The sequence below is a fragment of the Rana temporaria genome (assembly GCF_905171775.1).
Source record: "Rana temporaria chromosome 4 unlocalized genomic scaffold, aRanTem1.1 chr4a, whole genome shotgun sequence".
NCBI classification, from domain to species: Eukaryota; Metazoa; Chordata; class Amphibia; order Anura; family Ranidae; genus Rana; species Rana temporaria.
Window position 1 is genome coordinate 3,749,436 of NW_024404432.1, and position 144,179 is coordinate 3,893,614.

Sequence of the window (144,179 nt, forward strand, 5' to 3'; positions counted from 1 at the left end):
AATTCTGGAAAAGCGTACATTGACATCCTCCCAGAATCGCACCCCCTGGGAGGATGTCAATAATGGAAAATGGCCCATGATAGCGGCCGTTTACCAAGTGATCGCTCCATGAAATGAGTGATCACTTGTAAACAAACCGGCGTCATACACAGTGAGAGGGGAGGGTGGGAGAGATCGATGGCAGCAGCACTGTGGGCTGGATCTGTAGTGCCCACAGCGCTACTCAGTGACAATTGAAGTCACATGCATCCCTCCATGCTCAGCCATACACGGCCGTGCTCTGCCATACACAGGCCGTGCTCTGCCATACCCGGCCGTACTCTGCCATACACGGGCCGTGCTCTGCCATACACGGGCCGTGCTCTGCCATACCCGGCCGTACTCTGCCATACCCGGCCGTACTCTGCCATACCCGGCCGTACTCTGCCATACCCGGCCGTACTCGGCAATAGCCTATCCCAGATGATGTCCGCTTTGTGACGAAACGCGTAGGTGTGGCCTGTGTCTCGACGTCATCACGTGCAACAGAACGTTTGACTGATACAGCGGAGGGGACGGGAGGAGACGCCGACATCCACTGCACGCGGCTCGAGATTATTTGCATATCGCGCGCATATAATGCAACTCCTGTAAGTGCATTACCATTTTCTATTAAACTGTACTATCGCAGTCTACACTATGTGGCTTTTCTGTTTTTATCCCTGAGATTCGTTTCAATCGTGACTCAGTACAAGAACTGATCCCAGCCATAAGTCTTTAAACACCCTGTGCCCAGCTTGACCGCCGGTTTGTGGTAATTTTATCTGGTAAGGAGACTAGGAGCTAGATTCAGGTAGATTGGCGCATCTTTGTAACTCTGAGAGGCAAGAGCAGTATTCACAAAGCACTCGCCCCGTACGTTGCGCCGGCGTAGCGTAATTTGGTCAGCGTAAGCCCGTCTAATTCAAAGTAGGCAGGTAGTGGGCGTGCTACATTTAAATTAACCCTGACCCCATGTAAATGAAGGGCCGATCGAACGGCGCATGCTCAGAATCACGTTGCATATACTCCCTAAGATATGACGGCTCAATGCCTTCGACATGAACGTAACCTACGCCCAGCCCCATTCACGTACGACTTACGTAAACGACGTAAAATCCGACGGCTGTTCCGACGTCCATACCCTAACATGACTTACCCCTGCTTTATGAGGGATAACTTTACGCCGGACGTACGCCTAACGTAAACGGCATAGCTTACTGCGACGGGCGCAAGTACGTTCGTGAATCGGCGTATCTAGCTCATTTACATGTTCAACGCGTAAATCTATGGAAGCGTCTCTAGCGGCCAGCGTAAATATGCGCCCAAGATCTGACGGCGTAGGAGACTTACGTCGGTGGGATGAGGCCAGAATTCAGGCGGATCTAGTATTGAGAATAAGGCGCATAGATACGACGGCGCATCTGTACACTTACGCTGCGTATCTGTAGATACGCCAGCGTAAGTGTTTTCTGAATCTGGCTATACATCTCTCTCACTTCGGGTGTCTCATTGGTGGAGGAATTATTTTCGGATGTCACGTCATTTCTGACAAGAAGATGATTTCATTTTATTTCACTTGGGACTTTCTGTTGGAAAAAAGTTTTTCCATTCACTATACCTATTTATAATAGGGCATGCAAACATCTACTATTTTGGATTGGTTACATTTTGTTTATATTAACAATTTTGGTATCCTTTCATTTTTCTTTTTAATATATGCACAATAATTGTTGACTCTTTTTATATATATAATTCAAACTATTTATATTTAATGAATTTTTACACATACATTGGTGACATTATCAACGTTTTCACTGATATTTTGGTTTTGGTGTCATTATCAATTCTTTTTTCAGATATTGTTTTTGCGCCGTACCTCATATATTTTAACATGTTTTGAAATTTGTATCTGCAATTTTTTGGTACTAGCAGCATTTACGTTTTAAGTTTAGCGCAGTGTTTTTTCTATATCTTTTTTCTTCGTTCTCTAATACCCGGCCATACTCTGCCATGCTCTGCTGTACTCTGCCATACCCGGCCGTACTCTGCTGTACTCGGCCATGCTCTGCTGTACTCTGCTGTACTCGGCCATGCTCTGCTGTACTCGGCCATGCTCTGCTGTACTCGGTCATGCTCTGCTGTACTCGGCCATGCTCTGCTGTACTCGGCCATGCTCTGCTGTACTCGGCCATGCTCTGCTGTACTCGGCCATGCTCTGCTGTACTCGGCCATGCTCTGCTGTACTCGGCCATGCTCTGCTGTACTCGGCCATGCTCTGCTGTACTCGGCCATGCTCTGCTGTACTCGGCCATGCTCTGCTGTACTCGGCCATGCTCTGCTGTACTCGGCCATGCTCTGCTGTACTCGGCCTCTGCATGTGGCCAGGCTGTGGAAGTCTCACACATGTGGTATCGCCGTACTCAGGAGAAGTAGGAGAATCTATTTTGGGGTGTCATTTTTGGTATGTACATGCTATGTGTTAGAAATATTGTATAAATGGGCAACTTTGTGTTAAAAAAAAAAGCCTTTTTTACCACTTTCCGCCCACCGGCCGTCATATGACGTCCTTGACTTTGTGCGGGGATATCTGAATGATGGGTGCAGTTACAGCAGGGATATGCAATTAGCGGACCTCCAGATGTTGCAAAACTACAAATCCCATCATGCCTCTGCCTCTGGGTGTCATGCTCGTGGCTGTCAGAGCCTTGCTATGCCTCATGGGATTTGTAGTTCTGCAACAGCTGGAGGTCCGCTAATTGCATATCCCCGAGTTACAGGCATCATTCAGATATCAGCTTTTTCAGCCGGCGATTCCCTACGCCATAAAAATGATCCTGGCGGCTGTTCCACTGCTTGATCGTTCTTACGGGAGGGGACGCTCCCCCTCCGGTGCTTATACCGACTCACCGCTACAATCAAAGCCAGGATCGTTTTTTGGGGGGGGATTTCAGTCTTCCCAGCCTAGAGGTGAGATGTGGAGTCTTATTGACCCCCCCATATCTCACTGTAAAGAGGACCTGTCATGCCATATTCCTATTACAAGGGATGTTTACATGAATAGGAATAAAAGTGATCAAAAAATTGTTTTTAGGAAAAAGTGTTGAACTAAAATAAAGCAAAATGAACAATAAAAAATAATAATAATTTTTAAGCGCCCCTGTCCCCGTGAGCGTGCATGCAGAAGCGAACGCATACGTAAGTCCGGCCCACATGAAAACAGTGTTTAACCCACACATGTGAGATATCGCTGCGAACATTAGAGCGAGAGCAATAATTTTGGCACTAGACCTCCTCTGTAATTCAAAACATGTAACCAGTAAAAAAAATAAAACGTCGCCTATGGGGATTTTTAAGTAGCAAAGTTGGGCGCTGTAATGGGAGGGCCGTGGGAACCAGAAGCTCTTACACAGATTGAGCCAGGAAATAAGGGGCATATGTTGGATTGCTTTAACTACTTAAGACCCGGAACTTTAGGCAGGTAAAGGACCTGGCCAGTTTTTGCGATTCGGCAATTTATAGCATTAACAAAATAGGAGATATTTTTATTGCATTTTTATTTTTTTGTGACTGCGACATTATGGCGGACACTTCGGACAATTTTGACACATTTTTGGGACAATTGTCATTTTCACAGCAAAAAATGCATTAAAAATGCATTGTTTACTGTGAAAATTACAATTTCAGTTTGGGAGTTAACCACAAGGGGGCGCTGAAGGGGTTATGTGTGACCTCATCTGTGTTTCTAACTGTAGGGGGGTGTGGATGTAGGTGGGACGTCATTGATTGTGTTTCCCTATATTAGGGAACACGCGATCGATGACAGTGCCACAGTGAAGAACGGGAAAGCTGTGTTTACACACAGCTCTCCCCGTTCTTCAGCCCCGGTGACCAATCGCGGGACTCCAGCGGCGATTGGGTCTGCGGGTCCCGCGGAGCTTCGGACCGGTGTTGCGGGCGCGCCCGTGACCCACGGCTGGGCACTTAAAGAGGACGTACCTGTACGTGCTTGTGCCCAGCCGTGCCATTCTGCCGACGTATATGTGCAGGAGGCGGTCCTTAAGTGGTTAACATGGGTCTGTAATCCACAATATATTCAAGAATGTCTGCAAGAACTAATTAAAGGTTGTTGATTCTGAACCCAACAGGTCAATAGAAGAGTGATTCATTCAATGTGGGAACACAGACTGTTAAGGTGTCATCTGCTACTGTCATGTAAATGAACCTTAGTCTGGCTCTCAAGAACCTTTCATTGTGTGATGCTAATTGACACTGTATTGTGTGAATTTCTATTGATGATAAATGTGTATTGTATAGCAGGTGAGAAGAGCTTATCTCAGAGTCACTTTGTCTGGGTAAATGGTTAGTAATTAGCTCATGTAGATTATCCTGGTGCCAGAAAGTCTGACTAAAAGATGTGTATTCAGCTCCTTGTGTCGTGTTGTGGGTGGAGTTGGGTCATTGTTCATTGTGGTTTCTAACTGTTTAAGAGCCTGGAGTTTTACCATTAAAAACTGTCTATTCGTTTTGAAAGAGAACAGAGCTGTGTGTGTCTCGTTTCTGGGGAATCCTATGGGTCGTGTTCGTCTGCTGGATTGTGGAGTGTCGATAAGCTGTCGTGGGTTGGTGGAATGGAATATCGTAAATGGTGTTAACCCCTGACCATTACAAGCGTGTGCAATTTTGAAGGGTGACATGTTGGGTATCTATTTATTTGGCGTAACTTCATCTTTCACATTATGTAAAAACATTGGGCTAACTCACACCCCCTGAAGACGTTAACCTAACGAAACCTACGTCGGCGGCGTAGCCTGGTCACGTGTACTCCCTACTGCCCAACCAGTGATCTGGCTTGAGCCCTAAGCAGGTGGAACGCACGTCGCCACGGAGGTGGAGGAGCCTGTGCTATCCTTACGAGTCTGCAGCCCCAGTGCCGGGATGGGCACCTTTTAATGTAAGTGGCCATTTGGCCTTATGTTATCTTTTTATCCTTTTCAAATAAACGGTTTGCACTATGGAAGCTTTGGTTTTGTGTTTCATATGCCATCTCTGAAACGGAGGACAAGAGGTACTACATTCATTTCCTGCCTATGGCAAGTTGTGCAGGCACGATCCTGTCTAAGCGTATGTGATCTTTTTTTAGTTAAAAAGATCCATAGAGTCTGGTAAGCACAATCCCCTTCTGTGCACTTTTGTCGTATCTACAGTGTTTTGGTGAAGGAATAAGATTGCACTTTCTGGATAACAAGTCTACTGCAGCAAGAAGCCTGTTGGTGGCGGCTGTTTTTTGAAATTTAAACACCTGTTTTTTGTTTCTACAATTATTGGGACTTTATTTGATCATTGACTGTATCAGTTTGTGATAATTGGACTTTTTTTGAAAAAAATCATCAAGATTTTCTCATTGCTACACATTTGTTTCACAGGGGTGGATCATTTGTTGTTTCTGTATATTTATTTTCATATTTTATTGTGCTTTTTCAGTTTTCACAATATTATTATAGCTGGGGGTGCAACGGATCAAAAAACTCACGGCTCGGATCGATCCTCGGATCAGTAACACACTGAAATAATAGCCATTTTTCCCCACTATAATATGATAAATCCACTCACTATTACTATTACTGTTCTTGTACTACTCAGTCTCACTTCACTGTACTCGCATGCATGCAGACAGTACTGCGCGCTCTTGCAGAAGATCCACGTGCAGAGGGAGGGGTGATGACGTCCGCGCGCACCGCCGCCGGGTGTACCAAGATGGCCGACCGCTCCGGAGCTAGGCCGAAGCCGCGGCCTTTCCTAAGGCGGCGGTGCGCTCTGCGGATCGCAGCCTGTGCCGATCAGAACAGGTTGGCCTGTTCGGATCGCGGATCGGGCATGATCCGTTGCACCCCTAATTATAGCGCCCCCTTACCACTTATCATTGGGCTAACTTTACTGTTTTGTTTTTTTACAGCATAAAACTGTTTATTATAAGCCCCTCATTGCAAGCCCTCCTCACAATCATTAATTGCAAACCGATCATGATAATTGCAAGCCCCCCCACCTCCCCATCATCATCCCCTCATTGCAAGCCCCCCTCGCCATCATCATTGTAAGCCCCTCATTACAAGCCCCCCCTCACAATCATTAATTGCAAGCCGATCAAGATCATTGCAAGCCCCCCCAATCATCATTACATCATCATCATCAGCCCCTCAATGCAACCCCCCCTCACCTTTGCAACCCCCCCTCACCATCATCAGCCCCTCATTGCAACCCCCCCACCTTCATCATTACATCATCAGTCCCTCATTGCAAGCCCCCCACCATCATCATCATCAGCCCCCCCACCATCATCATCATCATCAGCCCCCCCACCATCATTATTATTACATCATCATCAGCCCCCCCCCCCACCATCATCATTACATCAATATCAGCCCCCTTCACCATCGCAAGCCCCCCCCTCCCTCACCATCGTAAGCCCCTCACAGCACTTTCTCCTTACTGTGCCACTGCTCACTCAACTGCTGTGATGGTCCCGCTGTGCTCACAGTGTTGGTAACAGTTCTGGTGCGCTGTGATAAATGTCCCGGCTTCCTCCTCCTAGACCAGCTCGTCTGATAGACAGAACACTGGCTCTATTACACAAGCTAGTCTAGGAGGAGGGCGGGACATTTATCACAGCGCACCAGAACTGTTAACACTGTCATCTCCGTGACACAGCAGGATCGCTGTATTACAACCTGCAGTGTAACCGGCGTTGCCTGTCAGGGTCGGGTGGGCCGGTTACAAGGCCGTAGTTTGAGGACCCCTGCTCTATTTGTTACAAAGTGGATTGGCTGCTACACTCCTTTCTCAAGCATCTTGCTTGAGAAAGGAGTGTAGCAGCCAATCCACTCGCTGCTTTAAACTCGGAAACGCGTCGCATCAGCGGTGACGTCATCAATCCTCGTCTGCTCTCCACCTGCGTTCCACACCTCGGGTTGAGGATCCCCCATCTTAGTGGACATTCATCGCTCTATGATGAAGTGACATCCCCCCGCACAGCGCTCCCACAGACTGGAGAAGGAATCTACCACCAGATGACAGTTCACCTTCCAAAAGGAAAATTCTACATGCCTATTTTACACTACTTAAATGTGAGTGAGATGATCATGTTTTTATAATTAAATTGTTTTAATCTACTACACCCAGAGGCGCCTCTCTCCTTGCTTTTTTTCCTTGAATGAAACTGGACGTAAGAAACAGCCTCAAAAGAGGCCACCATCTTCCCTAATGGCCTCATGCAAAGGCAAATAGATGGTCCCTTCTTCGCCCTGACCTTGTGGATCAATTCTCTTAGAGACTCGATCTTTGGCTCTGGCAGGAATACTCTGCTTTGGGCTGTATGATCATGCCCAAATACTCTATCCTTGTTAGGGCTTGTAGAGAGGATTTCTGTAGGTTTATGATCCATCCTAAATGCTCCAGGTATTCTACCGTCCTTATCACAGCTTGGATTTAATCCTGCCACTGAATGATCTATCACAAGTAGATCATCTAGATAGGTCATCACCCTATGCTCCGTGCCCTCAGCTTTGCCCACAGAGGGGCCAGAACCTTTGTAAATACCCGTGGCGCAGTTGCCAAACCAAAGGGCAGAGACACAAACTGGAAGTGGCGATGTTCTACCGCGAACCTTAGGAACTTTTGGTGAGTGGGACTGATAGGCACATGTAAATATGCGTCCTTGACAAGTCAGGTTCTTATTTACACAAGAAATAGCTGCATCTACAGAGGGCAGACTCCACTTCTTGGTAACCTTCTCCTCCATGGGATAAAGAACTTCAAATCTCCTAGGAGGTGAAAAACGCTTATCTGGATGTAGCCAGTCTGTGTAAATCAGATTCTCCAGTAAAGGATGAACCGGAAAAGAGCATGCAGCCTGCGGGGATTTTAATGAACCCAGGGAGGAGACACGGGATTCAGTTCATTCCGAAGAGGGTAATGTAGAGCATACTGCTTCAGCATAACATCGCACCTGTGATTTCAGAACCTGGGAAGCAGAAAAGGGTTCTTCTGATATCCCTAATCCCTCCGACTCCTCATCCTTATGCCCTGAAGGTGTTACATCATCCACCTCAGATCTTTCTGCAAGGAGATCTAAAACAACAGAAGGAGATCTGCTTTGCTTTTTGTCCTTTTGTGAGGACTTTGCAATTAACGTAGTGATTCTCCCTTATAAGTTGTTCAGGACTGCCGCCAAAGTGTCCTCAGTGACATATGCAGGCACAGGAACCACATGAGAGGCCTGATAGAGGCAATGGCTCATCCTGTATAGGTGCTTCAGATATTACAGGAGAGGAAGGTACCAAGCATGGAAAGGTTAGAGCATCCTGTCTCAGGCGGCGCTGCTTTTTTGTCTTTTTTAGTCCCTGAATTTCTCCCTTGGGAAGACATATTACTAAGCAAAAGCCGAGGTACCAAAACGCATTTACTACTGTGCTAGTTCAGCAATCTACATAAAGTATGCAACTAATAACACACAGTTTCATGCTTTGAGTAGGTGTCTTACTTAGGAGTGCTTAGCCAACCACATAGAGTCTGACGTGCCCTCAAGCTGCTGCGTCACCGTCAAAGGAGGGAGCTCCAGGCTTGTGAGGCTCCCTTCTGGTCGCTGAGGAATAGCGTGCCCACGCACGCACGTGCATGCTTGCGACCCCGCCCCCCTTCGCTATGCACATAACGTGCGCCCCCCTGCAGCAGAGGAGTGTGCTGTCCTGAAGGAGCCGACACTGTAATGGAGCCTGGTGAGTGAACACTCAACTCTTTACTCCCTCTAGTGGCGGTAAAAGAGAAGACACCTACCCAATATAGGAAAGGTCCTTAAGATTAATACTTAGGCCTCTTTTTTGACTTACCTTATCCCCGCCGCAGGTCTGCTGAAGACCAGACAGAACCAATCTTCACCCATCACGACGAATATGTATGCCAACCTTCAGGAATATGGGTTCCTACTTAAAGGTGACCTCTTCCCTGGGCCTTGTAAAAGACTTTGCCAGGACATTTAGCAAATAGTTCAGCGAAAGTGCTGGACCCTAGAGCCCAGTCCTCCAAAGAGAGACATTAGAGGCGACACCTCATCCATGAGGCCCGTATAGCATCCAGTTTTGGCGTAATAATTTAGGCATCTTGAATGGACCCGAAAGTGTAGCTCTTTTACCCCTAGAGGGCTTCTTTGGCAGAGCTTCCTTAAGCACATTCTAATCGCATCCAACACCTTAGACGCTGGCGGAAAAACTGAGGCACTTCCCTTAGGGGAGGGGTTACATAGAGGGGAACTTGTCTTCATTGGTTGTGGCAGTGTCCAATCACCTCTGGTAAGCTATACAACCCACTATGTAATGAATAGAGGCTCTGTGTCTCGTGGTGTACGATAACGTTTTGCAAACAATTGTGGGAAAAAATTACAAATTCAAAAAACTCACCATGCCTCTTTCTAAATAACTTGGAATGTCTTCTTTCCAAAAAGGGACATTTGGGGGGTATTTGTACTTTTTTGGCATGTTAGGGTCTCAAGAAATGAGATAGGCCGTCAGTACTTCAGATGTGATCAATTTTCAGAGATTGGCACCATAGCTTGTGGACTCTAGAAAAAAAGTGGCGTTTGGGAACCTGCCACTGAGGTACTGCACATTCCACAAACTCACGGAAGGGGGCAGAACCTACCAACCGAAAAGGTAGCAGTTGAAGTTCTAGCAATTTAGCCAAGCTAGCATTCAACCGCTGGGCATGTGGATGGCTGGGAGCGAACTTCTTTTGCTGGTGCAGCAGCTGGGGCAGGGAAATTTGCCTGGTACAATCAGACATTGGTGTACCGATAGTAGATTGCCCGCAAGTACTTGGCAGTGACACACCTAATTCTATACCTTCAGTCCTATCAGTGCAGGTTTCTGAGAGGACTAAAGGTATAGTGAGGTTTGAGATCCCAGCTGATGAGGAGCAAGGAGAGGTCCGCTTTGTTCTTTGGTGTGGATCTTTTATGTATGCTTGCCAACGAACTGCATGGCAGGTCGACATATGTCTGGTCAAGCATGTGGTGCCCAAGCAGGTGATGTTTTGGCCATGCGAGATACGATTGAGACATATGTTGCAAATAGCAGCGCTGCGATCTGATGCACTCGTCTCAAAAAAGGCCCACACCAAAGACATTTTGGAATAACGCTGAGAGACAGCAGCGCCCTGCACATGCGGAGCTCTGCAGCGTGATGCAGTCGGTGTGCTGCCCTTAAGCTGGCCCCTGGAGGGCATCCTGCCTCGTTGGAGATGTGCCTGTGCCGCCTCCTCCTCTCAGGCACCCATGTGGAGTCAGTGACCTCATCATCCCCTCCCTCCTCATTGCTGGAGCAAACCTGGCAGTATGCTGCAGCTGGGGGAACATGACTGCCAGATTGCTGTCCTTCTTGGACACCCCCTTTCTCTGGGCTCATTTGACTGCCTTCCTATAGCTGGGTGCCATCATCGGAGCCTTCAAAACGCTGGGCATCCTCCTGCAGCATGTACCCAACACTGTGGTCAAACAGTTCGGGGGACTCCTCAGGAGGACATGGTGGGGCTAGGAAAGGAGTGACTGATGCCATTGAGCCGAGGGAAGAGGATGCCTTGGCAGCTGCTTTGGCAGACAAAGTACCCTGAGGCTGGGTGAGAGAGGATGAAAAGGATGAGGACGGCTTGGTCATCCACTCTACCAAGTCTTCTACATTTTGTGGCTCAACGCGGTCAGCTGCTGAAAAAAAGGACGAGCGTGTTCCACGGCCACGTGCTGATGAGGATGCACTGTGTCCACGACCAACACTGTTGCCTCTAGACACAGAGCCTGCTTGCCCTCTTTTATTGGCCTGTGAGTGTCTGCAGCTCCTTGTTGGCCTTCCAGACATATTGTATTTGATGTATTGGAATAGGTACAAAAGGAATTGTCTACAGTCAGCTTTAGCTGCACACTGAGCCCAGTATACACAACACTGACTTAATATACTGCAGCAAGAATAACAGGAACACTCTGAAGTGAGATCTAGCTAAACTGGATACAGTATATATATATATATACACACACACACAACTCCTAAGATGCATATATATACTAAATACACTGACTGCAGCTACCTGAATCGCCTGCCTGCTCTAACTGAAATGAAATGACACTCTGACTCTCTCTATCTCTCTCACATGCCGCAACACTACACAAGGCCAACACGCAGGCAGCCTTATATAGTGTGGGGCGTGTCCCTACTCCCCTGAGCCATGATTGGCCAAAGGCACCTTTCCTTTGGCCAATTATGGCTCTCTGTGCTGACGGCGCTATGATTGGCCAAAGCATGCGGGTCATAGTGCATGCTTGGCCAATCATCAGCCAGCAATGCACTCGAATTTGGCGTGAACGGCCCATTATGTTCAAAATTTGGTGAATGAGTGAACAGCCGATGTTCGAGTCGAACACGAGTTTGACCCGAACACGAAGCTCATCCCTATTCGCTACACATCATGGCCCGGATTCACATACATTGGCACATATTTATGCCGGCGTAGCGCATCGAATATATGCTACGCCGACTCAGCGCAGAGTGTCGAGCACAGTATTCACAAAGCACTTGTCCCAAATCTACGCTGGGTTCCCTTGGCGTAAGCTGGCGTAGGTGGAAGTGGGCGTGAGCCATGCTAATGAGGCGTGACCCCATGTAAATGATGGGCCGAGCGTCATAAAGATACGAATAATGTACGGTGCATGTGCCGTCCCGTGGACACATCCCAGTGTGCATGCTCAGAATCACGTCGAAACAACTGCCTAAGTTACGTCGAATCAATGCCTACGACTTGAACGTAACCTACGACTAGCCCTATTCACGTACTACGTAAACGATGTAAAATACGACGGCTGTGTTCCCTGGTTCATACCTTTATATGAGATGCGCCTCAGGGATGGGGAATAACTTTAAGCCAGACGTAAGTCTTATGCAAACCGCATATATTATGCGCCGGGTGCAACTACGTTCGTAAATCGACGTATCTCCCTCATTTGCATATTTGCAAAGGGGCGTCCAGCGTAACTATGCGCCCACAATACGCCGGTGTAGGAAAGTTACGTCAGTAGGAAGAAGCCTATTTTTAGGAGTATCTAGTTCTGTGGGCATAGATACGACGGCGCATATTTACGCGGCGTATCCTGAGATACGTTGGCGTAAGTGCTTTGTGAATCCGGGCCCATGGCTTTCATACGCAGGCTCATTTGGCTATCTCTACAGTTTAGGTTCCACATCCCCTGCAGGTTTATTAGTGGGGTGCAGAATTTGGCAGCAGACGCTCTGTCTCGTTTTGATTTCTCGTCCTTTTTCCAGCAGGTTCCGGATGCAGACCTCTGTGCCACCCCGTCCCTGCATGTCTCGCTGTTGAGGATGGATTAAACACACACACTGGGCAGGGGCATTAGGGTTGATTGACAGGTGACTGTCTATCAACACAAGGAGGGCTTACAGTACGGCCTGGAGAACATTTCAGTCTTTCCTAACTCGGTACCCTAGGTCGGATTGTTTTGATAATCACTACCTTTTGTCTTTTGTGGCCTACTGTCATTTTCAACTGAAATTGACCCACAATACCATCAAGGGGTATTTGGCAGGTAGCCAACATTTTATTTCTCTACTTCATGCCGGTAGGCAGTCATTGTTTGCAGCTCATTCTGTTAAAGCTATCCTCAGGGGTATTCAGAAGAGCAACCCCCCGAGCCCTACTAACAGGCTGCCTATCGCAGGGCACATCTTCCGGGCCGTGTCGGATATTTTGTCTAGGTGTCCTTTTGGGCAGCTACCTAGCCTGGTGCTGAAGGCGGCTATTTAGCCTTTTATGGTTTCCTTAGACCGGGGGAGTTCGCTTGTACGGGAGACAATTCCTGTACACTGATTAGTCAGTCGATCGGGAACCCTGACCATTTCGTGTTACACCTAGAGGCATGTAAAACGCAGCAAACTGGGGCTGGTACCGATATCAGGTAATTCAAGATTGAGGCTGGTTGGTGCCCGGTTTCACTCATGGCCCAGTTATCAGGGGAACCCAGGGATAGTCCTCTTTTGACGGTTAACGGGGCCCCTCTCACCTCTGCACTTTTCATGAAGTATTGTCGCACCCTCTTAGGGAATCTGGGGTTGCACAAGAGGCTCTGAGTACAAATAAATTGTGTCTGCAGCACAGAGAAAGAAGATTATCACCCAGTCCTTGGCCTACTCTGGACCAATCAGTGAGCAGTATGGGTGGAGGAATGGATTTAGTGTTTGTGAAGCATGTAATTCTCCCTGCTTGTTTTAGATATATTGTGTGTGTTAGAGGTAAAAAGGGTTCATGTGTTACAGGCTGATTGATATGTTAATGACCCTTCCTCAGCCAGCTCCCTAGTTCAAATGGTAATTGATTTATTGTGGGTGGGAAGGAGACCGGCCTTACTGTTTACAATGATTAGATAAGTGGCTCATGTTAATTATTCTGATTGCTTCATTGTGGTCAGGCTGTTACACCTAGTAATTAACTCCACTGATGTCCTTATCTAAAGAAAATGTGTCTCAGGTCGGCTTCGAATTGTCTGGCTATATTCTGTATGAGAACTCCAGAGTGGGTGAAAAGGGGGTGGAGCTCCCATTGTTCCTTGATTAAGGATTTAGCTTGTAAAACTGTATTTATAACCAGCAGCAAGCTGCCAATAAATCAGTCTTGGTTCCAGCCTTCAGTCTTGACTCATGTATGGATGATCCTGTGATGTTCTTGTATGGAGAGGAGGGAATGCTTGACGGGGATATCATACCGATACCGTCACAGTGTTAATGACCCACCTGTGCTGATCTCTGTAGGAGTGTCCTCCTCTATAAATGTCCCCGTTATTCCATCCTCCTCCATAGACTGCTGATCATCCCTCACATACGTCTCTTCTTCTTCTGATTTCACCTCAAATTCTATATCGATTGGATCTCCACTCTAAACCAAGAGAATGAGAGAGAATATCATCTGTAAGATATAATCTTTATTATTGTGACATCACATCTATAAAATCCAAACATTGTTTCCACAAGTCCATGTCTAGATGATCTGTCCCACCAACCTTTAAATAAGGAGGGATGGTGTGACCTTCCTGTGTGGAATCCCTGGAATACAGAGGACGGGGACATCTCTCTGGGGGGTCTCTGTAGCTGGATGACTCCACCATGGTGTCCTGGTACAGATCTTTGTGTTCTTTTAGAGACTCTAAATCCTCCATCACCCCATCCTCATCATCCTCCTCTTTTATCTCTTCTTTAACCTCAACTTTAGGATCTCTCAGGTTTCCACTCTGAATATAGAATAAAAATGACATCAATGGTAACAATGCAGATAATGTACAGATCCTAATGATACTATCAGTGATTGTTCCTCATCTACCTGATGATGGTGGGGGATGGTGTGACCTTCCTGTGTGGAATCCCGGGAATACAGAGGGCGGGGACATCTCTCTGGTGGGTTCCCATTACTGGATCCATCTGTAGGAAACACACACACTGACTGAATACATTGTTTCTATGGGCCAGATTCAGAAAGACTTACTGATACGCTTACTGATACGCCTTTATCTACTGATACGCCGTTGTAAGTCCAAATGTGCGCCGTCGTATCTATGCGCCGATTCTCTAAATCAGATACGCCTGAATTGTGGCAAGATACGACCGACGTAAGTCTCCTACGCCATCGTATCTTGGGTGCATATTTACGCTGGCCGCAGGGGTGCTTCCGTAGATTTACGCGTTGAATATGTAAATGACCTAGATACGCCGATTCACGAACATACTTGCGCCCGTCGCAGTAACCTACGCCGTTTACGTAAGGCGTACGTCCGGCGTAAATATAAAACACCTCTATAGGTGGCACAACCCATTCAAGTTATGGACGACGGAACAGCCGTCGTATTTTACGTAGAGCTGGGCATAGGTTACGTTCAAGTCGTTGCCATTGAGCCGTCGTATCTTAGGGCGTAAATTTGACGTGATTCTGAGCATGCGCGCGCATGCGCCGTTCGTTCGGGAAGTCATTTACATGGGGTCACGGCTAATTTTAATACAACACGCCCACTACCTTCCTAATTTGAATTACGCGGGCTTACGCTGGCCCATTTACGCTACGCTGACGTAACTTAGGGAGCAAGTGCTTTGTGAATACTGGCCTTGCCTCTCTATTTTACGGTGGAGCCTCCGTACTGCTCTCTCCTTTACAATAAAGTCTCCTCTTACCCGGTGATGTGAGGGGCGGCTGATTGTCCATCATGACGTCCTTGTAGAGATCCTTGTGTCCTTCTAAATACTCCTACATAGGGAAATAGACAGTGACATCACCTGATACTTACAAAGATAAAGTCATCATCCAGACACATCCCTTGTGTTGAACCTTCACAGACATCAGGAATAGTTATTTCCTCCTCCATAAAGATTATAAAATAAAAAAAAACCCAACCGTATTATCGTATAATCTGAAATGAAGATAATGTTTCGGCCTTGTAAGTGGGGGAATGTTCTGACCCTGAAGGGGTTAATCTAGGTCTCCACACTATATATGTGTGTATCATCATCTGCTGGAGATAAAAGACGTCACAGTGACTATGGAGGAAGAGGACGGACATGACGGGGGTTACTGGGTGTAAATAGAAAATAAGATCTTATTACCTCCTCTGCTGCCGATTCCAAAGATGTCTCCTCACTATTTCCTCCCGACTCACCTCTCACCCGGAACTTCCTGTCTGTCCCTGACATCATTTCCTGTCTCTATGGTAAAGTGAGAAGATCACCACCTTGTGGAGCTCAGAGGAACTACAGCTCCGAGAAACATCTCATAGTGTGAACACGGCCTTGTGCTGTGTGTGTATGTACTGTATATCCTTATAGATGGTCATCTCCACTCCCACCAAGGGGGAGAGAAATATATTACTGCCTAGTCCAGCCTTTCTCAGCCAGGGTTCCTCCAAAGGGTTCTAGGGGTTCCTTGAGCAATGGACAATTTCTGTCTCTCAGTAACAACTGACATCAATGATCTGTAAGGAGGGCAGTCTTTCCACTGATGACATATAAGAGGTCCCTTCTCCCATTGGTCACCAATGTAAGGGACCACTACACTGACCACTGATATAAGGAGAAATTCCATCCAAACCGTGAGATTGGTCAGAGACTAATTGGTATCATTCTGGGCATTGCCAGACTAGGTCTTGGTGACAGAGTGAAGGGTGATGCTGCTCATACTATATGTAACCCTCATCTACATCATGGACATCTTCTTCAGCTTCTTAATAAATAGGATAGAAATTTTCACAATCCTATAGAAGAGGTTGGGGATCCCGAGTAGTCATAGAAAAGCCCAGCACCCCAATAGTAGAGGAAGAGGTGTGTGGGGTAATTGGATTGCGCTCCCCACTTACCACACACATTCCTTAAAGGACCAGGCACCATCAGGTGTCTTGACCCTTCTTTCTTGATTGCGGCACACCCACTACTATAATATAATATATTTTCACTTGCGCCAGCAATCTTTCTATTGCCTTTAGAGGAAGAGGTGGTCTGGTGACATGGAGAAGAAGACTCCGGTCAGTCTCTGGATCTCCATCATTGGAAACATGGTGAGACAACAAATACAGCGGGATGGTGGAGGAGATGTTGGTGTCGGTGTGGAAATGGACAGAACACGGGATGATGACACTGAAAGAACAATACGGCTTCATTCTACGATATGTCAAGGAGAGAACCGTACAGGAGATACTTTTCTCTCTAATTAATGTCAGTAGAAGACCCTGACCACTGTATATGATATACTCCTGACCTCTGTATATGATATACTCCTGACCTCTGTATACGATATACTCCTGACCTCTGTATACGATATACTCCTGACCCCTGTATATGATATACTCCTGATCACTGAATATGATATACTCCTGACCCCTGTATATGATATACTCCTGACCTCTGTATATGATATACTCCTGACCTCTGTATATGATATACTCCTGACCACTGTATATGATATACTCCTGACCTCTGTATATGATATACTCCTGACCACTGTATATGATATACTCATGACCTCTGTATATGATATACTCCTGACCACTGTATATGATATACTCCTGACCCCTGTATATGATATACTCCTGACCCCTGTATAGGATATACTCCTGATTACTGTATATGATATACTCCTGACCTCTGTATATGATATACTCCTGACCTCTGTATAGGATATACTCCTGATCACTGTATATGATATACTCCTGATCTCTGTATAGGATATACTCCTGACCTCTGTATAGGATATACTCCTGATCACTGTATATGATATACTCCTGACCCCTGTATATGATATACTCCTGACCTCTGTAGATGATATACTCCCGACCCCTGTATATGATATACTCCTGCCCTCTGTATATGATATATTCCTGACCCCTGCACTCTAGGCCCATTATTTAGAGTTACCTTTAACCTGATGACCTGTGAAGGCTTTTAACCACTTCCCACCCGTCCTATAGCAAAATGAAGGCCGGGAAGTGGTTCAGTTATCCTGACTGGGCGTCATATGATGTCCAGCAGGATAAGCCTCGATCACGTGCCCTATGGGGGCGCGCAGCGTGGCAATCGCTATTGTTGTGTGTCAGTCTGACACACCGCAACACCGATCTCGATAAAAAGTTTCTGATAGAGGCTCTTTACCACGTGATCAGCTGTGCCCAATCACGGCTGATCACAGTGTATACAGGAAGAGACATTTATCGACATTTCCTCACTCGCATCTGACAGAAGCGAGTAAAGGAGAGCCGCCACTGCATACCAGTATAGATCCTAACACATTACCCAGTCCATACCAGTATAGATCCTAACACATTACCCAGTCCATACCAGTATACAGTATATCCCAACACATTACCCAGTCCATACCAGTATATATCCAAACACATTACCCAGTCCATACCAGTATAGATCCCAACACATTACCCAGTCCATACCAGTATAGATCCCAACACATTACCGAGTCCATACCAGTATAGATCCCAACACATTACCCAGTCCATACCAGTATATATTCCAACACATTACCCAGTCCATACCAGTATAGATATCCAACACATTACCCAGTCCATACCCCAACACATTACCCAGTCCATACCAGTATAGATATCCAACACTTTACTCAGTCCATACCAGTATATATCCCAACACATTACCCAGTCCATACCAGTATAGATCCCAACACATTACCCAGTCCATACCAGTATAGATATCCATCATGATATTTTTCCCTGTTGAGATCTGATGTGTTTTCAAGTGTTCCTTCCATTTTTTTTGAGCAGTATATATACGTTGTAAACACCTATAAGAGCCCACTTGGCATTCTGGCAGGAGTCAGTGCAAAGTCATTTTTCTGGTGAAATAAAAGGTTTGTTTTCCTGGAGTCCATGTCTGGAGTCCATTCCTGATTTTCCAGAACTCAAAAAGCCGTTTTGCTTCAACATTTCTCTGGGTGCATTGGCCAGGAAACCAGATGTGGCAGGTGGCATTCCACCAGACCCACGGTGACTGGCCTGCTGGAGACAGCCTCTTGAGTTGCCGCATTGTCTCTGGCGCCCCGCCCCCCCAGACCAATTGTCTGGGAGATCACGCTACATCTCAATTGTCTGCTTCAGGACCACCCTGTCTCGAATCGGACTCGGGAACCAAATAATTGGAGCTCCAACGTCAGGAACAGGTGAGATCTCTACTTTTTGATTTGGGATATCTGTCAGGTGGGGTCTCTCAACGATATTTGAGGGAAGGAGAGCCTCATCATATCCTGAGGAAAACCCATTGGAAGGTTGCGCTTCTCGGGCAGAACTCAGTCAGTAACAATTGGGTGGTAGAGGTTGGTATGAATTGTGTCTGTATGAGACGTTGCTCAGCAACGAAGTGAGTGTGGACCCCCCGTGTAAGTGTATTTCTCACCTGGGAGACCGCGTCAGATGCTGATAGGGGAAAGTGTTGTCGAGTAACCCTATTTGTGTCGAGAATTCAGACCCCTCACCGGATTCTCAAAACCTTACCCAACCCTCTGTGTCTGCAGGCTACATAATGGGTGGAAACCAGTCATTCGTTTTGTCCCCTTACAGTGTTTAACCGCAAATTTTAGGAAGGGTTTCTGCAAAGGTTGAAAACTGAAACTCAGTCCTAAAAGATTAGATGTATTGTGTGAAAAAGATTGGCCCTGCTATGGGCCAAATGGAACATTTGACCGAGAGATTATAGATCGGCTGCAAGAACGTGACAGGTCGGAATCACAGAAGCAGAAAGTCGGTGCTGGGTCATTTTCCTGGTGAAATAAAAGGTTTGTTTTCCTGAAGTCCGTGTTCCGGAGTCCATTCCTGGTTTCCCAGAACTCAAAGAGCCGTTTTGCTGCAACATTTATCTGGTGCGTTGGCCGGGAAACCAGGTGTGACGGCTGTGACAGGTGACAACACCACCAGCAATTGTTGTCATTCCACCTGTGAGGTTGGTGGTTCAACTGGACCCGGGCTTCAGGACTTCTGGATGTATGGAGACTCTCTGATGCATCGGTTAGTCAAGACAAACGCAGGGATATGGTGAATCAAAAACTACAATTTTATTCCTCGTGGGCACTGCACTTATTTAAAACATACAAGAAAAGGAACGCCCTTGGTTCAGCCAATCGTAGTAAAGTAATTAGTTTATACAAGTAATACAGTACGTCACAATTATACAACATTCCTGAGCGTGTAAACAGCTAAGACTTGTTCTACTGCATGCCCTATCTTGTTATGCAAGATGTATTTGTTCTATTTCACGTACACAATAACATATTGCAAGGCTGTTTCTAGCTTCTGTGTAATTAATCCTAACGGTTCTGGGTTAAAGGATACATCTCTACAAACATTGATATTATGGGGGAACTCTAGCAAAGAGAAAAAAAGAAGGGAAAAAAGGAGCGGAGGGCGCACCGACCTAGTGTGATACTGATAAAAATGTATTTATTCAAATATTAAAATCAATTCCCACGATTCTGAGGAGGGCTGCAAGACTGCAAGACTCTAGAGGATAACTTTTAATTGAACTGCACCACCTCATAGCACCTCCCGAAAATACCAGAGCGCAGGAGATTTGTTTTTGTATATATGGAACTCTAGCAAGCCTTACAATGCATTGATATTATGGGGAAACTCTAGCAAGCCTTACAATGCATTGATATTATGGGGAACTCTAGAAAGCCTTACAATGCATTGATATTATGGGGGAACTCTAGCAAGCCTTACACCACCGACACACACAACTTTTTTTCTCTTCAATACATTTTTTTATTATAATTTTACTTTTAAACAGATTACAGTCATAGAATCAGAAAATAGTAAAAAGGTAGTAATGCAATTGGTCAGGAAAATGACTTGTCTGGAATGTGGAGGCAAAGTCATACAATATAATAATGTAACACACGTTGTGTATTGTAAGAAAGTATTGTAGAAAAGATCACACCATAGGAAATGGGGGGAAAGGAGAAAATAAACCCCGGATATTAAGGGGGAATTTGTGTACGAGGAACACCTTAACAATCACCACCATTTTATTCTCCAGGGCCTCTGCTATCAGATAATATATGTTTGGTGGTTTTATCTAATCTTCAGACCCAAAATGTGCAAAAACATCTGACAGTGAAAGGGTTAATGTGAGCTAGATGGGATCACTCTGCTGTGCTCACACATTAGAGCTCCCACTAGCTGCAGCCTGGTAATAACATTGCTAGGAGGTCTATTCATTTATCTGCTCCATACTTCCCATCTTTATATAAACGTCTCCTGACATTTAGGGGTCTATTCATAAAATATGTGCATAGCAATTCCCCCGGGGAAAGTCCATGTACATTCCTTCTGTGTAAATGGGGGAACGATGAATGTTATTAGGATATTTGCTGTGCTGGTCGAACGGTTTCCATTCATTTACAATGGAAATGATTGCATTTGGCCACTAGGTGGAGATAATTTCTATGGTACTTAGCGCCATCTAATGGCCAAATGTGATATTTTCTGTTTTACGTCAATGGTCGGTATTAATACCACATGGGCAGATTTTTGCCACTAGATGGAGCCGATGATCCAATATTTGTCATGATTGGAGGAACGCGTGTCACATTCATTCTACAATTTGTTTTATAATAGATCCCTAAATGTCTGTGAAATCTTCCACCACAAAATGTACTCAGCCAATGAGAGGGAATGACTCCATTTTTATTTTTCTCCTGCTATCAATGGCCAACATAATTCTAGTCCTAGACCTCCTCTGTAACTCAAAAGATGCAACCTATAGATTTTTTTAAACGTCGCCTACAGAGATTTTTATGGGTAAAAGTTTGACTCCATTCCACGAGTGGGGCGCAATTTTGAAGCGTGACATGTTGGGTATCATTTTACTCGGCGTAACATTATCTTTCACAATATTAAAAAAATTGGGCTAACTTTACTGTTGTCTTATTTTAGTATTCAAATGAAAGTTTTTTTTCCAAAAAAAAGTGCGCTTGTAAGACTGCTGCGCAAATACGGTGTGACAAAAAGTATCGCAATGACCGCAATTTTATTCTCTAGGGTCTGAGAAAAATATATATATAATGTTTGGGGGTTTTAAGTCATTTTCTTGCAAAAAAAACCTGTTTAGTCTTGAAAGCACCAAGTCTGAAAAACAGGCCCCGGTCCTTAAGTGGTTAATAATCAATTCCACTTCTATATCCCGAGGTGAAGGACATGAAAGAAAAAAAACACAAGTACCATAGTGCTCTCTGCTTCTGAATTTATTATAAAAGCCCCCCCTAAAAAGTTACACTTACAATAAAAACAGCAAGTATCAGATCACCAGCTCACTCACCGCCGATCGACATTCACATTAGATTTTATGAATGATTGATTGTAATATGTTTATAAAGTGATATAAGCTCATGAAATGTGGGAGGGGTAACTCGGCTCGTTGGTCTAGGGGTACGATTCTCGCTCGGGGTGCGAGAGGTCCCGTGTTCAAATCCTGGACAAGCCGTAGTTTTATATATTATTATTATTTTTTAGGATCGGTGTACAATTGATTTTTCATATATGTGATTGATTCATACATATTTATGTTTTCTATAATAATTTTTAATGAATGGACAACGAGGTCCTAATAAAGATAGAATTTGTCCCGGTAGATAAAGATATACATAGGAACATCTTTTCATTTTATTTTAGACTTGTTTTTTTATTGTATGTATATGGCGATACATCGCACACTCATGTGGAGATTAGATTGTAACGGGACATTACCACGGAGATCAGCGGTGTGATCGAGTGAGAGCGCCCTGCTGGTTTGCAGATTCGGGTGACACGCTCTCCAGCTCTATGAATGTGAGCTCTGTAGTCACAGGAAGAGGGCGTGTCCTCACAGACTGTGGTGATGCCTGAAGGGTTGCCTAGGCAACAGGCAGGTATATAAGGTTTCACCTCATTTGACCCACCCATCTACTGACGAAGGCCAACGAGAGGCCGACACGCGTTTAGAAGGGAGGAGCCCTATCTGTGATGTCAGGCGAAGCGCCGTGGGTCTAGATCAGCGGTGAATGAGCTGGTGATTTGATACTTGCTGTTTTTATTGTTATTTCTTGTAAGTGTAACTTTTTAGGGGACTCTAGCTATGACTAAGCACTAGTTTCAGTGCGAAACGCGTCAGCAGTCGGGTTTTATTTTGCTGTGACTTGTAGTGCTGTCCTTCTTTTAATGAAGGCGACAATTTGTTCAGATTGCGGCTGTCCAGAGACAATTTTTGTTCCTGTGTAACTTTTTAGGGGGGTCTTTTATAATAAATTCAGAAGCAGAGAGCACTATGGTACTTGTGTTTTTTCTTTCATGTCCTTCCCCCCGGGATATAGAAGTGGAATTGATTATTAATAAGTGAATGGAGGAAGGTGGTGTTTGGAGACAATTTATACGTTGATTCCCCACACAGAGGTGCAGTCTGGAGACTGTAGGAATTACTACCATTGGTAAAGTGGACGGATCGTGATCGGACACGAGGAGTGATCTGTCTATGAGTTTTATACTCACCCTTGTGGTGAGCATGCATTTTAGCAGGTGGGGGTGCGCACTGAATATTGGATCCATTTAAATCGGATTTTTCACAGCGGTGACAGCTTTGGAAACCTCCATATGAACTGTTTTTTATCATTTATTTCTTTTTTCATAAATAGTTTTATGGAATGTATAATTATTTGTTTCTATAAGATTTATAGATACGCAGCGCTGCACTATTTTCACACAATTAATACGCAGCTTCTACTTTTCAGAGGTGCGATATCCTTCTCTGTACAATCCGTGTTTTATTGATTGCATGGAATATTGGAATTTTCTGAGATTGTGGATTTGGGGTTTTCATGAGCTGGAAGCCACAATCATCACAATGATGACAAATCACGGCTTGAACCCTCTTGCTTTGCATGTAACGAGTCTCTCTCATATATTAGTCTCGCCTTTTAAGTTGCATTAGTGAAATAAATGAACTTTTGCGCCATATTCAAATTTTTCGAGTTTCACCCGCATATCAGGGTGTGCTTCTTCCCCACATGTCCAGCAACATTCACATACAAGACATTTCCCGCACTCACTAATACACCTCGAGGGTTGTGTGGGACCCCTGATGTACAGGAAGACAGGACTTCAGTGAGGAACATTTCCCTCACTCAGGACAGGAATACGGCTTCTCCCCCGTGTGAGATCTCTGATGTCTGTAAAGATGGGACTTCTCTGAAAAACTTTTCCCACACTCAGGACAGGAAAAAGGCTTCTCCCCCGTGTGAGATCTCTGATGTTTGGAAAGACTGTCCTTCACTGAAAAACATTTCCCTCACTCAGGACAGGAATACGGCTTCTCCCCCGTGTGAGATCTCTGATGTCTGTAAAGATTGGCCTTCTTTGAAAAACATTTTCCGCACTCAGAACAGGAAAAAGGCTTCTCCCCCGTGTGAGATCTCTGGTGTGTGGAAAGACTGGACTTCATTGAAAAACATTTCCCGCACTCAGAACAGGAAAAAGGCTTCTCCCCTGTGTGAGATCTCTGATGTGCAGAAAGATGGTTCATCTGTGAATAACATTTCCCGCACTCAGGACAAGAAAAAGGCTTTTCCCCTGTGTGAGATCTCTGATGTGTGAAAAGACTGGACTTCATTGAAAAACATTTCCCGCACTCAGAACAGGAAAAAGGCTTCTCCCCCGTGTGAGATCTCTTATGTGTGGAAAGACTGGACTTCATTGAAAAACATTTCCCGCACTCAGAACAGGAAAAAGGCTTCTCCCCCGTGTGAGATCTCTTATGTGTGGAAAGATGGGACTTCATTGAAAAACATTTTCCACACTCAGAACAGGAAAAAGGCTTCTCCCCCGTGTGAGATCTCTTATGTGCAGAAAGATAGGACTTCTGTGAATAACATTTCCCGCACTCAGGACAGGAATACGGCTTTTCCCCCGTGTGAGATCTCTGATGTTTGGAAAGACTGGACTTATCTGAAAAATATTTCCCGCACTCAGAACAGGAAAAAGGCTTCTCCCCAGTGTGAGATCTCTGATGTGTGAAAAGATGGCACTTCTTTGAAAAACATTTCCCGCACTCAGAACAGGAAAAAGGCTTCTCCCCCGTGTGTATTCTCTGATGTATGGAAAGTTTGGACTTCACTGAAAAAGATTTTCCGCACTCAGAACAGGAATACGGCTTCTCACCTGTGTGAGATTTTTTATGCACATTAAGATTGCTTTTGGAACTGAAACACTTCCCGCACTCGGGACAGGACAATTTCTCATCGGTTGCAAGGACAGCCCCATCCCGCACAGTCTGAGGTTTCTCAGGATAAGAGGAATACGATGGTCCGGCACCGTCCCGCACAGTCTGAGGTTCCTCAGGATAAGAGGAGTACGATGGTCCATCTACACTGTGTGGTGCCGGATGGACATTTGAGGTAGTCGGGTTTTCTCCTGGACTATACTGTTTGATGTCCTCAGTGAGACAATCCTCTGAGGTTTTCCTCATCTCCCGTCCATCTACTAAAGTAGAAATACAAAGATTATTACTAGACATGAGCTGATTGGTTCCCCTAAGCCAGGACTCCGCCTACATCAGGCAACTTTGTCTCTGAGGATCATACAATTCCTCCCTCAAGGTAACTAGTAAATGGGTCCTCTGATCTCCTACCAGATCATTTCTTTATTCATGGCCCTTAGTCAGAGAGTGAGGAAACAACGAGAACTGTCTATAGGAGTGACAGTGATGAGGGGATTATAGGACGAAGGTCAGGAGTATGTAATGTACAACATAGAGTATATAGTGCAGGGGTCAGGAGTATGTAATGTACTACATAGAGTATATAGTGCAGGGGTCAGGAGTATGTAATGTACAACATAGAGTATATAGTGCAGGGGTCAGGAGTATGTAATGTACAACATAGAGTATATAGTGCAGGGGTCAGGAGTATGTAATGTACAACATAGAGTATATAGTGCAGGGGTCAGGAGTATGTGTAGCTGGCCAGCTAAAAAGGCATGTCCTGGAGGCAGAAACCTGTATAATAAGTTCATATAGTTAACACACGTAGGTGTATAAAAGTGACAATAACCCACACACAGAGCTTATATATGTACTTTTAAACTATGGAAAGAGTTATCGCTGTATTTTGCATTTAATATTTTATTTGTGAGCAAGAGTAGAAAAGCAGGATATGCCTGTAAGCTAGCTTTGATGGACAGCGATCCTAGCCAATGACAGATTACCCGCCCCCTCCCCTTGTGAGGCAAAGTGAAACCAAGCTTTCCAGCAGCCATTTTCCTTCCAGATCTAGAGAGAGCAGACAGCAGAGAGTCAGCTCCACAACAGAGAGAGTTCTGTGAAAGCTAGAGGCAAAATAGGTGAGCAATCCACATATAGTATGATCTAGCTTATCCTTATTAACTGCAGAGTAAGCGTAACTGTATTTTGAATGTGTATCTATGTTTTATCTGCAGTTCCACCATATCATATCATACCATACCATACAGTATCTACTCTTTCACCATTTCCTATTCCGAATACTTCATTATACTGATACCACGTGTTATATGGACTATGGCTGCGCAAGCAGCAATGTTATGAAGCAGTTTTGAAGTTATAAATGAACGCAGTTATTAAACAGTTATCTAAGAAGAATTGTATGGTGTGTTCTTAACCCTCTCAGCGCTTCACAGAACGGCATCTTAGGGAAGAGTCAGAGATTACATCATTAACCCTAATGCCATAGCGCATGGTGCTACTCAGTATTTAAGTAGTGCTGCGCCTGCCACAGTGGAACTATTACCCTCAGAGGGTAGGCAACAGTGCTCCCTAACCTGCGCAGTAAAAAGCGCATCAGAGAAGCAGAGCACGCACGGACACCTCAGCAAAGCCGCTATACAAGCCATAGTGTGCGTTTATTATTCAGACTGCAGCCGACACTTAAAGTGGCATACTGGCAAAGACAAGACAGTGAAAGAGAGTGTGCCAACCCTCCTGCAACCCCTAGAGAGAGAAGAGAGATGCATGAAGGGAAGGCCAGAGTCCAGAGCTAGAGTGTCCACGCCGCCATCCACCAAGAGACCACGTGTTGCATCGAGACAGTCCACGCTACTAGACCGCAAGCCCGCTGCAGAGCATCCCAAGTGACAACAGAGCATTGCAAATCTGCATATTAAGAAGACAAGTCTCCTTTAAGACTGACAGCCGTTCCTGCAATTTTTTTTTTTTTTTTTTTTAAACAATTTTATTAAGAATTTGACACGACATACAATCGTTTCCAGTACTGGGTGCAACCAGTGACACAATACAGGAGGAACAGGAGTAAGTACATACAAGCAAGAGCAGATTGATTGAGTCCAGCGTCAAAACAGTACAGAAATAGTACAAAAACAGCTTGTAACAGCATGTAAGTGATTGTTCGGGCAACATTGATACACCTCGGGTGGAAGAGCATAGTAAGATATCAAGGTGGTGCCGAACCCATATAGGGCCCCTTCCTAACCGCCCACCCCAGAGGGAGCTGTCTGTGGACGAAGCGAGGCCCCAGGGTACGAGGCACCAGCATCGTTAGGTGGAGGCTAGTCGGGGAAGGGGGGAGAGAGAGTGAGGAAAAAAAAAACTACACCCGGGGGGGGGGGGGGGGGGGATATCAGAGGGGAGAAGATGAGACCAGCTGTGTAGGGGTCAGAGATATCACTGCCCAGAGGGCATGGTCGTGGACGCAGCCGCAGGGAGAGTTGGGTCCACCAAGGCGCAAGATTCCCTGTAGTGGATCCAACATGCCCATGTTTCTCGAAATTTGTCATGAGTGTCATTAGCACGATGGATTAGTTGTTCCATGTCTTCAGTTCTATTCACCCTGAGGGGCCAGTCCTGCAACGTAGGGGCAGAGGTAGACTTCCACTTCAAGGGGACACATTGTGTGGCGGCGTTAACAAGATGCAATATTAGTGACTTGCGGTAATGTTTCCGAGGTACAACTGTATGGTGCAGTAAGTACTGTGCCGGGGAAAATTCTAAGAAGTATGTAGTGATCTTAACGATACACTCGTGGACTTCCTTCCAAAATGGCACTATCAAGGGGCAGTCCCACCAAATGTGGAGGAGGGAGCCAGTGGCCCCACCACAGCGCCAACATTCAGCAGGAACTGCGGGGAAGATCTTATGTAGCTTTTCCGGGGTACGATACCACCGGGTACACAATTTGTATCTATTCTCCTGGGCTGTCACATTAACGGATCCTTTGTGGGCGTGCTCCCATATGTGGTCCCAGTCTTCGTCTGACAAGTCAAGGGATAGGTCTGAGTTCCAAGACGCTCGGAAACGATCAGTGGGCGGCACCTTAGACAGCAGCAAGGAGTATAGCGCGGAGATCAGATGGCGTTGTGGCCGGTCAGCAGCACAAATATGTTCTATCGGGGCTAAGTCCCGGGACCATAGCAAGGGCGTCCGGGTATCACCTAAAAAGTGTCTGATTTGGAGAAACTTAAAGAACAGTATATTCAAATGTGGGAGTGTGGTAGCCATTTCGGTCTGGGTGAGCAAGGTTCCGTTTCGAAAGAATTGGTTAGCCTGCACTCGTGTGGGGTCTAGTGGCACTGTGGAGTCACTAGCGGCAATGCTAGGTGGGAAGTCTGGATTAAGAACCAAGGGAGTCATTGGTCCAGGTGATGGGGTCAGTCCGGTTTTACGGCATATTGTCCTAAAGTTCAGGAGTGTGGGTCCTATTAGGGGGTGATCTAGGCAGGGTTTAGGGGCCGATCGGGCTTCAATCCACGGGAGATGAGCTATGGGAAACGAAAGGAATTTGTTTTCCACCGCCACCCAATCCTTGTTACTGGCATGGAGGTGCCAGTCCACCACCCTTGCCAATTGACAGGCCTTGTGATAAAGAGTAATGTCAGGTAAGCCCAGGCCTCCCTTTAGTTTTGGCAGTATCAGTTTGTCCCAGCTTAATCTAGGGGGGCCGCCGGACCAGAGGAAGGCCCTGCAGCACCGTTTGATAGCGGTAAAAAAGGACTGCGGTATTTTAATCGGTATCGCTTGCAGCAGATACAGTATCCTAGGCAGGACATTCATCTTCAGCACGGCAGCTCTCCCAAACCAGGAGAGATGACCCTTGGTCCAACCCTGCAAGTCCTCCTTGATGGCCTGTAGAGCAGGTAAAAAATTAAGAGTGTAAAGATCCCTTAAATCGGGGGGTATTTTGATACCCAAATAAGTAATACCGCGTGTCTCCCATCTAAATGGGAAGGATTGCTTGCAGTGCGAGACCAACGAGTCCGGGAGGGACACATTTAAAGCTAGAGACTTGTCGAAGTTTATTTGGAGGTTGGAGAGAAGTTTGAACTTCTGGAAGTCGAGCAACAGATTGGGGATCGTCGTGATAGGGTCGGACAGGAATAAGAGAACATCATCTGCGTAAGCAGCTACCTTGCAACTTTTACCGCGAACCTCAATGCCCTTAATCGTTGGGTTGTCACGCAGTCTACGCAATGACGGTTCCATTGTGAGCACAAAAATTATTGGGGATAAGGGGCACCCCTGTCGCGTTCCATTTGTGAGGGAGAAGGCGTTTGACAGCCGGCCATTAACTCTGACACACGCAGTCGGGACAGAGTACAGTGCCATAATCATCTGAATAAGGCGAGGCGGAAGACCCAGTCTTCCAAGCACTGCCTCCATGTAGTCCCATGCCACTCTGTCAAACGCCTTCTCCGCGTCCAAGGAGAGAAGAAACCCCCTCCCCTTGGAAGACTTTAACCAGTGATGTATATTGAGCGCCTTTATGGTGTTGTCCCTGGCTTCCCTCCCAGGGACAAAACCCACCTGGTCCAAAGAGATGATGTTAGGGAGGAGTGGTAGCAAGCGATTCGCTAGGATTTTGGCGTAGAGTTTCACGTCGACATTGAGCAGTGAGATTGGTCGGTAGCTCGATACCAGTGAGGCGTCTTTACCCGGTTTGGGAATTAGGGAGATGTGGGCATTAAGTAAGTCTTTTGCGTGATGAGTGGAGGTCGGAAGGGCATTAAAGACAGTCAGAAAGTGTGGCAGAAGTACGTCGGCAAAAGTCTTGTAGTAACAAACCGGTAGGCCATCCGGGCCTGGGCTTTTCCCAGCTTTCATTTGTTTTAGGGCGCCCTGGGCTTCCTCCATAGTAATGGGGGCGTCCAAATGCGACCAGTCGTTCAGTGGGTCGATGACAGGGCCATAATCCGTTAGGAATTGGTCAATAAGCGTACGACGGTTTGCCGCGAGAGTAGGAGTCGGTTGTGTGGGTAAATTGTAAAGTTTAGAGAAGTATTGCATAAATTGGGCCGCAATGTCATCCGAGTTCTTAACTGAGGTCCCCGACGCAGACGATATAGAGTGTATTCTATGTGCTGCTCTCTTTTTCTGGAGAGCTGCTGCTAAAAGCTTTCCTGCCTTGTTCCCGAACTGATAGAAGAGTTTATTAGTGAGGGCATATCTACATTTCAGGGACTTCTGGAGTTCCTCCAGGAGTTCCTCCCGGGCAGCAATCAATTCTGTGTGCGTGTTTTCAGCTAACGTGCGTTTGTGAGCGCGTTCAAGTCGTGTGATTCGTTCAGTCAATGCTGTCACGTGCGCTTTCCGTAGTTTGTTGTGTTTGGCGAGCAATGAGATAAAGACCCCCCGGATCACGCATTTATGCGCGGCCCAGATCACCGTCTGCGACGAGTCACCCGCCCCATTTTCCCTGAAATATTGTGCTAGGGCCTCTGAAACCTGCCTGGAGTTGTCCGGGTCAAGCAGCAGGGAGTCGTCCAGTCTCCAGATCCTGGATCTGGCGTGACAGGAAGGGATCGTCAACGTTATTGAGATCGGGTGATGGTCAGACAACAACATGGGCCCAATCGTAGCGGAGGCGAGGGAGGTGAGATCGTTCTGCGAGAGAAAGAAGTAGTCTAACCGGGAGTACTTATTATGCAATGAAGAAAAATACGTATAATCCTTGACATTCGGGTGAAGCGTGCGCCAGGCATCGTGTAAAGTGAGGGTCGCCAGTTGTGTTTTTATTGCCCGTAGAGCCCTATAGGTCAGGCAGGAAGAACCGTTAGATGTGTCTAGAACGGGTGTCAGAGGCACATTAAAGTCGCCCCCCACTACCAGTGTGCCAGATTGGAAGGAAGTCAGCTGGTAACACATAGAGCGGAAAAATGAGACCTGTTGCGAGTTTGGGGCATAAATATTCGCGATCGTGTATGGTAGGTCATGCAGTGTACCTTTAATGAAAAGAAATCTGCCCTGCGGGTCACGTTGAACGTCCGTGACTAGCAGTGGACAGTGTCTAGAGATTAGAATGGACACTCCTTTCGACTTTGCAGCGTCGTTTGAGGCATGGTAGACTATCGGGTAGTTGCGGTCTTGTAGTTTAGGGATGCTATCGGACCTGAAATGGGTCTCTTGGAGCAATGCAATCTGTGGCCTTTCTTTCCTGAGCAAGTCCAATATTTGAGAGCGCTTTTCCGGGGTATTAAGCCCACGGGTATTTAGAGAATATAGTTTAAGGTGTGTTAGAGGTTGTGCCCCCGTCGGATCCGACACGGGGCTAGGTCGGGAGCTTGGCATGGTGTGCAACCGAATACGGGACAAAAAAAAAAAAAAAAAGGAGGGGGGGGGGGGGGGTGAGGGTGAGATGCGAAGGAGACCGGGGCCCTACAGGCCTAACCGGTAATGTAACCGATTGAGGAAAGGACTAAGTCCAGTCACTCACTATTCCAAGAACAGATCGGTGGGGGTACAGAGTGTACCGTGCTCCCCCACTCCAACTGGAGTGGCAGAACTCCGGCCCACCACTGTGTGGGGGTCAACCAAGGACTAGACAATAGATACGATCCAGTCAACTTAACCTAAGTGATCAATAACAAAAGAAGAACAATGTACTATGGTAGGAGGGAGTGACTGATTGCCACCTCAGAGTGGGTACTTGTTACGCGCCCAACTCAGCGGAGGAAGGCAATCACCTTGGCGGAGCCGCCGCGAGCAAGTGGTAGTGTCATGCCACATGCCCATGGGGCATCGTCATGTGCCCGTAGGGTAGGGCGCGAGTAAACCCCTAATATTGATCAGCCAGCGCCCGATCGCCCCGAGACCATCTCCCAAGGCCCCCAAGGGGCGGTTCCATGGACTACACCCATAGCCCGCCCAGCAGCCAAAAGGACCGAGCAGGCGTAGAACAGGGTGAATGATCACCCTTCCAACAGGTGATGGTGAGTCGCAAGGGAGAGTGGCCCGGGCCGAGCAAGAGTGGACGATCTACCGCCCTCCCCCATTGTAACAATAAACATATGGGTGATCCCACGCTGCCAACAGGAAATGAGGAGCAATCATCCGTAGCATTCAAACCACTGACACACATTAGTTATGTAAACAAACAAAAAGCCGCGCCAAGCCAATATAAGTGATAAACCTCTCCTTTAAGGAATGGAAATTAGCAGAAAGTCCAAACAGAGTCTTTATACTCATAGGAAAAAGCTACTGTTGTGATATTCAAAGAAAATGATTCCTTAGAAAGTTGCTAATGTTGAAATAATGGATCTTTCAATCACCCGGTGACATGTAAACAAATCGTGAGGTCCCTCCACCGAGAATAATGAGCCTCTTACCAGATGGCAAGTAACCAGAGCAGTTGGCTATAGCCCAGCCACGGCCTTTAGGTTCCCCAGAAGTCACAGGACAAAATCACCAGCGTCACGACCGTTTCTGACTACGCCAGTGACGTCACCACGCTCGGGAGGAGGGCTCCTGCATGCCGGCCGGCATTTACATTTTAACACACGCTGTTTTTATCTTTACTCGCTGTAAGTACACTACTTTTTTAATAAAATTTGTTACCCAGCGGTATTACGCTATATGCGTCCTTTCTTTTATATTATTCCCTGCATTGGAGCGATCTAGTCAGAAACGGTCGTGATGCTGGTGATTTTGGCCTGTGACTTCTGGGGAACCTAAAGGCTGTGGCTGGGCTATAGCCAACTGCTCTGGTTACTTGCCATCTGGTAAGAGGCTCATTATTCTCGGTGGAGGGACCTCACGATTTGTTTACATGTCACCGGGTGATTGAAAGATCCATTATTTCAACATTAGCAACTTTCTAAGGAATCATTTTCTTTGAATATCACAACAGTAGCTTTTTCCTATGAGTATAAAGACTCTGTTTGGACTTTCTGCTAATTTCCATTCCTTAAAGGAGAGGTTTATCACTTATATTGGCTTGGCGCGGCTTTTTGTTTGTTTATGTTTATTGTGTACTTCGCACGATAGCTGCTGCCTTGAGATCATTGTGTTGCAGCGCAGTTTTTTTGTGTTTCTTCTACATTAGTTATGTCACCCAGTCTAAATCGTGGCGTGCCCTGCACGGTCCGCACCCAGTCGAGCCACGCAGGGAGACCAGAGTAAAAAATTCCCTCCCGCTACAGTAAGCATAAGTCCACATAGTAAAGGCAACAATCACTGACGCATACTACCCAGTAATGTGAGTTCCTTGGAGGCGAGAGATGGTAGCCGTCTTCCCTGGTGCCGTATGAGGACAGTCCTGTGAGTGATACGAGACAGCGGGGGGCCCTTCAGACGGGCTGGAGTGATGACTGGCGTCCTCCGGGGGCTTGAGAACAGCGCACCAGAAATTTCCTCGGTACGTTCCTGCAATTTTTAGACCACAGTATCCAGTATCCCGTTCTTCAAATAAGGTCAGAGCTTTCCTTTTATTACTCATTTTTGCATACAGGCCTTTGCAAGAGACATTTTTGTCCTCAAGAGAATACAGACTGTGAATAAAAGGACATTTATAGTGTTTGGACTCTAAGTACTTAAAGTGAAAGTCATTTATTGCCTGTATTTGTTATCATTGTTTTTTTTAAAGTGACAGTACTTATTGTTCATAGTATTTACCACAGTATTTAGAAATGGCTGAGCCTAGTATTGTCACCTCACTGTGTGCAGATGCAATTATAGAAACAGTAGAAGGTGAAGACCAAGAGAACCTGTCTGAGGCAGGAAGTAATAATGAAAGAGTAGGCTCACCCCAAGCAAATGCAACCCACACAGGTGATCTAAGACGTTCATCTAGGGACAGAAAACCAGCCCCAAAGGTGCTAGACAATTTAGAGCAAGAGGCCGCACTTAGAAGAAAAAAGTTCAGCCGTATGTATGTGAGGTGGAAGCAGGGGCGGACTGACCATTGAGTCACTCGGGCACTGCCCGAGGGCCCCATGCCACTAGGGGGCCCCATCCGGGTTGCCAGGCTCAGTAAAACCAGGGACAGTATGTAAAAATCTGTATTTTTTTTAGATCTGTCCCTTATATGTCCAAAAATGTCATGCTTTTAATGTGAATATCCCAAGATTTTAGCTGCCCTGCCTCTGCACTGCCTCCTGGCGTGGTGGCCATCTGTAAGCCAGAGGGGCCCCATAATCTTCTATTGCCCGGGGGCCCCATGAGTTGTCAGTCCGCCCCTGGGTGGAAGGCTTACATCATGGATATTCGAAGAAATCTAAAACAAGGAAGTATAGAGGAGAGTTTGAGTGATGTGATAGAATCAGTAGAAGGTTCTGAGGCAGACCTTATGGCAGCATATGACAACTTACGGTCATTCATGACACCCCCCCAGGATATTGTGAGGAACATAGACACATGTACTGCAGTCACTAGGGAATTAGTAAAACTTATGAGAGAACTATCATCTGCAGCAACCTATGATGAAGTCAAGGCACGAGAGGGATTGAAAGAGCTCTTCACAAGAGGTTACGCTAGGTCCTTGGGGGGAACCACAATCTCAAGTATAACATCCGTTACTAACAGAAGTGCCAGTCACACAGCAGAGTCCCCAAGTGCTTCAGCCAAAAGGATGGAATTAGTTGAAGAACTTGCTGCAAAAAGAGCAGAAATTGAAATGGAATCTGCCATTGAGGCTCAGCGCCATAAAATGGAAGCTGAGATAAAAAGTCTGGAAAGGCAGAAGGAAGTTAAGATTATAGAAGCCAGACTTAGAGTACATGAAGAGGATGTGACTCAGGGCAGTCAAAGGTCCAAATCTTTGCTAAGTGAAGAAGCTGACCCTCACTTTCTTCCTTACCATCGGGAAAAAGAAAGAAAATTTCCAGGAAGTAGGGAAGAAATAAGTTATAGTCCTCCCATCTCTGCTCAGAGAGAAAAGAAGAAAGACCCACCTGATTTGGAACATAGTGGAAAAAGAGAACCAGACAATCCAATTCCCATATGTCATGGAGATAGAAAAAAGGAGGTTACTGATGTTGTCCCAGTAGGACCTCAGAGAAAATTTCTCACTAGACTTCCTGTACCAGAACCTTCTGTATTTTCTGGAGATGTACTAAAGTTCATAGAGTGTAAGGCAAGTTTTGAAATGCTCATCGAACATCACTGCTTACGTCCAGTGGACAAGTTATTCTACCTCCAGAGGTATACTGGTGGAGAAGCCAAGAAAGTTCTTGAAGGTAACTTCTACAGGAAAGACGAAGAAGCCTACAAGCAGGCATGGGAAAAGTTGAATGCAAGATATGGTCATCCATTCCTAGTGCAAAGAGCTTTCAGAGAGAAGTTGATAGATTGGCCTAAAATAGGACCTAAAGATCACTTCAAGCTCCAAGAGTATGGCGACTTCCTGCAAGCATGCAGCGACGCCATCCCACATGTTCAAGGACTAGAAGTATTGAATGACTATCTAGCTATCCAAGCTCCCTGAACAAATTGCTTCAAGATGGAACCGCTACGTGACCAAACAGTTAGATCAAGGAAAAAACGTTCCAAGTTTCAAAGAGTTCTCTGAGTTTGTCAATGAAGAAGCACGGATAGCATGTAATCCAGTGACAGCATCTTATGTTTTAAGACCCTTAGAAGAAAGGCCTGCAAGAGAGCCAAGACGTGCAAGAGCAACTAGCTTTGCGACCAACACAGTTACTAAAGGCCCAGATACTTATGAGAGCAAGCTCAAAATCGCTACTGGGATCGATAAAGAGTCTGAACCGACAAAGTTTCAGACTACCTTTAAGTGCATGTTATGTGGAGAGAACCACTCCATACATAAGTGCCCTCAACTGAAAGAAAGGTCTCCAGATGAGAAGAAGAAGTTTGTACTTGAAAATCAGCTGTGTTTTGGATGTTTAAGGAAAGGCCATATCACTAAGGAATGCAAGAAAAGGGCAATTTGCAGCGTTTGTAAAGGACGTCATCCTACACCACTACATGAAGACCGCCCAAAGAAAGAGAAATCCTTGATACCCACGGACACTGAGGAAGAAAATAAAGCGACAGTATTCCCCTGCAGAGTAAGAGAAGGAGAAATCAATGGCACTTCAATGGTTGTACCGGTGTGCATATCAAATCCTAGAATGAGGAACAAGAAGGTATACGCCTATGCACTCCTGGATGCCCAGAGTGACGTCACCTTCATTGATCAAGATATCTGCAAGAAGTTACAAGTGGCTACTGAACCAGTGAAACTTAAACTCACCACAATGTCAGGAAGAGACACATTGGTGAACAGTCAAAGAGTCAAAGGACTGAGAGTTAGAGGACTCTATTCAAACTGCATATTAGATCTACCTCCAGCTTATACAACAGACGACATACCTTTAGATCGAGAGCGCATACCCACCTGTGAAACAGCCAGCAATTGGGAACACCTATCTGTCATATCTCATGAAATGTCCCCATTGAAGGAGTTCGGTGTAGGACTGTTGATAGGCTATGACTGTCCCGAGGCCTTGGTACCACGCAAGGTAATCGCAGGAGGAAGGGGTGAACCCTACGCAGTTCAAACTGATCTAGGATGGGGTGTTGTTGGAGGAAAACAACAGACTGAGGATTTGAGACAGGTGACAGGATTGTGTCACAGAATATCTGTCCAAGAGCTACCAATTGTAAGTCCAGCGAAAGTAATTAAGATCCTAGAATCCGATTTTGCAGATGTGGGTTCTGATGAAAAGAGTGTATCCCAAGAGGAAATTAAGTTTGTGCAAACTCTAGAAGATGATATTCAACAGAATCAACAAGGCCATCTTGAAATGCCCCTACCGTTTAGAGAAAGACCTTGTCTACCAAATGACAGAGATCTTGCCCTGGCAAGATTGAAAGGCTTAAAGAAACGGTTAGGAAGGAATCCTAAACTCAAAGACGATTATGTGAAATTCATGAGAGATATCCTCAAAGAAGGACACGCAGAGAATGCTGATGCCCAACCTAAAAATGGAGAAGTGTGGTACATCCCACACCAAGGTGTCTATGACCCAAAAAAAACAGATAAGATCAGAGTGGTCTTTGATTGCTCAGCAAGATACAAGGATGTTGCATTGAATGATCATTTACTAAAAGGACCAGACCTTACAAACACTCTGCCTGGAGTGCTCTGTAGATTCCGGAAGCATCCCATAGCAGTCATGTGTGACGTTGAAAAGATGTTTCACCAGTTTCATGTGAAGGAGGAAGACAGAGACTTCCTAAGGTTTCTATGGTGGGAAGACGGAGACACAAATGCAGAGCCAAAAGAGTACAGGATAAAAGTACACTTGTTTGGAGCGGCATCATCGCCAGGTTGCGCCAATTATGGTATGAGGTACCTGGCCAATCAGAATGAGAAGGATTGTCCATCAGCAGCAAACTTTTTGAAGAAAAACTTCTATGTAGATGATGGTCTCATAAGTCTAGAATCCTCTGAAGCGGCAATTCAGTTGGTGAAAGAAAGCAAAGAGTTATGTGCAAAGGGAAATCTGCGTCTTCACAAATTCATCTCAAACGACAGAGAGGTATTGGAATCCATCAGTGACTCAGAACGTGCGTCAACAATGAAAAATGTAGATCTTAACTATGATCGTCTTCCAGTTCAGAATGTACTTAGATTGGGTTGGAATGTGGATAACGACCAGTTTTTCTTTGAAATATCCATGGAAGAGAGAGTCCCAACTAGACGTACCATTCTTTCCACGGTGGCCTCCATATATGATCCGTTAGGATTCCTGGCACCAGTTATCCTCAGAGCAAAGGAAATGCTGCAAGAATTATGCAGACTGAAGTTGGGATGGGACGAACCCATACCAGCATGCTTGAGGCCAAGGTGGGAGAGTTGGATAAGAGACTTGCAAAATTTGAAAGAAATTAGGATACCCAGATGTTTTGTACCTCCTGACTTTGGGAAGTATAAGAAAATAGAACTTCATGATTTTTCAGATGCCAGTAGCCACGGTTATGGTCAGTGCTCTTATATCAAAGCAATAGGAGAAGGAAAGGTACACTGTGCCCTGGTTATGGGAAAGGCCAGAGTTGCGCCTAACAACATTCAGACAATACCAAGACTTGAACTGACGGCAGCAGTCGTTTCAGCATCAGCAAGTCAGTTTCTGAAAGAAGAAATGGAATTGAAAATAGATGAGGAATATTTTTGGACAGACTCACAAGTTGTCCTAGGTTACATAAATAATGAAGCTCGAAGATTCCACATCTTTGTCGCCAACAGAGTTCAGAAGATTCGAAAAGCAACAGATCCAAAACGTTGGCATTATATTGACACAAAGCACAACCCAGCAGATCATGCCTCAAGAGGCTTGAATGTGACAGAATTGAAAAATTCAAACTGGTTCACCGGTCCAGAGTTCCTTTGGGAAGAGGAAATCATATAAAGTGAAGTTAATACAGAACTGTCTCCAGGTGATCCAGAAGTAAAGGTTGTTCAAACATTGAGCACTGCCACCAAGATGACATACTTGAAAGACTAGCCAGATGTTCAAAGTGGAATACAGTAATAAATGTAGTAGCTAGAATTCAACGCTTGGCAAAAGGAATCAGAGGTAAAGAATCTTTGAATGTAGAAGAAAGAATGAAAGCTGAAGAAACAGTTGTAAGACTGATTCATCGGAGATTCTACAGCGAAGAAATGAAGAGACTTAGTCAAGAACCTAAGAAACTTCCAAACAACCACCCATTGTACAAGCTTAATCTTATTCTGCAAGATGGTATACTGAAGGTGGGAGGTAGGCTGGAAAATGCTTCGCTACCCAACAGAGTCAAGCATCCAACAATTCTACCCAAGAATTCTACCTTCACAAGATTGATTATTGATCACTACCACAACAAATCCTTGCATCAAGGGAGAAACTTTACTCAAAACTGTTTGAGAGAAGATGGTTACTGGATAGTGAAAGGAGGTAAAGTTATAGCAAAGTACATCAGTAAATGTGTAATCTGTAGAAAGACACGTAGACCCACGGAAGAGCAAAGGATGTCTGATCTACCAGCTGATCGTGTAAACCCATCACCACCATTTCTTTATAGTGGAATGGACTGTTTTGGCCCATTTATCACCAAACAAAACCGCAAGGAGTTCAAGCGATATGGGCTGATATTTACGTTTCTAAGCTCCAGAGCAATACACCTGGAAAAGTTGGAGGATATGTCAACCGACGCATTCATCAATGAGTGAGTGAGAAACTTATATAGCGCAACAAATGCGAACTTAATCGCCTCAAGGCGCTTTGCATCCAGAGTTGTACAGGTCTTTCAGAAGAGGTGGGTCTTCAGTTTTTTCCTAAAAACCCGATGGTTTTCTTCCAAGCGGATGGTCGTGGGTAGAGCATTCCAGAGCCGTGGTCCTTGGACCGAGAATCTACGTTCTCCCTTAGATTTGTAGTGAGATTTGGGGATTTGGAGAAGGTTTTGGTTGGTTGATCGAAGCACGCGCTTGGTGACGTAGGGTTTTATTTTCTCGCTTAAATATTGAGGAGCTTTACCCTGTGTACATTTGTGGGTGAGGCAGAGTGTCTTGAATGTCACCCGGTCCTGTACGGGTAGCCAGTGGAGGGACCTCAAGGCCGGGGAAATTGGTTCCCACGGCTTTTTACCAGTTACCAGTCTGGCTGCCGTGTTTTGGACGACTTGTAGACGTGAAATCTGGTATTTCGGTATTTCTAAATAGAGTGAATTTGCGTAGTCGAGTCGTGAGTTGATGATAGTTCCCACCACTACTGCTGTGTCCTGTTCCGGGATGAAGGGGATGAGTCTACGTAGCATGCGGAGCAGATGATGAGATGCCTTAAGATGTTTCATAGCCATAAGAGGTACAGTCAGAGAACTTAGATCTGACCAAGGATCTAACTTTGTTGGAGCAAAGAACGAACTAAACAAGGCTCTAAAGGAGATCGACAAAGAAAAAGTAACTGAGTACTTGTTAGAGAAACAGTGTGATTTTCACATGAATGCTCCAAGTGCAAGCCATACAGGTGGAGTCTGGGAGAGGCAAATCAGAACTGTAAGAAATGTGCTAAGTTCAATGTTGAAAAAGAATGCTGGAAGATTAGATGATACTTCACTGAGGACACTATTCTATGAAGTAATGTCTATCGTCAACAGTCGTCCACTTACAGTCAACGACATCAATGACCCAACAAGCTTGGAACCTTTAACCCCTAACCATCTGCTGCATCTCAAGCCTGACTACATACAGCCGCCACCTGGAAGATTCACCAAGGAGGATTTATACGCCAAAAAAAGATGGCGAAGAGTTCAATATCTGTCAGAGCAGTTTTGGAATAGATGGAGTAAAGAGTACTTAGCCAATCTCACACTCAGAAGTAAATGGCAAACACCCAGAAGAAATGTCCAAGTTGATGACATAGTATTAGTCAAAGAAAATGACTTACCTAGAAATCAATGGAAGTTGGCCAGAGTTCTAGAAGTTCAAAAGGACAAAGAAGGACTAGTAAGAAGAGTATTGTTACAAATGGGAGACTCAAACCTTGACAACAAAGGAAAACGTCTCACAACTCCACTCAAGCTGGAAAGTCCCATTCAAAAGTTAGTTGTTCTACTTGAGAGTAACAGACACTAGAGAGTTGAAAACTTGATAGAAAATTCCTCAAATTCATGTTCAAATCCTGCTACTGAGAACATAGAATTATAGGTATTTTGGTGGGAGTGTAGCTGGCCAGCTAAAAAGGCATGTCCTGGAGGCAGAAACCTGTATAATAAATTCATATAGTTAACACACGTAGGTGTATAAAAGTGACAATAACCCACACACAGAGCTTATATATGTATTTTTAAACTATGGAAAGAGTTATCGCTGTATTTTGCATTTAATATTTTATTTGTGAGAAAGAGTAGAAAAGCAGGATATGCCTGTGAGCTAGCTTTGATGGACAGCGATCCTAGCCAATGACAGATTACCCGCCCCCTCCCCTTGTGAGGCAAAGTGAAACCAAGCTTTCCAGCAGCCATTTTCCTTCCAGATCTAGAGAGAGCAGACAGCAGAGAGTCAGCTCCACAACAGAGAGAGTTCTGTGAAAGCTAGAGGCAAAATAGGTGAGCAAATCCACATATAGTATGATCTAGCTTATCCTTATTAACTGCAGAGTAAGCGGAACTGTATTTTGAATGTGTATCTATGTTTTATCTGCAGTTCCACCATATCATATCATACCATACCATACCGTATCTACTCTTTCACCATTTCCTATTCCGAATACTTCATTATACTGATACCACGTGTTATATGGACTATGGCTGCGCAAGCAGCAATGTTATGAAGCAGTTTTGAAGTTATAAATGAACGCAGTTATTAAAGAACAGTTTTCTAAGAAGAATTGTATGGTGTGTTCTTAACCCTCTCAGCGCTTCACAGAATGGCATCTTAGGGAAGAGTCAGAGATTACATCATTAACCCTAATGCCATAGCGCATGGTGCTACTCAGTATTTAAGTAGTGCTGCACCTGCCACAGTATGTAATGAACATCTAGCACCCTGGTGTTTAGGAAGGGTGGCTAATAAATTGAGTTCACCAGGTGGTAGTTATCCTTGGATGGCTGCACCTTTTCTCTTCTGTCACTAGGTGGTACTAGATAGACAAGGGTGTAGCAAGGTCGGATTATGAATGGATGGGGTGTCTCAGCCAATTGGAAGGGGTTTCTTTGGTCCCTTGGCCTGCTGGGAGAGCCTATTTGAGGGGAGTCAGGTGATCGAGGTTCTGTGCCACCTGGATGGCTGTCTGGGTAAACGTGTGTTATGTCGCCCAGGTTCTTAGGTCGGAAGCCTGAGGCCTATCCAGGAGCAAGAGAAGCAGCGCAGGGTTGGGACTGCACGATTGGATTCCAACTGAGAGTAAAGGTTCAGCCGAACGAGGAACCAGTTCTGGTCGAAGGTGGAGGGGAAGCTGTCGCCACTAAGGGACCATCCACATTGTTACCGGAGACTACAGTTAGTAAGCTGGAGCCAGTACCAGAGCAATCTTCTCACCAGCCTGGGACAGTGAAGAAGTGGGAAAGCTTCAGCAGGTGCCAAGCCAGGGGCCCAGCAGGATAGCGGGGGTGAAAATTGAGGAGCATCAGTAAGTGTCAAACCAGGGGCCCAGCAGAATAGCGGGTGTGACGCTTGAGGAGCATCAGTAAGTGTCAAGCCAGGGGCCCAGCTGGATAGCGGGGGTGACGCTTGAGGAGCATCAGTAAGTGTCAAGCCAGGGGCCAAGCAGGATAGTGGGGGTGACGCTTGAGGAGCATCAGTAAGTGCCAAGCCAGGGGCCCTGCAGGATAGCGGGGGTGTTGCTTGAGGAATATACAGCGGGTTAGCTGTAGAAGAGCTCAGGAGATTCAGTGGCCACTGAATCTGGAAGTCCAGTGAGTAGGGAGAAGCCTAAAACCTCCCGGTTTGGTTCGCGGCAGAACAAGCGAATGAACCGAAAGTTTGTGCGAACATTCGAACACCGTTAAAGTTTATGGGGCCCGAACGTGAAAAATCTAAAGTGCCCGCAGGCTTTATATACTCTGAACAGCAGTATACAGGCAGTCCCCGGGGTACAAACAAGACAGGGACTGTAGGTTTGTTCTTAAGTTGAATCTGTTTGTAACTTGGAACAGGTACATTTTGTAAGTGTAGCTACAGCCAAATTTTAAGCTTTTTGGAAAACTTAGGGAAGGGATATCACCCCTGTAACATTTGTTTTGCTGTCTGTGCCCCGTGTTCAGAAGATTTCACCTCACTTCCTGTCCCAATGACAATTGGATTTAGAAAATTTGGGGTTATTAGGGAAACAAGGATTGGTGATAAAGCATCAGTGGAGAGGAGACACCTTTTTCCCATATCAACTCTTACAGGAGAGAATTTCCCTTCCTAGGGGTAGATTTCCTCTCACTTCCTGTTGTCTCCCTCTGTTTGTAAGTAGGAGTCGTTTGTAAGTCGGATGTTTGAAAGTAGGGGAAAATTGTGCCTTAGCTGTTGGTGGTACCAGAACACTGTAAGCCCTCACCGTTGGTGGGTGCAGGAACGGGCCCTGCTGTGAAATATTAGATCAAAAATTGTAATTAACAGGGGCGTGTAAACGGGGGCAGAAAAATTGGGCCTTAGGTGGTGGTGGTAGTGCCCTGAAACAAAAATATTCTTAGAAGCTATCAACATGAACATTGAGGAGGAATAGGATAGTCACTCAGCATAATAGGATAGTCACTCAGCAAGTGTTCAAGGGATCCCACATCCATAGAAAAATCAATTGGTTACATCAGCATCAGGTGCTTGGTAGCTGGTGATCCAAGACTGATTCATTTTTATGAAGGTGAGCCGATCAACAGAGTCTGTGGACAGGCGCACTCTGTGATCGGTTACAAAGCCTCCAGCAGCACTGAATGTGCGTTGGATGCAGGACAGGCCAGTAGCTCAATTGCATATTGTGCAAGCTCTGGCTGAGCTGCGATTCCCCTGTTTTTAAACGAATTCGACAACGTTGTCTTATTTATTAATTGTGTAAACCAATCCATCTATCTGTCACCCCTTTTTGATTAACTATTGCTGTGTGTTTTTCTATGATTAAAGTTCATTGTACCATCCATAGTGGTCCGTTTTGGTCTACTTTGAGAGAACTTTATTTTCTCACTTTTTTGCTAGATTTTTCTAGGCCATCAGAACTGCATTGACATAGTATTCTATGTGAATGAGACTTGGATAGATGCACTGAACTATATGTAGATTTATATATACTACCTCTTTGTAAGGTATTTATAATCGGTTGATCCAGGCATTACCCCATATTTTTCACTCTGTCAAACAAGGCCAAGACATTGCCTTTCACATGCTGGTAGAGAGCCGGAATGGTCTTCCATGAAAAGAAATGGAGTTTGGGAACCTGCCACTGAGGTACCGCACATTCCACAAATTCACAAAAGGGGGCAGAGTCTTGATACGCTTCAGACATAATGTTGCAAACAGCAACGGTGCGATCTGTTGCACATGTGTCAAAAAAGGCCCACACCAAAGAACTTTTCAAAATACGTGGGGAGTCAGCAGCGCCCTGCACATGCTTAGCTCTGCAGTGTGATGCAATAGGGTGTGCTGCCCTTAAGCTGCCCCCTGGAGGGCATCCTGCCTCATTGGAGATGTTCCTCCTCCTCCTCTCTTCTATCAGGCACCCAAGTAGAGTCAATGGCCCAGATTCAAGTAGAATCGCGCAATATTTGCGTGGGCAAAGAGCAAATTTTTTTCTCTGCGCCCACGCAAATATTGCGCTTTGCCCGTGATTCACGGAACAGTTGCTCCGTAAATTGCGCGGGCAATATGCTAAGCAGCCGGGCGCAAGGCTGCCTAATGTAAATGATCCCGCCGGGGGCGGAAATCATTTAAATTAGGCGCGCTCCCGCGCCGAGCGAACAGCGCATGCTCCGTCGGGAAACTTTCCCGACGTGCATTGCGGCAAATGACGTCGCAAGGACGTCATTTGCTTGTAAGTGAACGTGAATGGCGTCCAGCGCCATTCACGGTTCACTTACGTAAACGACGTTAAATTTGAACGTCGCAAGCGGGAGGCGCAGCTATACTTTAGCATTGGCTGCGCCTGCTATTAGCAGGAGCAACCTTATGCTAAAGGCGCCGTACGGAAACTCCGTACCTTGCGTACGCAGGGCCCGCGCAACTTTTGTGAATCGGTGGTAGTATGCAATTTGCATACTACACGTCGATCACAAAGGCCGCGCCCCCCTAGCGGCCTATGCAAGAATGCAGCCTGGGATGTGAAGGCATAAGGAGGCTTATGTTTGTCACATCCTAGGCTGCATTCGGTGTAACGAGGTTCCTGAATCAGGAGCACTCGTTACACCGGAGCAAGTAAGCACTTGCGCCGCGCAACTATGGTTGCGCGGGCGCAAGTGCTTCTTGAATCTGGGCCAGTGACCTCATCATCCTCTCCCCCTCCTTACTGGAGCAAACTTGGCAGTATGATGCAGCTGGGGGAACATGACTGCCAGTTTCTTGTCCTTCTTGGGCACCCCCTCTCTCTAGGCTCACGTTACTCAACCTGGTTCCCATCATCAGAGCCTTCAAAACGCGGCTCATTCTCCTGCAGCATGTACCCGACACTGTGGTCGAACAGTTCGGGGGACTCCTCTGTGCATGATGGTGGGGCTAGGGAAGGATTGACTGATGACATGGAGCCGATGGAATAGGCCACTGTGGCAGCTGCATTGGCAGGCAAACTACTCTGAGCCTGGATGACAGAGGATGAGAACGGCTTTGTTATCCACTCCACCAACTATTCTGCCTGTTGTGGCTCAAAGCCGGAAAAAAAGGGATAGGCTTGGCTAGACTGGATGCAGTGGATATATATATGTAGGAGACTGTGTATATATATAATTTATTGGACTGCAGCTCACTGAATCACCTGCCTGCCTGAAAGTATATTAGAAAAAGTACACCAAGAACGGCCTGCAGTCAGATCTAGCTACACTGGATGCAGTGGATATATATATATATAGATGTGTGTGTAGGAGACTGTATATATATATATATATTTATATTAAATGCACTGCAGCTAACTGAATCACCTGCCTGCTTAATCTAAATGACATTCTGTCTCTGTCCACGCCAACAACACACTACACAGGGCCGACGTGCATGCGACCTTATATAGTGTGGGGCGTGGACTTAGTCCCCCTGAGCCATGATTGGCCAAAGGCACCCTGCCTTTGGCCAATTATGTCTCTCTTTGCTGACGGCGCTGGGATTGGCTAAAGCATGCGGGTCATAGTGCATGCTTTGGCCAATCATCATACAGCAATGCACTGCGATCTCGCAGTGCATTATGGTGCGTGACGCAGTGCTCGAATTTGGCCCGAACGCCCCATAATGTTCGTCTTTCGATGAAAGGGTGAACAGCCTATGGTCGAGTGGAACTCATGTTCGACCCGAACATAAAGCTCATCCCTACTAGTGAGAGACCGGGAGCTCAGGGAGAGAAGATCTGCAGTGAGAGACTGTATGAGAAGAAGAGAACTATTCTGTGTTACCAAGAGTTATGTAGAACTAGCGTTAGTGACTGTAACAAGATTTGTTACCATAGGAGACAGCGGTCCTACCTATACAGAAGTGGTGTCCGGCTGGAGGCCTTCCACTGTATAGCAGTCTACCTATAGAAGTCTCGGAGTCTGCCAATTGTTATTGCATCTACTCAAATGTGTCCTGGCCCTAAACCGGCTCTCCAACCGTTCTTGTTCAGAGATAATAAAGAGTATGTAATGTACAACATAGAGTATATAGTGCAGGGGTCAGGAGTATGTAATGTACAACATAGAGTGCAGGGGTCAGGAGTATGTAATGTACAACATAGAGTATATAGTGCAGGGGTCAGGAGTATGTAATGTACAACATAGAGTATATAGTGCAGGAGTCAGGACTCATGATATTGGTATTCAGTAATAAGTGGCGGATGAAATGTTTACTGGAGACAAGTTGCAGAGATCCCACACCGCTGCCTCCCATCTCCTGAGACTGCACTCAGTGACTTGGGTCTGAGACTATACAGACATATCCCTCCACCCGGCACAGCCAGCAAATAACAGAGCAAGTAACCCGGGAGAATTGTTCTGTCAGAGATCTCACTAGACCCGGGCATGGGGCAGAAGACCCAAGGTACATACCCCAGGTGTCTAGGTCAAGCAAACCCTATGGTGAAAATCAACATTTTGCTGCCAGCTGAACCCCAGAATCTCCATAAATCCAGTCTAGAGACATAAATTGTGTCTGCAGCACAGAGAAGGAAGATTATCCGAGAGAAATACAGGAATACAGGACGGGGAACACAGCTCAGGAAAGTGACCAGGGGATTACAGGCTGATATCACCCAGTCCCCGCCCTACTCTGGACCAATCAGTGAGCAGTATGGGTGGAGGAATGGATTTAGTGTTAATGACCCACCTGTGCTGATCTCTGTAGGAGTGTCCTCCTCTATAAATGTCCCCGTTATTCCATCCTCCTCCATAGACTGCTGATCATCCCTCACATACGTCTCTTCTTCTTCTGATTTCACCTCAAATTCTATATCGATTGGATCTCCACTCTACATCAAGAGAATAAGAGAGAGAATATCATCTGTAAGATATAAACTTACATACAAAATCCACACATCATCTCCACCAGTCCATGTTCTAGATGCTCCGCCCCACCGACCTTGTAACAGTGGGGGATGGTGTGACCTTCCTGTGTGGATTCCCGGGAATACAGAGGACGGGGACATCTCTCTGGTGGGTTCCTGGTATTAGGTGGCTCCATCATATCCTTGTGTCCTTCTGAAAACTCCTCCATCACTCCATACTCCTCATCCTCCTCTTTATACTCTTCTTTCACATCAATATTATCATCCCTGAGGTTTCCACTCTGAATATATAATAAAACATTCATTATAATAAACATGTTTGTGTATAAATCATAACCACCAATAATTGTTCCTCATCTACCTGATGATGGTGGGGGATGGTGTGACCTTCCTTCATCACCCCATTCTCATCATCCTCCTCTTTTATCTCTTCTTTAACCTCAACTTTAGGATCTCTCAGGTTTCCACTCTGAATATAGAATAAAAATGACATCAATGGTAACAATGCAGATAATGTACAGATCCTAATGATACTATCAGTGATTGTTCCTCATCTACCTGATGATGGTGGGGGATGGTGTGATCTTCCTGTGTGGAATCCCGGGAATACAGAGGACGGGGACATCTCTCTGGTGGGTTCCCATTACTGGATCCATCTGTAGGAAACACACACACTGAATGAATCCATTGTTTCTATGTGTTTATCAGATGATGGGGGATCTAGGTGGAGCCTCCGTACTGCTCTCTCCTTTACAATAAAGTCTCCTCTTACCCGGTGATGTGAGGGGCGGCTGATTGTCCATCATGACGTCCTTGTAGAGATCCTTGTGTCCTTCTAAATACTCCTACATAGGGAAATAGACAGTGACATCACCTGATACTTACAAATATAAAGTCATCATCCAGACACATCCCTTGTGCTGAACCTTCACAGACATCAGGAATAGTTATTTCCTCCTCCATAAAGATTATAAAATCAAAATCAAGTATCATAAGTCCACCTCTAAATAAAACCCCCAACCCGTATTATAGTATAATCTGTTAGTATAAACTGAAATGAAGAGAATGTTCCGGCCTTGTAAGTGGGGGAATGTTCTGACCCTGAAGGGGTTAATCTAGGTCTCCACACTATATATGTGTGTATCATCATCTGCTGGAGATAAAAGACGTCACAGTGACTATGGAGGAAGAGGACGGACATGACGGGGTTACTGGGTGTAAATAGAAGATAAGATCTTATTACCTCCTCTACTGCCGATTCCAGCGATGTCTCCTCACTACTTTCTCCCAACTCACCTTTCACCCGGAACTTCCTGTCTGTCCCTGACATCACTTCCTGTCTTCCATAGAGACTTCTTCTCTCTATGGTAGAAGTGAGATCACCATCTTGTGGAGATCAGAGGAACTGCAGCCCAGAGAAACGTCTCATAGGTGTCCTTTTATGAAAGTGCGGTAAAATACCGCTATTCAGTTCTCAGGCATTCTCAGGGGAGATCGCTCTCCTCTGAGTGCCTGTTTATGAAGCTTTGTAGATCGATTCTCATGTTGAGATGAGGAGCGATCTACAAACGGCTGGAAACTCCTGAGAACTGCTTCTCTCACTGTAATCTCGCGTGATGTAGCGGGATTACAGTATGAGGAAGTGAAAAATACAGAAAAAACTGAACACGAATCAGCGCACATTATACACCACATATTAATAAAATAATAAAGTTACATTCCCACCAAACAATATACATTAACCGAATTATTAAAAAACATTGTTTTTATCAATATTTAAAGCTCATACATGTGCCTATTTAAATGTGAATGGTGTATAGGAAATGAATGGAATCCCACATATGTAATGCAGCTATACACCATTCATATCAATGAAAAATACATTTACAATCATTACATTTTTTTTTTTTTTAATAAAGTATACAAATATAAACCCTGTATAACTGTAATAGAACAGTCAATGGGTAAAACCATATTTTAGGGTTTACAATTTTTTTTTTACTAATAAATAAAAAATTATATAAAAATGACTTTAATAGCATTTTAACATTTTAATGCAGGTAGACTAATATATATATATATATGTGTGTGTGTGTGTGTGTGTATATCTATAGATATATACACACATAGAAATAAACAAACACACACACACACACATATATATATATATGTTATATGATGATGTATATATATATACATACACTATAAATCCCTAACCTGCTCATTTTGGGGGGTGTATTGGGGTGTGTATGGGATCTGACTGTGTAGCTGCTTGTGTGTGAAGCATGGAAGACAAAAGACTTCCTTCTTCCTCCACAATACTCAGCCAGCTTCGGCTTCTCTCTCGGATTCTCCACCTCTGAGATGGTGAATCAGAAAGTGAGAATTCTGTCACAGATCGCCAGTGAGGTGCTGAGATCGCACCTTCATAAACTGCTTTCCGTTTCTGTGACAGTCAGTTACAGATTCTCACTGTGCTGAGATAATCGGTGGAGAGAACATGTTCTCCGCTGATTACCTCAGCTTCATAAACTGTGTATGACCCAGGGGAGGGCTGGCAGCCTTAGGCCTAGGGGGCAAGTCCAGTCAAGCGGCCCATAGAGCGTGGAAAAGTTATGGATTGAGGAAAACAGTATAAGATTTTTCATGATCACAAGAGTCCGCACAGAGGCCCCCCTTACATCAGAGTCTGCACAGTGGCCCCCCTTACATCAGAGTCCGCACAGAGGCCCCCCTTACATCAGAGTCCGCACAGAGGCCCCCCTTACTTCAGAGTCCGCACAGAGGCCCCCCTTACATCAGAGTCCGCACAGAGGCTCCCCTTACATCAGACTCTGCACAGAGGCCCCCCTTACATCAGAGTCCGCACAGAGGCCCCCCTTACATCAGAGTCCGCACAGAGGCCCCCCTTACATCAGAGTCTGCACAGAGGCCCCCCTTACATCAGAGTCAGAGCACCCTTTTTTATACACTGGTAGCCAGGAGAGGCAGGAGAGACTAGAGAGGGTGAGCTTACCAGGATAGAGGTTTGATGCTTTTTTGGGTTCAAACTTCCTGTCCAGTGACCACACATGCCCGGGGAGTGTGGGCAGACTCAGAAGAAGGAGGAGCATATGAGCTCTATCTCTCCTCGTGTCTTTGCAGAGAGAGAAGGGGATGTCAGTGCTGGTGTGCGCTGAGGCTGAGCTATGTGTGAGACGAGACATAGCTCTGCAGCCATCTACCTCGGTGCTGACACAGGCACGGCTGCACAGTGGGAGGTGAGCGGGGGCAGTGACCTGTGTTAACAGAGCTCCAGCAGGCATATTCCTGCTCTGCAAAAACAGCATTTGGTAGTGGCGGCCGGTGGCTGTGCATAGTGTCACCAGCCCGGGGGGGGAGATTTCCACCCTGCCCCCCCTCCCCTGGTATGACCTGAGATCAGCAGTGAGAATCGGGATCGCCGCTGATCTCACTTTCATAAAAGCACACCATAGTCTGAACACGGCCTTGTGCTGTGTGTGTATGTACTGTATATCCTTATAGATGGGTCATCTCCACTCCCACCAAGGGGGATAGAAATATATTACTGCCTGGTCCAGCCTTTCTCAGCCAGGGTTCCCCCAAAGGGTTCTAGGGGTTCCTTGAGCAATGGACAATTTCTGTCTCTCAGTAACAATTGACATCAATGATCTGTAAGGAGGGCAGTCTTCCCACTGATGACATATAAGAGGGTCCTTCTCCCATTGGTCACCAATGTAAGGGACCACACTACACTGACCACTGATATAAGGAGAAATTCCATCCAAACCGTGAGATTGGTCAGAGACTAATTGGTAACATTCTGGGCATTGCCAGACTAGGTCTTGGTGACAGAGTGAAGGGTGATGCTCCTCATACTATATGTGACCCTCATCTACATCATGGACATCTTCTTCAGCTTCTTAGTAAAAAGCATAGAAATCTTCACAATCTTATATGTAGCGCCCTGCTCCTGTTGAGTAGGCGCTATTTTGTAAATTTAGTTATCTGAGCTGTAGTTGGCTCAGAATATTATGGCAAATTGTGGGTTTTGGTTGGCACCGGCCCAAATAGGGCTAGGTGCCACTGACTATATGAGATGGCACACAGGCAGGGAAGAGTTAAGTGAGTCTTCCCCCCTCCAGCTCTCCTCCCCTCCCCTTCCCTGGGATAGGGGAGGTTTTCCACAGGCAGCATAGGGCCAATAGATAGGCTCAGGGGGTGGACTTGGGACATGTGACAGGGGGGTTTAAGATTGATTCCCCTCCCAACTGCTTCCTCTTACCCGCAGCAGCCCCCAGCAGGTGAGCTCTCTTACCTTTTCTGGCTGTGATATGGCTGAGGATCTGCTGGGAATGATCCGGGAGCGGGTGCGGTCCGATGGAGGATTCCTGGCACGGGTCGCCGCCGACCTGGGGATGTCTGGACCGTTCCCCTCGCCGTGTACCACTGTGGACGTTCAGGTAAGGGGTCGGGGGGCCCCTCGTAGGGCCACCCGACCGCCAGTCAGACTGAGTCCCAGCCCCCCTAAGGCCTCACGGCGCCGCAAACCCACCGCTGCATCTGAGGCTGGAAGGGTGGGGAAGGGGAGGGGCCGCCGCCAGAGCGCTCGTTGGCGCTGTAGCTCCGCCCCCTTCCTCTCCTGCATCTCCACGTGCTGGCTCCTTGGTCACAGCACAGCCTGTGCCAACGGATTGCCTCTCTCCCTCCCTATTTTCAATGATGGGTAACAGCAATGCCCCAGGCGGTTCCAGCTCCTCAGCTAGTGAGGAGGCTGGCTTAGACAGAGATGCCCCCCCCGCTCCTGGCTCTGTATTACATGTAATGTCCCACCCTGGCCCTGCTGCTCACAGCAACCCCCCTGCATCTGCAGCTGAGGATGCTGGGGAGGACATAGTTTACCCCTCTCCCCACCAGAACACCTCCGCTGTGCCCCCCCTCGCCCCCCACCCCCCGCTCTGTGAGTCACAGGCGCAAACGATCCCGCAGGCGGGAGATGCGTTCATTCTCCAGGTCCTCATCGCGCAGCTCTGGCCGGTACGGTCGTTACAGCAGAAGCCGTCGCCATAGATCCCCCCAGCGCCATAGCAGACACAGGCGCTCCAGATCCTCCCGCTGGGAGTCCCCATCCTCCTCCGTCAGTCCCTCCAGGAGCCGATCTAGGGACCGGAAGGGCCGGCATAGGTCTAGGCAGGGTTCCTCGAGGCGCTCCAGGCAGCCTTTACACGTGGACGAGGTGTCCGGCGTGCCAGAATCCTCTGTTGCTCCCGTCGCTACGTTTGTTCCGGTGGCTCCCTCTCCAGTGTCGGCGACTATGCCGCCTGTCCCGGCATCCACTTCTGCGGTGTCGTCAGCTGCGATCCTTCCTGGGATCCCTCCTCCATCTTCTGCGGTGACCGGTGAGTTTGATTTCGCAGGGGCCTGGGGGGCGGGGAGCGGGTCGCAGTCTCTGGTACCGGCGCTAAAGGCACTATTGGCGCAGCTTGAGTCCGGTTCCCAGGGGATGGTTACACCTCCTGCGAGCAAGCGGGCTCCGTCTCCGCCAAGGGCCGGTGTGCACAAGGAGTCCTTTTTCTGTGGGATTAGCCCGTTGGGATCACACGTCAGCGAGGATATCAAACAAAAAATCTGTCCCTGGTATCGGCAGATCAGCATACTATTGACAAGGAGCGTAAGCCCTTCACGGACAGGTCATTCGACCGCAGGCCCCGGGTTGCCAGAACTATAGGTAACTGGCTTCAGGCTTTCGCGGTGCTGGGTGGTATTATGGGGGAAAAACACCCCGAGCGCTGTTCGGAGCTCTTCGTCTATCTGGATTCTGTTTACAACGCCTATAAGTCCCATGGCGGTAGCGCCTGGTGGAGATATGATGAAGAGTTCCGTAGGCGTTTGGCGTTACAGCCCGAGGTGGGATGGGGTTGCAAAGCAACGGACGTCTGGCTGCGGCTTATGATGGCTCAGAAACAGACTCCCTTTCTTGGCGGGGCCGCTGCCCCCTCAGCAAGTCAGCATGGCGCAGCGGCCGCAAAGAGACCTGGAACATGCTGGCTCTTTAATGAGGGCCACTGTAAGTTCTACGGGCTGTGTAAGTTCAAGCACGAGTGCTCCTCTTGCGGGGGTGCCCATGGGGCAGTTCGCTGCCCCCGTGGCACAAAGCCGATGCAAAGGGGTGCAGAGCCTGCTGAAGGGAAAGACGCCGGTGAGCGTGGAAGAGATGTTCCCCTGGCTAGAGCGTTACCCCAATAGGTCGGAAGCAGAGCAGTTACGCATAGGCTTTTTGTACGGTTTTCTCATTCCCTTTATTCCCTCAGCTTCCCATCAACTGGCTGGCAACCTGCAATCCGCTACGCTTTACCCGGAAGCCCTGCGGGACAAGGTTAGTAAGGAGGTCAATCTGGGACGCATCGAGGGTCCGTTTTTATCCCCCCCGTTTTCAAATTTGAGGGTTTCTCCTTTGGGAGTGGTCCCCAAAAAAGATAGTGGTAAATATCGACTAATTCACCATTTATCCTATCCCAGGGGCTCATCGATTAACGACGGCATCTCTAAAGAGGAGGCGTCGGTTTCCTATGTGTCCTTCGACAAGGCGGTGTTGTTGGTACGACGTGCCGGCAGGGGTGCCCTTATGGCTAAAACGGACATCGAATCCGCCTTCAGGTTGTTACCAGTGCACCTGGAATGCTACCATCTTCTGGGTTGCTGCGTGGATGGCCTTTTTTATTATGATACCTGTTTGCCGATGGGCTGTTCCATATCGTGCCACTATTTCGAAATGTTCAGCTGTTTTTTGGAATGGGTGGTGCGTTGTGCAACTGGCTGTAGATCCATCATTCATTATTTGGATGATTTTCTGATAGTAGCCCCGGGCGGATCTTCTTATTGTCGTTCTTTGTTGGACTCTTTCTGTGCCTTGATGAGCAGGTTCGGGGTTCCGCTTTCCGCTGAAAAGACGGAGGGTCTGACCACCAGGCTGTCTTTTCTGGGCATCGAAATAGACTCCCTCGAGATGGTTTTTAGGTTGCCGGCGGACAAGCTCGAGAAGCTATTAGGCCTGATTGACGGTTTTTGCGAAGTTCAGAAGGTCACTCTGCGTCAGTTGCAGTCGCTTTTGGGCCTCTTAGTCTTTGCGTGTCGCATCATGCCGATGGGTCGGGTTTTTTCACGCCGGCTATCATTGGCCACCAAAGGCGCCAAGCGGCCTGAGCACCGCATCCGACTGACTTCATCCCTAAAAGCGGACCTGTCGGTGTGGCGGCAATTTTTGCGGAACTACAACGGTCGCACGTGTTTCCTGTCGAACAAGATAGACAATCAGGAGTTGTCCCTGTTCACTGATAAGGCTGGATCGGTGGGCTACGGTGCAATTCTCGGCCCCGATTGGAGTGCGGAATCGTGGCTGCAGGAGTGGCAGGACAAGGGGTTGTGTCGCAACATGACTCTCCTTGAGCTTTTTCCCATCGTGGTGGCGGTTGAACTTTGGGGGGAAAAGCTCAGGGACAAGAAGGTATGCTTCTGGACCGACAACAGCAGTGTAGTTCATTGCATCAACAGTCTGTCCTCCTCCTCACTGCCGGTCCTAGCTTTACTCCGTCACCTGGTGCTCAGGTGTCTGGAGTATAATATATGGTTTAGATCTCGACATGTTCCCGGTGTTGATAACGGTATCGCTCATTCATTATCTCGTTTTCGTTTCCAGGATTTCCGGATTCTTTGCCCGGGGGCAGCTCAGGAAGGCCTGCCTTGCCCGCGATTCCTCTGGACCCTGGCCTTATGAATTTGATGCCACTCATCGCATCTTCAGTGACTCCAACCACCTGGTCCAATCATGGTAAGGCGTGGAAGGCCTGGTTGAGAGTGGCGGGTGAGAGGGATGTGGCGTCCCATGGGAATGTACGCTTTCAAGTTACGGTTGAGTATCTCTTGAGTTTAGAACTTTCTGGTTGTTCTGCCGCGGTGGCCCTACGCCGTATGGGGGGGGTTGGTTTTCACCTTAAATTGCACGGTTGGCAGGATTGCACGAAGCATTTCGGTATCCTGCAGGCCTTGAAGGGTTGGCGGAAAGTGCACGGGAAAAATGACGACAGGCGTCCGGTTTCCTTCGCTTTACTGAATTCCCTGATCGGGGCCACGGTTAATGTATTTTCCTCTCCTTACGAAGGGCTTCTATTTTCTACGGCTTTTTGCCTGGCCTTTTTCGGCGCATTACGCGTGAGCGAGCTGGTGGCGTCGTCGGCCGGCGGTTCAGGGGGCCTTTTCAGGGAGGACGTCCTGCTGGCCAATGGGGTGGTACAGGTTCGGGTCAGAAAGTCGAAAACAGATCAGTTGGGTAAGGGTTCTTGGCTGCGCCTTGGGGCGGTTGGGGGCCCCCTTTGTCCAGTTGCCATGGTGACGGAATTCCTAAAGGTGAGTCCTGTTGGGGATAAGTTTTTGGTACATGCCTCTGGGGCCCCTCTCACACGGTATCAGTTCAGTTTGGTTTTTAAGCGCTGCCTTGTGGCTGCGGGGGTTTCGGTGGGCGAATTTGGCACGCATTCGTTTAGAATTGGTGCGGCCACGGAAGCGGCAAGGGCCGGGTTAGCTATGGGTGACATTCAGAGAATTGGTCGATGGAAGTCAGGGTGTTATGCAGGTTATGTTCGCCCGGAATTGTTGCTTTAATGTCTTTTCCCCCCTTTTAGGTCCTGGTGCGCCGGTGGTGCACATTGTGGGCCATTCGTACATACATCGTGCCGCGCAGAGGGCTATCTGCCGGCCGGGAGGTAGATCCTTGGGATTTCCAGTTGAGGTTCACTGGCGAGGCATTGGGGGTCTCCTCTGGTCCAGAATCCTGTTGGAAGCCGTTCAGATTGACGGCGTGTCCCGGACTCCGGTGGTGCTGGTAATACATGCCGGTGGGAATGATATTCGCTCCCTGCGAGTTCCTGAGATCATGATCTTAATGCGTATGGATTTGGAGAGATTGGTTTTCCTTTTTTCTGAGGTCTTGTTAGTCTGGTCGGAAATTGTCCCTCGGGTCACGTGGCAGGAGGACAGGGACGCGGCAGCAATAGAGAGGGCTCGCAGAACCATTAACTCCCGCATGTCCCGGTACATTAGGGCGAGATCTGGGGTAGTGGTACGTCACAGACAGCTTGAAGGGGACAATAGGCGGCTCATGGGTCAAGATGGGGTTCATCTCAATGATATCGGGCTCGATATCTTTTTAGCGGGCCTTCAGGATGGCATTGAACAGGCCCTTTACATTCTGGGTGGGGGTCGGAGCCCAGTTTGAGGGGCTGTGCTCCTCCTGTGGCGGTACAGGAGATAATTATTAAAGGAGGGGAAGGCTTTTATGCCCGTCGGCTTAGGCCGGCGGCTGGCTGGTTGCTTCCCCTTGGAAAATTACATTGTTAATAAAGGTTAACAAGTTATTGTTATACAGGGAGTGCAGAATTATTAGGCAAATGAGTATTTTGACCACATCATCCTCTTTATGCACGTTGTCTTACTCCAAGCAGTATAGGCTCGAAAGCCTACTACCAATTAAGCATATTAGGTGATGTGCATCTCTGTAATGAGAAGGGGTGTGGTCTAATGACATCAACACCCTATATCAGGTGTGCAGAATTATTAGGCAACTTCCTTTCCTTTAGCAAAATGGGTCAAAAGAAGGACTTGACAGGCTCAGAAAAGTCAAAAATAGTGAGATATCTTGCAGAGGGATGCAGCACTCTTAAAATTGCAAAGCTTCTGAAGCGTGATCATCGAACAATCAAGCGTTTCATTCAAAATAGTCAACAGGGTCGCAAGAAGCGTGTGGAAAAACCAAGGTGCAAAATAACTGCCCATGAACTGAGAAAAGTCAAGCGTGCAGCTGCCAAGATGCCACTTGCCACCAGTTTGGCCATATTTCAGAGCTGCAACATCACTGGAGTATCCAAAAGCACAAGGTGTGCAATACTCAGAGACATGGCCAAGGTAAGAAAGGCTGAAAGACGACCACCACTGAACAAGACTCACAAGCTGAAACGTCAAGACTGGGCCAAGAAATATCTCAAGACTGATTTTTCTAAGGTTTTATGGACTGCTGAAATGAGAGTGAGTCTTGATGGGCCAGATGGAAGAGCCCGTGGCTGGATTGGTAAAGGGCAGAGAGCTCCAGTCCGACTCAGACGCCAGCAAGGTGGAGGTGGAGTACTGGTTTGGGCTGGTATCATCAAAGATGAGCTTGTGGGGCCTTTTCGGGTTGAGGATGGAGTCAAGCTCAACTACCAGTCCTCCTGCCAGTTTCTGGAAGACACCTTCTTCAAGCACTGGTACAGGAAGAAGTCTGCATCCTTCAAGAAAAACATGATTTTCATGCAGGACAATGCTCCATCACACGCGTCCAAGTACTCCACAGCGTGGCTGGCAAGAAAGGGTATAAAAGAAGAAAAACTAATGACATGGCCTCCTTGTTCACCTGATCTGAACCCCATTGAGAACCTGTGGTCCATCATCAAATGTGAGATTTACAAGGAGGGAAAACAGTACACTTCTCTGAACAGTGTCTGGGAGGCTGTGGTTGCTGCTGCACGCAATGTTGATGGTGAACAGATCAAAACACTGACAGAATCCATGGATGGCAGGCTTTTGAGTGTGCTTGCAAAGAAAGGTGGCTATATTGGTCACTGATTTGTTTTTGTTTTGTTTTTGAATGTCAGAAATGTATATTTGTGAATGTTGAGATGTTATATTGGTTTCACTGGTAAAAATAAATAATTTAAATGGGTATATATTTGTTTTTTGTTAAGTTGCCTAATAATTATGCACAGTAATAGTAGTCACCTGCACACACAGATATCCCCCTAAAATAGCTAAAACTAAAAACAAACTAAAAACTACTTCCAAAAATATTCAGCTTTGATATTAATGAGTTTTTTGGGTTCATTGAGAACATGGTTGTTGTTCAATAATAAAATTAATCCTCAAAAATACAACTTGCCTAATAATTCTGCACTCCCTGTATGGTTAACAATAAAAGCTGTGGCCGACCCCTACGTCCACTCAAGGGTAATATGGTGTTGTGTCTTTATTATGGTAAAAGGGGGTGAGATGAACACATGGGTACGGTGAAAAGGGGGTGGTCCAGATAGTCCTGTTCTAGTTCAGCTGTGTTGCACATTTTCCACTTGACTGTGGGTGTCGCTGTCACCAGGAGTCAAGGTCCAGTCTTGGGGCCTGCTCGCCCGAGGCTCCACAACTGAGAGTAGGCCCAGGAGTTTTTGGGGCCTACTGGTCCAGGGGTGGTCCTGTGCTGTCTTGCCTGCGGGAAGAAGACAAACAATTGGGGGATCAATTGGAGGACGCATCCTGGCCAATTTACCTCACTGTGCTGCCGGCCTGGCTGAAAGATCCTGGCACCGTGGACTGTGTGCTTTCTTTGGAGCTTTGCAGAGTGTGTGTGCGTGTGTGTGGTTACATGATCTTGTGGCAGAGGACTGTGTGATGACTCGACGACACTCATCAAGTCTGTGGCAGAGACTTTGAACAAGCTTTGCACCAGCTGCTAGGTCAGTGAGAGAAGCCTATCCGGTAGTTGCTGAATCCAGTGTGGAACCGATTTGTCCTCTGGATCTAAGACTGTACCCATGATCCACAAGCAAGGTACCCGAATCTCCCCTATCCCTCCACCCCTCTGATGAACCTTGTTTAATAAAACCCTTGAAGAAAAAGAAATTAAGTGTTGGTGCGGACATTTGTGAATAACTCTTCAAGAGGGACCCCTGGGACGAGTGTGGTGAACAGTAAGGTAATGGCAGGCCCAAATCTAAACCAGCAGCTCCTTCGGGGGTAGTGCTACATATAGAAGAGGTTGGGGGTCCTGAGTAGTCATAGAAAGGCCCAGCACCCCAATAGTAGAGGAAGAGGTGGTCTGGTGACATGGAGAAGAAGACTCCGGTCAGTCTCTGGATCTCCATCATTGGAAACATGGTGAGACAACAAATACAGCGGGATGGTGGAGGAGATGTTGGTGTCGGTGTGGAAATGGACAGAACACGGGATGATGACACTGAAAGAACAATACGGCTTCATTCTACCATATGTCAAGGAGAGAACCGTACAGGAGAGACTTTTCTCTCTAATTATTGTCAGTAGAAGACCCTGACCACTGTATATGATATACTCCTGACCCCTGTATATGATATACTCCTGACCACTGTATATGTTATACTCCTGACCCCTGTATATGATATACTCCTGACCCCTGTATATGATATACTGCTGACCCCTGCATATGATATACTCCTGACCACTGCACTCTAGGCCCATTATTCAGGGTTATCATTTAACCACTTCCCACCCGGCCTATAGCAAAATGACGGCCGGGAAGTGGTTCAGTTATCCTGACTGCCCATTATATGATGTCCAGCAGGATAAGCCGCAATCGCCTGCCATACAAGGCACACAGCCCGGTGATCTCTGTTGTGGTGTGCGAGTCTGACACGCCGCAACACCAATCTCGATAAAGAGCCTCTGACGGAGGCCTTTACCACATGATCAGCTGTGTCCAATCACGGCTGATCACAGCGTAAACAGGAAGAGCCGTTTATCGACTTTTCCTCACTCACATCTGACAGACGAGAGTAGAGGAGAGCCAATCGGCTGCTCTCCCGACAGGGGGGTCTGTGCTGATTGTTTATCAGTGCAGCCCCCCATCCAGGACCACCAAGGATGCCTACCAGGTATGCTACCCTGGACAACCAGGAATATGCCAATCAGTGCCACTCATATATACCCTTCAGTGCCCATCAGTGTTGCCTATCAGTGCCCATTGTCAGTGCCCACCAGTGCCATCTCATCAGTGAAGGAGAAAACGTACTCATTTACAAAATTTTATTACAGAAACAACGTTTTTTTTTTGTTATTATTATTAATTCATTACGTTCCATTCGTTTAGATGCAGCATTTGTTATTTCGGGTAATTCGTAACTTCGGATTAATTATTCATTATGTTCACTAACAGCTAAATTACGAGGAACACCTTAACAATCACCACCATTTTATTCTCCAGGGCCTCTGCTATCAGATAATATATGTTTGGGGATTTTATCTAATCTGCAGGCCCAAAATAATGCAAAAACATCTGACAGTGATAAAGTTAATGTGAGCTAGATGGGATCACTCTGCTGTGCTCACACATTAGAGCTCCCCCTAGCTGCAGCCTGGTAATAACATTGCTAGGAGGTCTATTCATTTATCTGCTCCATACTTCCCATCTTTATATAAACATCTTCTGACATTTAGGGGTCTATTCATAAAATATGAGCATAGCAATTCCCCCGGGGAAAGTCCATGTACATTCCTTCTGTGTGAATGGGGGAAAGATGAATGTTATTAGGATATTTGCTGTGCTGGTCGAACGGTTTCCATTAATTTAAAATGGAAATGATTGCATTTGGCCACTAGATGGAGATCATTTCTATGGTACTTAGCACCATCTAATGGCCAAATGTGGTGTAACGGAACCCCAAATGGGACAGGAGTTAAAGTCGTTTAAGATATTCCATTCCGACCCCAAGACAGCTATCGAAAATCCACAATCCGGCGAACACGACCCATACGGATTCTCCCAGAAACGAGAGACAGTTCTGTTTCAGGTTCAAAACGAATAGACTCTTTTTAATGAGAAAATCAGACTCTTATATACAGTTAGTAACCAAAAATGAACAATGACTCAACTCCACCCACAACACGACACAATGAGCCCAATACACATCTTTTTTAGTAGACATTCTGGCACCAGCTCTTGGTCTAATTAGCATGAGCTAATTAACTACAGCTGATAAGTCAGACAACTGACCTTTAGACTGTCTGTTTAACTCACAATACACATGTATCATCAATAGAACTTCACACAATACAGGGTCAATTAGCACAACACAATGACAGGTTCTTCAGGGCCATCCTAGATTCATTTACATGACAACAGACGACATTAACACCTAACGGTCGGTGTTCCCACATTGAATGAGTCACTCTTTCAATTAACCTGTTGAGTTCAGAATCAACAACCTGTAAATAGTTCTCGCAGATATCCTGGAATATATTGTGGATTACAGACCCATGTTAAAGCAATCCAAGATATGTCCATTATTTCCTGGCTCATACTTTGCAAGAGCTTCTGGATTCCACGGGCCCTCCCGTTACATGTGGTATTTTTAGGTGTACAATTGATTTTTCATATATGTGATTGATTCATACATATTTATGTTTTCTATAATAATTTTTAATGAATGGTCAACAAGGTCCTAATAAAGATAGAATTTGTCCCCGAAGATAAAGATATACATAGTGTTATATTCTTAATATCTAAAATTTGATTTGGTTATAAAATATTATTGAGAATATGAATTCCTATAAATGGTATGGATGTTGGGCTTTGAGTTAATAATCTCCTGATGTGACATTTGAACCCAGGTATCAATTTCTAGAAGCTGTGAAGACATATTTATTCATTTTGTAAATATCTTATGTTTTTTTTAATAAAAAAAAAAGGTATTTCATATGACTGATGTTCTGTTTGAAAGTTGCATTCGAAGGCAGACGAATCCCTTCCCCCATTTCCTGTGTCTGTAAGTAATTAGGAAATAGACCACTTCCTATGGTAAGCCTCGTATTCCTCCTCGTCATCCCCTCCATTCTGGGGAGTGATGTAGGAGGAGCGCTTTACTTTTCGGCAGGAAAGTCAAAGAAAGGATCTTGAAGTTTATAAAAAGCTTGGGTGGAAAGCTTCTCCCTCTCTTCTACCCTTCCCCCATCTTCAGAAGCACACAGACAATTTTCTCCAGCATACACAGGGCTAATCGGCCATCTTTAAAGCACATGTTCTCGAAGAACTTTCTTTTAGGTATTGAACTTTTATTTGAAGCTACGAATGTACTGTAACTGTACTTATTATCTGTAATGGTCAGGGGTTAACGGCGTTTACGATATTCCATTCCACCAACCCACGACAGCTTATCGACACTCCACAATCCGGCAGACAGGACCCATTGGATTTCCCCCAGAATTACGAGACACACACAGCTCTGTTCTCTGGTTCCAAATGGATAGATACTTTAATGGGAAAATCAGGCTCTTTATATACAGTCAGTAACAATGACTCAACTACACCCACAACATCATACAATGGGTACTAACGAGCCCCCCTCAATACACATCTTTTAAGATGGACACCTGCTTATACAATACACATTCCTTTAGTCAGACATTCTGACTCCAATTCTAATTACCTACAGCTGGCAAGTCAGACATCTGACCTTTTAGACTGTGCTAATTCACAACACACATTCTCATCAATAGAAATTCACACAAAACAGTGTTAATTAGCATCACACAATGAAAAGGTCTTTAGAAGCCAGACTGTCTACCAAGCTCCAATCCACATCACCACAGTAGCAGACTTAATTAGCACAATAGACAATAGAATGCAATCACAGCAAGCTTTTATCGTACACTACAGCCAGGTAGCTGGAGGTGATGACGTCTTTCAATTAACCTGTTGAGTTCAGAATCAACAACCAGTAATAGTTCAAGATATTCTGAATATATTGTGGATTATCATTACTGTCCCATCTCATGTAATCCGAGATATCAGTTCTCAGTCATCCTATGCCCCTAGTGGACATAGGATGTCCCTAGACACAATAGTCATTGGTGAGGCTGAAACAGAAATACCCCACACCCTTCAAGAGCCTCTGGGTCCCACGGGCCCTACCGTTACATTATCCTTTATAGTGTGTATATTAAAACACACAGTTTTTATTCACGTTAATTCACGAATTTGTCTCACGATTCGTCATTCATCCAGAACGCAAAGTAAAGCCTTTAAACAGCAGAAGCTGCGCTATTTTAACATTAGAAACCCTCGGGTTTTATCACATAGGAACATCTTTTCATTTTATTTTAGACTTGTTTTTTTATTGTATGTATATGGCGATACATCGCACACTCATGTGGAGATTAGATTGTAACGGGACATCACCACGGAGCTCATCGGTGTGATCGAGTGAGAGCGCCCTGCTGGTTTGCAGATTCAGGAGACACGCTCTCCAGCTCTATGAATGTCAGCTCTGTAGTCACAGGAAGAGGGCGTGTCCTCACAGACTGTGGTGATGCCTGAATGGTTGCCTAGGCAACAGGCAGGTATATAAGGTTTCACCTCATTTGACCCACCCATCTACTGACGAAGGCCAATGAGAGGCCGACACGCGTTTAGAAGGGAGGAGCCCTATCTATGATGTCAGGCGAAGCGCCGTGGGTCTAGATCGGCGGTGAATGAGCTGGTGATTTGATACTTGCTGTTTTTATTGCTATTTCTTGTAAGTAACTTTTTAGGGGACTCTAGCTATGACTAAGCACTAGTTTCAGTGCGAAACGCGTCAGCACTCTTATTTTATTTTATTTTGTTTTGCTGTGACTTGTAGTGCTGTCCTTCTTTTAATAAATGCGACAATTTATTCAGAGTGCGGCTGTCCAGAGACAATTTTTGTTCCTGTGTAACTTTTTAGGGGGGGGCTTTTATCATAAATTCAGAAGCAGAGAGCACTATGGTACTTGTGTTTTTTCTTTCATGTCCTTCCCCCCGGGATATAGAAGTGGAATTGATTATTAATAAGTGAATGGAGGAAGGTGGTGTTTGGAGACAATTTATACGTTGATTCCCCACACAGAGGTGCAGTCTGGAAACTGTAGGAATTACTACCATTGGTAAAGTGGACGGATCGTGATCGGACACGAGGAGTGATCTGTCTATGAGTTTTATACTCACCCTTGAGGTGAGCATGCATTTTAGCAGGTGGGGGTGTGCACTGAATATTGGATCCATTTAAATCGGATTTTTCACAGCGGTGACAGCTTTGGAAACCTCCATATGAACTGTTTTTTTATCATTTCTTTTTTCATAAAAAGTTTTATGGAATGTATAATTATTTGTTTCTATAAGATTTATAGATACGCAGCGCTGCACTATTTTCACACAATTAATACGCAGCTTCTACTTTTCAGAGGTGCGATATCCTTCTCTGTACAATCCGTGTTTTATTGATTGCATGGAATATTGGAATTTTCTGAGATTGTGGATTTGGAGTTTTCATGAGCTGGAAGCCACAATCATCACAATGATGACAAATCACGGCTTGAACCCTCTTGCTTTGCATGTAATGAGTCTCTCTCATATATTAGTCTCGCCTTTTAAGTTGCATTAGTGAAATAAATTAACTTTTGCACAATATTCGAATTTTTCGAGTTTCACCCGTATATCAGGGTGTGCTTCTTCCCCACATGTCCAGCAACATTCACATACAAGACATTTCCCGCACTCACTAATACACCTCGAGGGGTTGTGTGGGACCCCTGATGTACAGGAAGACAGGACTTCAGTAAGGAACAATTCCCTCACTCAGGACAGGAATACGGCTTCTCCCCCGTGTGAGATCTCTGATGTTTGGAAAGATCGGACTTCTGTGAAAAACATTTCCCGCACTCAGAACAGGAAAAAGGCTTCTTCCCCGTGTGAGATCTCTGATGTGTGGAAAGATTGGACTTCACTGAAAAACATTTCCCGCACTCAGGACAGGAAAAAGGCTTCTCCCCCGTGTGAGATCTCTGATGTTTGGAAAGATCGGACTTCTGTGAAAAACATTTCCCACACTCAGAACAGGAAAAAGGCTTCTTCCCCGTGTGAAATCTCTGATGTTTGGAAAGATCGGACTTCTGTGAAAAACATTTCCCACACTCAGAACAGGAAAAAGGCTTCTCCCCCGTGTGAGATCTCTGATGTGTGGAAAGATTGGACTTCTCTGAAAAACATTTCCCGCACTCAGAACAGGAAAAAGGCTTCTCCCCCGTGTGTAATTTCTAATGCGTGGAAAGATGAGACTTATCTGAAAAACATTTTCCGCACTCAGAACAGGAAAAAGGCCTCTCCCCCGTGTGAGATCTCTGATGTTTGGAAAGATTGGACTTCTGTGAAAAACATTTCCCACACTCAGAACAGGAAAAAGGCTTCTCACCCGTGTGAGATCTCTGATGTTTGGAAAGACTGGACTTCACTGAAAAACATTTCCCGCACTCAGAACAGGAATATGGCTTCTCTCCTGTGTGTAATCTCTGATGTGTGGAAAGACTGGACTTCACTGAAAAACATTTCCCGCACTCAGAACAGGAATATGGCTTCTCTCCTGTGTGAGATTTTTTATGCTTATTAAGACTGCTTTTGGCACTGAAACACTTCCCGCACTCGGGACAGGACAATTTCTCATCTGTTGCAAGGACGGCACCATCCCGCACAGTCTGAGGTTCCTCAGGATAAGAGGAATACGATGGTCTGGCACCGTCCCGCACAGTCTGAGGTTCCTCAGGATAAGAGGAATACGATGGTCCGGCACCGTCCCGCACAGTCTGAGGTTCCTCAGGATAAGAGGAATACGATGGTCCGGCACCGTCCCACACAGTCTGAGGTTCCTCAGGATAAGAGGAATACGATGGTCCATCTACACTGTGTGGTGCCGGATGGACATTTGAGGTAGTCGGGTTTTCTCCTGGACTATACTGTGTGATGTCCTCATCTTCTACTTTACAGTCTGGAGACAAAGTGAGACAATCCTCTGAGGTTTTCCTCATCTCCCGTCCATCTACTAAAATAGAAATAAAAAGATTATTACTAGACATGAGCCGATTGGTTCCCCTAAACCAGGACTCCGCCCACATCAGGCAGCTTTGTCTCTGAAGATCTTACAATTCCCCCCTCAAGGTAACTAGTAAATGGGTCCTCTGATCTCCTACCAGATCATTTCTTTATTCATGGACCTTAGTCAGAGAGTGAGGAAACAACGAGAACTGTCTTTTATAGGAGTGACAGTGATGAGGGGATTATAGGATGAGGGTCAGGAGTATGTAATGTACAACAGAGTATATAGTGCAGGGGTCAGGAGTATGTAATGTACAACATAGAGTATATAGTGCAGGGGTCAGGAGTATGTAATGTACAATATAGAGTATATAGTGCAGGGGTCAGGAGTATGTAATGTACACCATAGAGTATATAGTGCAGGGTTCAGGAGAATGTAATGTACAACATAGAGTATATAGTGCAGGGGTCAGGAGTATGTAATGTACAATATAGAGTATATAGTGCAGGGGTCAGGAGTATGTAATGTACAATATAGAGTATATAGTGCAGGGGTCAGGAGTATGTAATGTACAACACAGAGTATATAGTGCAGGGTTCAGGAGAATGTAATGTACAACATAGAGTATATAGTGCAGGGGTCAGGAGTATGTAATGTACAATATAGAGTATATAGTGCAGGGGTCAGGAGTATGTAATGTACAATATAGAGTATATAGTGCAGGGGTCAGGAGTATGTAATGTACAACACAGAGTATATAGTGCAGGGTTCAGGAGAATGTAATGTACAACATAGAGTATATAGTGCAGGGGTCAGGAGTATGTAATGTACAACAGAGTATACAGTGCAGGGGTCAGGACTCATGATATTGGTATTCAGTAATCAGTGGCGGATGAAATGATTACTGAAGACAAGTTGCAGAGATCCCACACCGCTGCCTCCCATCTCCTGAGACTGCACTCAGTGACTTGGGTCTGAGACTATACAGACATATCCCTCCACCCGGCACAGCCAGCAAATAACAGAGCAAGTAACCCGGGAGAATTGTTCTGTCAGAGATCTCACTAGACCCGGGCATGGGGCAGAAGACCCAAGGTACATACCTCAGGTGTCTAAGTCAAACAAACCCTATGGTGAAAATCAACATTTTGCTGCCAGCTAAACCCCAGAATCTCCATAAACTATGTGCGCCACATTACTATTCTCTTTGGAGTTCCCAAAGGTGTCCCAGGTCTGTTACAATCCTATAGTGTATACTAAAATATATATATATACTGTGCGCCTCTAAATCGTTCGGGTTTGGCATAAAGAAAAAGTGGCAACCCTCACCCCGCCCATAACCCCCTCTGACTGGCACCCCGGTTCAGACCCCCTCCCCCATTCATGCCCCTCACCTCAGCCTTTGTCATCACTATGGAATCTCAGTGGCTGCATTGTGCCATGTTTGGGGTCACAGAGAACGAAGCCCCTCACTGGGGGCTGCTGGAAGTGATCGGGGGAGGTGACCTCTGTGGGTGTAAATAGGAAATAAGATCTTATTACCTCCTCTGCTGTTACTTCCAGCAATGTCTCCTCTTTCCTGCCTCATGGAATGTCTTGTCTTTATTCCAGATTACTTCCTGTCTGTAATGACATCACTTCCTGTCTGCATTCCATAGAATCTTCCTGTCTGGATATGAGTGAGATCACCACCTTGTGGAGATGAGAGGAACTGCAGCCCCAAGAAATGTCTCATAGTAGCCACGCCTGTAAAATATCTTACAGAGCTACCACAGAAGATCAAATATAACACAAAAACACCCCCAGGTAAGAAATGACTGAATCCCTCCCAGCCAATCACAGTGATGTATCACGCGTGTGTCTGGTGTGTGGGGGAGGGGATAGGTCACGTCTGAGATTTGGACATGTTGATGTACAGACCAGAGATCCCCCAAAATCACCCAGTAATGGGGAGATGTTGGGGGAGGGGATTAAAGGGGAAGTGACCAATAAAAGGAGATGATGAGAGAAGAGGACACATTTATTATATTGTGGGCGGGGCTGTACTGTGTTTATCAATCAGTCATGTGACCCGATCATCTGCAAATTCATATCCAACATAAAGAGCTTTGTACTCAGGATGATGTTCCCTGCAGATCCACTGCGTCCACTTTACACCTACTTCTTTTTCTCCATAAAATCCACCAATCAATGAAAAGTTGATAAGGTGTGAAAGTTCTCCATCCTCCAAACTGTGCCAGCTGTAGTGTAGCCACGGCCTTCTTCCTCCTCTTACACACGTGATGGTGAGGGCGCCCCTTAGTGGTGATTTTTATTGATTTGTGGATTTTTTTTGAAAAATAAGTTAATTGAAGTAGATGCAAAGTGGAAGCAGTGGACTTGCAGAGAACACTATATTGAGAATAAAATATTGTATGATTACATGGATTTACACAGATTTTGCTTTATTTAATAAAGCAGCAAATATTATAAGAATAAAGAAGTAGGTGTGAAGTGGAAGCAGTGGATCTGCAGAGAACATCATCCTGAGTACAAAGCTCTTTATGTTGTCTATGAATTTGCACATGGATCAGATTACTTCATTTATTGATAAACACCATAAGATGAATGAAGTAGGTGTAAAGTGGAAGCAGTAGATCTGCAGAGAATATTATTGGAGCCCCTAGCACTTTATATATGAATGTCTCCACATATTTTAGTGTATGTGTGATAATTGATGGGCGGCACACACAATAGGACAGCGCTGTGACACATAATGCTCTTCTAGGTGATAAAGGGAAGACTTACCTTTGTTACAGCAGCAGTCCGGTAGAAGTTATTTCTGGAGGTATTTGAGTTGTTACACATAGCGCAGGTTTTTTTCTATTTATATTGGGGACATAATTGCCCAAATCTGGGGATCAGGAGCCATTTCCACCCTTTACTCTCGGCTGGGGTTCTTTGTATCCATATAACAGATGTTCTACATGACTAAATCTCACATCAATTTTACTGCAAAATCAAAGGGGCCAAAATGTTTCCCCCCTCCCCCGAGCAGTAATATATTTCTATCCCCCTTGGTGGGAGTGGAGATGACCCATCTATAAGGATATACAGTACATACACACACAGCACAAGGCCGTGTTCATACTACGAGGTGTTTCTGGAGTTCCTCTGAGCGCCACAAGGTGGCAGACAGGAAGTCTCTATGGAAGACAGGAAGTGATGTCAGGTACAGACAGGAAGTTTCAGGTGAGAGGTGAGTCGGGAGGAATTAGAGAGGAGACGTTGCTGGAAGAGGCAGCAGAGGAGGTAATAAGATCTTATCTTCTATTCACACCCAGTAACCCGTCATGTCCGTCCTCTTCCTCCATAGTCACTGTGACGTCTTTTATCTCCAGCAGATGATGATACACACATATATAGTGTGGAGACCTAGATTAACCCCTTCAGGATCGGAACATTCCCCCACTTACAGGGCCTGAACATTCTCCTCATTTCGGAAACATGTCGCCTTTCCCACCAATCACCTTCTCACCTCATCAGTCTATACTAACAGTTATATGACGTTTATTAGAGATGGGGGTGGGGGGTATGTAGGGGGGATTGGAATGTGTATGTTTTTATTTTATAAGATTCAAATAGGAAGAAAGAGGGAAAAATATAATTTGTAGTAAATGTCCTGAAAACGAATATCTCCATAATGATCCCAGTCTCAGATCTTCATCCTAAAATGTGATCAGTAAAGTCTCCGGAGTAGACGGAGATCACAGGAATATGATGTGTCCTGGCAAAGCCTAAAGACAACATTCATCTATTATTTAGGAGAAGTGTGACACACCCGGGAGAAATGACTCTGGGCCATATTCTGAGTAAAGTTACGATGGAGTAACTCAGGATACTCCATCGTAACTCCCTTTTTTGGCCCGTGTATCTATGCTCCTGATTCTCAGAATCATTTTTGCATAGATACACTTAAGATCCGCCATCTGTAAGTCACTTACACTGGCGGATCTTAAATGCAATGACGCCGGCCGCCGCTAGATGGCATTTACATGAAGGAGTCATTTGCATATGCAAATGATCCTTCTACGCCGATTCACGAACGAGTTCGCGTCGCGTAACCGTCGCTAACGTCGTTTGCGTAAGCGGAAACTTACCCCTGCTATATGAGGGGTAAGTTTCCGCAAGTCTCGCGTAGGCCATGTTACGGATGGCGTCGGGTCCCCGTCGTGTTTTTTCGTTGGATACGTCGTTTACGTAAGTCGTTCTTGAATACGACTTTACGTCAATGACGCACACGTCGGCGTCATTGACGTTTTCCGCCGAGAACTGGAGCATGCGCACTGGGCTTTTTGCAGCCCGGCGCATGCCCAGTTCTTTTGCATCGGGGGCGCGCTTCATTTGAATAGAAGCCGCCCCCTTGGAGATCCGCCAGGCTACGCCGGGACACTTACACTCCGCTGTCCCAACTTATGGAGCAAGTGGTTGGGGAATACAACACCTGCTCCAGTAAGTTGGGACAGCGGAGTGTAAGTGCCCTAAGCGAAGCAGGCGGATATTTAGAGAGAATATGGCCCTCTGTGTGTACAGATACCTCACAGAGCGCCCATCACAGCTCCTCCTACCTATATCCCTCCAATCAGAGAATCCTATGACATCACACTGACCTCACAGCTCCTCCTCTCAATGTCCCTCCAACCAGAGTCAGAGAATCCTATGACATCACAATGACCTCAAAGCTCCTCCTCTCAATGTCCCTCCAACCAGAGTCAGAGAATCCTATGACATCACAATGACCTCAAAGCTCCTCCTCTCAATGTCCTTCCATCCAGAGTCAGAGTATCTTATGACTAAGGATGAGCTCCAGCGTGTTCGCATGGTACACGTGCAGAGCCTGCCAGGAAGTCTGCACGGCGCTGCGCTAATCACCGCCAGGGAGAAACTGTCCCGATGCTCGGCTGCAGAGATCGGGAAATGTCTCCCTGGCTGTGATTAGCGCAGCGCCGTGCACACTTCCTGGCGGGCTCTGCACGTGTACCATGCGAACACGCTTGAGCTCATCCTTACTTATGACATCACACTGGCCTCACAGCTACTCCTCTCAATGTCCCTCAAATCCAAGTCAGAGAATCCTATGACATCACACTGACCTAACAGCTCCTCCTCTCAATGTCCCTCCAACCAGAGTCAGAGAATCCTATGACATCACACTGACCTCATAGCTAGCTCCTCCTCTCAATGTCCTTCCAATCCAAGTCAGAGAATCCTATGACATCACACTGACCTCACAGCTCCTCCTCTCAATGTCCCTCCAACCAGAGTCAGAGAATCCTATGACATCACACTGACCTCATAGCTAGCTCCTCCTCTCAATGTCCCTCCAATCCAAGTCAGAGAATCCTATGACATCACACTGACCTCACAGCTCCTCCTCCCAATGTCCCTCTCACAAGCAAAAGCAAGATTGTTGGTCCCAGAATTCCTTGCAATAAGCTTTTTCCTACAGAGTGGGGGGCCCTGTCTGGGTAAATTATATCCCAAGTGGGGTTTTGATAAAAAAGGAGACCTGATTGGTGAGGTGAGGAGGATTCTGGGAATGTCATTTGATTTTACTATATGTGTTCAAATCTAGAGTTTTCCTCCTGTGAAGTCTGGAGATCCTATGATAATCACATTGCCTCCACCTCCCTCCCTGATAGAATAGAGAAATACAAAGAAGATTCTAGAAGTCACCAGAGAGATCATCAAACTGCTGACAGGAGACCTGAGCGGTGCCGGGAAGGACGTCATGATGGACAATCAGCCGCCCCTCACATCAACGGGTAAGAGGAGACTTTATTGTAAAGGAGAGAGCAGTACGGAGGCTCCACCTAGATCCCCCATCATCTGATAAACACATAGAAACAATGTATTCAGTCAGTGTGTGTGTTTCCTACAGATGGATCCAGTAATGGGAACCCACCAGAGAGATGTCCCCGTCCTCAGGATTCCCGGGATTCCACACAGGAAGGTCACACCATCCCCCACCATCATCAGGTAGATGAGGAACAATTATTGGTGGTTATGATTTATACACAGCATGTTTGTTACAATGAATGTTTTATTATATATTCAGAGTGGAAACCTCGGGGATGATAATATTGATGTTAAAGAAGAGTATAAAGAGGAGGATGAGGAGTATGGAGTGATGGAGGAGTTTTCAGAAGGACACAAGGATATGATGGAGCCACCTAATACCAGGAACCCACCAGAGAGATGTCCCCGTCCTCTGTATTCCCGGGATTCCACACAGGAAGGTCACACCATCCCCCACCATCATCAGGTAGATGAGGAACAATCACTGATAGTATCATTAGGATCTGTACATTATCTGCATTGTTACCATTGATGTCATTTTTATTCTATATTCAGAGTGGAAACCTGAGAGATCCTAAAGTTGAGGTTAAAGAAGAGATAAAAGAGGAGGATGATGAGGATGGGGTGATGGAGGAGTCAGAGTCTCTAAAAGAACACAAAGATCTGTACCAGGACACCATGGTGGAGTCATCCAGCTACAGAAACCCACCAGAGAGATGTCCCCGTCCTCTGTATTCCCGGGACTCCACACAGGAAGGTCACACCATCCCTCCTTATTTAAAGGTTGGTGGGACAGATCATCTAGACATGGACTTGTGGAAACAATGTTTGGATTTTATAGATGTGATGTCACAATAATAAAGCATATATCTTACAGATGATATTCTCTCTCATTCTCTTGGTTTAGAGTGGAGATCCAATCGATATAGAATTTGAGGTGAAATCAGAAGAAGAAGAGACGTATGTGAGGGATGATCAGCAGTCTATGGAGGAGGATGGAATAACGGGGACATTTATAGAGGAGGACACTCCTACAGAGATCAGCACAGGTGGGTCATTAACACTAAATCCATTCCTCCACCCATACTGCTCACTGATTGGTCCAGAGTAGGCCAAGGACTGGGTGATAATCTTCTTTCTCTGTGCTGCAGACACAATTTATTTGTACTCAGAGCCTCTTGTGCAACCCCAGACTCCCTAAGAGGGTGCAATACTTCATGAAAAGTGCAGAGGTTAGAGGGGCCCCGTTAACCGTCAAAAGAGGACTATCCCTGGGTTCCCCTGATAACTGGGCCATGAGTGAAACCGAAACCGGGCACCAACCAGCCTCAATCTTGAAATACCTGATATCGGTACCAGCCCCAGTTTGCTGCGTTTTACATGCCTCTAGGTGTAACACGAAATGGTCAGGGTACCTGATCGACTGACTAATCAGTGTACAGGAATTATCTCCCGTACAAGTGAACTCCCCCGGTCTAAGGAAACCATAAAAGGCTAAATAGCCGCCTTCAGCACCAGGCTAGGTAGCTGCCCAAAAGGAGACCTAGACAAAATATCCGACATGGCTCCATACTCCCGATAGGCAGCCTGTTAGTAGGGCTCGGGGGGTTGCTCTTCTGAATACCCCTGAGGATAGCTTTAACAGAATGAGCTGCAAACAATGACTGCCTACCAGGATGAATTAGAGAAATACAATGTTGGCTACCTGCCAAATACCCCTTGATGGTATTGTGGGACAATTTCAGTTGAAAATGACAGTAGGTCACAAAAGACAAAAGGTAGTGATTATCAAAACAATCCGACCTAGGGTACCGAGTTAGGAAAGACTGAAATGTTCTCCAGACCGTACTGTAAGCCCTCCTTGTGTTGATAGACAGTCACCTGTCAATCAACCCTAATGCCCCTGCCCAGTGCGTGTTTAATCCATCCTCAACAGCGAGACATGCAGGGACGGGGTGGCACAGAGGTCTGCATCTGGAACCTGCTGGAAAAAGGACGAGAAATCAAAACGAGACAGAGCGTCTGCTGCCAAATTCTGCACCCCACTAATAAACCTGCAGTGGATGTGGAACCTAAACTGTAGAGATAGCCAAATGAGCCTGCGTATGAAAGCCATGGGCCCGGATTCACAAAGCACTTACGCCGACGTATCTCAGGATACGCCGCGTAAGTGTAAATATGCGCCGTCGTATCTATGCGCTATGCCCACAGAACTAGATACGCCTAAAAATAGGCTTCTTCCTACTGACGTAACTTTCCTACGCCGGCGTATTGTGGGCGCATAGTTACGCTGGACGCCCCTTTGCAAATATGCAAATGAGGGAGATACGTCGATTCACGAACGTAGTTGCGCCCGGCACAAGACGCGGTTTGCATAAGACTTACGTCTGGCTTAAAGTTATTCCCCATCCCTGAGGCGCATCTCATGTAAAGGTATGGACCAGGGAACACAGCCGTCGTATTTTACGTCGTTTACGTAGTACGTGAATAGGGCTAGTCGTAGGTTACGTTCAAGTCGTAGGCATTGATTCAACGTAACTTAGGCAGTTGCTTCGACGTGATTCTGAGCATGCACACTGGGATGTGTCCACGGGACGGCACATGCACCGTACGTTATTCGTATCTTTATGACGCTCGGCCCATCATTTACATGGGGTCACGCCTCATTAGCATGGCTCACGCCCACTTCCACCTACGCCAGCTTACGCCAAGGGAACCCAGCGTAGATTTGGGAGCAAGTGCTTTGTGAATACTGTGCTCGCCGCTCTGCGCTGGGTCGGCGTAGCGTATATTCGATGTGCTACGCCAGCATAAATGTGCGCCAATGTATGTGAATCCGGGCCATGATGTGTAGCGAATAGGGATGAGCTTCGTGTTCGGGGTCAAACTCGTGTTCGACTCGAACATCGGCTGTTCACTCATTCACCGAATTTTGAACATAATGGGCCGTTCACGCCAAATTCAAGTGCATTGCTGGCTGATGATTGGCCAAGCATGCACTATGACCCGCATGCTTTGGCCAATCATAGCGCCGTCAGCACAGAGAGCCATGATTGGCCAAAGGAAAGGTGCCTTTGGCCAATCATGGCTCAGGGGAGTAGGGACACGCCCCACACTATATAAGGCTGCCTGCGTGTTGGCCTTGTGTAGTGTTGCGGCATGTGAGAGAGATAGAGAGAGCGTCAGAGTGTCATTTCATTTCAGTTAGAGCAGGCAGGCGATTCAGGTAGCTGCAGTCAGTGTATTTAGTATATATATGCATCTTAGGAGTTGTGTGTATGTGTGTATATATATATATATATATATATATATATATATATATATACTGTATTCAGTTTAGCTAGATCTCATCACTTCAAAGTGTTCCTGTTATTCTTGCTGCAGTATATTAAGTCAGTGTTGTGTATACTGGGCTCAGTGTGCAGCTAAAGCTGACTGTAGACAATTCCTTTTGTACCTATTCCAATACATCAAATACAATATGTCTGGAAGGCCAACAAGGAGCTGCAGACACTCACAGGCCAATAAAAGAGGGCAAGCAGGCTCTGTGTCTAGAGGCAACAGTGTTGGTCGTGGACACGGTGCATCCTCATCAGCACGTGGCCGTGGAACACGCTCGTCCTTTTTTTCAGCAGCTGACCGCGTTGAGCCGCAAAATGCAGAAAACTTGGTAGAGTGGATGACCAAGCCGTCCTCATCCTCCTCATCCTCTCTCACCCAGGCTCAGGGTACTTTGTCTGCCAAAGCAGCTGCCAAGGCGTCCTCTTCCCTCGGCTCAATGGCATCAGTCACTCCTTTCCTAGCCCCACCATGTCCTCCTGAGGAGTCCCCCGAACTGTTTGACCACAGTGTTGGGTACATGCTGCAGGAGGATGCCCAGCGTTTTGAAGGCTCCGATGATGGTACCCAGCTAGAGGAAGGCAGTCAAATGAGCCCAGAGAAAGGGGGTGTCCAAGAAGGACAGCAATCTGGCAGTCATGTTCCCCCAGCTGCAGCATACTGCCAGGTTTTCTACAGTGATGAGGAGGGAGGGGATGATGAGGTCACTGACTCCACGTGGGTGCCTGAGAGAAGGATGAGGCACAGGCACATCTCCAACGAGGCAGGATGCCCTCCAGGGGCCAGCCTAAGGACAGCACACCAACTGCATCACACCGCAGAGCTCCTCATGTGCAGGGTGCTGCTGTCTCTCAGCGTTATTCCAAAAGTTCTCTGGTGTTGCCTTTTTTGAGACGAGTGCATCAGATCGCAGCGCTGCTATTTGCAACATATGTCTCAATCGTATCTCGCATGGCCAAAACATCACCTGCTTGGGCACCACATGCTTGACCAGACATAGGTCGACCTGCCATGCAGTTCGTTGGCAAGCATACATAAAAGATCCACACCAAAGAACAAAGCGGACCTCTCCTTGCTCCTCATCAGCTGGGATCTCAAACCTCACTATACCTTTAGTCCTCTCAGAAACCTGCACTGATAGGACTGAAGGTATAGAATTAGGTGTGTCACTGCCAAGTACTTGCGGGCAATCTACTATCGGTACACCAATGTCCGATTGTACCAGGCAAATTTCCCTGCCCCAGCTGCTGCACCAGCAAAAGAAGTTCGCTCCCAGCCATCCACATGACCAGCGGTTGAATGCTAGCTTGGCTAAATTGCTAGAACTTCAACTGCTACCTTTTCAGTTGGTAGGCTCTGCCCCCTTCCGTGAGTTTGTGGAATGTGCAGTACCTCAGTGGCAGGTTCCCAAACGCCACTTTTTTTCTAGAGTCCACAAGCTATGGTGCCAATCTCTGAAAATTGATTACACCTGAAGTACTGACGGCCTATCTCATTTCTTGTGACCCTAACATGCCAGAAAAGTACAAATACCCCCCAAATGTCCCTTTTTGGAAAGAAGACATTCCAAGTTATTTAGAAAGAGGCATGGTGAGTTTTTTGAATTTGTATTTTTTTCCCACAATTGTTTGCAAAATGTTATCGTACACCATGAGACACAGAGCCTCTATTCATTACATAGTGGGTTGTATAGCTTACCAGAGGTGATTGGACACTGGCACAACCAATGAAGACAAGTTCCCCTCTATGTAACCCCTCCCCTAAGGGAAGTGCCTCAGTTTTTCCGCCAGCGTCTAAGGTGTTGGATGCGATTAGAATGTGCTTAAGGAAGCTCTGCCAAAGAAGCCCTCTGGGGGTAAAAGAGCTACACTTTCGGGTCCATTCAAGACGCCTAAATTATTACGCCAAAACTGGATGCTATACGGGCCTCATGGATGAGGTGTCGCCTGTAATGTCTCTCTTTGGAGGACTGGGCTCTAGGGTCCAGCACTTTTGCTGAACTATTTGCTAAATGTCCTGGCAAAGTCTTTTACAAGGCCCAGGGAAGAGGTCACCTTTAAGTAGGAACCCATATTCCTGAAGGTTGGCATACATATTTGCCGTGATGGGTGAAGATTGGTTCTGTCTGGTCTTCAGCAGACCTGCGGCGGGGATAAGGTAAGCCAGAAAAGAGTCCTAAGCATTAATCTTAAGGACCTTTCCTATATTGGGTAGGTGTCTTCTCTTTTACTGCCACTAGAGGGAGTAAAGAGTTGAGTGTTCACTCACCAGGCTCCATTACAGTGTCAGCTCCTTCAGGACAGCACACTCCTCTGCTGCAGGGGGTGCACTTTATGTGCATGGCGAAGGGGGGCGGGGTCACGAGCATGCACGTGCGTGCGTGGGCACGCTATTCCTCAGCAACTAGAAGGGAGCCTCACAAGCCTGGAGCTCCCTCCTTTGACGGTGACGCAGCAGCTTGAGGGCACGTCAGACTCTATGTGGTTGGCTAAGCACTCCTAAGTAAGACACCTACTCAAAGCATGAAACTGTGTGTTATTAGTTGCATACTTTATGTAGATTGCTGAACTAGCACAGTAGTAGATGCGTTTTGGTACCTCGGCTTTTGCTTAGTAATATGTCTTCCCAAGGGAGAAAAGACAAAAAAGCAGCGCCGCCTGAGACAGGATGCTCTAACCTTTCCATGCTTGGTACCTTCCTCTCCTGTAATATCTGAAGCGCCTATACAGGATGAGACATTGCCTCTATCAGGAGTAGCAGCCTCTCCTGTGGTGCCTGTGCCTGCATATGTCACTGAGGACACTTTGGCGGCAGTCCTGAACAACTTATAAGGGAGAATCGCTACGTTAATTGCAAAGTCCTGACAAAAGGACAAAAAGCGAAGCAGATCTCCTTCTGTTGTTTTAGATCTCCTTGCAGAAAGATCTGAGGAGGATGATGTAACACCTTCAGGGGATAAGGATGAGGAGTCGGAGGGATTAGGGATATCAGAAGAACCCTTTTCTGCTTCCCAGGTTCTGAAATCACAGGTGCGATGTTATGCTGAAGCAGTATGCTCTACATTACCCTCTTCGGAATTAACTGAATCCCCTGTCTCCTCCCTGGGTTCATTAAAATCCCCGCAGGCTGCATGCTCTTTTCCGGGTTATCCTTTACTGGAGAATCTGATTTACACAGACTGGCTACATCCAGATAAGCGTTTTTCACCTCCTAGGAGATTTGAAGTTCTTTATCCCATGGAGGAGAAGTTTACCAAGAAGTGGAGTCTGCCCTCCTGTAGATGCAGCTATTTCTTGTGTAAATAAGAACCTGACTTGTTAAGGACGCATATTTACATGTGCCTATCCATCCCACTCACCAAAAGTTCCTAAGGTTCGCGGTAGAACATCACCACTTCCAGTTTGTGGCTCTGCCCTTTGGTTTGGCAACTGCGCCGCAGGTATTTACAAAGGTTCTGGCCCCTCTGTGGGCAAAGCTGAGGGCACGGAGCATAGGGTGATGACCTATCTAGATGATCTACTTGTGATAGATCATTCAGTGGCAGGATTAAATCCAAGCTGTGATAAGGACGGTAGAATACCTGGAGCATTTAGGATGGATCATAAACCTACAGAAATCCTCTCTACAAGCCCTAACAAGGATAGAGTATTTGGGCATGATCATAAAGCCCAAAGCAGAGTATTCCTGCCAGAGCCAAAGATCAAGTCTCTAAGAGAATTGATCCACAAGGTCAGGGCGAAGAAGGGACCATCTATTTGCCTTTGCATGAGGCCATTAGGGAAGATGGTGGCCTCTTTTGAGGCTGTTTCTTACGTCCAGTTTCATTCAAGGAAAAAAAGCAAGGAGAGAGGCGCCTCTGGGTGTAGTAGATTAAAACAATTTAATTATAATAACATGATCATCTCACTCACATTTAAGTAGTGTAAAATAGGCATGTAGAATTTTCCTTTTGGAAGGTGAACTGTCATCTGGTGGTAGATTCCTTCTCCAGTCTGTGGGAGCGCTGTGCGGGGGGATGTCACTTCATCATAGAGCGATGAATGTCCACTAAGATGGAGGATCCTCAACCCGAGGTGTGGAACGCAGGTGGAGAGCAGACGAGGATTGATGACGTCACCGCTGATGCGACGCGTTTCCGAGTTTAAAGCAGCGAGTGGATTGGCTGCTACACTCCTTTCTCAAGCATCTTGCTTCAGAAAGGAGTGTAGCAGCCAATCCACTCGCACATCCCCCCACACAGCGCTCCCACAGACTGGAGAAGGAATCTACCACCAGATGACAGTTCACCTTCCAAAAGGAAAATTCTACATGCCTATTTTACACTACTTAAATGTGAGTGAGATGATCATGTTTTTATAATTAAATTGTTTGTTTTAATCTACTACACCCAGAGGCGCCTCTCTCCTTGCTTTTTTTCTTAGAATTGGAACATGGTCTCTGTTCCCCTTTGATGGCAGCCCTGGAAGTGTGTACCCACACCAAACTAACTACAGACTTTTGATCGGTTTACACTAACCATCATTCTTTGATTCTTTGACTTTGACTCATCCCCCTTGTTTCCATACTAATATGTGCTGTTCTGACACCTGAGACTTTGTGTATCTTTTGCGCATTATTTACTTGTTTTGTCCAGTTTCATTCAAGACTACTTCAAGGCAGTATTCTATCTACATGGAACATGAGAAGCCAAGCTCTGGATTTACCCATGCGCCTGTCTCCACAGGGGTGCCAAAGCTTCAGTTGGTGGTTAAAGACCGATAACTTGCGGAAAGGAAAATCCTTTCTCCCAGTCACCACCTGGAAGGTGGTGTCTAGGGATGCCAGCTTGTTGGGCTGGGGAGCAGTGTTAGAAGAAGCTTCAGCCCAGGGAACCTGGGTCAAGACCAAAGAGAGCCTGCCCATCAACATACTGGAGATTCGGGCAGTATACTTAGCCCTCAGAACCTGGACACACAGGTTACAGGGCCACCCTGTTCAGGTTCAATTCGACAATGCTACTGCAGTAGCTTTTATCAATCAACAAGGAGGCACCCTAAGTCGGGATGCTCACAAGGAGGTGAATCGGATTTTGGCATGGGCAGAATATCATGTACCTTGTCTTTCTGCAATCTTCATTCCAGGGGTAGAGAACTGGCAAGCAGACTACCTGAGTCGCCAGCAGCTGTCGCCAGGAGAATGGTCTCTCCACCCCGATGTCTTTCAGGCCATATGCCAGAGATGGGGGACCTTGGATGTAGATTTGCTAGCTTCCAGGCTCAACAGGAAGTTGGACAACTTTGTGTCCAGGATGAGAGAGCCTCTGGCCTACTGAACGGATGCTCTGAAAATTCCTTGGAATCAGTTTTCACTGATCTATGCATTCCCCCGATCCCTCTCTTATAGAGATTTCTGGGCAGGATCAAGAAGGAGGAAATACCAGTACTCCTAGTGGCCCCAAATTGTCCCAAGAGGCCCTTGTACGCCGTGATCATAAAGATGGCAGTAGGAAAACCTTGGGTGCTTCCGCTTCGTCACAACTTACTGTCACAGGGTCCAGTGTTTCATCCTTCCTTACAAAAGCTAAATTTGACGGTCTGGCTACTGAGACCTACATTTTGAAGAAGCGAGGGCTCTCGGGTCCAGTTTCCACGCTCATTAATGCTAGAAAGCCAGCCTTCAGGCTTATCTACTACAGAGTCTGGAAGGCGTATGTTTCCTGGTGTGAATCCAGAGGGTGGAATCCTCAGAAGTATGTCATAAGTAGGATTCTCACCTTTTGCCAATTAGGAGTGGATATGAAATTAGCCCTGAGTACCATCAAGGGTCAAAATATCGGCTCTATCAGTCTTTTTTCAGAGACCGCTGGCATCTCATTCCCTAGTTTGGGCTTTCATTCAGGGGGTACTGTGGATCAATCTGCCAGTCAAGTCTCCCTTATGTCCCTGGGATTTGAATTTAGTATTGTCAGTCTTGCAAAAGCAAGCTTTTGAACCTATCTGCCATATTCCGTAGATTCTTTTGAGAAGGAAATTGGCCTTTCTGATTGCTATCTCCTCTGCTAGGAGAGTATCAGAATTAGCAGCTCTTTCTTGTAAAGAGCCTTATTTAATTTGTCACAAAGACAAAATTGTACTACTCCCCATCCTACCTTTTTACCAAAGGTGGTGTTGACGTTTCAGTTAAGTCAAGACATTGTTTTGCCTTCCTTTTTTCCTGAGCCGCAAACAGCGGGGGAAAAGTTATTGCACTCCTAGATGTAGTGAGAGCAGTAAAAGTTTATCTGCAGGCAACGGCTCAGATACGTAAAACAGATGTTTTGTTTATTGTGCCAGATGGTCCCAAGAAGGGCCAGGCGGCATCAAAATCCACCATTGCTAGGTGGATTTGACAAGAAATTGTTCAAGCTTATGGTTTAAGGAACAAGATTCCTCCTTTTTCTGTTAAGGAGCATTCGACCAGGGCAATAAGTGCTTCATGGGCAGTGCATCACCAGGCTTCGATGGCTCAGATCTGTAAAGCTGCAACTTGGTCTTCAGTCCATACATTTACCAAATTCTATCAAATAGATGTGAAAGGACCTGAGGATTCTGCCTTTGGGTGAAGGGTGCTGCAGGCAGCAGTATAGGGCTTCTTGCCCATTAGCGGCCTGCTTGATCTGTGTCTCCCACCCCTCATTGAGCATTGCTCTGGGACGTCCCACTTTGTAACAAATAGAGCAGGGGTCCTCAAACTACGGCCTTGTAACCGGCCCACCCGACCCTGACAGGCAACACCGGTTACACTGCAGGTTGTAATACAGCGATCCTGCTGTGTCACGGAGAGGACAGTGTTAACAGTTCTCGTGCGCTGTGATAAATGTCCCGCCCTCCTCCTAGACTAGCTTGTGTGATAGAGCCAGTGTTCTGTCTATCAGACGAGCTGGTCTAGGAGGAGGAAGCCGGGACATTTATCACAGCGCACCAGAACTGTTACCAACACTGTGAGCACAGCGGGACCATCACAGCAGTTGAGTGAGCAGTGGCACAGTAAGGAGAAAGTGCTGTGAGGGGCTTACGATGGTGAGGGAGGGAGGGGGGGCTTGCGATGGTGAGGGGGGCTGATATTGATGTAATGATGATGATGATGGTGGGGGGGGCTGATGATGATATAATAATGATGATGGTGGGGGGGCTGATGATGATGAAATGATGATGATGGTGGTGGTTGGGGGCTGATGATGATAAAATGATGATGGTTGTGGGGGGGGGCTGATGATGATGATGATGGTGGGGGGCTTGCAATGAGGGACTGATGATGTAATGATGAAGGTGGGGGGCTTGCAATGGTGAGGGGGGTTGCAATGAGGGGCTGATGATGGTGAGGGGGGCTTGCAAAGGTGAGGGGGGGTTGCAATGAGGGGCTGATGATGATGATGTAATGATGATTGGGGGGCTTGCAATGATCTTGATCGGCTTGCAATTAATGATTGTGAGTTGGGGCTTGTAATGAGGGGCTTACAATGATGATGGCGAGGGGGGCTTGCAATGAGGGGATGATGATGGTGAGGTGGGGGGGCTTGCAATTATCATGATCGGTTTGCAATTAATGATTGTGAGGGGGGCTTGCAATGAGGGGCTTATAATAAACAGTTTTATGCTGTAAAAAAACAAAACAGTAAAGTTAGCCCAATGATAAGTGGTAAGGGGGCGCTATAATTAGGGGTGCAACGGATCATGCCCGATCCGCGATCCGAACGGGCCAGCCTGTTCGGATCGGCACAGGCTGCGATCCGCAGAGCGCACCGCCGCCTTAGGAAAGCTCCGGAGCGGTCGGCCATCTTGGTACACCCGGCGGCGGTGCGCGCGGACGTCATCACCCCTCCCTCTGCACGTGGATCTTCTGCAAGAGCGCGCAGTACTGTCTGCATGCATGCGAGTACAGTGAAGTGAGACTGAGTAGTACAAGAACAGTGAGTGGATTTATCATATTATAGTGGGGAAAAATGGCTATTATTTCAGTGTGTTACTGATCCGAGGATCGATCCGATCCGTGAGTTTTTTGATCCGTTGCACCCCTAGCTATAATAATATTGTGAAAACTGAAAAAGCACAATAAAATATGAAAATAAATATAAAGAAACAACAAATGATCCACCCCTGTGAAACAAATGTGTAGCAATGAGAAAATCTTGATGATTGATCAAAAAAAAGTCCAATTATGACAAACTGATACAGTCAATGATCAAATAAAGTCCCACCAATTGTAGAAACAAAAAAACAGGTGTTTAAATTTCAAAAAACAGCCGCCACCAACAGGCTTCTTGCTGCAGTAGACTTGTTATCCAGAAAGTGCAATCTTATTCCTTCACCAAAACACTGTAGATACGACAAAAGTGCACAGAAGGGGATTGTGGTTACCAGACTCTATGGATCTTTTTAACTAAAAAAAGATTACATACGCTTAGACAGGATCGTGCCTGCACAACTTGCCATAGACAGGAAATGAATGTAGTACCTCTTGTCCTCCTTTTCAGAGATGGGATATGAAACACAAAACCAAAGCTCCCATAGTGCAAACCGTTTATTTGAAAAGGATAAAAAGATAACATAAGGCCAAATGGCCGCTTACATTAAAAGGTGCCCATCCCGGCACTGGGGCTGCAGACTCGTAAGGATAGCACAGGCTCCTCCACCTCTGTGGCGGCGTGCGTTCCACCTGCTTAGGGCTCAAGCCAGATCACTGGATGGGCAGTAGGGAGTACACGTGACCAGGCTATGCCGCCGACGTAGGTTTCGTTGGGTTAACGTCTTCAGGGGGCGTGAGTTAGCCCAATGTTTTTACATAATGTGAAAGATGAAGTTACGCCGAATAAATAGATACCCAACATGTCACCCTTCAAAATTGCACACGCTCGTAGAATGGCGCTTGTAACGGTCAGGGGTTAACAACCGTTTACGATATTCCATTCCACCAACCCACGACAGCTCATCGACACTCCACAATCCAGCAGACGAACGCGAAACATAGGATTCCCCAGAAACGAGACACACACAGCTCTGTTCTCTGGTTCAAAATGAATAGACAGTTTAATGGTAAAACTCAGGCTCTTAAACAGTTAGAAACCACAATGAACAGTGACCCAACTCCACCCACAACATGACACAAGGAGCTCAATACACATCTTTTAGTCAGACTTTCTCGCACCAGGATAATCTACATGAGCTAATTACTAACCATTTACCCAGACAAGGTGACTCCGAGATAAGCTCTTCTCACCTGCTATACAATACACATTTATCATCAATAGAAATTCACACAATACAGTGTCAATTAGCATCACACAAGGAAAGGTTCTTGAGAGCCAGACTAAGGTTCATTTACATGACAGTATCAGATGACACCTTAACAGTCTGTGTTCCCACATTGAATGAATCACTCTTCTATTGACCTGTTGGGTTCAGAATCAACAACCTGTAATTAGTTCTTGCAGACATTCTTGAATATATTGTGGATTACAGACCCATGTTAACCACTTAAGGACCACCTCCTGCACATATATGTCGGCAGAATGGCACGGCTGGGCACAAGCACGTACAGGTACGTCCTCTTTAAGTGCCCAGCCGTGGGTCACGGGCGCGCGCCCGCAACACCGGTCCGAAGCTCTGCGGCCGCGGGACCCGCAGACCCAAACGCCGCTGGAGTCCCGTGATTGGTCACCGGGGCTGAAGAACGGGGAGAGCTGTGTGTAAACACAGCTTTCCCGTTCTTCACTGTGGCGCTGTCATCGATCGCGCGTTCCCTAATATAGGGAAACACAATCAATGACGTCCCACCTACATCCACACCCCCCTACAGTTAGAAACACAGATGAGGTCACACTTAACCCCTTCAGCGCCCCCTTGTGGTTAACTCCCAAACTGCAATTGTCATTTTCACAGTAAACAATGCATTTTTAATGCATTTTTTGCTGTGAAAATGACAATTGTCCCAAAAATGTGTCAAAATTGTCCGCCATGTCGCAGTCACAAAAAAATAAAAATGCAATAAAACGATCTCCTATTTTGTTAACGCTAATAGATTGCCGAATCGCAAAAACTGGCCAGGTCCTTTACCTGCCTAAAGGTCCGGGTCTTAAGTAGTTAAAGCAATCCAACATATGTCCCTTATTTCCTGGCTCAATCTGTGTAAGAGCTTCTGGGTCCCACGGCCCTCCCGTTACAGCGCCAAACTTTGCTACTTAAAAATCCCCATAGGCGACGCTTTATTTTTTTTACTGGTCACATGTTTTGAATTACAGAGGAGGTCTAGTGACAAATTATTGCTCTCGCTCTAATGTTCGCAGCGATATCTCACATGTGTGGTTTAAACACTGTTTTCATATGGGCCGGACTTACGTATGCGTTCGCTTCTGCATGCACGCTCACGGGGACAGGGGCGCTTAAAAATTATTATTATTTTTTATTGTTCATTTTGCTTTATTTTAGTTCAACGCTTTTTCCTAAAAAATTTTTTTGATCACTTGTATTCCTATTCATGTAAACATCCCTTGTAATAGGAATATGGCATGACAGGTCCTCTTTACAGTGATATATGGGGGGGGGGGGGGTCAATAAGACTCCACATCTCACCTCTAGGCTGGGAAGACTGAAATCCCCTCCCCCCCAAAAATGATCCTGGCTTTGATTGTAGCGGTGAGTCGGTATAAGCACCGGAGGGGGAGCGTCCCCTCCCGTAAGAACGATCAAGCAGTGGAACAGCCGCCAGGATCATTCTTATGGTGTAGGGAATCGCCGGCTGAAAAAGCTGATATCTGAATGATGCCTGTAACTCGGGCATATGCAATTAGCGGACCTCCAGCTGTTGCAGAACTACAAATCCCATGAGGCATAGCAAGGCTCTGACAGCCACGAGCATGACACCCAGAGGCAGAGGCATGATGGGATTTGTAGTTTTGCAACATCTGGAGGTCCGCTAATTGCATATCCCTGCTGTAACTGCACCCAGCCGGCGGGCGGGAAGTGGTAAAAAGGCTTTTTTTTTTAACACAAAGTTGCCCATTTATACAATATTTCTAACACATAGCATGTACATACCAAAAATGACACCCCAAAATAGATTCTCCTCCTCCTCCTGAGTACGGCGATACCACATGTGTGAGACTTCCACAGCCTGGCCACATGCAGAGGCCGAGTACAGCAGAGCATGGCCGAGTACAGCAGAGCATGGCCGAGTACAGCAGAGCATGGCCGAGTACAGCAGAGCATGGCCGAGTACAGCAGAGCTTGACCGAGTACAGCAGAGCATGGCCGAGTACAGCAGAGCATGACCGAGTACAGCAGAGCATGGCCGAGTACAGCAGAGCATGGCCGAGTACAGCAGAGCATGGCCGAGTACAGCAGAGCATGGCCGAGTACAGCAGAGCATGGCCGAGTACAGCAGAGCGTGGCCGAGTACAGCAGAGCGTGGCCGAGTACAGCAGAGTACGGCCGGGTACGGCAGAGTACAGCAGAGCATGGCCGAGTACAGCAGAGCATGGCCGAGTACAGCAGAGCATGGCCGAGTACAGCAGAGCACGGCCGAGTACAGCAGAGCACGGCCGAGTACAGCAGATCATGGCCGAGTACAGCAGAGCGTGGCCGAGTACAGCAGAGCATGGCCGAGTACAGCAGAGCGTGGCCGAGTACAGCAGAGCATGACCGAGTACAGCAGAGTACGGCCGGGTACAGCAGAGCATGGCCGAGTACAGCAGAGCATGGCCGAGTACAGCAGAGCATGACCGAGTACAGCAGAGCACGGCCGAGTACAGCAGAGCATGGCCGAGTACAGCAGAGCGTGGCCGAGTACAGCAGAGCATGACCGAGTACAGCAGAGTACGGCCGGGTACGGCAGAGTACAGCAGAGCATGGCCGAGTACAGCAGAGCATGGCCGAGTACAGCAGAGCGTGGCCGAGTACAGCAGAGCATGGCCGAGTACAGCAGAGCGTGGCCGAGTACAGCAGAGCATGACCGAGTACAGCAGAGTACGTCAGAGTACAGCAGAGCATGGCCGAGTACAGCAGAGCATGACCGAGTACAGCAGAGCACGGCCGAGTACAGCAGAGCATGGCCGAGTACAGCAGAGCATGGCCGAGTACAGCAGAGCATGGCCGAGTACAGCAGAGCATGGCCGAGTACAGCAGAGCACGACCGAGTACAGCAGAGCACGGCCGAGTACAGCAGAGCACGGCCGAGTACAGCAGAGCACGGCCGAGTACAGCAGAGCACGGCCGAGTACAGCAGAGCATGACCGGGTACAGCAGAGTACGGCCGGGTATGGCAGAGTAAAGCAGAGCATGGCAGAGTATGGCCGGGTATTGGAGAACGAAGAAAAAAGATATAGAAAAAACACTGCGCTAAACTTAAAACGTAAATGCTGCTAGTACCAAAAAATTGCAGATACAAATTTCAAAACATGTTAAAATATATGAGGTACGGCGCAAAAACAATATCTGAAAAAAAAAAATTGATAATGACACCAAAACCAAAATATCAGTGAAACCGTTGATAATCTCACCAATGTATGTGTAAAAATTCATTAAATATAAATAGTTTGAATTATATATATAAAAAGCGAGTCAACAATTATTGTGCATATATTAAAAAGAAAAATGAAAGGATACCAAAATTGTTAATATAATATAGTGAATGGAAAAACTTTTTCCCAACAGAAAGTCCCAAGTGAAATAAAATGAAATAATCTTCTTGTCAGAAATGACGTGACATCCGAAAATAATTCCTCCACCAATGAGACACCCGAAGTGAGAGAGATGTATAGCCAGATTCAGAAAACACTTACGCTGGCGTATCTACAGATACGCAGCGTAAGTGTACAGATGCGCCGTCGTATCTATGCGCCTTATTCTCAATACCAGATCCGCCTGAATTCTGGCCTCATCCGACCGACGTAAATCTCCTACGCCGTCAGATCTTGGGTGCATATTTACACTGGCTGCTAGGGGCGCTTCCATAGATTTACGCGTTGAACATGTAAATGAGCTAGATACGCCGATTCACGAACGTACTTGCGCCCGTCGCAGTAAGCTATGCCGTTTACGTTAGGCGTACGTCCGGCGTAAAGTTATCCCTCATAGAGCAGGGGTAAGTCATGTTAGGGTATGGACGTCGGAACAACCGTCGGATTTTACTTTGTTTACGTAAGTCGTACGTGAATGGGGCTGGGCGTAGGTTACGTTCATGTCGAAGGCATTGAGCCGTCATATCTTAGGGAGTATATGCAACGTTATTCTGAGCATGCGCCGTTCGATCGGCCCTTCATTTACATGGGGTCAGGGTTAATTTAAATGTAGCACGCCCACTACCTGCCTACTTTGAATTAGGCGGGCTTACGCTGACCAAATTACGCTACGCCGGCGCAACGTACGGGGCGAGTGCTTTGTGAATACTGCTCTTGCCTCTCAGAGTTACGTCGGCGTAGCGCATATGAGATGCGCTACGCCGGAACAAAGATGCGCCGATCTACCTGAATCTAGCTCCTAGTCTCTTTACCAGATAAAATTACCACAAACCGGCGGTCAAGCTGGGCACAGGGTGTTTAAAGACTTATGGCTGGGATCAGTTCTTGTACTGAGTCACGATTGAAACGAATCTCAGGGATAAAAACAGAAAAGCCACATAGTGTAGACTGCGATAGTACAGTTTAATAGAAAATGGTAATGCACTTACAGGAGTTGCATTATATGCGCGCGATATACAAATAATCTCGAGCCGTGTGCAGTGGATGTCGGCGTCTCCTCCCGTCCCCTCTGCTGTATCAGTCAAACGTTCTGTTGCACGTGATGACATCGAGACACAGGCCACACCTACGCGTTTCGTCACGAGGCGGACGTCATCTGGGATAGGCTATTGCCGAGTACGGCTGGGTATGGCAGAGTACGGCCGGGTATGACAGAGCACGGCCCGTGTATGGCAGAGCACGGCCGTGTATGGCTGAGCATGGAGGGATGGATGTGACTTCAATTGTCACTGAGTAGCGCTGTGGGCACTACAGATCCAGCCCACAGTGCTGCTGCCATCGATCTCTCCCACCCTCCCCTCTCACTGTGTATGACGCCGGTTTGTTTACAAGTGATCACTCCGTCATTTCATGGAGCGATCACTTGGTAAACGGCCGCTATCATGGGCCATTTTCCATTATTGACATCCTCCCAGGGGGTGCGATTCTGGGAGGATGTCAATGTACGCTTTTCCAGAATTAACGAATCGTTAAGTGGTTAACACTAAATACATTCCTCCACCCATACTGCTCACTGATTGGTCCAGAGTGGGGCGGGGACTGGGTGATAATCTTCTTTCTCTGTGCTGCAGACACAATTTATGTCTCTAGACTGGATTTATGGAGATTCTGGGGATCAGCAAAAGGTTGATTTTCACCATAGATGTTACTCTACCTAGACACCTGGGGTATGTGCTTTGGGTCTTCTGCCCCATGCCCGGGTCTAGCATGATCTCTGACAGAACAATCCCTCAGGATTACTTGTTCTGTTGTCTGCTGTCTGTGCCGGGTGGAGGGATATGTCTGTATAGTCTCAGACCCAAGTCACTGAGTGCAGTCTCAGGAGATGGGAGGCAGCGGTGTGGGATCTCTACAACTTGTCTCATGTAAACATTTCATCTTCCACTGATTACTGAACACCAATATTATGAGTCCTGACCCTGCACTATATACTCTATGTTGTACATTACATACTCCTGACCCCTGCACTATATACTCTATGTTGTACATTACATCTTTCTGATACTATATAGTCCTATCTGTTGTATCTTATACAATATGTTGTACATTACATAGTCCTGACTTCTGCTCTCTCCCCTCTACCCACTGCTATATATACACATAATATGTATTCTCTTTTCTTACACACATTTTTTACCAGCTGGACATTTTATCTGATGATGTGATTGGAGCACAGACTTTTACATGGTGATAATAATGTGATAGCATCCTCAAACTTTGGAACCTTAAACAGAAAGTGATAATGAGGGAGGAGTCAATAACCCAATGATGGAGGTCTTCAGGATCAGTCCAGTCTTCATCTTGGTTGTTCTCCCCCATCCTCACTCTCTGACTTCTGGTGGGGCTCAGCCCCACTGTCATTCATGACTAAATCATGGACTAAATAAGGAAGTGCAGGACTTCTTGTGTTGGGAAGATGTCAATGAGTGATAGAGGGGGTTGGGACACTCGTCCTATAATCCCCTCATCACTGTCACTCCTATAAAAGACAGTTCTCGTTGTTTCCTCACTCTCTGACTAAGGTCCATGAATAAAGAAATGATCTAGTAGGAGATCAGAGGAGCCATTTACTAGTTACCTTGAGGGGGGAATTGTAAGATCCTCAGAGACAAAGCTGCCTGATGTGGGCGGAGACCTGGTTTAGGGGAACCAATCAGCTCATGTCTAGTAATCTTTTTATTTCTATTTTAGTAGATGGACGGGAGATGAGGAAAACCTCAGAGGATTGTCTCACTTTGTCTCCAGACTGTAAAGTAGAAGATGAGGACATCACACAGTATAGTCCAGGAGAAAACCTGACTACCTCAAATGTCCATCCGGCACCACACAGTGTAGATGGACCATCGTATTCCTCTTATCCTGAGGAACCTCCGACTGTGCGGGACGGTGCCGGACCATCGTATTCCTCTTATCCCGAGGAACCTCAGACTGTGCGGGACGGTGCCAGACCATCGTATTCCTCTTATCCCGAGGAACCTCAGACTGTGAGGGACGGTGCCGGACCATTGTATTCCTCTTATCCTGAGGATCCTCAGACTGTGCGGGACGGTGCCGGACCATTGTATTCCTCTTATCCTGAGGATCCTCAGACTGTGCGGGACAGTGCCGTCCTTCCAACAGAGAAGAGGTTTTCCTGTACTGAGTGCAGGAAGTGTTTCCGTTTTAAATCTAATCTTAACGTGCATGAAAGATCTCACACGGAGGAGAAGCCGTATTCCGGTCCTGAGTGCGGGAAATGTTTTTCAGATATGTCCCATCTTTCCACACATCAGAGATCTCACACAGGAGAGAAACCGTATTGCTGTCCTGAGTGTGGGAAATGTTTTACACGGAAGTCCAGTCTTTACAGACATCAGAGATCTCACACGGGGGAGAAGCCGCATTCCTGTCCTGAGTGTGGGAAATGCTTTTTAGATAAGTACAGGCTTAACATACATCAGAGATCTCACACGGGGGAGAAGCCGCATTCCTGTCCTGAGTGTGGGAAATGCTTTTTAGATAAGTACAGGCTTAACAGACATCAGAGATCTCACACGGGGGAGAAGCCGTATTCCTGTCCTGAGTGTGGGAAATGTTTTTCAGATAAGTCCAGTCTTTCCAAACATCAGAGATCTCACACGGGGGAGAAGCCGTATTCCTGTCCTGAGTGTGGGAAATGTTTTTCAGATAAGTCCAGTCTTTCCAAACATCAGAGATCTCACACGGGGGAGAAGCCGTATTCCTGTCCTGAGTGCGGGAAATGTTTTTCCGATAAGACCAATCTTTACACACATCAGAGATCTCACACTGGGGAAAAGCCGGAAAAGCTGTATTCCTGTACTGAGTGCAGAAAATGTTTTTCAGAGAAGTCCAGTCTTTCCAAACATCAGAGATCTCACACGGGGGAGAAGCCATATTCCTGTCTTGAATGCGGGAAATGTTTTTCACAGAAGCCCCATCTTTACTCACATCAGAGATCTCACACGGGGGAGAAGCCGTATTCCTGTCCTGAGTGCGGGAAATGTTTTTCACAGAAGTCTGATGTTTCCAAACATCAGAGATCTCACACGGGGGAGAAGCCGTATTCCTGTCCTGAGTGTGGGAAATGTTTTTCACAGAAGTCTGATGTTTCCAAACATCAGAGATCTCACACGGGGGAGAAGCTGTATTCCTGTCCTGAGTGCGGGAAATGTTTTTCACAGAAGTCCATTCTTTCCACACATCAGAGATCTCACACGGGGGAGAAGCCGTATTCCTGTCCTGAGTGCAGGAAATGTTTTTCAGTGAAGTCCACTCTTTCCACACATCAGAGATCTCACACGGGGGAGAAGCCGTATTCCTGTCCTGAGTGCGGGAAATGTTTTTCACAGAAGTCCAATCTTTCCACACATCAGAGATCTCACATGGGCGAGAAGCTCCTGTCATGAGTGAGGGAATTGTTCCTCACTGAAGTCCTGTCTTCCTGTACATCAGGGATCCCACACAACCCTCGAGGTGTATTAGTGAGTGCGGGAAATGTCTTGTATATGAATGTTGCTGGACATCACAGCTCTCATGTGGGGAAGAAGCACACCCTGATATACACCTCAGATATACTCCATGGCTGATCTTCATCATGTAAGAAACACTTCATAAGGAGATCAGAGATCACCAAAGACATGGATGAAGTGTTGTACCGTGTTGGCCATTGATAGCAGTAGAAAAATAAAAATGGAGTCATTCCCTCTCATTGGCTGAGTACATTTTGGGGTGGAAGATTTCACAAACACTTAGAGGTCGGTATAAAATAAAAATAGTTGAATGAATGTGAGCGGCCATGATGAATATTGGATGTATTTTATTTCATACACTGATTTCCTTGGCTCCATCTAGTGGCCATAAAGCGTTATTGTCCTATTTTTACTGATTGAGGTATTTAATGAAAAATAGCGTTTTATGGCCACTAGATGGAGCTGACAATCATAGGAAATCACTGTGTTACATTCTAGCAATATGTGTAAGAGCTGAATGAATTTCCTATAAGTAGAGCCCTCAGTTTGCTCTGTCAGACATGATTTCATACTAATACCTGAGATCATACTCATACACTTATCAGTACAGCAGATATTGGGGGATAGAAGGGAAAGTGTATGGAAGCCTCACCTTCTAATACAACCCATTCAGTTTAAAATAGAAATGAAAGGCAAAACATTTGTGTATAGATATAAAATATATTAGAAGTACTTTTCTCCCCTTTTTTATAAGTGATCACATTCCCTCTGTTCTCAGCTGCATACGAGTTGGGATAGGAGAACAGCAACACACCGGTCTTCCCAGTGAATGGCTGTGCAGGGGGGAGGTTGTAAGCACAAGTCTGATGATTGGAGGAGAGCAGGTTGACTTCCAAGCTCAGCACAGCCAGCAAACTGACCATGTTGTGCTCTCCTGCCTAGTGTGGTCAGTTCTTAACCGGAAAGTAGAGGGATTGGCAGGATCACCAGGGATTTCACACAAAGGAAGCAATACAAAGAGAACAGGAGACTTCTTCATACCAGTACATGGGACAGCAGATACAGATCAGGAAGAGGAAATGTTGGACTTATATACAGTTGTGTTCAAAATTATTCAACCCCCCAATGCTGTAAAGGGTTTTAGGGAATTTAGTGTACATTTGTAATTGTATTCAGAATGAAATCCTACAAGGACTTCTTAAAGAACCATATGCAACTAAAATGACATCAATTGGTTTTATAATACAGTAGTAAATGTTTCTTTTGTGAATTCTTCATTTACACAATTATTCAACCCCTTAAAGACTACCACTCTGAAGAACAGAGGTTCATTGAAGTGTATTCAATCAGGTATTGAAAACACCTGTGGATGTCAGGGAGCAGCAATAAAGCCTAATAAGCATTAATTAGGCAGCTTTAAAATGACTGTGATACTCAGCTCCTTTTAGACATTTACTGGTGTGGTTACAAACATGGTGAAGTCAAGAGAATGGTCCAGGAAGACAAGAGAAGAGGTGATTACTCTTCACAGGAAGGGCAATGGCTATATGAAGATTGCAAATATGTTAAACATACCAAAAGACACCATAGGAAGCATCATTCGCAAATTTAAGGCAAAGGGCACTGTTGAAACTCTACCTGGTCGTGGCAGAAAGAAGATGCTGACTTCGACTGCTGTGCGCTACCTGAAGCGTAGAGTGGAGAAAAGTCCCTGTGTGACTGCTGAGGAACTGAGAAAATATTTGTCAGATGTGGGTACTGAAATTTCTGCTCAGACAATACGGCGCACACTGCGTAATGAAGGCCTCCATGCCAGAACTCCCAGGCGCACCCCCTTGCTGTCTCCAAAGAATAAGAAGAGTCGACTGCAGTATGCAAAAATCATGTGGACAAACCACACAAGTTTTGGGATTGTGTTCTGTGGACTGATAAAACAAAATTAGAACTGTTTGGGCCCATGGATCAACGCTATGTTTGGAGGAGGAAGAACAAGGCCTATGATGAAAAGAACACCTTGCCTACTGTGAAGCATGGCGGGGGGTCAATCATGCTTTGGGGCTGTTTTGCTTCTGCAGGAGAAAAAAAAGAGAGCTAACGTGGTCTGCAGTGCTTGAGCACTGCAGACCACGTTAGCTCTGAGGAAAGGGGTACGCCCCCGAAACGCGTCAGCTATTACATCAACTGATTGGTTCAAACGATTATTCGTGTTCCACTGACGATGCTGGACATCTGCTGTACTTATTTTTAAAGCCTGGTTTTAACTCCAATTTTGTGAGTATAACCATTGATTTTACTATTGGAATAAATATATCTTATCAGTATCACACGAGGTCGGTGCGCCCTCCGCTCTCTTTTTTTTTCTCTTTTATAGTTTCATGAATTCCCACGATTCTGAGGAGGGCTGCAAGACTCTAGATGATAACTTTTAATTGAACTGCACCACTTCATAGTACTCCCTATAAAATATCAGAGCGCAGGAGACTTGTTCTTGTATATTTGCTTCTGCAGGTACAGGGAAACTTCAGCGTGTGCAAGGTTCCATGAATTCTCTTCAGTACCAGGAGATATTGGATGACAATGTGATGCAGTCCATCACAAACCTGAGGCTTGGGAGACGTTGGACCTTTCAACAGGACAATGATCCCAAGCATACCTCCAAGTCCACTAGAGCATGGTTGAAGATTAAAGGCTGGAACATTTTGGAGTGGCCATCGCAGTCACCAGACTTAAATCCGATTGAGAACCTCTGATGGGACTTAAAGAAAGCAGTTGCAGTGCGCAAGCCTAAGAATGTGACTGAACTGGAGGCTTTTGCCCATGATGAATGGGCGAAGATACCCGTAGATCGCTGCAAGACACTTGTGTCAAGCTATGCTTCACGTTTAAAAGCTGTTATAACTGTAAAAGGATGTTGTACTAAGTACTAAGATTGAATGTCACTTGGGGGTTGAATAAAACTGATAATGATGTGAGCACAGAAAAGACATTTGTGGTTATTTCATTATAAATGTTATGTTATATTTGTCTGACCTACACGTGCCTCTTTGATTTAATTGTAAGCAGGATGACTGAATGATCAAAATCAATGTCAAACTGGCCAAAACAATCAATTTCAGTGAGGGTTGAATAATTTTGAATACAACTATTCTTTACCCAGTTCAGCCTTGGGAAGGTTTTACCCCCCTCCCTTCATGACCAGCCCAGGCCATTGTTTGCTATTTAACACTGCGCTCCTTTACCTGGTAATTACTCAGTCATGTGACGCTGTACACAAATTACATTTATATTATTGTTTCCCACCAATAAAGATTTCTTTTGGTGTTTTTGATCACCTCTGTGTTTTTTTATTTTTTTAAAAAATTAAATTTAAAACCAAAAACAATATTTTTACTTTCCGCTATAAAACATCCAACAGAAAAATAACAACATCGAATTTCTTCATAAATTTTGGCCAAAATATATTCTGCTCTATGTCTTTGGTAAAAAAAATCCCAGTAAGTGTATATTGACTGGTTTGTGTGAAAGTTATAGGGCCAGATTCAGGTAGATTGGCACATCCATATTCCGGCGTAGCGTATCTCATATGCGCTACGCCAACGTAATTTTGAGAGGTTAGTAAAGTATTCACAAAGCACTTGCTCATTACGTTGCGCCGGTGTGCTGTGAATTTGAAGGCGCAAGCCGGCGTAAGTGGGTGTGCCCTTATGCAAATGATGGGCTGAACGTGGAGCAGTGGATTACGCCCTGCGTATCATAGACGGAGCATGCACAGTCACGTGGAAGTATGATCGCTTCCCTGTGCGCATGCTCACAACTACGACGGCCCAACTTCCTGGGATACGCCGGCTTACGGCGAGCGCATAAATACGCCCAGACATGCGCCCGACCGGCGCAAAATTACATCCTGCTCCCCCCCCCCCCCTGAGCAAAGTAATTTTGTCTGGTCTGGAGATGGCACCTCCTCAAGTGGGCAAGGAGAAAAAGAGGAAGCACAACTTCAACCCTGCTGAGATGGAGATTATGTTGGCGGCACTGACTAAATACGATGCCAACCTGCATGGTGCCAAAAGTCATAATACCACCAAGGCACAGAGGAGGGAGATTCTGTCCCAGATCGCCCTGGATGTCAATGCCATTGGCAACAAAAAACGCACATCTGATAACATCCAGAAGAAGTTGAATGACATGCGACGTCGGGTCCGGGACAAGTTGGCCCTGATTAAAAAGCATGCCAGGGGCACGGAAGGAGGGTTTGCCTGTTCATTGCGATTGACACCTTCCGAGGAGATTATCGCAAGGTGTCTTTCCCAGGAGCAGATGGAGGGCGTTCAGGGATACGACTCCACTGATCGGCACTTGAGGACAGCTAAGTGTGTTTTATCCTCCATTTGGTGTGTAGCATGTGAGGGGTGGAAGGTAACATGTGACAAGTGTGTGGGTCCACCAACATGTGATTTTTTTGTGTCATCCGCAGATGTGCTGGATGGAGCTGGGCCCGTCGTCGGCTGTTGTTCGACCCACACCACCCCCGGAACATACTGTGGCTCAGTCGGACCCCCTGGGAAGCCTAGGCATGTTGGTGAGGGGGAGTGCCCACACCTCAGCTCTTGAGGTTGTTGTGGAGGAGTCCATTGATCTCCACTAGGAGGACTCGATCTATTTATAGGAGGTTTCCAGCATCCCTGGACTCTCAACCACCTCCCCGACCATCAGGTCTACCCCATCCCGGTCTTCCCCGTCTGGATGGGCCCAAGCCTCTCCTTCCCCCAGGAAGGCTATAAGGAAGACGAGGGGTGTACTGCAAGAAGGGCTGTAGAAGGAGCAGGGCCGCAGACCCGCCATATCGGGGCTATGGTGGGTGATGTGTGGCGGACAGCCTGGCCTCCTTGACCAAGTCCCAGGCTGCATGTACAGCGACATTGCAGCAGTCCCTCACCATGCATGCTGATCAGGGCAGCAAAATGACAGAGAGCCTGCAGGATGTGAGCTCTAACTGTATAGCGATGGTGACATGCATGGGGGAGCAGCAGGCCGCAACAGCAGTCCTCATGGCGGAGGTGAGGAGGTTGGCAGGTGCAGTAGAAGCCAACACTGCTGCTGTGCATGCGGAGGGGAGGCAGACCCGGCGGCACCAGCACCACAATACGACCCGCCAGTTGAGGATGCTCGCACAGACAAACTCAGTGCTCACCCGCCTCGCCATCGCTATGGAGGGCAGGCAGTCACCACCTGCCAGGAGTGACCGAGCAACTGAGGAGCCGTGGCACCAGCCTTGGCCCACGTCAGAGCAGATGAGTGCTCATTTATTTTTTATATTCTGCTCAGAGTATGTTTTTTTTTATTTTTATCCTGCTCAGAGTATGAGCTTTATTATTATTTTTATTCTGCTCAGAGTATGAGCTTTATTATTATTTTTATCCTGCTCAGAGTATGAGCTTTATTTTTTAAGTGGTAGTTCCTACACACGGTGTGGAGTGTAAACTACAGTGTGACTGGTGTGTGAATGTGGGGGGGTGACACTCCTGCCGGCAAAGGGGTGTCACCCTCGGTCATGTGAATGTGGTATGAATGGTCAGCAACATAATTGGAGCCTTGCCGTGGCGTTGCTGCTCCCAAGTCCTGCTTGGTGGACTTGGGCTAATCCAATGTGATGTGGATGTGGGGTGTGTGCTAGGGACCACGGTGGTGTGCATGCGTGCATTCTCCTTGTGCCATGATGAATGTGGGTGTTTAACGTGCAAAGATACGTTCCACGAGGCAACTCCTGACTGCTCTTCCCTCAGCAGACGGGGTACCTACGGTTTGGGGGGGACTATGTGGTTGGGGTGTCAGGTCATCACGTAGGTCAATCTCCAGGCCCTTTCTGATGGCGAAGTTGTGCAAAATGCAACATGCACCGATGATCTGGCACACAAAGTTTGGGGAATACAACAGGACCCCCCGGACGTATCCAGGCATCGGAAACGGGACTTCAGGAGGCCAAAGGTGCGTTCCACCACTCCACGGGGACGTGCGTGTGCAGCATTGTAGTTTTGCTCTCCTGTGGTTTGGGGATTCCGGAATGGAGTCATGAGATGGGGCCCAAGTGCATGTGCCCCTCGTGATGTCTGCATCATGGGGTAGGACAGTCATGCCTGACACCCATGTCACTCACCAACCAGCCAGCTGTCTCCGTACACGTTCTGTTCAAATTCTGTGGAGATGTGGCTTTGACGGTATATGTAGCTGTCGTGGCTGGCCCCAGGGTGTTTGGCACGGATGTGATATATGAGGCAATGGGCATCGGCTATCACCTGTACGTTGATGGAATGCCAGTGCTTCCGATTGCGGTATATGTGCTCTGTGGCAAGGGGGGGCCGTATTGCCACATGTGTGCAATCAATGGCCCCCACGGTGCGTGGGAATCCTGCAATTTGATAGAAATCCGGCATTGCCTTATTCCGCAGATGCTCATTGGTGGGTTTGATGATGTGGTGGGACATGCGTGTGAGGATTGCGGGGACAACCTGGTGCACACATCTGCTTATGGAAGATTGTGACATCCCAGCCACCACTCCACTTGTACGCTGAAAAGATCCACTTGCAAGGAAATGCAGTGTTGCCAGTACCTTGACCAGTGGCTGCACTGCATGTGAGCGGTGTGTCTTGCTGGTGATGTCATCCTGCAGGGTTGTGGCTAATTCCTGGATGGCAGCAGGGCTGAATCTGACAATGTGAAACACCTCCGAATCACCCATGCCAAAGGTGTTCATGCACGTGCGGTATATCCTCTCCTGTGCCCTCCTACGAGTCGGTTGACACAGTAGTATTGCTAGGACCATGGCTGCCCCTGGCATGTTGGCATACAGATGTGTTGTTCTGCAAGTGGGGTTGCTCAGCTCGTCCGTAACGGTGCTGCTGTAGCTGCTCTCCAGCTGACCTGTGGACGTCTGTTGCTAAGTTGCCCCTGCTTTTATGAGGAGCAAGTTTGCGCTGGGTGTACAACTTACGCGTATGTTTGGGAATCGCCGTATCTCCCTCATTTGCATAGGAAATCAATGGGAGCGCAAGATGCCTACGATACGCCGGCGGAGGAAAGTTAAGTCGGTCGGGAGAAGCCTAATTTCAGGCGTATCTATTTTCGTGGGTACGGCACATAGTTACGACGGTGCACATTTTGACTTACGTGGTGTATCTCGAGATACGTCCAACCTGAATCTAGCCCATAATGTCTACAAACTATGGAATATATTGGAATTTTTATTTGTTTATACTACTAATGGTGGTGATCAGCGACTTCTAATGGGACTGCCATAGTGTGACAGGAAATCTGACGCTGGGGGGGAAACTGACACTCACTGACATCACCAGTGACACCAATACAGAGATCAGTGATAATACTATGCACTGTCACTGTACTAATGACACTGGCTGGGAACTGACATCACCAGTGACACCAATACAGAGATCAGTGATAATACTATGCACTGTCACTGTACTAATGACACTGGCTGGGAACTGACATCACCAGTGACACCAATACAGAGATCAGTGATAATACTATGCACTGTCACTGTACTAATGACACCGGCTGGGAGCTGACATCACCAGTGACACCAATACAGAGATCAGTGATAATACTGTACACTGTCACTGTACTAATGACACCGGCTGAGAACTGACATCTCCAGTGATACCAATACAGAGATCAGTGATAATACTATGCACTGTCACTGTACTAATGACACCGGCTGGGAACTGACATCACCAGTGACACCAATACAGAGATCAGTGATAATACTGTACACTGTCACTGTACTAATGACACCGGCTGAGAACTGACATCTCCAGTGATACCAATACAGAGATCAGTGATAATACTATGCACTGTCACTGTACTAATGACACCGGCTGGGAACTGACATCACCAGTGACACCAATACAGAGATCAGTGATAATACTGTACACTGTCACTGTACTAATGACACCGGCTGAGAACTGACATCTCCAGTGATACCAATACAGAGATCAGTGATAATACTATGCACTGTCACTGTACTAATGACACCGGCTGGGAGCTGACATCACCAGTGACACCAATACAGAGATCAGTGATAATACTGTACACTGTCACTGTACTAATGACACCGGCTGAGAACTGACATCTCCAGTGACACCAATACAGAGATCAGTGATAATACTGTACACTGTCACTGTACTAATGACACCGGCTGAGAACTGACATCTCCAGTGACACCAATACAGAGATCAGTGATAATACTATGCACTGTCACTGTACTAATGACACCGGCTGGGAACTGACATCACCCGTGACACCAATACAGAGATCAGTGATAATACTGTGATGGATTAGGTAAAATTACCATTTTCTATGCATCTTTTCTATACTATAAAGTCTATATAGTTTTTGTTTAAAACAACCGCTAGTAGCACCCACTCCCATCGAGTGAAGAATGTAACTAAAAATTGGTGCCTCCGCCCAGGACTACACCCTATCTGATGACGCTCAGATCCTGGAGGAAGTTCACCTTACATGGACACAACCAATCAGAAGCTACGAGTATCTAGATAACGTTATGCTAATAATTGCTTACAGCATTAGTCGCTCACCTATAAAACCCCCCATGTTCCCGGAACCAATAAAGAGAGTATCTTCAATCTGAGCACAATCTCAGTGTGGTCCTTTTGTCATGCATGCACTACATCATATAGGCCTAATCAGGATGGGCGGCAGATACTCACCAGACGATTAGTCTGATCCATATCATCTGGCGCCCTAACGTGGGGCCCCGGGTTGTGAACCAACAGACAGCCGATCGCGAAGGGGCTGAGGTGGACCAATGCGGATGGGCCGGAGACTGATCACCTCCAGAGTACGGTAAGACATACCTTTCAGTACCTTACCAGTACGTGACCCATCTCTGTGTCTAATGTGGCTGCCGGCGGTCACCAGAGACAGGTAAGTGCTTGCCCGGGGTCTAATTTGTATTGAACCTGTACCTGAGTATCTGCTGCCTGGTTTTGTGTAAATGTGCCATCTGGTCTCGGAGAGAGGGAGAACCTGAGGGGGAGTGCTCTGCAGAGGGTATTGAATTGACACGGGAACTCCTCGTTCACGGCAGCGCGGTGTGTGCATCGTGAGAGGAGGTGATGGGTGCACGTCACAGGTGGTGACGGCGCGGAGACTCGGTGGGGGCCCCTCTTCTCAGAACATATCTCTCTCTCTTTGCGGCCGGTTGATTTGTCATGTATTAAGTGTGTTTGTGGATTAATGTTTGGAATGCATGAGGGTGTTTGGGGTTTACTAAGAGTTAAGGAGTCAGAATATAGTCAGGAACTACAAGGACGCCACCCTCTGCTGTCCAAAAAACCTGAAGTCTTAGTCTTCCGTCTGAACATTCACTATCCTGTCAAAGGGAAAATAGGAAAGTCGATACAGCAGATATAAGTAAAGGCTGAGCAGGAGGGGCCCAGTATCGAGAGGTGTCCCTGTCATCAGGAAAGGCCAGAAGAGTGTGAGGGGACAGAGAAAGAGCGAGTAAGAAACCTTGGGTTCTTGTTGGGAGGGCCCCGGCAGAGAAGAGAAGATGGGACAGAAAACAGTTAAACCAGAAAATGAAGTTTCAGCACCTGACCTTGTGGCAGAAAGGGAGGGGGTGGAGTATGTGAAGAGATTGGGAAAGCTGGCAAAAGTATGTGGGATGACCGCAAGTGGAGGCCGGCTACAGCCAGAAGAATGGAGGAAGATAATGAAAAGACAAACGAGGCGTTTTGTCAGATAACAACTTACTGAAAACAGCAGAAGCCTGGTATAATGTGGCAAAGGCCGTCCACAGAGAACAATGGACAGAGCAGGAAGTGCAACAGGGGAAACAGACGGTGTATGTGTATCACCAATGCATTGATAAGAATGATCCATTATGTGTGCTGACTGAAAATAATCATCCGCCTCCCTATGATGAGTGTAACACTTGTCACAATATTAAGCCCCACCTGCCATCAAATGCCCCATTGCTGCCCGTACTCCCGCCCCCAGCCCAACACACTCCTTCCTGCTGCCATCTTAGGTCACCCAGTAAAGATGCTGGAAGACTCCCTATGACTCCTTCCAGTGGTGGCCATCTTGGTGCACCTAGTCAGAGCACCGGAAGGCCTACAGGCCCTGTAACCCCCATCTAACTGGTCCTGACAGCAAACGGTACTTATTACATACCTCCCCCAATGACCCAAACCCCCATCATGCCTATTGTAATGGGTGCCACCGCCCCAGCCGGGGGAGTCCCGGCGCTCACTGATGCAGCAGCAAGACCAAACGGGAGCCTGCATTCATATCAGAACCTTCCAGCATCCTTATCGGACTCCTTTCTGCCCCTTTCCTATGAGGGGGAGTTGATTACCTGGAACAATGGACCATTGGCCCACCCAATGCCACAGGCATCAACGGTGGTCCCTAGGCCGGTAGCCTATGCACCTGTTATGTATGTCACATTAACCCCATCCCAGGCATCTGTATTAGTAACCACCCTACCAGACCCAGAAAAACAACCCATGCCTTTCTTCCCGAAGGTTGGCCCAGATCCAAAAAACCTACTCAGCAGCGTGGAGGGACCTAGTTAGCTTGTGTGAGATAAAGGCAGGAGACACTTACTGGCCAATCATGGAAAAGTGTTTCCAGGATGCAAGGATTGTCAATGACAATGCCTTCACTTTAGGTGTGGAGTTCTGTGAACAATTGCATGGATGGGTGAGGGAAAGGCAGGCCGACCAAGCCACTAGTATCCAAGATGTCCCCCAAGACAAAACAGTCAATGGAGAAGTTTTATACTAGGCTGACACAAGTTTTCTCAGATTTAGGATTCACCATCCATAACAAGGCACACAGCCAGATGCTGTCTTCAGCCTTCGTGGCAGGCCTCAAGGAACTCCATACAAAAAGGCCTCACCATGGCCCGGCCAAAGTATTGTATGCTGCCCCTAGACACCCTCCTTTTGGTAGCAAAGGGTCTGGAATCCTCTCAGACCACCATGAAAACCTACACCACTCATGGTTGTGGAGACCACCCCATACACACCGATGCCACCACCAACCTGTTTCAAATGTGGAAATCCTGGACATTTTAAAAGGCCTGTAACGTAGGCATGGGCGAACAGTTCGGCCCAAGCAGAAGTTCGGGCCGAACTTTCATTGTTCGGGCGTTCGACCGTTTGTTCATCCCCCAACCGACCACAATGCACTGCGGTGCTGAACAGTGCATTGCAAGCCCTGATTGTCTGAAGCAGTAAAAGCTTCAGCCAATCAGGGCACAGAGAACTGTCAGAGTCATGATTGCACACTGTCATCATGACTTTATCCAATCATGGCTCATACCCGCCCCACAGTATAAAAGTTTTCTTTCAATGGCAGCCATTTTCAGTGTGATTGTGGCATGGAGAGAGAGAGATAGAACAGGGCTCTGTTCAGTGCTATTTGTTAGGGATGGGCTGTCTGTTCGAGTCGAACATGAATTTGACACGAACATCGGCTGTTCGATCGTTCGCCAAGGATCGAACTTTATGGGCCGTTTGCGCCAAATTAGAGCTGCACGTCGCGGCCCATAATGCACTGCGTCATCGCAGTGCATTGCTGGCTGATGATTAGCCAAGCATGCACTATGACCCGCATGCTTTGGCCAATCACAGCACCGTCAGTGAAGAGAGCCACAAGGGTGCCTTTGGCCAATTATGCCTCAGGGGGGTTAAGTCCACTCCCCACACTATATAAGGCCGCCTGCATGTCAGCCTTGTGTAGTGTGTTGCAGCGTTGAGAGAGAGAGAGTGTGTGTGTGTGTCATTTAACCACTTCAGCCCCGGACCATTTGTCATCCTAAAGACCAGAGGTGTTTTTACAATTTGGCACTGCGCTGCTTTAACTGGTAATTGCGCGGTCATGCATTGTTATACCCAAGCAAAATTTGCGTCCTTTTTTCTCACTAATAGAGCTTCCTTTTGATGGTATTTGATTGCCTCTGCGATTTTTATTTTTTGCGATAGAAAAGGACATTTTTTTTACAACCCCCCCAAATTACCCCATTTTGGAAAGTAGAATATATATATTTTTTATCCCAAGTGATTGAATAATGACAAAATAACTATTTTTATTTTTTACAAAAAGTTGTCACTAAATGATATATTGCTCACCCTTGGTGATATGTGAAATTACACCCCAAAATACATTGTGCTGCTTCTCCTGAGTACGGGGATACCACATGTGTGGGACTTTTTGGGAGCCTAGCGGTGTATGGGGCCCCGAAATTCAAGCACCGCTTCAGGTGCTTGGATTTCGGGGTCCCGTAAGCGGCTAGGCTCCCAAAAAGTCCCACACATGTGGTATCCCCGTACTCAGGAGAAGCAGCAAAATATATTTTGGCGTGTAATTCCACATATGCCCATGGCATGTTTGACCAATATGTCATTTAGTGACAACTTTGCGCAACATGCCTCTCAGCAAATAGCTTGGGGTGTCTACTTTACAAAATGGGGTCATTTGGGGGTTTTTGAACTGTCCTGGCATTTTATGCACAACATTTTGAAGCTTATGTCACACATCACCCACTCTTCTACCCACTTGAAGACAAAGCCCTTTCTGACACTTTTTGTTTACATGAAAAAAAAAAATTGCAAGAAAATTTCAGTACGTTGAACCCCCAAACATTATATATTTTTTTAAAGCAAAGGCCCTACAGATTAAAATGGTGGGTACTTCACCCACCTCCCTCTCTGTCACTCTCCTCATTTGAGGCACACTGCATTCATCAATTTCTCTAAGGATAGCTGTCATCTACCGGCCCCCTCAACCAGTATCAACCTTTCTTGATGACTTCTCTGCCTGGCTACCCTACTTCTCTCTTCTGAAATCCCCACAATCATTCCCCATTAATACTAACACTCCTGCTACTTCCAAACTTCTCAGTCTAACCTCCTTTGAAATGAAGTGATGTATAGATGCTTCCACTCACTCTGAAGGCAATACCCTTGACCTTCTTTTCTCCCACCTATGCACTCCGTGAAACCTCACCAACTATCCTTTCCCTCTCTCTGATCATTACCTTATTAGTTTCACTCTCTCCTCTCCCTCCAACCACCTAATAGTTACCCGTAGAAACCTATGCCATCTAAACCCTTCTCTTCTGTGCTACTGACCACCTCTATGACAAAATCGCACCCCTGTCCTGCACCGACCTATGCACTTTGGTCTACAACCATTCACTTTTAGCCTCACTGGACACACTGGCCCCCCTCACTACACACAATCAGGCCCGTCCCCTTCAACCCTGGCAAACAGATGACACTAGAAGTCTGAAAAAACACAGCCGTGCTCTTGAGCTCCTGTGGCGTAAGACGAAGTCCCAGATAGATTTCAACCAATATAAATCTGCCCTCCAAAAATACAATTCCTGCCTCCTCACTGCCAAGCAGACCGATTTTATCTCTCTCAATAACAACTAATGACCCTGCCCCCATCAACTCTTCTCTATGCTCATCTCTCTACTTCATCATCCAGCCACCAACTCACTCACTGCCCAGTACTCTTCACTGGTTCTCTTCAATAACAACTTATCACCCTGCCCCCGTCAACTCTTCTCTATGCTCATCCCTCTACTTCATCCTCCAGCCACCAACTCACTCACTGCCCAGTACTCTTCACTGGTTCTCTTCAATAACAACTTATCACCCTGCCCCCGTCAACTCTTCTCTATGCTCATCCCTCTACTTCATCCTCCAGCCACCAACTCACTCACTGCCCAGTACTCTTCACTGGTTCTCTTCAATAACAACTTATCACCCTGCCCCCGTCAACTCTTCTCTATGCTCATCCCTCTACTTCATCCTCCAGCCACCAACTCACTCACTGCCCAGTACTCTTCACTGGTTCTCTTCCTACTTATCCAACTGCACCTTTAGCGTTACCTACAATTCTACTTCCTCTTCTCCTTCCTTTCTCTGTTGGGGTCCCCCAAGGTTCTGTTCTTGGATCTCTCCTATTCTTGTTCTACACCTCTTCCCTGGGCAGCTGAGGTAGCCTCCCATGGCTTCCAATATCATTTCTACACTAACGACACCCAAATTTATCCCTCTTCCCCTCAGCTCACTCTATGAGTCTCCTCACGTATCACTAATTTACCGACAGACATATCAGCCTTATGCCGCGTACATACGATCGGACATTTTGACAACAAAACCGTGGATTTTTTCTGACGGATGTTGGCTCAAACTTGTCTTGCATACACACGGTCACACAAATGTTGTCGGAAATTGCGAATGTCAACAACGGGTGACGTACGACGAGCTGAGAAAAATAAAGTTCAATAGCCAGTGCGGCTCTTCTGCTTGTTTCCGAGCATATGTGGAATTTTGTGCGTCAGAATTGTGTACACGCGGTCGGAATTTCTGACAAGTTTTGTTGTCAGAAAATTTGAGAACCAGCTCTCGAATTATTGTTGTCGGAAATTCCGACAGAAAATGTCCAATGGAGCCTACACACGGTTGGAATTTCAGACAACAAGCTCCCGTTGAACATTTGTTGTCGGAAATTCCGAGCGTGTGTACGCGGCAGTGTCACACCACTTCCTCAAACTAAATCTATCCAAAACCAAGCTCATAATATTTGCTCCCCTACGTGCTCCTTCCCCTGACTTCCCCATCAAAATCAATGGCTCAGCTATCAATCCATCCCCACATGGCAGGGTGCTAGGTGTAATCCTGGACTATGAACTCCCCTTTCTGCCCCATATCCAATCACTTTCCAAAGCTTGCCACCACAACATCTCCAAAATACTCCCCCTCCTAACCAATGACATCACAAAGCTCCTAATCCACTCCCTGGTCATCTCTTGCCTCCCTCCTCATTGGCTTACCTTTACATAAGCCACCCCCTTCAGTCCATCATGAATGCTGCCGCCAGACTCATCCACCTTACAAACCGCTCAGTGTCTGCTACTCCTCTCTGCCAATCCCTCCACTGACTGCCACTCACCCAACTAATCAAAATACTAACAATAACTTACAAAGCCATCCACAACTCGGCCCCCAGCTACATCACTAACCTAGTCTCAAAATACCAACCTAATTGTTCTCTTAGTTCCTCCCGAGGCCTCCTGCTCTCCAGCTCCCCTGTCACCTCATCCCATGCTCACCTCCAAAACATCTCCAGAACCTCTCCGATCCTCTGGAACTCTCTACCCCAATCTGTCTGACTATCTCCTACTCTATCCACTTTCAGACGGTCCCTGAAAACTCATCTCTTCAGAGAAGCCTATCCTTCCTCCACCTAACAACTGTACATTTTCTTCATCACCCACAGTTATTACCTTTTGTATCACTTGACCCTCCATCTTAGATTGTAAGCTCTAATGATCAGGGTCCTCTGACTCCTCCTGTATTGAATTGTATTGTAACTGTACTGTCTGCCATCTCATTGTAAAGAGCTGTTGCACTTTATAAATCCTGTATAATAAAAATATATGACTGCCTAGTCCAGCCTATCTCAGCCAGGGTTCCTCCAAAGGTTTCTAGGGGCTCCTTGTCACTTCCTTGGGCTGTATATGGAAGTGTCACCTACCAGACATTTCTGGATACTGAAGATTGTCATCATTGCACAACATTGTTTTCATTCAATATCTTTTTTATTATAATTTAAATTTTAACAAGAGTGCAAAAAGAAATGAGTAAAATAGTAAGAGAAGAAAGCCAATTGGTCAGGAAAATGACTTGTCTGGAATATGGAGGCGGAGTCGTACAATACAATACACAACGTGTTACATTATTATAACAAAGTATTGTAGAAAAGATCACACCAAAGAAAATGGGGGAAAGGAGAAAATAAACCCGGATATGAAGGTGACATTTGTGTACGAGGAACACCTTAACAATTACCACCATTTTATTCTCCAGGGCCTCTGCTTTCAGAAAATATATGTTTGGGGGTTTTATCTAATCTTCAGGCCCAAAATCTGCATTTTACCATGTGTGCTAAAAGAATGGAAAACCAGCTCTGGCGGTGAAAGGGTTAATGTGAGCTAGATGGGATCACTCTGCTGTGGTCACACTCTAATCATTAGAGCTCCCCCTAGCTGCAGCCTGGTAATAACATTGCTAGGAGGTCTATTCATTTATCTGCTACATACTTCCCATCTTTATATAAACGTCTCCTGACATTTAGGGGTCTAGTCATAAATAATTGTACAGCAATTTTCCGGGTGAAAATACATGTACATTCCTTCTGTGTGAATGAGGGGAAAATGGAGTTTAATTGGCTATTTGCTGGTCGAATAATTTCCATTGATTTAAAATTGAAAATCCTACATTTGCCACTAGCTGGAGATAATTGCTATTATACTTAGCGCCATCTAAAGTCCAAACATAGTATTTCTCATTTTATTTAATGGTTAGTGTAATAGTGTTGTCTTATTTAATCTCTTTCCCACCGGGCTTGTTTTTCAGATTTGGTGTTTACGAGACTAAAACAGTTTTTTTGCTAGAAAATTACTTTAAACCCCCAAACATTATATATATTTTTTTCTAACACCCTAGAGAATAAAATAGTGGTCATTGCAATACTTTTTGTCACACCGTATTTGCGCAGCGGTCTTACAAGCGCACTTTTTTTGGAAAAAAATCACTTTTTTGAATAAAAAAATAAGACAACAATACATTTTGCCCAATTTTTTTATATTTTGTGAAAGATAATGTTACGCCGAGTAAAATGATACCCAACATGTCACGCTTAAAAATTGCGCCCGCTCGTGGCATGACGTCAAACTTTTACCCTTAAAAATCTCGATAGACGACGTTTAAAAAATTCTACAGGTTGCATTTTTTGAGTTACAGAGTAGGTCTAGGGCTAGAATTATTGCTCTCGCTCTAACGATCGCGGCGATACCTCACTTGTGTGGTTTGAATACCGTTTTCATATGCGGGCGCTACTCGTGTATGCGTTCGCTTCTGTGCGCGAGCTCGTCGGGACGGAGCGCTTTAAAAAAAAAAAATGTTTGTTTTCTTATTTATTTTTATTTAGTTAATAATTTTTTACACTGAAATAAAAAAAAAATTGATCACTTTTATTCCTATTACAAGGAATGTAAACATCCCTTGTAATAGAAAAAAGCATGACAGGTCCTCTTAAATATGAGATCTGGGGTCAAAAAGTCCTCACATCTCATATTTAGAGTTAAATGCAAAAAAAAAAAAAAAAAATTGAAACTGTCATTTTTTCAAATGACAAAAAATAAAAATGTTTCTTTAAGAGGCTGGGCGGGACTGACGTTTTGACGTCACTTCCGCCCAGCAGAGCTATGGGGACGGGTGGGGGGGATTTTTCCTTCACTCGCAACCCCAGTCAGCAGCCGAGCGCACCCGATCTCCTCCGCCGCTACCGACGGCTCCGGTAAGCAGCGGAGGGAGCGGGAGAGCGGCGGGCCCTCTCCCGCCACCGATAACGCCGATCTCGTGGCGAATCCGCCGCGGAGACCGCCGTTATCGTTTACAGGACCGCGCACACTAAAGATGGATACCTCGGTTGTGGCAGCAGCTGCTGCCATTCCCGAGATATCCATCTTTAAAAACAGGACGTCTTTTGGACATGGGGCGGTGGGCAAGTTCTAACCTTCAGTGTGTACTGCAGTGTTTCTCAACCTTTTTCCAGTCGGGGCGCCCTTGAAAAATATTTTCAGTCTTGAGGCACCCCTGTCCAAGACTTGGTTCACGTCGCTGTGTGTTGCGGAACACGTGCAAAATCGCGCTCGTTCTTGACACACAGACAAATGCTCTGCTCTTTAGGGGTGCCATTAAATCTTAATGGTGCCCCATCCATTGGCAAACATGGGTTGCTTTTGTTGTGGCACAATTTTAAAAAAAAGGGTCGGGGACTTCTTTCCCCGCATTACTGTGGGTAGGGAAATGAATGGGCTGCCCTACACGCAGCACGCATCCATACAGAACCAAGAGCTTGTTCACATGTCAGGCTGGAGGGGCAGTAAAACCACATGGTTGAGCCGTTTTTACCACCCCCAACTTTTGCCCCTTTAGCTGCAGAGGCAACAGCTGGGGGTGTAAACATGCTGTGGCTGCAGCTGGAGGTATACCCAGGGTGATTGGGGCTGTACTGCAACTACCCCGCAACTGTGTGCATTGCATTTACGGGCTTAAAACAGGTGGTGAGGAGGCAAGATATGCCTCTTTACTGGCTGACAAATGCCCCTGAAAAGCGATATGAACACAAATTGCTTTTCAGAGAAGCAGCAGTCCTTGCTGCTATCTCGAACAAGCCCTACAAAAGTAGTTCTGATGGTACAGGAATAGGGGGGTCAGGATTAAAAGTAACATACATACAGACAGATGCGCACGCACACAAACAGACACACGTACAAACACACACGTGTGTCTGTTTGTGTACGTGCGCATCTGTCTGTATGTATTTTACTTTTAATCCTGACCCCCCCTATTCCTGTACCATCAGAACTACTTTTGTCAGACACACACTAACAGACATGTGTACACATGCACACATACACTGAAAGAAGAACTGTCAGAGCTGCACAACAACCAATCAGATCCAGAGTGCTGTAGCCATGAATGGAGGATGTGGGGTGTCAGTGACTGTGACAGCTGGTTATTCATAGCAGAGCCCCCCCTCACCACCTTACCCTTGGCCTCGCAGTCAGCGCAATACTTGTTGTCCTCCTCCCTCAGCATACGAGACAGGATGGCCTGGTGCTGCTTTTTCAGCTTCAGGGCCTTCTCCCTCTCTGAGCGGGTGGCCATGTCTGCGGGCAGGGGAGCAGTGTCGGTCACGGTGGCTCTTATACTCTTTCTTCTTCCCCCTCAGGGAAAAGCGCGCCAGGCAGAGTTCAGGACGGTACCCGCGGCTCTCACGTCACAGAAGCAGTGCGTGCATCCGACCCTCCCATAGCAACCGATGACGTGTTCGGTTGGCAAGACGCGGTCGGGAGGCCCGCACAGCCAGCACAGCTTCCTGAGTGCCGGGAAGTGAGTTTTACACAGCGGACCGGCACCGCTGTAAAGACAAATGCCCAGCAGTAGTGTTACAATATTTGGGACCATTTTGCCGCGGCACACCTGGGGACTCTTCACGGCACACCAGTGTGCCGCGGCACACTGGTTGAGAAACGTTGGTGTACTGTACTGATAAGTGTATGAGTATGATCTCAGGTATTAGTATGAAGACATGTCTGATGAAGGGAAATAAGACGTCTGTTTCTCAAAGAATTTATTGGACTAATGTGACAATCATTCATCCAGCTGTTACAATTTCTGGCTGTGATCTAACACAGTGATTTCCTATGATCATCAGCTCCATCTAGTGGCCATAATCGGGTATTTTTCCTGAAATACCTCAATTAGTGCAATACTGCATTATGGTCACTAGATGGAGTCAAGGAAATCAGAGTATGAAATAAAATACGACCAATATTCATCACAGCTGGGTGAATGTCGGTCATAAACGTTCAACTATTTTTTTTTAAACAGACCTCTAAGTGTTTGTGAAATCTTCCACCACAAAATGTACTCAGCCAATGAGAGGGAATGACTCCATTTTTATTTTTCTCCTGCTATCAATGGCCACTTCATCCATGTCTTTGGTGATCTCTGATCTCCTTATGAAGTGTTTCTTACATGATGAAGATCAGCCATGGAGTATATCTGAGGTGTATATCAGGGTGTGCTTCTTCCCCACATGAGAGCTGTGATGTCCAGCAACATTCATATACAAGACATTTCCCGCACTCACTAATACACCTCGAGGGTTGTGTGGGATGTACAGGAAGACAGGACTTCAGTGAGGAACATTTCCCTCACTCAGGACAGGAATACGGCTTCTCCCCCGTGTGAGATCTCTGATGTTTGGAAAGACTGGACTTCTGTGAAAAACATTTCCCGCAATCAGAACAGGAAAAAGGCTTCTCCCCCGTGTGAGATTTCTGATGTTTGGAAAGATTGGCCTTATGTGAAAAACATTTCCCGCACTCAGGACAGGAATACGGCTTCTCCCCCGTGTGTATTCTCTGATGTGTGGAAAGACTGTACTTATCTGAAAAACATTTCCCGCAATCAGAACAGGAAAAAGGCTTCTCCCCCGTGTGAGATCTCTGATGTTTGGAAAGACTGGATATCACTGAAAAACATTTTCCACACTCAGAACAGGAAAAAGGCTTCTCCCCCGTGTGAGATCTCTGATGTTTGGAAAGATAGGACTTATCTGAAAAACATTTTCCGCACTCAGAACAGGAAAAAGGCTTCTCCCCCGTGTGAGATCTCTGGTGTTTGGAAAGATCGGACTTCTGTGAAAAACATTTCCCGCACTCAGGACAGAAATACGGCTTTTCACCCGTGTGAGATCTCTGATGTGTGGAAAGATAGGACTTCTGTGAAAAACATTTCCCGCACTCTGGACAGGAAAAAGGCTTCTCCCCCGTGTGAGATCTCTGATGTTTGGAAAGACTGAACTTTTCTGAAAAACATTTCCCGCACTCAGAACAGGAAAAAGGCTTCTCCCCCGTGTGAGATCTCTGATGTGTGGAAAGACTGGACTTCATTGAAAAACATTTTCCGCACTCAGAACAGGAAAAAGGCTTCTCACCTGTGTGAGATTTTTTATGCTTATAAAGACCGCTTTTGAAACTGAAACACTTCCTGCACTCAGGACAGAAAAACTTCTTATCTGTTGCAAGGACAGCACCGTCCCGCACAGTCTGAGGTTCCTCAGGATAAGAGGAATATGATGGTCCGGCACCGTCCCTCACAGTCTGAGGTTCCTCAGGATAAGAGGAATACGATGGTCCGGCACCGTCCCGCACAGTCTGAGGTTCCTCAGGATAAGAGGAATACGATGGTCCGGCACCGTCCCGCACAGTCTGAGGTTCCTCAGGATAAGAGGAATACGATGGTCCATCTACACTGTGTGGTGCCGGATGGACATTTGAGGTAGTCGGGTTTTCTCCTGGACTATACTGTGTGATGTCCTCATCTTCTACTTTACAGTCTGGAGACAAAGTGAGACAATCCTCTGAGGTTTTCCTCATCTCCCGTCCATCTACTAAAATAGAAATACAAAAATTATTACTAGACATGAGCTGATTGGTTCCCCTAAACCAGGACTCCGCCCACATCAGGCAGCTTTGTCTCTGAGGATCTTACAATTCCCCCTCAAGGTAACTAGTAAATGGGTCCTCTGATCTCCTATCAGATCATTTCTTTATTCATGGACCTTAGTCAGAGAGTGAGGAAACAACGAGAACTGTCTTTTATAGGAGTGACAGTGATGAGGAGATTATAGGATGAGGGTCAGGAGTATGTAATGTACAACACAGAGTACATAGTACAGGGGTCAGGAGTATGTAATGTACAACACAGAGTACATAGTACAGGGGTCAGGAGTATGTAATGTACAACATAAAGTATATAGTGCAGGGGTCAGGAGTATGTAATGTACAACATAGAGTATATAGTGCAGGGGTCAGGAGTATGTAATGTACAACATAAAGTATATAGTGCAGAGGTCAGGAGTATGTAATGAACATGCAGCACCCTGGTGTTTAGGAAGGGTGACTAATAAATTGAGTTCACCAGGTGGTAGTTATCCTTGCTTATTGTTAGGAGATCTACTGATTCCTCTCTAACTTTGGATGGCTGCACCTTTTCTCTTCTGTCACTAGGTGGCACTAGATAGACAAGGGTGTAGCAAGGTCGGATTATGAATGGATGCCAATTGGCAGGGGTTTCTTAGGTCTCTTGGCCTGCTGGGAGAGCCTATTTATTTGGGTGGAGTTAGGTGATCGAGGTTCTGTGCCACCTGGACGGCTGTCTGGGTGGACGTGTGTTATGTCGCCCGGGTTGCTAGGCTGGAAGCCTGAGGCCCATCCAGGAACAAGAGGAGCAGCGCAGGGTTGGGACTGCAGGATTGGATTCCACCTGAGAGTAAAGGTTCAGCCGAACGGGGAACCAGTTGTGGTCGGAGGTGGAGGGGAAACGGTCGCCACTAAGGGACCATCCACCTTGTTACCGGAGACTACAGTTAGTAAGCTGGAGCCAGTACCAGAGCAATCTTCTCACCAGCCTGGGACAGTGAAGAAGTGGGAAAGCTTCAGTAATTGCCAAGCCAGGGGCCCAGCAGGATAGCGGGGGTGACGCTTGAGGAGCATCAGTAAGTGCCAAGCCAGGGGCCCAGCAGAATAGCGGGGGTGATGCTTGAGGAGCATCAGTAAGTGCCAAGCCAGGGGCCCAGCAGGATAGCGGGGGTGACGCTTGAGGAGCATCAATAAGTGCCAAACCAGGGGCCCAGCAGGATAGCGGGGGTGACGCTTGAGAAATATACAGCGGGTTAGCTGTAGAAGAGCTCAGGAGATTCAGTGGCCACTGAATCTGGAAGTCCAGTGAGTAGGGAGGAGCCTAACACCTCCCGGTTCGGTTTGCGGCAGAACAAGCGAATGGACCGAAAGTTTATGTGAACATTCGAACACCGTTAAAGTTTAGGGGGCCCGAACGGGAAAAATCAAAAGTGCCCGCAGGCTCTATATACTCTGAACAGCAGTATACAGGCGGTCCCTGGGTTACAAACAAGACAGGGACTGGAGGTTTGTTCTTAAGTTGAATCTGTTTGTAATTTGGAACTGGTACATTTTGTAAGTGTAGCTCCAGCCAAAAAATCTATTTTTAAGCTTTTTGGAAAACATAGGGAAGGGTTATCACCCCTGTAACATTTGTTTTGCTGTCTGTGCCCCGTGTTCAGAAGATTTCACCTCACTTTCTGTCCCAATGACAATTGGATTTAGAAAATTTGGGGTTATTAGGGAAACAAGGATTGGTGATAAAGCATCAGTGGAGAGGAGACACATTTTTCCCATATCAACTCTTACAGGAGAGAATTTCCCTTCCTAGGGGTAGATTTCCTCTCACTTCCTGTTGTCTCCCTCCGTTTGTAAGTAGGAGTCGTTTGTAAGTCAGATGTTTGAAAGTAGGGGAAAATTGTGCCTTAGGTGTTGGTGGTACCAGAACACTGTAAGCCCTCACCGTTACTCTTGGTGGGTGCAGGAACGGGCCCTGCTGTGAAATATTAGATCAAAAATTGTAATTAACAGGGGCGTGTAAACAGGGGCAGAAAAATTGGGCCTTAGGCGGTGGTGGTAGTGCCCTGAAACAAAAATATTCTTAGAAGCTATCAACATGAACATTGAGGAGGAATAGGATAGTCACTCAGCATAATAGGATAGTCACTCAGCATAGGCAGTCTTCAAGGGATCACACATCCATAGAAAAATCAATTGGTTACATCAGCATCAGGTGCTTGGTAGCTGGTGATCCAAGACTGATTCATTTTTATGAAGGTGAGCCGATCAAAAGAGTCTGTAGACAGGAGCACTCTGTGATCGGTTACAAAGCCTCCAGCAGCACTGAATGTGCGTTGGATGCAGGACAGGCCAGTAGCTCAATTGCATATTGTGCAAGCTCTAGCTCAGCTGTGATTCCCCTGTTTTTAAACGAATTAGACAACGTTGTCTTATTTTTTAATTGTGTAAACCAATCCATCTATCTGTCACCCCTTTTTGATGAACTATTGATGTGTGTTTTTCTATGATTAAAGTTCATTGTACCATCCATAGTGGTCTGTTTTGGTCTACTTTGAGAGAACTTTATTTTCTCACTTTTTTGCTAGATTTTTCTAGGCCACCAGAACTGCATTGACATAGTATTCTATGTGACTGAGACTTGGATAGATGCACTGAACTATATGTAGATTTATATATACTACCTCTTTGTAAGGTATTTATAATCGGTTAATCCAGGCATTACTCCATATTGTTCGCTCTGTCCAACGAGGCCAAGACATTGCCTTCCACATGCTGGTAGAGAGCTGGAATGGTCTTCCGTGAAAAGAAATGGCATTTGGGAACCTGCCACTGAGGTACCGCACATTCCACAAATTCACAAAAGGGGGCAGAGTCTACCAGCTGAAAAGGCAGCAGTTGCAGTGCTAGCAATTTAGCCAAGCTAGCATTCAGACGCTGAGCATGTGGATGGCTGGGACCGAATTTCTTTCTACGATTTAGCAACAGGGGTAGGGAAATTTGCCTGCTACAATCGGATGTTGGGACACCTAATTCTACACCTTCATTCCTCTCAGTGCAGGTTTCTGAGAGGACTGAAGGTATACTGGGGTTGGAGATCCCAGCTGATGAGGAGCAAGGAGAGGTCCGCCTTCTTCTTTCATGTGGGTCTTTTAGGTATGCTTGCCAACAGACTGCATGGGAGGTCATATGTCTGGTCAAGCATGTGGTGCCCAAGCGGTTGCTGTTTTGGCCACACTTGATACGCTTCAGACATAATGTTGCAAACAGCAACGGTGCGATCTGCTGCACATGTGTCAAAAAAGGCCCACACCAAAGAACTTTTCAAAATACGTGAGGAGTCAGCAGCACCCTGCACATGCTTAGCTCTGCAGTGTGATGCAATAGGGTGTGCTGCCCTTAAGCTGCCCCCTGGAGGGCATTCTGCCTCATTGGAGATGTTCCTCCTCCTCCTCCTCTCTTCTATCAGGCACCCAAGTAGAGTCAGTGACCTCATCATCCCCTCCCTCCTCCTCACTGGAGCAAACTTGGCAGTATGCTACAGCTGGGGGAACATGACTGCCAGTTTCTTGTCCTTCTTGGGCACCCCCTCTCTCTAGGCTCACGTTACTCCCTTCCTCAACCTGGGTCCCATCATCAGAGCCTTCAAAACGCTGCGCATCCTCCTGCAGCATGTACCCGACACTGTGGTCGAACAGTTCGGGGGACTCCTCCATGCATGATGGTGGGGCTAGGGAAAGAGTGACTGATGATATGGAGCCGATGGAATAGGCCGCTGTGGTAGCTGCATTGGCAGGCAAACTACTCGGAGCCTGGGTGACAGAGGATGAGGACGGCTTTGTTATCCACTCCACCAACTCTTCTGCATGTTATGGCTCAACGCCGAAAGAAAGGGATAGGCTTGGCTAGACTGGATGCAGTGGATATTATATATATATATATATATATATATATAATTTATTGGACTGCAGCTCACTGAATCACCTGCCTGCCTGAAAGTATATTAGAAAAAGTACACCAGGAACGGCCTGCAGTCAGATCTAGCTACACTGGATGCAGTAGATATATATATATATATATATATATATATATATATATATATATATATATATGTGTGTGTGTGTGTGTGTAGGAGACTGTGTGTATATATATATATATATATATATATATATTTATATTAAATGCACTGCAGCTAACTGAATCACCTGCCTGCTCAATCTAAATGACACTCTGTCTCTGTCCACGCCAACAACACACTACACAGGGCCGACGTGCATGAAGCCTTATATAGTGTGGGGCGTGGACTTCGTCCCCCTGAGCCATGATTGGCCAAAGGCACCCTGCATTTGGCCAATTATGGCTCTCTTTGCTGACGGTGCTGGGATTGGCTAAAGTATGCGGGTCATAGTGCATGCTTTGGCCAATCATCATACAGCAATGTACTGCGATCTCGCAGTGCATTATGGTGCGTGACGCGGCGCTCGAATTTGGTGCGAACGCCCCATAATGTTCGTCTTTTGATGAACGGGCGAACAGCCAATGTTAGAGTGGAACTCATGTTCGACCCGAACATAAAGCTCCTCCCTACTAGTGAGAGACCGGGAGCTCAGGGAGAGAAGATCTGCAGTGAGAGACTGTGTGAGATGAAGAGAACTATTCTGTGTTACCAAGAGTTATGTAGAACTACCGTTAGTGACTGTAACAAGATTTGTTACCATAGGAGACAGCGGTCCTACCTATACAGAAGTGGTGTCTGGCTGGAGGCCTTCCACTGTATAGCAGTCTACCTATAGAAGTCTCAGAGTCTGCCAATTGTCATTGCATCTACTCAAATGTGTCCTGGCCCTAAACCGGCTCTCCAAACGTTCTTGTTCAGAGATAATAAAGAGTATGTAATGTACAACATAGAGTATATAGTGCAGGGGTCAGGAGTATGTAATGTACAACATAGAGAATATAGTGCAGGGGTCAGGAGTATGTAATGTACAATAGGGATGAGCCGAACACCCCCCTGTTCGGTTCGCACCAGAACCTTCGAATGGACCGAACGTTCGCGCAAACATTTAGAACCCCTTTGACGTCTATGGGACTCGAACGTTCGAATTCAAAAGTGCTCATTTTAAAGCCTAATATGCAAGTTATTGTCGTAAAACGTCTTTGAGAACCCAGTCTTGCCCCAGGGAACATGTATCAATGGAAAAAAAGTTTTAAAAACAGTCGTTTTTTCAGGTGCAGTGATTTTAATGATGCTTAAATAAAAATAAAAAATTCCTTTAACCACTTAACACCCGCCCACTGTATATATATGTCCTGTTTTTAAAGATGGATATCTCGGTAACGGCAGCAGCTGCTGCCACAACCGAGGTATCCATCTTTTCAGTGGGCGAGCCTGTAAACGATAACGGCGGTCTCCGCGGCGGATTCGCCGCGAGATCGCCGTTATCGGTGGCGGGAGAGGGCCCCCCCTCCCGCCGCTCTTCCGCGCCCTCCGCCGCTTACCGGAGCCGTCGGTAGCGGCGGAGGAGATCGGATGCTGCTGCCTGGTGTGTGAGGACTTGAGTGAGGGCAAGATGGCCCCCACCCGTCCTCATAGCTTTGCTGGGCGGAAGTCACATCAAAACGTCAGTCCCGCCCAGCGTCTTAAAGAGACAATTTTTTTGTTGTCATTTTTTTAAATGACACATTTTCCTTTTTTTTTTTATTTCTTGCATTTAAGTCTAAATATGAGATCTGAGGTCTTTTTGACCCCAGATCTCATATTTAAGAGGACCTGTCATGCTTTTTTCTATTACAAGGGATGTTTACATTCCTTGTAATAGGAATAAAAGTGATAATTTTTTTTTTTATTTCAGTGTAAAAAATAATAAAATCAATACAAATAAATAAGAAAACAAGAAAAAAAAATTTTTTAAAGCGCCCCGTCCCGACGAGCTCGCGCGCAGAAGCGAACGCATACGCGAGTAGCGCCCGCATATGAAAACGGTATTCAAACCACACAAGTGAGGTATTGCCGCGATCGTTAGAGTGAGAGCAATAATTCTAGCCCTAGACCTACTCTGCAACTCAAAAAATGCAACCTGTAGAATTTTTTAAACGTCGCCTATCGAGATTTTTAAGGGTAAAAGTTTGACGCCATGCCACGAGCGGGCGCAATTTTTAAGCGTGACATGTTGGGTATCATTTTACTCGGCGTAACATTATCTTTCACAATATATAAAAAAATTGGGCAAAATGTATTGTTGTCTTATTTTTTAATTCAAAAAAGTGATTTTTATCCAAAAAAAGTGCGCTTGTAAGACCGCTGCGCAAATACGGTGTGACAAAAAGTATTGCAATGACTGCCATTTTATTCCCTAGGATGTCTGCTAAAAAAAAATATATAATGTTTGGGGGTTCTGATTAATTTTCTAGCAAAAAAATTGTGATTTTCACATGAAGGAGAGAAGTGCCAGAATAGGCCTGGTGGTCAAGTGGTTAAATATTGTACCTGCTGGGTGTCTATAGTATGTCTGTGATAACGTCTTTAAATAGCACAATCACCTGCCTGCCAGTAAATTAGGAAGAACTGATCTAGCTAAACTATACAGTGTATAAATATATGTACAACACCTGGGATGTATATATATCCTCTACACACTAGCATTAACTGACTAGCCTGCCTGCTCTATCTACCTGCAAAAAATGACACTCTCTCTGTTAACTGCCGCAACACACTACACAAGGCCGCCCTGCAGGCGTTTTTTTATAGTGTGGGGCGTGTACTAAACCCCATGAGTCATAATTGGCCAAAGCCACCCTGGCTTTGGCCAATTATGGCTCTCCGTTTTTTGCGCGCTGTGATTGGCCAAGCATGTGTGTCATAGTGCATGCTTGGCCAATCATCAGCCAGCGATGGCGCAGTGAATTATAGTCTGTGAAACGTAACTCGAATTTGGCGCGAACGACCCGTTTTGTTCGTATTTCGACGAACAATCGAACATATGATGTTTGAGTCGAACATGAGTTTGACTCGAATACGAAGCTCATCCCTAATGTACAACATAGAGTATATAGTGCAGGGGTCAGGAGTATGTAATGTACAACATAGAGTATATAGTGCAGGGGTCAGAACTCATGATATTGAAGTTCAGTAATCAGTGGTGGATGAAATGTTTACTGGAGACAAGTTGCAGAGATCCCACACCGCTGCCTCCCATCTCCTGAGACTGCACTCAGTGACTTGGGTCTGAGACTATACAGACATATCCCTCCACCCGGCACAGCCAGCAAATAACAGAGCAAGTAACCCGGGAGAATTGTTCTGTCAGAGATCTCACGAGACCTGGGCATGGGGCAGAAGACCCAAGGTACATACCCCAGGTGTCTAGGTCAAGCAAACCCTATGGTGAAAATCAACATTTTTCTGCCAGCTGAACCCCAGAATCTCCATAAATCCAGTCTAGAGACATAAATTGTGTCTGCAGCACAGAGAAGGAAGATTATCCGAGAGAAATACAGGAATACAGGACGGGGAACACAGCTCAGGAAAGTGACCAGGGGATTACAGGCTGATATCACCCAGTCCCCGCCCTACTCTGGACCAATCAGTGAGCAGTATGGGTGGAGGAATGGATTTAGTGTTAATGACCCACCTGTGCTGATCTCTGTAGGAGTGTCCTCCTCTATAAATGTCCCCGTTATTCCATCCTCCTCCATAGACTGCTGATCATCCCTCACATACGTCTCTTCTTCTTCTGATTTCACCTCAAATTCTATATCGATTGGATCTCCACTCTAAACCAAGAGAATGAGAGAGAATATCATCTGTAAGATATAAACTTACATACAAAATCCACACATCATCTCCACCAGTCCATGTTCTAGATGCTCCGTCCAACCGACCTTGTAACAGTGGGGGATGGTGTGACCTTCCTGTGTGGAATTCCGGGAATACAGAGGACGGGGACATCTCTCTGGTGGGTTCCTGGTATTTGGTGGCTCCATCATATCCTTGTGTCCTTCTGAAAACTCCTCCATCACTCCATACTCCTCATCCTCCTCTTTATACTCTTCTTTAATATCAATATTATCATCCCCGAGGTTTCCACTCTGAATATATAATAAAACATTCATTATAATAAACATGTTTGTGTATAAATCATAACCACCAATAATTGTTCCTCATCTACCTGATGATGGTGGGGGATGGTGTGTTCTTCCTCCATCACCCCGTCCTCATCATCCTCCTCTTTTATCTCTTCTTTAACCTCAACTTTAGGATCTCTCAGGTTTCCACTCTGAATATAGAATAAACATGACATCAATGGTAACAATGCAGATAATGTACAGATCCTAATGATACTATCAGTGATTGTTCCTCATCTACCTGATGATGGTGGGGGATGGTGTGACCTTCCTGTGTGGAATCCCGGGAATACAGAGGACGGGGAGATCTCTCTGGTGGGTTCCCATTACTGGATCCATCTGTAGGAAACACACACACTGACTGAATACATTGTTTTCTATGTGTTTATCAGATGATGGGGGATCTAGGTGGAGCCTCCGTACTGCTCTCTCCTTTACAATAAAGTCTCCTCTTACCCGGTGATGTGAGGGGCGGCTGATTGTCCATCATGACGTCCTTGTAGAGATCCTTGTGTCCTTCTAAATACTCCTACATAGGGAAATAGACAGTGATTATAAAATCAAACACGTGTATCATAAGTCCACTCCAACCCGTATTATCGTATAATCCATTAGTATAAACTGAAAAGGTGAAACTGATGGAAAAAAACTAATTTCCGAAATGAAGAAAATGTTCCGGCCCCGTAAGTGGGGGAATGTTCTGACCCTGAAGGGGTTAATGTACGACTCCACACTATATATGTGTACACACCTCCCAACTGTCTGAGATGGGAATGAGGGACTTCTATCAGCAAAAGTATGTAGGCATAGGACACACCCCTTAATGGAGAATAAAAAATAAAATAAAAAAATCTGCAAAACCCACAAGTGCATTTTTACCACTAATATTCCTTTATATTGTCTTTTGGAATTTACAAATGCAGCAGAAAAATGTAGAAATTGGATGGAAGGTTTAGCACCGGGAAAGACTTTCTGATAGATAAATAGTGCATTTTATATACATGTATATAGATCAGACCAACATGAGGGACACATGAGGAGGAAAGAGGGACTTTGTTGTGAATGAGGGACAGTCCCTCCAAATCAGGGACAGTTGGGAGGTATAAGTGTGTATTATTATCTGCTGGAGATAAAAGACGTCACAGTGACTATGGAGGAAGAGGACGGACATGACGGGGGTTACTGGGTGTAAATAGAAAATAAGATCTTATTACCTCCTCTGCTGCCGATTCCAGCTTTGTCTCCTCGCTACTTCGTACCTCATGGAACTTCCTGTCTTTATCTAAGATTACTTCCTGTTTGTATCCGACATCACTTCCTGTCTTCCATAGAGACTTCCTTTCTCTATGGTATAAGTGAGATCACCACCTTGTGGATCTCAGAGGAACTGCACCCCTGAGAAACATCTTATAGTGCAAAGACGTCCTTGTGCTGGGTGTGTATGTACTGTATATCCTTATAGATGGGGTCATCTCCACTCCCACCAAGGGGGAGAAAAAAATATTACTGCCTAGTCCAGTCAAAGCCAGGGTTCCTCCAAAGGTTTCTAGGGGTTCCTTGAGCAATGGACAATTTCTGTCTCTTAGTAACAACTGACACCAATGATCTGTAAGGAGGGCAGCCTTCCCACTGATGACAAAATAAGGGGGTCCTTCTCCCATTGACCACCAATGTAAGGGACCACTACACTGACCACTGATATAAGGGGGTCCTTCTCTCATTGGTCACCAATGTAAGGGACCAATAAACTCACCACTAAAACTAGAGCTCTGGGTTTGGACTGAACCCATGTTTGAACAGAACTTGGCTTGTGTAGGCGGTTGGCTGATATAAATACATGTTTAGCCAATTCCAACTTTTGATTGCAGTATTACTACCGCCTCTAAATATAGCAGCTTCCTCACCAGGTTCGATGATAGGAGATAAGTTGCCACAAGTGTCTTAACACCCAGTGATGTATAACTACCAGACTTGTATCATGTCTTCAGTCTCTAATCATCTCTTGTATCATGTCCTCGGTCTCTAATCATCTCTTGCATCATGTTCTCAGTCTCTGACCTTCTCTTGTATCATGTCCTCAGTCTCTGACCTTCTCTTGTATCATGTCCTCAGTCTCTGACCTTCTCTTGTATCATGTCCTCAGTCTCTGACCTTCTCTTGTATCATGTACTCAGTCTCTGACCTTCTCTTGTATCATGTACTCAGTCTCTGACCTTCTCTTGTATCATGTCCTCAGTCTCTCTGACCTTCTCTTGTATCATGTCTGCAATCTCTTACTTAAAACACACTGCTAATAGTATTAGCAAAATTTCCATTCAGTGCACCTCTAGCAGACATAATACAGGAGATGGTCAGAGACTACAGAAACTATACAAGAGATCAATGCAGCCTCGCCAGTGTCTGTGGGATGCAACCTGTGCCCATCAGATGCAGCCTCGCTAGTGCCCATAAGATGCAGCCTCGGCATTGCCTGTTGATTCAGCCTGCCTGTGCCCATAAGATGCAGTGTACCAGTGCCTGTCAGATGCAGCCTGCCTGTGCCCGGAGCTGGATCTGATTAGCCCGGGCCGCAGTGACAATGTCCCGCCTCCTGTGATCACTTCACACTGATTCAATGTCCCGGCATTGGATCAGTGTGCCGTCTATCACAGGAGGCGGGACATTGTCACTGCGGCCCGTGCAATTCAGCTCCCTGACACAGTTAGATCGCCACTCTGCAAGGAGAGGGAGGGGAGGACTTTGAGTCGCCAGGATGACACCCTGCAATGGGCGGACCCCCGGAAGCGCGGCCACTGCGACTGCGCAATTATCTGCACTTTTTATTCTTTCGGGAATATGCTGAAAACACATTGGGCCGGATTCAGATTGATTTCTCTATCTATCTGCTGGCGTAACGTATCTGCGATACGTTACGCCGCCGTAAATTAGGGAGCAAGTTCTGTATTCAGAAAGGACTTGCGCCCTATGTTACGGCGGCGTAACGTATGTCGTCCGGCGTAAGCCCGCCTAATTCAAATGTGTTTGATGTGGACGTGTTTTATTTAAATTCACTTTGACCCCACGTAGTTGACGTATTTTACGAACGGCGCATGCGCCGTTCGTCAAAAAATCCCAGTGTGCATGCTCGAAATTACGCCTTATTGGTTTCGACGTGAATGAAACTTACGCAAAGCCCTATTCGCGAATGACTTACGCAAACAACGTAGAATTTTCAAAACTTGGCGCGGGAACGACGTCCATACTTAACATTAGCTACGCCTCATATAGCAGGGGTAACTTTACGCCGGAAAAAGCCTAATGTAAACGACGTAAAAAAATGCGCCGGCCGGACGTACGTTTCTGAATTGGCGTAAATACCTAATTAGCATATTCCTTGCGTAACTATACGGAAGCGCCACCTAGCGGCCAGCGTAAATATGCAGCCTAAGATACGACGGTGTAAGACAATTACACCGGTTGGATCTTAAGGAAATCTATGCGTAACTGATTCTCTGAATCAGTCGCATAGATATGACGGCCCGCACTCAGAAATACCACGGCGTATCTGGAGATACGCCGTCGTATCTCGTATCTGAATCCGGCCCAATTTTCGGCCTATAGGTTTCCGGCTGATGAAATTTCGGAGCATCTCTTTTACCTCTTTATTAATTTTCTATTTTTTTCCATACAAAAAAAAATACATATACATATTTATATACATTTTACAGTTACATTTAGCTGCTCTCTTCTCGAACCTGCATAAAATTCCGCTAACATTCATTTCATCTAACACAAAAAACTTTTTTTTACATTCATCTCCCTCCCTTTCTTTAATGGTGTGTTTATCCTCCCCTTATACCCCATTTATCCTGAAGCTGTCATAGGATTGTCTATCCAACCTGCCCATACTCTCTCGTATTTCTCCCCATGTCCTCTATTGCAGTATGTCTCCCTGTATAATGGCAGATTATTATTTACTAGGTTTTTCCAGTGATCGTCTTTCTAGCGTAGAATAATAATAGGCCCACCTGTGTTCTCCTTCCCACCGGAACAATCTTCTTCCCTACTAATCCCAGTAGGCAGATCTCCGCCTCCTGTTTAGAAAGCTATGGATGTTACTATAGCAATTATTCTCAGGACTTCCCCCAAAAATACCACTATCATTGGGCATGACCAAAATATATGCCTGAAGTTTCCTGGAATATCTGCACATCTCCAGCTGTTCTGAGAGTTTGATGGAGAGATCTTATATAACTTATATGGTGTGTAGTGGCTCCTATGTATTATATTGAATTGTATTAGTTTGTCTCGAAGTGATACCAGTATCCGAAATGGGAACCTCCACACTTCCTCCCAGTTCTCCTCCACCAAGTTTGGAAAGTCCCTTCTCCAATGTTCGCTTAATTTACTTATATCTGGTGATGTATTTCTTAATAGATACTTATATAGGGTTGAAGTCGACTTTTTTACACTTTTTACCATTTGCTCGAGACCTAATTCCATTATTTGCGGAGTCCCCCCAGGGAACTGAGCTGATAACATTTCGGAGCATCTCTAATTATAAATACACCTCTTAATAAAACCCCCATCCTGTATTATCATATAGTCTGTTAGTATAAACTGAAAAGCTGAATTAGATGGGGGGAAAAAAAACATTTTGGAAATGAAGAGAATGTTCCGGCCCCGTAAGTGGTGGAATGTTCTGACCCTGAAGGGGTTAATGTATGACTCCACACTATATATGTGTACATACCTCCCAACTGTCTGAGATGGGAATGAGGGACTTCTATTAGTATAGAGGCATAGGCCACACCCCTTAATGGGGAAAAAAAATCGGTAAAACCCACAAGTGCATTTTTACCACTAATATTCCTTTATATTGGCTTTTGGAATTTACAAATGCAGCAGAAAAATGTAGAAATTGGATGGAAGGTTTAGCACCGGGAAAGACTTTTTAATAGATAAATAGTGCATTTTATATACATGTATATAGATCAGACCAACATGAGGGACACATGAGGAGGAAAGAGGGACTTTGTTGTGGATGAGGGACAGTCCCTCCAAATCAGGGGCAGTTGGGAGGTATATGTGTGTATTATCATCTGCTGGAGATAAAAGACGTCACAGTGACTATGGAGGAAGAGGACGGACATGACAGGGTTACTGGGTGTAAATAGAAGATAAGATCTTATTACCTCATCTGCTGCCGATTCCAAAGATGTCTCCTCACTACTTCCTCCCGACTCACCTCTCACCCGGAACTTCCTGTCTGTACCTGACATCACTTCCTGTCTTCTATAGAGACTTCCTAACTCTATGGTAGAATTGAGAAGATCACCACCTTGAAAAAGCTCAGAGGTACTGCAGCCCCGAGAAACGTCTCGTAGGGTGAACACGGCCTTGTGCTGTGTGTGTATGTACTGTATATCCTTATAGATAGGATCATCTCCACTCCTACCAAGGGGGAGAGAAATATATTACTGTCTAGTCCAGCCTTTCTCAGCCAGGGTTCCTCCAAAGGGTTCTAGGGGTTCCTTGAGCAATTTCTGTCTCTCAGTAACAACTGACATCAATGATCTGTAAGGAGGGCAGTCTTCCCAATGATGACATATAAGAGGGTCCTTCTCCCATTGGTCACCAATGTAAGGGACCACTACACTGACCACTGATATAAGGAGAAATTCCATAAGGAGAAATTCCATCCAAACCGTGAGATTGGTCAGAGACTAATTGGTATCATTCTGGGCATTGCCAGACTAGGTCTTGGTGACAGAGTGAAGGGTGATGCTCCTCATACTATATGTGACCCTCATCTACATCTTCTTCAGCTTCTTAGTAAATAGGATATAAATCTTCACAATCCTATAGAAGAGGTTGGGAGTCCCGAGTAGTCATAGAAAGGCCCAGCATCCCAATAGTAGAGGAAGAGGTGGTCTGGTGACATGGAGAAGAAGACTCTGGTCAGTCTCTGGATCTCCATCATTGGAAATATGGTGAGACAACAAATACAGCGGGATGGTGGAGGAGATGTTGGTGTCGGTGTGGAAATGGACAGAACACGGGATGATGACTCTGAAAGAACAATACGGCTTCATTCTACGATATGTCAAGGAGAGAACCGTACAGGAGAGACTTTTCTCTCTAATTAATGTCAGTAGAAGACCCTGATCACTGTATATGATATACTCCTGACCTCTGTATATGATATACTCCTGACCACTGTATATGATATACTCCTGATCACTGTATATGATATACTCCTGATCCCTGTATATGATATTCTCCTGACCTCTGTATATGATATACTCCTGACCCCTGTATATGATATACTCCTGACCTCTGTATATGATATACTCCTGACCCCGGTATATGACATACTCCTGACCTCTGTATATGATATACTCCTGACCTCTGTATATGATATACTCCTGACCACTGTATACGATATACTCCTGACCACTGTATACGATATACTCCTGACCCCTGTATACGATATACTCCTGATCTCTGTATATGATATACTCCTGACCCCTGTATATGATATACTCCTGACCTCTGTATATGATATACTCCTGACCGCTGTATATGATATACTCCTGACCTCTGTATATGATATACTCCTGACCCCTGTATATGATATACTCCTGACCTCTGTATACGATATACTCCTGACCACTGTATACGATATACTCCTGACCCCTGTATATGATATACTCCTGACCCCTGTATATGATATACTCCTGATCTCTGTATATGATATACTCCTGACCCCTGTATATGATATACTCCTGACCTCTGTATATGATATACTCCTGACCGCTGTATATGATATACTCCTGACCCCTGTATATGATATACTCCTGACCACTGTATATGATATACTCCCGACCTCTGTATATGATATACTCCTGACCCCTGCACTCTAGGCCCATTATTCAGGGTTACCTCTAACCGGATGACCTGTGAAGGCTTTTAACCACTTCCTACCCGGTCTATAGCAAAATGACGGCCGGGAAGTGGTTCAATTATCCTTACTGGCGTGTTTGCGCGCCCTAGGGGGTCAGTCAGTCTGACACACCACAACACCTTTGACGGAGACTCTTTACCACGTGATCTACTGTGTCCAATCACGGCAGATCACAGTGTAAACAGCAAGAGCCGTTTATCGACTTTTCCTCACTTGCATCTAACAGACGAGAGTAGAGGAGAGCCAAATCGGCTGCTCTCCTGACAGGGAGGTCTGTGCTGATTGTTTATCAGCGCCGCCCCCCCCCCCCCCCGGTGGATGTCCATCCAGGACCACCAGGTATGCCACCCTGGACCACCAAGGATATGCCGAGCAATGCCTGCCAGTGCATCAGTGATACATATCACTGCCACCCATCAGTGCGGCCATCCATGTTGCCTATCAGTGCTGCATGTCAGTACCCATCCGTGCCATCTCATCGGTGCCGCCTTATCAGTACCCATCAGTGTTGCCTATAAGTGCCACCATATCAGTGCCCATCAGTGAAGGAGAAAACATATTCATTTACAAAATGTTATAACAGAAACAAACAGAAATGTTTTGTTATTATTATTAATTCATTACGTTCCATTCGTTTAGATGCGGCATTCGTTATTTCGGATAATTCATATCTTCGGATAATTCATATTCATTACGTTCAACAACAGCTAAATTTGAAAAGAAAATTCCGATACCGATAATTTGTTAGTTATTATTTCGGATTTTCAAATTTTGAATTTCCAGATGTTCAAATTTATTCAAATGAATGAATGTCGATCATAACTAATGACCCGAAAAACGAAGAAACAAATGAAAGGAAAACAAAGAAATGTTCGGTCAGTGCACATGTCTACAGCTTAGTAGATGATAAATTAGACAGATAACTGAGAAGCCGCAGATGTCACTCGCTAACAAGCTTTTAGATGTTTTACGAAGTTCCAAGGAATGTCTATACAAGAGGAAATCTATATGTTGTAAACACCTATAAGAGGCCACTTGGCATCCTGGCGTGAGTCGCTCCTTTCCCTGGTGAAATAAAAGGTTTGTTTTCCTCGAGTCCGTGTCCGGAGTCCATTCCTGGTTTCCCAGAACTCAAAGAGCCGTTTTGCTGCAACATTTATCTGGTGCATTGGCCGGGAAACCAGGTGTGACGGCTGTGACAGGTGACAACACCACCAGCAATTCTTCTCATTCCACCGACACACACAACTTATTTTTCTCTTCAATACATTTTTTTATTATAATTTTTACTTTTAAACAGATTGCAGTCATAGAATCAGGAAATAGTAAAAAGGTAGAAATGCGATTGGTCAGGAAAATGACTTGTCTGGAATGTGGAGGCGGAGTCATACAATACAATACACAACGTGTTCCATTATTATAACAAAGTATTGTAGAAAAGATCACACCATAGAAAATGGGGGAAAGGAGAAAATAAACCCGGATATTAAGGGGGAATTTGTGTACGAGGAACACCTTAACAATCACCACCATTTTCACCACAAAATGTACTCAGCCAATGAGAGGGAATGACTCAATTTTTATTTTTCTCCTGCTATCAATGGCCAACATAATTCTAGCCCTAGACCTCCTCTGTAACTCAAAAGATGCAACCTATAGAATTTTTTAAACGTCGCCTACGGAGATTTGTAAGGGTAAAAGTTTGGCTCCATTCCACGTGCGGGGCGCAATTTTGAAGCGTGACATGTTGGGTATCATTTTACTCGGCGTAACATTATCTTTCACAATATAAAAAACAATTAGGCTAACTTTACTGTTGTCTTATTGTTGTATTAAAAAAAGTGAATTTTAAAAAAAAGTGCGCTTGTAAGACCGCTGCGCAAATATGGTGTGACAAAAAGTATCGCAATGACCGCCATTTTATTATATAGGGTGTTAGAAAACAAATATATATATAATGTTTGGGGGTTTTAAGTAATTTTCTAGCAAAAAAATCTGTTTAATCTTGAAAGCACCAAGTCTGAAAAACAGGCCCCGGTCCTTAAGTGGTTAATAATCAATTCCACTTTTATATCCCGGGGTGAAGGACATGAAAGAAAAAACACAAGTACCATAGTGCTCTCTGCTTCTGAATTTATTATAAAAGCCCCCCCCTAAAAAGTTACACTTACAATAAAAACAGCAAGTATCAGATCACCAGCTCACTCACCGCCGATCGACATTCACATTAGATTTTATTAATGATTGATTGTAATATGTTTATAAAGTGATATAAGCTCATGAAATGTGGGAGGGGTACCTCGGCTCGTTGGTCTAGGGGTACGATTCTCGCTCGGGGTGCGAGAAGTCCCGTGTTCAAATCCTGGACAAGCCGTAGTTTTATAGATTATTATTATTTTTTAGGATCGGTGTACAATTGATTTTTCATACATGTGATTGATTCATACATATTTATGTTTTCTAGAATAATTTTTAATGAATGGACAACGAGGTCCTAATAAAGATAGAATTTGTCCCGGTAGATAAAGATATACATAGGAACATCTTTTCATTTTATTTTAGACTTGTTTTTTTATTGTATGTATATGGCGATACAATCTGATCTCCACATGAGTGTGCGATGTAACGGGACATTACCACGGAGCTCAGCGGTGTGATCGAGTGAGAGCGCCCTGCTGGTTTGCAGATTCGGGTGACACGCTCTCCAGCTCTATGAATGTGAGCTCTGTAGTCACAGGAAGAGGGCGTGTCCTCACAGACTGTGGTGATGCCTGAAGGGTTGCCTAGGCAACAGGCAGGTATATAAGGTTTCACCTCATTTGACCCACCCATCTACCGACGAAGGCCAACGAGAGGCCGACACGCGTTTAGAAGGGAGGAGCCCTATCTGTGATGTCAGGCGAAGCGCCGTGGGTCTAGATCGGCGGTGAATGAGCTGGTGATTTGATACTTGCTGTTTTTATTGTTATTTCTTGTAAGTGTAACTTTTTAGGGGACTCTCGCTATGACTAAGCACTAGTTTCATTGCGAAACGCGTCAGCAGTCGGGTTTTATTTTGCTGTGACTTGTAGTGCTGTCCTTCTTTTAATAAAGGCGACAATTTGTTCAGAGTGCGGCTGTCCAGAGACAATTTTTGTTCCTGTGTAACTTTTTATGGGGGGGCTTTTATAATAAATTCAGAAGCAGAGAGCACTATGGTACTTGTGTTTTTTCTTTCATGTCCTTCCCCCTGGGATATAGAAGTGGAATTGATTATTAATAAGTGAATGGAGGAAGGTGGTGTTTGGAGACAATTTATACGTTGATTCCCCACACAGAGGTGCAGTCTGGAGACTGTAGGAATTACTACCATTGGTAAAGTGGACGGATCGTGATCGGACACGAGGAGTGATCTGTCTATGAGTTTTATACTCACCCTTGAGGTGAGCATGCATTTTAGCAGGTGGGGGTGCGCACTGAATATTGGATCCATTTAAATCGGATTTTTCACAGCGGTGACAGCTTTGGAAACCTCCATATGAACTGTTTTTTTATCATTTATTTCTTTTTTCATAAATAGTTTTATGGAATGTACAATTATTTGTTTCTATAAGATTTATAGATACGCAGCGCTGCACTATTTTCACACAATTAATACGCAGCTTCTACTTTTCAGAGGTGCGATATCCTTCTCTGTACAATCCGTGTTTTATTGATTGCATGGAATATTGGAATTTTCTGAGATTGTGGATTTGGGGTTTTCATGAGCTGGAAGCCACAATCATCACAATGATGACAAATCACGGCTTGAACCCTCTTGCTTTGCATGTAATGAGTCTCTCTCATATATTAGTCTCGCCTTTTAAGTTGCATTAGTGAAATAAATGAACTTTTGCATCATATTCAAATTTTTCGAGTTTCACCCGTATATCAGGGTGTGCTTCTTCCCCACATGTCCAGCAACATTCATATACAAGATATTTCCCGCACTCACTAATACACCTCAAGGGGTTGTGTGGGACCCCTGATGTACAGGAAGACAGGACTTCAGTGAGGAACAATTCCCTCACTCAGGACAGGAATACGGCTTCTCCCTCGTGTGTGATCTCTGATGTGTGGAAAGATTGGACTTCACTGAAAAACATTTCCCGCACTCACGACAGGAAAAAGGCTTCTCCCCCGTGTGAGATCTCTGATGTGTGGAAAGATTGGACTTCACTGAAAAACATTTCCCGCACTCACGACAGGAATAAGGCTTCTCCCCCGTGTGAGATCTTTGATGCTTGTTAAAATTGGACTTTTTTGAAAAACATTTCCCGCACTCAGAACAGCAAGGTGGCACTAGATAGACAAGGGTGTAGCAAGGTCGGATTATGAATGGATGGGGTGCCTCAGCCAATTGGCAGGGGTTTCTTTGGTCCCTTGGCCTGCTGGGAGAGCCTATTTGGGGTGAGTCAGGTGATCGGGGTTCTGTGCCACCTGGACAGCTGTCTGGGTGGACGTGTGTTATGTCGCCCCGGTTCTTAGGCCGGAAGCCTGAGGCCTATCCAGGAGCAAGAGAATCAGTGCAGGGTTGGCAGTGCAGGATTGGATTCCAACCGAGAGTAAAGATTCAGCCGAACGGGGAACCAGTTGTGGTCGGAGGTGGAGGGGAAGCTGTCGCCACTAAGGGACCATCCACCTTGTTATCGGAGACTACAGTTAGTAAGCTGGAGCCATTACCAGAGCAATCTTCTCACCAGCCCGGGACAGTGAAGAAGTGGGAAAGCTTCAGAAGGTGCCAAGCCAGGGGCCCAGCAGGATAACGGGGGTGACGCTTGAGGAATATACAGCGGGTTAGCTGTAGAAGAGCTCAGGAGATTCAGTGGCCACTGAATCTGGAAGTCCAGTGAGTAGGGAGGAGCCTAACACCTCCCGGTTCGGTTTGCAGCAGAACAAGCGAATGGATCGAAAGTTTGTGTGAACATTCGAACACCGTTAAAGTTTTTGGGTCCCGAACGTGAAAAATCAAAAGTGCCCGCAGGCTCTATATACTCTGAACAGCAGTATACAGGCGGTCCCCATGTTACAAACAAGACAGGGACTGGAGGTTTGTTCTTAAGTTGAATCTGTTTGTAATTTGGAACTGGTACATTTTGAAAGTGTAGCTCCAGGCCAAAAAAAATCGAATTTGAAGCTTTTTGGAAAACATAGGGAAGGGTTATCACCCCTGTAACATTTGTTTTGCTGTCTGTGCCCCGTGTTCAGAAGATTTCACCTCACTTTCTGTCCCAATGACAATTGGATTTAGAAAATTTGGGGTTATTAGGGAAACAAGGATTGGTGATAAAGCATCAGTGGAGAGGAGACACCTTTTCCCATATTAACTCTTACAGGAGAGAATTTCCCTTCCTAGGGGGAGATTTCCTCTCACTTCCTGTTGTCTTCCTCCGTTTGTAAGTAGGAGTCGTTTGTAAGTCGGATGTTTGAAAGTAGGGGAAAATTGTGCCTTAGGTGTTGGTGGTACCAGAACACTGTAAGCCCTCACCCGTTACTCTTGGTGGGTGCAGGAACGGGCCCTGCTGTCACACGCTGGTAGAGAGCCGGAACGGTGTTCCGTGAAAAGAAATGGAGTTTGGGAACCTGCCACTGGGGTACCGCACATTCCACAAATTCACAAAAGGGGGCAGAGTCTACCAGCTGAAAAGGCAGCAGTTGCAGTGCTAGCAATTTAGCCAAGCTAGCATTCAGACGCTGAGCATGTGGATGGCTGGGACCATATTTCTTTCTACAATATAGCAACAGGGGTAGGGAAATTTGCCTGCTACAATCGGATGTTGGGACACCTTATTCTACACCTTCATTCCTCTCAGTGCAGGTTTCTGAGAGGACTGAGGTTATAGTGGGGTTGGAGATCCCAGCTGATAAGGAGCAAGGAGAGGTCCGCCTTCTTCTTTTATGTGGGTCTTTTAGGTACGCTTGCCAACAGACTGCATGGGAGGTCGTCATATGTCTGGTCAAGCATGTGGTGCCCAAGCGGTTGCTGTTTTGGCCATACTTGATACGCTTCAGACATAATGTTGCAAACAGCAACGGTGCGATCTGTTGCACATGTGTCAAAAAAGGCCCACACCAAAGAGCTTTTCAAAATACGCGGAGAGTCAGCAGCGCCCTGCACATGCTTAGCTCTGCAGTGTGATGCAATATGGTGTGCTGCCCTTAAGCTGCCCCCTGGAGGGCATTCTGCCTCATTGGAGATGTTCCTCCTCCTCCTCTCTTCTATCAGGCACCCAAGTAGAGTCAGTGACCCCATCATCCTCTCCCTCCTCCTCACTGGAGCAAACTTGGCAGTATGCTACAGCCGGGGGAACATGACTGCCAGTTTCTTGTCCTTCTTGGGCACCCCCTCTCTCTAGGCTCACGTTACTCCCTTCCTCAACCTGGGTCCCATCATCAGAGCCTTCAAAACGCTGCGCATCCTCCTGCAGCATGTACCCGACACTGTGGTAGAACAGTTCGGGGGACTCCTCTGTGCACGATGGTGGGGCTAGGGAAGGAGTGACTGATGACATGGAGCCGATGGAATAGGCCGCTGTGGCAGCTGCATTGGCAGGCAAACTACTCTGAGCCTGGGTGACAGAGGATGAGGACGGCTTTGTTATCCACTCCACCAACTCTTCTGCCTGTTATGGCTCAAAGCCGAAAAAAAAGGGATAGGCTTGGCTAGACTGGATGCAGTGGATATTTTATATATATATATATATATATATATATATATATATATATATATATATAATTTATTGGACTGCAGCTCACTGAATCACCTGCCTGCCTGAAAGTATATTAGAAAAAGTACACCAGGAATGGCCTGCAGTCAGATCTAGCTACACTGGATGCAGTGGATATATATATATATATATATATATATATATATATATATATATATATATATATATATAATGCACTGCAGCTAACTGAATCGCCTGCCTGCTTAATCTAAATGACACTCTGTCTCTGTCCACGCCAACAACACACTACACAGGGCCGACGTGCATGCGGCCTTATATAGTGTGGGGCGTGGACTTAGTCCCCCTGAGCCATGATTGGCCAAAGGCACCCTGCCTTTGGCCAATTATGGCTCTCTTTGCTGACAGCGCTGGGATTGGCCAAAGTATGCGGGTCATAGTGCATGCTTTGGCCAATCATCGATCTCGCAGTGCATTATGGTGCCTGACGCGGCGCTCGAATTTGGCGCGAACGCCCCATAATGTTCGTCTTTCGATGAACGGGCGAACAGCCGATGTTCGAGTGGAACTCATGTTCGACCCGAACATAAAGCTCATCCCTACTAGTGAGAGACCGGGAGCTCAGGGAGAGAAGATCTGCAGTGAGAGACTGTGTGAGAAGAAGAGAACTATTCTGTGTCACCAAGAGTTATGTAGAACTAGCGTTAGTGACTGTAACAAGATTTGTTACCATAGGAGACAGCAGTCCTACCTATACAGAAGTGGTGTCCGGCTGGAGGCCTTCCACTGTATAGCAGTCTACCTATAGAAGTCTCAGAGTCTGCCAATTGTCATTACATCTACTGAAATGTGTCCTGGCCCTAAACCGGCTCTCCAACCGTTCTTGTTCAGAGATAATAAAGAGTAATTAATGTACAACATAGAGTATATAGTGCAGGGGTCAGGAGCATGTAATGTACAACATGGAGTATATAGTGCAGAGTCAGGAGTATGTAATGTACAACATAGAGTATATAGTGCAGGGGTCAGGAGTATGTAATGTACAACATAGAGTATATAGTGCAGGGGTCAGGAGTATGTAATGTACAACAGAGTATATCATGCAGGGGTCAGGAGTATGTAATGTACAATAGGGATGAGCTCAACACCCCCCTGTTCGGTTCGCACCAGAACCTTCGAATGGACCGAACGTTCGCGCAAACATTTAGAACCCCTTTGAAGTCTATGGGACTCGAACGTTTGAATTCAAAAGTGCTCATTTTAAATCCTAATATGCAAGTTATTGTCGTAAAACGTCTTTGATAACCCGGTCTTGCCTCAGGGAACATGTATCAATGGAAAAAAAGTTTTAAAAACAGTCGTTTTTTCAGGAGCAGTGATTTTAATGATGCTTAAATAAATAAAAATAAAAAAATAAAAAATTATTTTAAATATCGTACCTGCTGGGTGTCTATAGTATGTCTGTGATAACGTCTTTAAATAGCACAATCACCTGCCTGCCAGTAAATTAGGAAGAACTGATCTAGCTAAACTATACAGTGTATAAATATATGTACAACACCTGGGATGTATATATATCCTCTACACACTGTGGGCCAAATTCTCAAAAAAGCTGCCTAACTTAACTTTCAGCAGTTAAGTTACACAGGCGTTAAATTTCTACCTAAGTGCCCGATCCACAAAGCACTTACCTAGAAATTACACGCCGTGTAACCTAAGTGCCTCCGTCGCAAGGCGGTCGTCTGCTCGAGGGGGCGATTCCTATTCAAATGAGGCGCGCTCCCGCGCCGGACGTTCGGCGCATGCGTGTGACGTCATTTTTCCCGACGTGCATCGCGCGAACGTACTTTACGCCGGGCTTTGTGGATCGCGACGGGACAATAAAGTTGCGTCGGGAAAAAAAAAATACGTGCCGGGAAAAAAAATTCAAAATGTTAAAAAAAACGCGGCGATCGAAAAAAAGGTTTGTTTTTACAAGGTCTAAACAGTTTAGGCCTTGTAAAAGCAACCCTAATTTTACGTATGCAAAACGTAACTTACGCAGAAAACACAAAGCTAAAAAGCTTTGTGGATCTGCTTAAGTACTCATTTGCATACGCAAAGCGGCATTTCGACTCAAAATGCCCCCAGCGGCGGATGCGGTACTGCATCCTAAGATCCGACAGTGTAAGTCCCTTACACATGTCGGATCTTCTGCCTATTTTTGGAAAAATCCTGCTGAGGATCATTTCCAAAGATAGGCACAGTTCCGCCTGCGTATCTCCTTTGAAGATTTGGCCCTGTAACTTTAAAGCGGGGGTTCACCCTTAGAGGGCACTTTTTCCCCTTAGATTTCTGCTCGTTTTCTCTAGGGGAATCGGCTAGTTGTTTTAAAATATGTGCAGTACTTACCCGTTTACGAGATGCATCCTCTCCGTCGCTTCCGGGTATGGGCTGCGGGAATGGGCGTTCCTTCTTGATTGACAGGCTTCTGAGAGGCTTCCGACGGTCGCATCCATCGCGTCACGATTTTCCGAAAGAAGCCGAACGTCGGTGTGCAGGCGCAGTATAGAGCCGCACCGACGTTCGGCTTCTTTCGGCTACGAGTGACGCGATGGATGCGACCGTCGGAAGCCTCTCGGAAGAATGTCAATCAAGAAGGAACGCCCGCTCCCGAAGACCCATACCCGGAAGCGACGGAAGAAGATGCAGCTCGAAAACGGGTAAGTACTGCTCATATTTTAATACAAATAGCCGATTCCCCTAGACCGAACGAGCAGGAAGCTAAGGGGAGAAGAAAAAAAAATTAACAAATGGGTGAACTCCCGCTTTAACTGACTAGCATGCCTGCTCTATCTACAAAAAAATACACTCTCTCTGTTCCCTGTTAACTGCCGCAACACACTACACAAGGCCGCCCTGCAGGCGACCTTTTATAGTGTGGGGCGTGTACTAAACCCCCTGAGCCATAATTGGCCAAAGCCACTCTGGCTTTGGCCAATTATGGCTCTCCTTTTTTTGTGTGCTGTGATTGGCCAAGCATGCGTGTCATAGTGCATGCTTGGCCAATCATCAGCCAGCGATGGCACAGTGAATTATGGTCTGTGAAACGTAACTCGAATTTGGCGCAAACGACCCGTTTTGTTTGTATTTTGACGAACAATCGAACATATGATGTTTGAGTCAAACATGAGTTTGACTCGAATACGAAGCTCATCCCTAATGTACAACATAGAGTATATAGTGCAGGGGTCAGGAGTATGTAATGTACAACATAGAGTATATAGTGCAGGGGTCAGGAGTATGTAATGTACAACATAGAGTATATAGTGCAGGGGTCAGGAGTATGTAATGTACAACATAGAGTATATAGTGCAGGGGTCAGGAGTATGTAATGTACAACATAGAGTATATAGTGCAGGGGTCAGGACTCATGATATTGGTATTTAGTAATCAGTGGTGGATGAAATGATTACTGGAGACAAGTTGGAGAGATTTCACACCGCTGCCTCCCATCTCCTGAGACTGCACTCAGTGACTTGGGTCTGAGACTATACAGACATATCCCTCCACCCGGCACAGCCAGCTAATAACAGAGCAAGTAACCCGGGAGAATTGTTCTGTCAGAGATCTCACTAGACCCGGGCATGGGGCAGAAGACCCAAGGTACATACCTCAGGTGTCTAGGTCAAGCAAACCCTATGGTGAAAATCAACATTTTGCTGCCAGCTGAACCCCAGAATCTCCATAAATCCAGTCTAGAGACATAAATTGTGTCTGCAGCACAGAGAAGGAAGATTATCCGAGAGAAATACAGGAATAGAGGACGGGGAACACAGCTCAGGAAAGTGACCAGGGGATTACAGGCTGATATCACCCAGTCCCGCCCTACTCTGGACCAATCAGTGAGCAGTATGGGTGGAGGAATGGATTTAGTGTTAATGACCCACCTGTGCTGATCTCTGTAGGAGTGTCCTCCTCTATAAATGTCCCCGTTATTCCATCCTCCTCCATAGACTGCTGATCATCCCTCACATACCTCTCTTCTTCTTCTGATTTCACCTCAAATTCTATATCGATTGGATCTCCACTCTAAACCAAGAGAATGAGAGAGAATATCATCTGTAAGATATAAACTCACATACAAAATCCACACATCATCTCCACCAGTCCATGTTCTAGATGCTCCGTCCCACCGACCTTGTAACAGTGGGGGATGGTGTGACCTTCCTGTGTGGAATCCCAGGAATACAGAGGATGGGGACATCTCTCTGGTGGGTTCCTAGTATTAGATGGCTCCATCATATCCTTGTGTCCTTCTGAAAACTCCTCCATCACTCCATACTCCTCATCCTCCTCTTTATACTCTTCTTTAACATCAATATTATCATCCCCGAGGTTTCCACTCTGAATATATAATAAAACATTCATTATAATAAACATGTTTGTGTATAAATCATAACCACCAATAATTGTTCCTCATCTACCTGATGATGGTGGGGGATGGTGTGTTCTTCCTCCATCACCCCATCCTCCTCTTTTATCTCTTCTTTAACCTCAACTTTAGAATCTCTCAGGTTTCCACTCTGAATATAGAATAAAAATGACATCAATGGTAACAATGCAGATAATGTACAGATCCTAATGATACTATCAGTGATTGTTCCTCATCTACCTGATGATGGTGGGGGATGGTGTGACCTTCCTGTGTGGAATCCCGGGAATACAAAGGACGGGGACATCTCTCTGGTGGGTTCCCATTACTGGATCCATCTGTAGGAAACACTGTAGGAAACTGACTGAATACATTGTTTCTATGTGTTTATCAGATGATGGGGGATCTAGGTGGAGCCTCCGTACTGCTCTCTCCTTTACAATAAAGTCTCCTCTTACCCGGTGATGTGAGGGGCGGCTGATTGTCCATCATGACGTCCTTGTAGAGATCCTTGTGTCCTTCTAAATACTCCTATATAGGGAAATAGACAGTGACATCACCTGATACTTACAAAGATAAAGTCATCATCCAGACACATTCCTTGTGTTGAACCTTCACAGACATCAGGAATAGTTATTTCCTCCTCCATAAAGATTATAAAATCAAACACAAGTATCATAAGTCCACCTCTAACTAAAACCCCCAACCCGTATTATCGTATAATCCGTTAGTATAAACTGAAATGAGGAGAATGTTCCGGCCTTGTAAGTGGGGGAATGTTCTGCCCCTGAAGGGGTTAATCTAGGTCTCCACACTATATATGTGTGTATCATCATCTGCTGGAGATAAAAGACGTCACAGTGACTATGGAGGAAGAGGACGGACATGACGGGGTTACTGGGTGTAAATAGAAGATAAGATCTTATTACCTCCTCTGCTTCCAAAGATGTCTCCTCGCTACTTTCTCCCGACTCACCTCTCACCCGGAACTTCCTGTCTGTCCCTGACATCATTTCCTGTCTTCCATAGAGACTTCTTCTCTCTATGGTAGAAGTGAGGTCACCATCTTGTGGAGACCAGAGGAACTGCAGCCCAGAGAAACATCTCATAGGTGTCCTTTTATGAAAGTGCGGTAAAATACCGCTATTCAGTTCTCAGGCATTCTCAGGGGAGATCGTTCTCCTCTGAGTGCCTGTTTATGAAGCTTTGTAGATCGATTCTCATGTTGAGATGAGGAGCGATCTACAAACGCCTGGAAACTCCTGAGAACTGCTTCTCTCACTGTAATCTGGCGTGATGTAGCGGGATTACAGTATGAGGAAGTGAAAAATACAGAAAAAGTTGAACACGAATCAGCACAGATTATACACCACATATTAATAAAATAATAAAATTACATTCCCACCAAACAATATACATTAACCTAATTATTAAAAAACATTGTTTTTATCAATATTTAAAGCTCATACATGTGCCTATTTACATGTGAATGGTGTATAGGAAATGAATGGAATCCCACATATGTACACCATATACACCATTACACCATATACACCATATACACCATTCATATCAATGAAAAGTACATTTATAATCATTACATTTTAATAAAGTATAAAAATATAAACCCTGTATAACTGTAATAGAACAGTCCATGGGTAAAACCATATTTTAGGGTTTACAATTTTTTTTTTACTAATAAATAAAAAATTATATAAAAATGACTTTAATAGCATTTTAACATTTTAATGCAGGTAGACGAAAATATATATATATATGTGTGTGTGTGTGTGTGTGTATTATATATCTATATATATATATATATACACACAGAAATAAACACACACACACATATATATATGCTATATGATGATGTATAAGTACATATATATATTGTGACAGGAAGTCAGGTAAATCTGTGGGTGTTGTCACAGACGGGACATACATTTCTGCCTTGTTTAGACAATATACCAATTATTATCAGGTGTCGGCTGCAGAAGTAGCCAGAAAGGTTTAAGGGCGTTGGAAAACTTCAGCTGTTCAGAACGAGGCAATTAAGACCTCTATAAGTAATCCAGAGGATTACTACTGATTGCTGCATCCTGAGGCCTCGTACACACGGCCGAGGAACTCGACGTGCCAAACACATCGAGTTCCTCGGCGAGTTCAGCCCTGAAGCCGCCGAGGAGCTCGGCGGGCCGAGTTCTCCCATAGAACAATGAGAAAATAGAGAACATGTTCTCTATTTTCTCGACGAGTTCCTCGGCGGCTCCATCGGGCCGAAAGTGTACAGACGACAGAGTTTCTCGGCAGAATCCGGCTCTGACCGAGTTTCTCGCTGAATTCTGCCGAGAAACTCTGTCGTGTGTACGAGGCCTGAGGCTTTTTGAGTGAAGGAGAGCAGTAGCTGAAAAGACTTCTGAAGAGGTGAGGTGGTGTTGATTTTTCTGTGTGATAAAATCAAAAAGACTATTGTTTTCTGTTGTCTGCTGTATGACTAGCAGTGTCTGCCCAGCACTAGGCTGTGCCAGACTCCATAGATAGGTTCCTGTGTGGTGAAGGTAGACGCCCCAAGTGGCCAGGGTTTATTTTATGTTTGATTTTGTTTATGCTGTTTGGATGCTTGCACTTGTTTCCAGCAAGATGGAAGAATAAACCGTCTTCGGCTGCTTCTCTGTATAGTTCAGTGTGTAGTGTACCCATCCAGGGGGTCACACACCCCCGCTACTGAGCTAACCCCTTACACACGGTGGAATGCCATGAGCAGTTAAAGTAAACCCAAAATGGAGGAGATACTGAAACAGCTGGCTATAGCAAATGCAAATTAACAGCAGACAAATGCAGGTTTGCAGCGGAGCCTTGCAGCTCAACAACAGGCTCACGCAGCTCAACAACAGGCTCACCAAGAGAGCATGGCAGCTTAACAACAGGCTCACGCAGCTCAACAACAGGCTTACGCAGCTCAACAACAGGTTCACCAAGAGAGCATTGCAGCTCAACAACAGGCTCACCAAGATAGCATGGCAGCTCAACAACAGGTTCACCAAGAGAGCCTTGCAGCTCACCGAGAGAGCATTGCAGCTCAACAACAGGCTCACCAAGAGAGCATTGCAGCTCAACAACAGGCTCACCAAGAGAGCATTGCAGCTCAACAACAGGTTCACCAAGAGAGCCTTGCAGCTCACCGAGAGAGCATTGCAGGCTTGGAACAGAGACACCAGCAGCAAATGGAGGCCATCGTGACACAGCTTCAGAGACAGCAGACCGAGGTTGGGAGTCAGGCCAGTAACATACCGACTTTTCGGGTAAGACACTTATTGCCAAAGATGATTGCAGATGAGGACCCTGAGATGTTTCTGACCACGTTTGAGAGAACAGCGGAAAAAGAGAGTTGGCCTAAAGAACAGTGGGCTGGACTAGTGGCCCCCCTATTATCTGGAGAAGCCCAAAAGGCATATTTTGATTTGGAGCTTGTAGATGCAAAAAACTATGTTCGATTAAAAGAGGAAATATTGGCACGTTTCGGTGTAACCCTGGATGTCCGTGCTCAGCAGGTCCACAATTGGAGTTATCAGCTGAGGAAGCCACCTCGGTCGCAGATGTATGACCTCATCCATTTGGCTAAGAAATGGCTGCAGCCAGAAACTCTGTCCGGACCAAAAATTTTGGAGCGAGTAGTCATGGACAAATTTCTTAGGTCTCTTCCTAACACCCTGCAGAAATGGGTGAACCATGGTGGTCCGGAAACCACAGACAAACTTGTAGACCTGGTCGAAAGGTACCTAACAACAGAAAATTTGTCCTCTTCCACCAGAGACGCACAGACTTTTCACCCCAAGACCAGACCCTCCCCACCTATAGGTAAGACTGCATCAAGGGATGGGGGTGGAGAGAGGGACCAAGGAGCAACTAGAGGAATTATCAAAACTACTGCTAATGTTTGGCGAGAATGGCCTGGAAGACCCATCCCACAGGAGAGGACCAGAAGATTGATTTGTTACCGTTGCCGGGAAGAGAGACATGTAGCAGCGATTTGCCCAGCGGGTGATGAACCCATGCAGTGTGACTTTCTGACAGAGAGACGACAGTCCCTTTTTGCAGCCACATGCACTGCAGTAAAGGGAAATGAGAAACCTTTATATAGAATGTGCTTAGATGGTAAAAATGTTGTGGCATTGTTGGATTCAGGTAGCCTGGTCACCTTAGTGAAAAGTGATCTAGTGGTGGGAAAAACCTTACATCCGAGGAAAATGGCTGTAGTTTGTGTACATGGGGACACTCGAGAATATCCGGTGACTACGGTTTCCTTTGAAACCTCCCTCGGTAACTTGTGTCACCAGGTGGGTTTAGTTCCCAAACTGCCACATGACGCCATTGTGGGAAGGGATTTCCCAAAATTCTGGGAACTCTGGGACTACCCAGATTCCCCAGTAGGTGGTTCTTCTGAGCCTGAACCATCTACTCCAGAAACCTATGACTGTGAGGATTCTCCTGAGTTTCCATTCTCAGTCTTAGCAGGGGAAACACCAGTCCCTAGGGAGGAGCCTGCTACCTCAGAAGAGGAACAGAGGCCGATAGGGTTTGATGATCTCGAGGTGCGCAGAGAAAATGTTGTCACTGAGCAATTGAGGGACCCCACATTGCTAAGAGCCCAAGAGAATGTAGTGAAAATAGATGGGCAGTTAGTTAACCCTGACGAGAGGGTTGCCCTCCCTTACTTCATTATTGAAAGGGACCTGTTATATCGAGTGTCACAGAGGATAGAGGACACCATTGAGCAACTGGTAGTGCCTAAACCGTACCACAAGATGGTTTTGGAACTGGCCCATGGGCACATTCTTGGGGGACAT